General features: G+C 48.9%; 12 protein-coding genes, 1 long non-coding RNA gene and 3 other non-coding genes across 31 annotated transcripts; 5 read left to right on the forward strand and 11 right to left on the reverse strand.

Moving 5' to 3' along the window:
• Positions 1 to 10,247: 10,247 nt before the first annotated feature.
• Positions 10,248 to 19,387, reverse strand: LOC120687707 (probable inactive receptor kinase At1g48480). The gene is made up of 7 exons (XM_039969732.1): positions 19,047 to 19,387; positions 18,899 to 18,948; positions 18,683 to 18,788; positions 18,542 to 18,600; positions 16,756 to 16,830; positions 12,360 to 15,945; positions 10,248 to 11,155 (listed from the first exon to the last, which is right to left on the reverse strand). The coding sequence occupies exons 6-7, from the start codon at positions 13,750 to 13,752 to the stop codon at positions 10,536 to 10,538; spliced, it is 2,013 nt and encodes a 670-aa protein (XP_039825666.1). The 5' UTR covers positions 13,753 to 15,945; positions 16,756 to 16,830; positions 18,542 to 18,600; positions 18,683 to 18,788; positions 18,899 to 18,948; positions 19,047 to 19,387; the 3' UTR covers positions 10,248 to 10,535.
• On the reverse strand, positions 15,563 to 19,339 carry LOC120687708. The gene is made up of 6 exons (XM_039969733.1): positions 19,047 to 19,339; positions 18,899 to 18,948; positions 18,683 to 18,788; positions 18,542 to 18,600; positions 16,756 to 16,830; positions 15,563 to 15,945 (listed from the first exon to the last, which is right to left on the reverse strand). Exons 1-5 carry the CDS (start codon positions 19,179 to 19,181, stop codon positions 16,776 to 16,778), a joined length of 405 nt encoding a protein of 134 aa, XP_039825667.1. The 5' UTR covers positions 19,182 to 19,339; the 3' UTR covers positions 15,563 to 15,945; positions 16,756 to 16,775.
• A 7,201-nt stretch (positions 19,388 to 26,588) lies between the features above and the next one.
• LOC120689345 lies at positions 26,589 to 28,573 on the forward strand. Its single transcript, XM_039971634.1, has 2 exons — positions 26,589 to 27,276; positions 27,594 to 28,573. Exons 1-2 carry the CDS (start codon positions 26,589 to 26,591, stop codon positions 28,571 to 28,573), a joined length of 1,668 nt encoding a protein of 555 aa, XP_039827568.1.
• Positions 28,574 to 37,637: 9,064 nt separating this feature from the next.
• Positions 37,638 to 39,643, forward strand: LOC120692910 (MA3 DOMAIN-CONTAINING TRANSLATION REGULATORY FACTOR 2-like). Its single transcript, XM_039976297.1, has 2 exons — positions 37,638 to 37,706; positions 37,787 to 39,643. Exons 1-2 carry the CDS (start codon positions 37,638 to 37,640, stop codon positions 39,641 to 39,643), a joined length of 1,926 nt encoding a protein of 641 aa, XP_039832231.1.
• A 2,516-nt stretch (positions 39,644 to 42,159) lies between these two features.
• Positions 42,160 to 50,975, forward strand: LOC120692054. Of its 3 annotated transcripts, none has more exons than XM_039975258.1 (12): positions 42,160 to 42,710; positions 43,889 to 44,146; positions 44,257 to 44,499; positions 44,618 to 44,767; positions 45,196 to 46,388; positions 46,521 to 46,748; positions 47,680 to 47,753; positions 47,948 to 48,029; positions 48,105 to 48,230; positions 48,466 to 48,572; positions 49,362 to 49,516; positions 50,520 to 50,975. In XM_039975258.1, exons 1-12 carry the CDS (start codon positions 42,249 to 42,251, stop codon positions 50,754 to 50,756), a joined length of 3,315 nt encoding a protein of 1,104 aa, XP_039831192.1. In that variant the 5' UTR covers positions 42,160 to 42,248; the 3' UTR covers positions 50,757 to 50,975. The 3 variants fall into 3 exon arrangements, with proteins under 3 accessions (XP_039831192.1, XP_039831193.1, XP_039831191.1); XM_039975259.1 differs by having other exon boundaries at positions 45,196 to 46,280; positions 46,413 to 46,748; XM_039975257.1 differs by having other exon boundaries at positions 42,161 to 42,710; positions 45,196 to 46,748.
• Positions 50,976 to 51,041: 66 nt separating this feature from the next.
• LOC120692055 (G-type lectin S-receptor-like serine/threonine-protein kinase At2g19130) lies at positions 51,042 to 53,743 on the reverse strand. The gene has a single exon (XM_039975260.1). The coding sequence runs from the start codon at positions 53,606 to 53,608 to the stop codon at positions 51,218 to 51,220; it is 2,391 nt and encodes a 796-aa protein (XP_039831194.1). The 5' UTR covers positions 53,609 to 53,743; the 3' UTR covers positions 51,042 to 51,217.
• Positions 53,744 to 59,888: 6,145 nt separating this feature from the next.
• Positions 59,889 to 61,663, reverse strand: LOC120692059. 3 transcript variants are annotated; one of them, XR_005682471.1, is made up of 2 exons: positions 60,754 to 61,663; positions 59,889 to 60,228 (listed from the first exon to the last, which is right to left on the reverse strand). It is a non-coding gene; the product is annotated as an uncharacterized LOC120692059 (long non-coding RNA). The 3 variants fall into 3 exon arrangements; XR_005682470.1 differs by having other exon boundaries at positions 59,889 to 60,304; XR_005682469.1 differs by having other exon boundaries at positions 59,889 to 60,307.
• Positions 61,664 to 63,311: 1,648 nt separating this feature from the next.
• Positions 63,312 to 63,416, reverse strand: LOC120693642. Its single transcript, XR_005683099.1, has one exon. It is a non-coding gene; the product is annotated as a small nucleolar RNA Z103 (small nucleolar RNA).
• Positions 63,417 to 63,498: 82 nt separating this feature from the next.
• Positions 63,499 to 63,602, reverse strand: LOC120693643. Its single transcript, XR_005683100.1, has one exon. It is a non-coding gene; the product is annotated as a small nucleolar RNA Z103 (small nucleolar RNA).
• Positions 63,603 to 63,674: 72 nt separating this feature from the next.
• LOC120693687 lies at positions 63,675 to 63,762 on the reverse strand. Its single transcript, XR_005683143.1, has one exon. It is a non-coding gene; the product is annotated as a small nucleolar RNA U31b (small nucleolar RNA).
• Positions 63,763 to 65,154: 1,392 nt separating this feature from the next.
• LOC120692057 (glucan endo-1,3-beta-glucosidase 3-like) lies at positions 65,155 to 74,336 on the reverse strand. Of its 3 annotated transcripts, none has more exons than XM_039975267.1 (4): positions 73,865 to 74,336; positions 72,656 to 72,746; positions 65,689 to 66,945; positions 65,155 to 65,586 (listed from the first exon to the last, which is right to left on the reverse strand). In XM_039975267.1, the coding sequence occupies exons 2-4, from the start codon at positions 72,702 to 72,704 to the stop codon at positions 65,408 to 65,410; spliced, it is 1,485 nt and encodes a 494-aa protein (XP_039831201.1). In that variant the 5' UTR covers positions 72,705 to 72,746; positions 73,865 to 74,336; the 3' UTR covers positions 65,155 to 65,407. The 3 variants fall into 3 exon arrangements, with proteins under 3 accessions (XP_039831201.1, XP_039831199.1, XP_039831198.1); XM_039975265.1 differs by having other exon boundaries at positions 72,656 to 72,757; XM_039975264.1 differs by lacking the exon at positions 72,656 to 72,746 and having other exon boundaries at positions 73,865 to 74,317.
• Positions 74,337 to 80,033: 5,697 nt separating this feature from the next.
• On the forward strand, positions 80,034 to 92,954 carry LOC120692056. Of its 3 annotated transcripts, XM_039975262.1 has the most exons (15): positions 80,043 to 80,439; positions 80,520 to 80,571; positions 80,766 to 80,943; positions 81,216 to 81,547; positions 87,976 to 88,160; positions 88,389 to 88,437; positions 89,145 to 89,229; positions 89,520 to 89,874; positions 89,950 to 90,045; positions 90,116 to 90,164; positions 90,319 to 90,441; positions 91,294 to 91,398; positions 91,486 to 91,577; positions 91,671 to 91,824; positions 92,362 to 92,954. In XM_039975262.1, exons 1-15 carry the CDS (start codon positions 80,291 to 80,293, stop codon positions 92,641 to 92,643), a joined length of 2,286 nt encoding a protein of 761 aa, XP_039831196.1. In that variant the 5' UTR covers positions 80,043 to 80,290; the 3' UTR covers positions 92,644 to 92,954. The 3 variants fall into 3 exon arrangements, with proteins under 3 accessions (XP_039831195.1, XP_039831196.1, XP_039831197.1); XM_039975261.1 differs by having other exon boundaries at positions 80,034 to 80,439; positions 91,486 to 91,824; XM_039975263.1 differs by lacking the exon at positions 80,043 to 80,439 and having other exon boundaries at positions 80,542 to 80,653; positions 91,486 to 91,824.
• A 793-nt stretch (positions 92,955 to 93,747) lies between these two features.
• On the reverse strand, positions 93,748 to 96,970 carry LOC120692058 (homocysteine S-methyltransferase 1). Of its 2 annotated transcripts, XM_039975269.1 has the most exons (8): positions 96,798 to 96,970; positions 96,450 to 96,705; positions 95,445 to 95,501; positions 95,054 to 95,259; positions 94,808 to 94,937; positions 94,485 to 94,688; positions 94,288 to 94,359; positions 93,748 to 94,201 (listed from the first exon to the last, which is right to left on the reverse strand). In XM_039975269.1, exons 2-8 carry the CDS (start codon positions 96,600 to 96,602, stop codon positions 94,052 to 94,054), a joined length of 972 nt encoding a protein of 323 aa, XP_039831203.1. In that variant the 5' UTR covers positions 96,603 to 96,705; positions 96,798 to 96,970; the 3' UTR covers positions 93,748 to 94,051. The 2 variants fall into 2 exon arrangements, with proteins under 2 accessions (XP_039831203.1, XP_039831202.1); XM_039975268.1 differs by having other exon boundaries at positions 96,450 to 96,907.
• A 17,888-nt stretch (positions 96,971 to 114,858) lies between these two features.
• On the forward strand, positions 114,859 to 117,224 carry LOC120693551 (3-ketoacyl-CoA synthase 6-like). Its single transcript, XM_039977004.1, has 2 exons — positions 114,859 to 115,959; positions 116,076 to 117,224. Exons 1-2 carry the CDS (start codon positions 115,246 to 115,248, stop codon positions 116,847 to 116,849), a joined length of 1,488 nt encoding a protein of 495 aa, XP_039832938.1. The 5' UTR covers positions 114,859 to 115,245; the 3' UTR covers positions 116,850 to 117,224.
• Positions 117,225 to 120,554: 3,330 nt separating this feature from the next.
• Positions 120,555 to 124,012, reverse strand: LOC120693553 (50S ribosomal protein L15, chloroplastic-like). 6 transcript variants are annotated; one of them, XR_005683018.1, is made up of 6 exons: positions 123,521 to 124,012; positions 123,152 to 123,303; positions 122,249 to 122,484; positions 120,895 to 120,994; positions 120,780 to 120,795; positions 120,555 to 120,739 (listed from the first exon to the last, which is right to left on the reverse strand). XR_005683018.1 is itself a non-coding variant. In XM_039977009.1 (5 exons), exons 1-3 carry the CDS (start codon positions 123,957 to 123,959, stop codon positions 122,263 to 122,265), a joined length of 813 nt encoding a protein of 270 aa, XP_039832943.1. In that variant the 5' UTR covers positions 123,960 to 124,012; the 3' UTR covers positions 120,555 to 120,739; positions 120,780 to 120,795; positions 122,249 to 122,262. The 6 variants fall into 6 exon arrangements, 3 of the variants coding, with proteins under 3 accessions (XP_039832943.1, XP_039832944.1, XP_039832941.1); XR_005683019.1 differs by lacking the exon at positions 120,780 to 120,795; XR_005683017.1 differs by having other exon boundaries at positions 120,555 to 120,795.
• Positions 124,013 to 124,185: 173 nt separating this feature from the next.
• Positions 124,186 to 135,878, reverse strand: LOC120693552 (DNA-dependent metalloprotease SPRTN-like). Of its 2 annotated transcripts, XM_039977006.1 has the most exons (8): positions 135,210 to 135,228; positions 128,246 to 128,370; positions 127,100 to 127,261; positions 126,740 to 126,806; positions 126,601 to 126,666; positions 126,412 to 126,530; positions 125,219 to 125,283; positions 124,186 to 125,030 (listed from the first exon to the last, which is right to left on the reverse strand). In XM_039977006.1, the coding sequence occupies exons 2-8, from the start codon at positions 128,266 to 128,268 to the stop codon at positions 124,384 to 124,386; spliced, it is 1,149 nt and encodes a 382-aa protein (XP_039832940.1). In that variant the 5' UTR covers positions 128,269 to 128,370; positions 135,210 to 135,228; the 3' UTR covers positions 124,186 to 124,383. The 2 variants fall into 2 exon arrangements, with proteins under 2 accessions (XP_039832940.1, XP_039832939.1); XM_039977005.1 differs by lacking the exons at positions 128,246 to 128,370; positions 135,210 to 135,228 and adding an exon at positions 135,601 to 135,878.
• Positions 135,879 to 137,785: the final 1,907 nt, after the last annotated feature.

Consider the following 137,785-nt stretch of genomic DNA (forward strand, 5'->3'; position numbering starts at 1 on the left):
GTTGATCTTTAGGATGAGATCTTTTGGGGATATGTTCACGGGGTAGGGGCGAAACAATCCCCCAAGTTTCATTGATTTTCGTGGTCGTTTGGTCGAGATTCACCGTTTGAATCAAAGTTTTTCGGGGTTTTCTGGGTGCCACCGGTCAGACCGGTAGGTAAGACCGGTAAGACCGGTCTGATAGTTCTTGAACAGGCATGACCGGTCAGACCGGTCCAGTGCACCGATCAGACCGGTCCTGGCTGATCAGTTCTGCAGTTTTCCAATTCGTTTCCGATTTGCTTCGTGGTTTCGCTCGCTCGTTCGAGGCCTTTTGTGTTGGTTTAGCTTTTCAATAGCTACTCCAAACTTTGGTCAGAACGCTTGAGGGCTTGGGTGATTTTGGGACATAGGCCGATGATTCGAATTTCGAAGAAATTTTGATCGGCTCCCATTCACCCCCCCCTCTGGTCGCCGACTTCGGTCCTTCAATTGGTATCAGAGCTCGGTTGAGGTTTTCAGTACCTTAGCCGGTTCGAAAACCACTCCGCGACCATGGCGAGTCTTGGTAAGATCCCGGTGTTTTCCGGCGAGGATTATGCCTACTGGAAGGTTCGCATGAGAGCCTTCCTGCAAAGCATGGGAGCCGATGTCTGGGAGATTACCACGAACCAGCTTTACGAGGTGCTTGCTGTTCGGACCACACCTCTCCAGGTGACCCAGCACGAGGCTAACGCCAAGGCCGTCAATGCCTTGTTCGCTGGCGTTTCTCGTGCGGAGTTCTCACGCGTCTAGGGTTTTCAGGAAGCCCACAAAATTTGGACGTGCCTTGAGAACTACCACGAGGGTACACCTCAGGTGAAGGCCAGACTGTTCGAGACTCACCGGCGTGAGTACGAGAACTTCACACAGGAGCCGGGTGAGAGCATTGACTTGATGTTCAGTCGTTTTCAGTCGATTGTGAACAAAGACAATGCGAACAGATCTGCTGGTGCCCTTGAGTACACAGAGCACGAGAAGGCTCTCAAGTTGCTCTACGCACTTGACCGCTCTGTGTGGGATCTCAAGGTGAACACGATCATTGAGTCTGCAGTCTATGAGACTCTGACCGTGAATGAGCTTTTCAGCAAGCTTAAGGCCACGGAGGTGGATAACCGGACACGAGCCAAGCTCAATGGTGCCCCTCCTTCCAAGAGCATCGCTCTTGTGATTGGCCCAGGTGGTGGATCGAGCTCTAACGCTAACTCTGCTCTTGGCTTTTCTCTTGCCTCTTTGCCTTCTGTTTCAGATGAGCAGCTGGAGACGCTGGGCGACGATGACTTGTGCCTCCTCATCAGCAAGTTCCAGCGCGTCTACCACAACAGGCAGAGGAAGAAGAACCCCGGGTGCTACAACTGCGGCGATCTGAACCACTTCATCGCCGATTGCCCCAAGAAGTCCGGCGGTGGCCAGAACAACTCCTTCGACTACTACTGCCACCGCGACCGCGACGAGGGAGGCTCCAACAAGGAGCGTCGGCGCCACAAGCACCGCAGTCGTGACCAGGGTGGATGCTTCGACAAGTAGTGGCTTAAGAAGCGCTTCCAGTACTAGGCCAAGAAGCGGGAGAAGGCTTTCCTGGCGCAGCTCAGCGACCTCGACAAGAGCTCCGACACCGACCGCTCTTCTTCACCAACCTCCGACGACGACGACAAGAAGAAGAAGAAGCGGGACAAGGAAGCCACCGGCTTCATCGGCCTTTGCTTGGCGGCCGGTCGGCGCAAGAGCTTCTGCACCATGGCGGGCGAAGCCGATGGTGTTCGTGCGTCTTCGGGTGGACATGCTACACCGATGCACTCCGGCTCTTCTCCTGGATCCGAGAGCAATTCAGAGGTAAACTCCACAATCGACCTGCTTGATACAGAGGTTAGAGAGTTGTATGCCGCTCTTGACAACCAGAAGAGGCTGCTTAAGGAAGCAGCTAGAGAGCGTAGAAAGCTTAGGGCTGAGCTGGCTTGTGCTAGGGAGAAATCTAGTGAGGATGAGTGCGCTGGCTGCATATCTCACATGAATGATCTTGTTGCTCTCCGTGCCAAGCATGATGAGAACGTCGTGAACTTAGATGTTGCTAAGACTTCGCTTTCTGACATGTCTCATGAGCTAGCCAAGGCCAAGCATGAGCTTGAACTTGTCAAGGACGCTCCCAGTGTCAGTGATGTGCTTGAATGTGATGAGTGTCCTATCTTCAAGTCTGATCTAGCTTCTTTGCAGTCAAAGTTTGCTACTATTGTTTGTGAACTAGAGGAGCTTAGATCTAGGCCTACTTTGCTTGGCGCTTGTAAGCTTTGTCCCACGCTTAGGTCGGAGCTAGAGGAGAAGAATGCTTTGATCAAGTCTTTTGGAAAGACTAAGATCGTAGAGTCTAGCCCACCTATTGACTGCTCTGTTTGCCCTGGTTTGATCTCTGATTTGGATAATCTTGCGGTAGAGAAAGCCAACCTGGAGAATGAGAATACCTATCTTAGGGCGATTCTGAGTTGGGTTTCTAGCAGTGAGCCGCAGTTAGGCATGATGATTAAGCAGTTCAAGCGTGGTGATGGGTTTGGGGTCGGTTACACATACACGAAGTCAGACTTTGACAGGTTGTATGGTAAGATTGGCAAGGCTGCTGGAAACACTGCTAGCACGAGTACGCAGCCTTCGCTTGTTGACCCCGCGGATGGTGTGCTTAAAGAACCACCGAAAGCACCTCCGCAGAAGCAGGTTTGGGTTCCAAAGCCCAATGAGCTGAGGAATCCCCTCGACACACTCCCTGCTGCCACAGCCCAGGTTGCCCAGAAGAAGAGGGCTACTCCTCCCCGTCCGCAGGCTAGACCTCCTCCTCCCAAGCGTGAGGTGAGGTACCACTGCGAGTTCTGTGACAGGGAAGGTCACCTGGAGGAGTTTTGCTTTAGGAGGAAGCGGGCTGTGAGGAGAGAGCAGGAGAAACGGAACGCGGACATGTACTCTGCTCGGGTGCATGGTCCTCCTTAGCGTGGTGATAGGCGAGATGCTAGGGCGCGCCGTGTAGGTGGAGGTCAGGGAGACGGTGGTATTTACCATGCTCCAACGGGTGGTCACTTTGCCGGTCGTGCTCCTGGTCGTTTTCAGTACGGCTATGGACCACGGGACCGAGGCTTTGGAGGAGGTTTTGAGGCTCCACGCTTTCCTCGCGGTGGTGTTCATCAGTCACGTGGTAGACGGGATGGGGGATACGCTTTGCCTGATTTTGTTAACCCTTCTATAGAGCAAATGGCTCGACACTGGTTTCCTTCTCACTTTGCTAACCCCAGTGTTGAGACATTTGCTCACCCTTTGTCTCACTACTGATGTGCGGGTCGGAGGCTTGGAGAACAGGTGCATCATGGACTCCGGTTGTTCGCGCCACATGACCGGAAATGACAAATGGTTCTCCAGCCTCACCCCGATGCGCTCAAAGGAGTACATTGTGTTCGGGGATAATGGAAGAGGAAAGGTATGTGGACTTGGCGCTGTTCGAGTTTCTGATCGGTTTACCCTGAGAGAAGTTGCTTTGGTTTCAAATCTTGGATTTAATTTGCTCTCAGTTTCGCAACTTCTTGATGAGGGGTTTGATGTTCGCTTCAAGGAGGGTTGCTCGCATGTCTTGGATTCCAGGGGAGATTTGGTTTGCCGAATTACACCTCGCGATCGAGTTTTCTTGGTTGACTTCTCTGGAACTCCTTTTCGCCCTTCTCATTGCTTGTTGGCTGGTCCTTCTTCTGATTTGTGAAAGTGGCATAGGAGACTTGGACATTTGAGCTTCGATTTGTTGTCGAGACTTAGCTCACTTGGCCTGATCTGAGGATTGCCCAAATTGAAGTTTGAAAAGGACCATGTTTGCCATCCTTGTCGCCACGGGAAAATGATTGCCACTTCACATCCGCCTGTTAATTAGGTGATGACCTCTCACCCTGGAGAATTGCTACACATGGACACAGTAGGTCCGTCTCGGGTGATGTCTGTTAGTGGGAAGTGGTACGTTCTTGTGATTGTGGATGACTTTTCTCGCTATTCTTGGGTCTTTTTCATGAGAACCAAGGATGAGGCTTTCGAATTTATTCGAGACTTGATCTTGACGTTGAAAAACGAGTTACCCCAGGCCATGAGAGCGATCCGCAGTGACAATGGCACAGAATTCAAAAATGCTCGTTTTGACGCCGTTTGCAGTAATCAAGGGCTTGAACACCAGTATTCTTCTCCCTACAATCCACAGCAGAATGAAGTAGTAGAGCGGAAGAATCGGACGCTGGTTGAGATGGCGAGGACGATGCTCGATGAGCATAGGACTCCTCGAAAATACTGGGCTGAGGCGGTTAACACCGCTTGCTACGTGTCCAACCGCATTTTCTTGCGTGCCTTCATGCACAGGACTTCTTATGCGTTGCGGTTTGGACGCCAGCCCCGTGTTGACCATCTCAGAGTTTTCAGTTGCCGGTGCTTTGTGCTGAAAGATGGAAATCTTGATAAGTTTGAGTCTCGCTCGTCTGACGGTGTTTTTCTCTGTTATGCTTCTCACTCTAGAGCGTACCGTGTACTGATTATTGATACTAACATCGTCAGAGAGACTTGTGAAGTCACTTTCGACGAGACTGCACCGTGCAATTCTTCTGTCTTTGAAGTTGCAGGAGATGATGAGCTCGGCACCTCCATCTTTGAAGATGAGGAGGAAGAGGCTGCGGAGGGCGAGGCTGAGGCTACCACGCGTGTTGTGGACCCAGCCGTCTCCGCCACGAGCTCGGATGATGACGACGGCCCCGATCTGACTACGTCTACTTCCCGGGGGCTGATCGAGGAGGTGACTCAGGCTTCACCAGCTGCACCTGAGGAGGCACCAGCTGTGGTTGAGGAGGAGGCGACTTCGACACGGGAAGCACCACGACACATTCAGCGTCGTCATCCACCTCAACAGATGCTAGGTGATCTCAACGAGCGAGTCACCAGGTCCAAGGTAACAAGTATCGCTGGCTTTGCTCATTCAGCATTTGTTGCCTCTTTTGAGCCCAAAGATATTGGACACGCTCTTTCTGATTCTAATTGGGTCAATGCCATGCATGAGGAACTTAAAAATTTTGAAAGAAACCAAGTTTGGGTTTTGGTCGAGCCTCCACCTGCTTGTAATCCCATCGGAATGAAGTGGGTTTTCAAAAACAAGCAGGGTGAGGATGGTTTGGTTGTTTGAAACAAGGCTCGTCTTGTTGCCCAGGGGTTTTGCCAAAAAGAGGGTATTGATTTTGAGGAAACTTTTGCCCCTGTTGCTCGTTTGGAAGCTATTCGAATCTTTCTAGCATTTGCTGCTTCCAAGGGTTTTAAGGTTTTCCAAATGGATGTCAAATCTACCTTCTTGAATGGTTTTATCGAAGAAGAGGTTTATGTGAAGCAACCACCTGGTTTCGAAAATCCCAAGTTTCCAAACCGTGTTTATAAACTTCAGAAAGCTCTTTACAGTTTAAAACAGGCACCTAGAGCTTGGTATGATAGATTGAAAATATTTTTGCTGGCTCAGGGCTTTAAAATGGGATGTGTTGATAAAACTTTATTCCTCATGTGATCTGGCACTGATTTCCTTTTAGTTCAGATATACGTGGATGATATTATCTTTGGTGGCTCTTCGCACGCTCTTGTCTCCAAGTTTTCTGAGCAGATGTCCAGGGAGTTCGAGATGAGCATGATGGGTGAGTTTCAGTTCTTCATCGGGCTGCAGATCAAGCAAACTCATCAGGGCACTTTTGTCCATCAAGCCAAGTACACTAGAGACTTGCTGCGGAAGTTCGACATGAGCGACCTGTCTCCTCAGCCGACTCCGATCAGCACATCGACGGCGCTTGACGAGGACTTGGACGGCCAGGCGGTGGACCAGAAGGAGTACAGGAGCATAATCGGCTCTCTTCTGTACCTGACGGCGACGCGACCGGACATCCAGTTCGGCGTCTGCCTCTGCGCGCGGTATCAGGCTTCGCCGCGCACCTCCCACAGGCAGGTGGTGAAACACATCTTCAGGTATTTGAAATTCACCTCTGAATTTGGTCTTTGGTACTCTGCGGACTCTTCTCTGGTTTTGGTGGGCTTTTCTAATGCCGATTTCGGTGGGTGCCGGTTGGATCGCAAGTCGACATCCGGCACTTGTCAATTTCTCGGTACATCTTTGGTGTCTTGGTCCTCTCGCAAGCAGGCTAGCGTAGCGCTTTCTTCCACAGAAGCTGAGTATGTTGCCGCTGCTAGCTGCTGCTCCCAGATACTTTGGATGAAACAAACCTTGCAGGATTATGGCTTGAGTTTCGGTAGGGTTCCCATCTTTGTAGACAACATGTCCGCCATTAGCATTGCAAAGAACCCTGTCCTACACTCCAGAACCAAACACATAGATATCAGATTCCATTTCCTGCGAGATAACCATGAGAGAGGACACATAGACTTGATCCATGTCCCATCTGAGAGGCAAACTGCAGATATCCTCACCAAACCGCTAGAGCAGGACACTTTTGCTCGCTTGCGAGGGGAGCTTGGGGTTTGTTACCCCTTTTGATCGCTGACTTTTGTTTTAGTTAGCTTGGTAGGTCTTTGTTTTGCTTCTCTTGGTTTTCTAGGTTTGGTAGTTGCATTGTGCATATGCATTGTACATGTTTGCATTTTGCATTGTCTCACTTGCACTAGCATTCTTGTATACATTGCTATGATCTTCTAGTGCCTGCTAGTGTGAGTTGATAAACTTGATCATGTATAGCTTGCTCCATTGTGTATATGACATCATCTGAGTTAAGCTATTTTTTATTTAAAAATCTAAAAACATGATCACCCTGTCTTGGCTACTAGCATGTTAGGGCGTGTTGATATGCTTTGCTATCTTATTCATGCTAGTATAGCCTTTCGTTCAGCAATTCATTCTTGAAATGATCTAAATCTGATAAAATTGCTTGAACTGTTCTTGAAATGGATTGAAAAGATCCAGGTGGGATTGCTTGTCGCACTGATCGAGCTTTCGGGACGGCTCACTTTGCACTTGTGAGAACTCGGGCAAGGCTGTGCATGACTGAAACGAGTGTTTTAAGTTTCTGATTGTCTTTTGGCATAGGCTTGACCTCGTTGGTAAGTAAAGCATGACAAGTTTTCAACCCCTGGCATTAAGATTTGATGGCTATAAATTTGATTGAAACATGAATGTTGGCAACTTGTTTTGGCTGGTATGGCTCACCTGTATGAGTTTGATTAGCACAGCTTTCCATTCCCTACTTGTTAGTGCTAGATCATGGGTGATGTTTTTATTTCTCCTAAACTGAACTTGCCTAGCTCTAGACTGATTTGATATAATCTGTTGAGCTAGATGCAGGTCTTGTTTATGGATGCACACGTGCTTGTGACTAGATGTTGCTCATATCCTTGTATCCCGGAATGCTTTCACTTACACCTCCTGCATTGCATTTATTGCATAGCATCTGTTCCGGGGGAGTTTTAGCTTCAGGGGGAGCTTTAGGTCTTTTTAGACTTGATGTGTGCATGTGCCAACAAGGGGGAGAATTTTGGGATTAGTGATCGAACAAGGGGGAGACTTGTTTGATTTTGAAAGACATGTTGTGCACAGGGCTTTGAGAGTGTATCATTTTGGGAGAGTTGCACATGTGAGAGGGGAAAACTGGTTTGGGAGTTTCTGCTTTGATTTGGCTCCGGGTTTCCTCGTTTTCCCTTCTCTTCCAGCATGACTGCGTCGAGCGTTACCTCTGTCTTTGAGGAGTCATGTTTTGCCTTTTGATCGATTGCGTCGAGCCGTTGCCCTTGTCTTAGGGAATCGATCTATGCTTGAGTAAGTGACTATTCTTGATCTTTTGAACTTTTTGTCACTTGCTTCAGTTCTTCACTTTCTTGCTTCTCTTTTTATCACTTCTCTGCTTTCAAGTGGTGTGTTGACAATGCACTCATCAAGGGGGAGATTGAGGAATGTTGAGTACTCTATCCTGCTTGTGATGAGTGAATTGTCAACCGTGCGGTGTGATCGTGCGCTTGGTCTTTGGATTGCAGGTACACGGGCGTCGAGTGTCGACGGGGAGCTGCCGTGGAGGTGCTGTGGCCGATGGACCGTGCAGTGGACGGCGGTGAAGGACAGCCGGGACCGGAGCTCGGACCGGGCAGCAGCTGTGGCGTCCACTCCTGGATCAAGGGCGCAAGCGGCGACGGAAGGCGGGTTTCTTGGTTTGCGCCACAAAACCAAGGAGGCGGACGGCGGTTGAAGACGCCAAGTCGTGGAGGCACGGGCGTCGGTCTCGGGACTGACGGAGGCGACGGGCGTCGACGGCGTCTAGGGCCTCGCTGCGGGCGAGGAGGTGACGAGCGTCGGGCGGCGTCCAGGGCCGTCAGAAGGCCGAGGCGGGAACGGCGTCTAGGGCCACGGCACGGAGGCGGGAATCTTCCCGCGCGTGAGGTTTTGGCGGTTTTCTCAAAACCGGCCACCTACCCGGGTTTCGCGGACCCTCCAAAACCGCGGACTGGATCTTCATCAAGACGGCGGCATCGCGGAGAAGACTTCGTTTCGAAGAAAGAACCTCGGCCGTCGGATGAGATCGTGTACATGGGGTGCTACAGGCCAACCGGTCTGACCGGTCCCTGGCACCGGTCTGACCGGTCTAACCAACCGGTCTGACCGGTCCAGCGTACCGGTCTGACCGGTCCCGCGGGTATAAATACTCCTTCACTTGTGTTAGGTTATGGGTGGCTTTTGTATTTCGTCCGTGAATTGTTCTATCTCCCAGGCCGCCGCTCCTGTGTTCCTCTCCCTCCGTTCCTCTCTTTAGAGTAGGATTTGTCCATGGATTTGTGAGACTTTGTATTGGATGTGATTGGGAAAGGAGGCCCCATCCTCCTTGTGCCCTCTGGGCTTTTGAATCAATCCAATTATGTCCCTCTTGTGCTTTTTGTGATGGATTTTTGTTTCGATTTTGATGCACTTGATTGCGATATTTCGTAGAGCTCTTTGGAGTGATTCCCGTGCTTCTAACTTCGTCCCAAACCCTCTGGAATCACGAGCTCATCAGAATTGAAGTTCTTGAGTATTTGAGAAAACCCCAATCCCTTTTGATCTCCCCCATATTTCTCAAGATTCGTTGATCTTTAGGATGAGGTCTTTTGGGGATATGTTCACGGGGTAGGGGCGAAACAATCCCCCAAGTTTCATTGATTTTCGTGGTCGTTTGGTCGAGATTCACCGTTTGAATCAAAAATTTTCGGGGTTTTCTGGGTGCCACCAGTCAGACCGGTAGGCAAGACCGGTCAGACCGGTCTGATAGTTCTTGAACAGGCGTGACCGGTCAGACCGGTCCAGTGCACCGGTCAGACCGGTCCTGGCTGATCAGTTCTGCAGTTTGCCAATTCATTTCCGATATGCTTCGTGGTTTCGCTCGCTCGTTCGAGGCCTTTTGTGTTGGTTTAGCTTTTCAATAGCTACTTCAAACTTTGGTCAGAACGTTTGAGGGCTTGGGTGATTTTGAAACATAGGCCAACGATTCGAATTTCGAAGAAATTTTAATCGGCTCTCATTCACCCCGCTCTGATCGCCAACTTCGATCCTTCACTCACTATACGGCCGCCGCCGGGCATCAGCCATGAATCCTCCCACCTCGCGCCTGGCGGAGGAGGGGCGGCGGGGCTCGACGGCCACCCCCTTGCCCTTGTCCGACGGGCGAGGAGTGGACCAGAGCAGCTGCTCCTCTTCGTCCTCGCAGATAGACGGGGAACTGAAGTGGAGACCCACAGGGGATCCCCCTGGAGGTCGCGAGGGGCCAGATCCGGGCGAAGAGCCGAAAGGCACAGCGATTGGGTACAAGGATCTGGAGCTAGAGGGTCGGGAACGGCGGCCGGCGGCGCCAGAATTTTTGCCGTCGGGGTTGGGGTCAGCCTGTCGTTTTACTTCAACAACACTCCGAGATAAAGATCACGCTCCCCCCCCCCCTCCCCCCCCTCTTTCCAACCTACTTAAACCAACAAGATTTCATAGGCTACGAACACGACGCCATTAGCAGAGCTTTCATCGGCAGGCAGCAATCTTCTCGGCCGGAAAAAGGAGCTGGGTTAATTTCGCTGGAAAATGGCCAGGCCAACAACCATTACCTCCCCTAACAACCACGATTAGAAAGGTCGATGTGAAGCAACTGGCAAGGCTTGGCAACGAAAGCCGAGCTACCACGAATCATTTCGCGCGTATTTTTGAATAGCAGACAATAAAGTACAGCTGGCAGTGGTGTTCGTCTTTGGATACAGGCAAGGCATCATCAAATGTTGCTTTTCAAGAATCAAAGAGTACAGTGACATGTGCTATAGAGTAGAATCAAAGCCCGTGAGAGAAAGGCCAAAAAAAGATGAAGAAGAAGAAGAGAAAGAAAAAAAAAAGAAGAAAAAAAAAGCATGCACAAGTTGCTGATGAATTAAAAGTAGCCTGCGGGAGCAATATCATGCAAAGAACTAAGCAATTTCAAACTTTTCATTCACTGAGACTGACAAGTATGGTGCATGAGGAGCAGCTGCTACGGCGGCGGTTATAGTGATGGCTCGTCGCCTTCGCCGGCGCTGTCGGCCGCCTGCCGGGCGCCGAGGCTGGAGCGGCAGATCTCGTCGATCCGCGTGGCCACCTCGGCCATGGTTGGCCTCCTGTCGGGGTGCTGCGCGGAGCAGTCGATGGCGAGCTGGAGGAGCTGCACCATCTCCTCCTCGACGTTCTGGTACCTGAGGAGCTCCTGGTCGAACACCTCGGCCGTCCACTCCTCCCGCACGACGGACTGCACCCACCGCGGCAGGTCGAGGCCCTCCTCGTTGACGACGGCGTGCGTGGGCGCCTTCCCCGTGAGCAGCTCCAGCAGGAGCACGCCGAAGCTGTACACGTCGGCCTTCTGCGAGACGCGGCGGATGTCGGTGACCTCCGGGGCGCGGTAGCCGGAGACCCGCGTCGGCGAGAAGGAAGGGCCGACGAGCGTGGGCAGGCCGTGGTCGGACACGCGCGCCTCGTAGTTCTTGGTGAGCAGGACGTTGGAGGACTTGATGTTGCCGTGAGACGCCGCGGGCCCCGTGGAGTGGATGTGCGCCACGCCGCGCGCCGCCGCGAGCGCGATCGCCGACCGCGTCTCCCAGTCCAGCGGCGTCCGCCCGGAGGCCCGGTTCCCTGCGACCATTACCAGAGAAGAAACAAGCCATGAGATCCGCAGCCACGTCATTGAATCGCAAATTCACAATTCACGGCCGATGCCAATTACTGCCGGCACGTACAGAGACAGCACTACGATCCCTTCGGTTTCACGCCTCACGCCGGCCGGCCGGCCGGCCGGCGGCCGGCGTCCGGACTTTTTGAATGATTCTTTTAAATCTGTACCGGTACTACGCGAGGCTAATAATTGGCGCGAGAAGGGAGAGAGGAATCCCGAGGAAGATGAACAGTGGCGCCAACTAAAATGTCACATGGACCGGCAAAGTACCCTACCCGGCCTTCAACCCGGGGCGCCGGCTCACATGCGCAAGTGCGCAACTTGCCCTGAAACTTTACGGCCGCCACGAATCTACCACTGCTGCTTCAGAACTCTGCGTATAGTATACAACTAGTACTTCCCCCGGACAGAAATGTTCAAAGGAACGGGCCCAAGCCAGGGCCAGGGAGAGGAGCTCGGGCACCCCGGGACCAGTGGTGTTTGGCACGTCGGGCGGGCCGCGGGCGGGCCTTAAACTAGATTAGATCCAACCATCCAAGGCAGCTCAGACTCTGAGCCAGCTCAGTTCGTGGCAAGAGTGTAACGGATCGCAGTTCGTTCGTCGCGGCAACCACTACACTAGGCCGCCATGGCTGGCGTTCTGGCATGGCGGGAAAAGAAGCGGCGCCTCCTGGGCCGGGGCTCGGTCGCCACGAGTGGGATGCTGGGATGGATGGGGCAGAGAGGGATTCGATTCCGGCGAATTCATTGAGGGCCGCCACAAATGCAGGCCAGACCGGACCAAACGCTGCGGCCCAAATTAAGACGGGATCGATCCGGCGAAAGGGACGCCGCACCTAGCAAATCCGCAACCATCCCCGCGACGCCAGCGGGCAGCGGCGGCGGCTCTGCTCGGCGGCTCCGGCCAGGCCGTCGGTTTGGCTTGGCTGTCAGAAACCGCGCTGGCTGACTGGCTCTGGCTCGTGCCGAGCAGGACGAGCTCGTGGACCTCCCCCCCCCCCCCCCCCCCCCCCCCCCCTCTCTCTGCTTTTTACCTGTCACGGAATATTGCCAGGCTGTGCCCGGCGAAATGATCGACCCAACCCACCCACCGACGGTACGGGGGTAACGAACTCGTCAGGGAGGAGCGGTAAAAATGGCGGACGGGGGTGGGGGAATTTTTACCGTGCAGCAGGGCGGAGAGGCTGCCCATGGACATGTAGTCGTAGACGAGGAGCTTCTCGTCCTTGCTGAAGTAGTAGGCGCGGAGGGGCACCACCAGCTCGTGCTGCACGGCGCCGATGGCCGCGATGCGCTCCCGGAACTCCGGCTCCGGGAGGTCCACGTCCTTGAGCCGCTTCACCGCCACGGCCGACCCGTTCTCCATCACCGCCTTGTACGCCGTCCCGAACGCGCCCTTGCCCAGCACCTCCGCCGAAGCGCGGAGCAGGTCCTCCAGGTCGAACGGCGGGGCCGCCGCCATGGGGCCGAAGAAGATGAGCTTCTTGGAACCGGTCGACCCACCGCCGGTCTTGGCAGCAGCCGCGGCGGCGGCGGCGGCTGGCACTGCAACAGCCGCAGCAGCCCCGTTGTGGCTGCCCGCGCCGGCTGCTGAGCCGTTCTGTCCCTTGGGCTCGACCTCCAACGGCTCCATGCCGAGGTCGCGACCCTTCTCCACTGCCGCCGCAGGACGGGCCGCGCTGGACTTCTTCCGGCAGAGGAAGAAAAGCAGGGCGAGCAAGAGCAGCACGCCGAACACGCAGCCGATGGCAATGCCGGCGATGGCGCCCCCGGAGAGCTTCTTCTTCTTGCCGCCACCGATGTCAGCAGCGCCCCCGGCACCTGGCTGGGAATCCGGTGATCCGGCCGGCGTGGGCGCGGTCTCGCCGGGGCAGAGGCCGAGCGGCCCCCCGCAGAGGCCGGTGTTGCCCAAGAAGGAGTCTTTCGGCATCTTCCGGAGCTTGGTGGGGATGGACCCGTTGAGCTGGTTGTGCGACACGTTGAACTGCTCCAATGCGGGAAGGTCCAGCTTGGGGATCTCGCCGGTGAAGCTGTTCCCGTCGAGGTACAGCGTCCCGAGCCGGATCAGCTTGTTGAAGTCCGGCGAGATCTCGCCGGTGAACTTGTTATCCGCGATGTCCAGCCTCACGAGGTTCTTGAGCGCGAACAGCGACGCCGGGACCTCGCCGGAGAAGCTGTTGTGCTGGAAGTAGATCGCCCGGAGCTCGGACAGGCGGGTGAAGTCGTCGGGGAGGGGCCCCGTGAGCGCGTTGTAGCGGAGGGAGAGCGTGCGGAGCGCGGTCAGGTTGCCGAGCACGCCCGAGGGGAGGCTGCCCATCAGCCCGGCGCCGGGGAGGCGGAGCTCGACGACGCGGCCGTTCTCGCACGTCACGCCCTGCCACTGGCACGTGGGCGTGGTGCTGTTCCACGACGGCAGCGCGGAGCGCCCCACCGCCGAGCGCAGCGCCTGCAGGGCCTGCGCGTCGGAGTTGAGGTCATCCGCGCGGAGGGCCGGCAGGGCGGCGGCGAAGAGCAGCAGGACGGCCAAGCCCACGGCCGGCGCCGGCATTGCGGCCATCGCCGGCGGGCAGCGGGGGAGAGTGGGTGGTTGGTGGGAGAGCCTTAGATCAGAGGGAGCACTATCATGGAGGGGGTCAGCTTGTGGGGGGAGTACTAGCAGTAGAAGAAATAGAAGAGTGAGCAGGGAATCTTGGATTATAATGGAAGATTTGGGAGCTGGGCGAGCTGATTAAGGGTGGGATTGGGAGGGTTGATTGGCTTAATGCCTGGCCTGATTGCTTTAATGATAGCTGCGGCAGGGTGGCTTTACTGGAGCCTGGTTGGAGAATTCCTCCTTTCCCCTCTTTCCATCTTGCTCCGGGAGGAAAAGGGCAACTTGGCAGGTGTTCTGTCTTTTAAGGCTGAATGTGGGACCGGACGCACAGGGTAATTATAAATTTCATCATGATCTCAGTTTTAAAAATTATATGCTCCAGTACAAGTAGAAAAGAGTTGAGCTGCCACCGGGACTTATAAATTTCCTCATGATTTCAGTTTTGAAAACCATGTGTTACTCCGGTACAAGTAGAAAAAAGTAGAGCTGCCACCGGGACTTATAAAATTCCTCATGATTTCAGTTTTGAAAACCATGTGTTACTCCAGTACAAGTAGAAAAAGAGTTGAGCTGCCACCGGGACATTCAAAAGTCTTGTTTTTTGCGAGGTATTTAAAAGGCTTCAGATTCTTTTACACCTGCTAATCCTGCCAATTTGTCAGTTTATACCGTATTGATCGGAGGAGCATTTGCTAACTGCATTTGGCAGTAAGAATTTGCCTGTGCAAGGTAGAGTTCAGGCGATGTGTCATGCTGTCCGGCACCAGCATGATATCCAGTTCATGAGTATTTATTGACGAGTTGCTCCAACTAACAGCAAGAGTACCATTTTTTTGGGATCGTGCAAAAGTTTAAATCCTTAGCAAAAGGTTGCCATTGCAACCGACAGAAGCACAATATAGTGAACTTGAAACGGCCACTAACGTTCACCAGCGAGTTCAAAACCGTACGTTTTACAAAGTAGCTAGTTTCTTTAGGGGGACATCAGTGAGTGTAGAGGGTTTTTCAGTTCCACGCTGCCATGAGGCCGAAAACACCGAAAGGAATGCGTTTGGATCTCTCGAGCACCTTGCTTAGCGAGAGCTACCTAAGGACTTGTTTGGCTCCAGGACTTTTTTCAGAAGTCCCTATCACATCAAAAAGAATATTACTATTTTATAGTATTAAATAAAATCTGTTTATAAATGTTTTTTGACAGCTGAGTGCTTTTTCGCGAGACGAATCTAATGAGCCTAATTAATTCATAATTTGCTACATTGATGCTACAGTAACCATTCGCTAATCATAGATTAAGATACCTCATTAGATTCGTCTCGCAGTTTAGCCCCAGGATTCTGCAGTTAGTTTTATAATTAATATTTATTTAATACTTCTAAATACTAAAAAGTCCCAGAGACTTAAAAAAAGTCCCTGAAACCAAACAACCCCTAAATCTAGCTCGTAGGACTGTAGGAGCAATGCCCTGGCCCTGGCAAGCAAGTCTTTACTGTTTGGTTCCTAGATGGAGAAGCACGGGAAGACCACGTTCTTTGCAGCAATTGACAGCTTGCTGCTGACGGAGAGCAAATTCAGCTCGCCCAGCTGAGCGAGCATTTTCTTGCCGCGGTAAGCAAGCTTGCTCTTGCTAGGTTTTCTTGACACTACCAAGCGCTTGCTCTTGCTAGGTGAGTCTAAGATAGCGTTTGCCGGAGAAACAACGCACCAAAAACCCTAGCCACTTTTCCGGTTTGACACCCTGATTTGAACCGGGCAACTTTGAGAAAAAACATCGCGATTCCTGAGTTCAAGCATGCTGAAGTGTTTGGGTCCATAACAAAGTCGCACAGGCTAGTTGTTCTAGTAATGCCGCGCAGAATACAGCAGGTTTTGCAGTGCAAGAGGATAAGTATCCTGCACAGAATACATGCTGAAGCAGGGTTAAATACATGGCTTTGCAATTCGATAGCTTAATTTTCTAGATAGCTTAATTTTCTAGAATCCAAACCTAACAATGCCAATCATGCCTACTTTACCGACTATGGAATAGGTCTTGGGCCAGTCATTGCGCTGAGATCATGGGATCAACCACGGTAAGATCCACCACCGTAACCATCCAAAAATATTGTCGATTGATCAATCCTCGGCATGGATGAGGACGCAACGAAAACGATACTGTCACTGTCAGTGAACAATGGCAACATGTTAGTATATTATCATTTTTAAGAAAGAAAGAACGCTGACAATGAACGCTGAAGACTTGTTTCAGAATGGCATTTGGTTCTGGTCAAATACTCTATTTTTCTCCAACCATTCCACCATACCTGGATTTGATACGATGCCCATTGGGGCGAATTTTAAGAGTCTGATATAGTGTTCAACTGGTACCTATAATTTTGGTTTCTTTTTTTTTGGCTGTTTCTTAGTTTCTGAAAGTTCTCAGTTTTGGGGAGATCCCACGGGAGGGCTACTGGAAGTTCAATCAGCAGTAGACAGATATATTTTTGTGGAACGCTGCAAATGTGTCTGGTAACAGTTAAATATCGAAGTTCATTTTCATCTAGCATTAATTAGTTACAGAAGCCATATGGTGTACTCCTACGTACAAAAGGTACTTACTGTTACTGAACACAAAGGAGTTCAACTTAATAACTCTCACAACCCTTTACGGCATGGGCTAGGCTACTCGTTGGTTACATTACTGTCTTATGTTGGACTAATTTGCGTTCGCATTGGTAGCGGTGACGGTGATATCTTCCTTCAAAATACATTGCGCCATTATACTGGGCAGTTCGCAGTTGAAATCTGATACTGAATCTTAACTATTTCTATTTTCTGGATTTGGGCGCACCGTAACAATATTATTGTTGACTAATCAAAGGCTGAATCTTGATAGGCACGAAGGATGTTTCAAGGCCTAAATACAGTAATATATGTATATGCATGTCTGTTCAAGAGTGCAAAATTAAGTTTATCGGAAACTAACAGTACCTTTTTCCTTTTGGTTTCCTTCATGAATAACTGAAGGATCCCTTCACACCATCCAAGCTTTCTCCAAGGGATGATCTGAAATGAAACACAAATGCAATGATAGATGTGGCGGTGAGAGAAAATGAGCAAGTGAACAACTTCACAGCCAGAGAGACTAAAGTTGAACAGAAAAGGAAATCCATACAATGATAAAAATGATTACAACTTAGATATCTTACGAGTCCAAAATTAGAATTTTGAAAGGATGCATGAAACTAGAAGTATGAAACCAGAACAGAATGAATAATGAAAATTCTCAAATGTGAAAGTGTTCTGCAAATAATCTTAGAAGACTAGGGCCATGTTGAACAAAGTGATCTTCTGCAATGTACATCAATTCATTAGATGTGCACGGCTGCACGCCAATAATTGCTTATTTGGAGAGCTGAAACCTCGATGCAGTTTAGGTGCATGGTCAAGACCGAAAAGGACTAAATTCCATCATCATCTTAGGAGCATGGACCCTGTGGAGCCATCGTAATCGCTGTGTTTTTTATGGGGCCACTCCTAGCTTGTCCAGTGTCATCTTGGTCATCAATGAAGAGTTGCTACAGTGATCTTTTACTGGGGCTTGAGGAGTTTCTTAACTCCTTGCCCTAGCAACTACAGCCACTTAGGTGTGTCTGGTCTAGTGCCCCCAGTCGTGTTTTTGTTCATAAGAGTAAGTAAGTTTGTTTGTAAGTAGGGTGGATTACAGACCCTCTTATCTGTAAACTCTGGGGTTCTTTACACCTCTTTTCTTCTTAATATATTGATGCGCAGCTCTCCTGCGCATTCGAGAAAAAAAACGATGCAGAAGGAACTGTGAGGACCATTAGATCATGGGGATCAAAGTCATCCTCTCAGCTATCGAGAAGATTAGAAGCAGAAGAGTCTGAGTGAACACTCCCTACATGTTTTCGTTTAAGAGTGACTACCAATAATGTTGATTGATAGCACCTGAACTAGCCTATTTAGTTCCTTAAGAAAATAAATGCTTAACTCAATGCTCCTAAGATGCCAAAATGCACAAAGACACATAAATTAATGAATGGCAATAACCCAGTTAGGCTACCAACACTAGGATGTATCAAGATGGTGGCTGATCACCAAATTAAACACAGCAGCACCTCACTATTTAGACTGCAATAATAGTGATAGGCTGATAGCTGAGTGGGCAACAGGACTGAACCTTGGTTCTGCTGCAGTCTGAGGTTCATGGGGGTTGTGTAACTTAGATGACAAGCGATTGGGAAGACTAACATAACAGTTTTGCTTGGTAGGAATAACATTGAACGAAGACTAAATAACAATGCTATGCTCACCTATTTCCAAAGTTATTTAACCCCCTTCATACCCTATAGCTATAGACAGAATGCAGCAAACATAATTAAGTAGGCATATGACGTATTGTCTAATCAACCTTGTAGTGTACTTTGGTCACAGCACTCACAAGATATACCGAAAGTTATAAATTGATACATAAAGACTGTTGAAAGGCACACTCCAATAAGGAGTCAACCCTTCCGAAAAGTCTGAATCCTTTCTACCTTCTTCCCAATATCTCAATAATAATTCAACACTGTTCCTAGTCAGGCAGTTTATGTTTAGAAAGCTAACTACTCACGCGAGGAATAGTATTACTATCATTCCTTTCATTTTAGACTTGAACCCACAATGCAATACATCGACAGTTCAACACAGTGCCTGGCCCAATTCAACAGCCAAAAACACAACGAATATATGCAAATGTTTCAATTATTCTTACTTGCGCATGCAGTACTTGTACTCCTGGCTGCGGACATAATCCAGTTCCCCTTCTTCAAGCTGCACAACAAACCCAGGCAAAACTCAGCAACCAAAGCACCCATTACAAACAGCAGCTACGGAAACAGCACACCAGACTCACGGGGTCGCCGCCGTAGATGAGGTTGTAGCACTCAGGGGAGAGGCAGCGCAGCACGCAGTTCTCCTTCTCCGTTGGCGAGGACCTGCACGCCCACCCCCATAGCCCGCTGCGGCCCAGCCGAGAGACACAACCGTTAGAACACACAGACAGAAACATCGCGTCAGATGCGTCCCACCAAACAGAAAACAGCACAGAGCGCATCATCGTAACACGTACTTCTCGACGTCGGTGTAGCATGCCTCCTTCTGCTGCCGGATCTCGTTGTCCTGCACCAAGAAGTAAGACCGATGAGACGGATACAGCCATAAAGGAACAGCTGGAAAAGGCCGGGGGTGGGGGGGGGGGGGGACGAGGGGATACGTACGGAGATTGGGCGGCGAGAGGACTTGGCGGCAGCGGAGGTGAAGAGGAGAGCGAGGGTGAGGACTAGGAGACAGCAGACTGTGGGGAATCGCCGTGGACTCCGGTTGGACAGATGCGTCGGCAGCCGGGAAGACATGGCGCGGGGTGGATCCGGTCGAGGGGCGGAGGACTCAGTATGGGAAGGGATACCTTGAATTCGCCGCGAATCCGCGCTGCTCCGCACCTCCGATGCTACAAATCGATGTCCGCCATGGCTGGGGGCTGCTGTCTCGCTGTTGCCAATGTGGGCACCTGACAGGAGGAAGGAGAGGCCGCGTTGGGCTGGCTATTGGCGGAGGTGAATTGTCATCGGGCCAGAATTCATTTCAGCCCACCTATGAATATGAGGCCCTCTACAGTATGGTTCGAGCTGGTTCGGGTAAAAACCGAGATATTATGGTTTGGTTTCTCTTTTGGGTCGGGCTAGAGAGCTGGTGAGCTGGTTTGGTTAAGGTTAATATTTGGAATGGACCGGTTCGGCCCGGTCTGACCTGCATCCCATCCAGCGGCTCCACTGCATTCCCGTCAATCGTAGCTGTCGAGGCGCTTTTTTCTTTTTTATATTTTAAAAAAATAAAAATTTCAAAAATATATGTCCGTTTTGAAATATTTCAAAAATATCCTCCGGTCGCCCCCCATAGGGCGACAGGCGCTAAGTGTATTTTTTTCTTCAAATTCGCAACGAGGTCCCTGGCAAAAAAAAGGGGCCTGTCGCCCACCCCAGGGGCGACAGGGGTCTGTCGCCTGTTGGGGGGCGACAGGGTCCCCTTTGCCCTATATAAGCCCTGGCCGCCATATGCCGCCACCCCCTTTGTCATTTGAGCCTAAAAATTCAGGAAAAAAGAGAGGGGTGAGGAGAAGAAAAGCGGCGAAGCTCTGCCGAATTGCGTACTTGTGATCTACCGGTAACTTCCGTATGAATCCATTAATATTGTATAAAAATTTAATTTAATTAGCGGATTAGCTGAATTAGATTTGGTGCTTTAGAACACTCGTTTAGTATTACAATTTCAGTACTATTACAGACTTGTTTTTAAATTAATTATAAATTAGAATAGAATTATGAAAGTACCTTATTGATATTGCAGCATAAGTCAATGGCTGCCTCCAATTGTGGAGGATTTTCATGGACCGAAGAAAAATCTAGTATAATACTTGATATCATGACTCATCTTGTTATCAGTAAGAAGTTGGATCCGTTAGCGGATGGTACGATAGAGATGGTGTTGTCCAAAGTAGTAGAGTTTAAAGATTTCACATTATTTCGAGGTATTACGACGCAAGATGTAAAGGGACACCTGCTAGAATGTCGGAAGATATACATGAGAGTATGTGAACTAGCGAATCATCCTAATATCATTGGATTCTTACAAAGTTCTTGTAAGATATGGATGCGGTCAGAGGTGTATGAGATGCACATTAAGGTAACTCTCATTCAGTTGTAACCCCGTCCGTCATTTCGAATCCATATTTATAAAATAGTAACATTGTTTTTTTAATTATATGCTAGGATTACCCTCTCTTTTTTCTGGATTTTTGGTGGAATTTTCGGGCTCAAATGAGGAGAGGAGGAGGGTTGGATCTTATATAAGGGGGGTTACTCCGGTCGCCCGGGGGGGGCGACAGGCCCCCTGCCGCGCCCGTGGGCTGGGCCCAGTGGTCGCCCGAGGGGGGGGGGGCGACAGGCCCCCCTGTCGCCCGTGGGGGGGGGGCAACAGGCCCCCTTTTTTCCAGGGACCTCGTTGCAAATTTGAAGAAAAAAATTACACTTAGGGCCTGTCGCCCTATGGGGGGCGACCGGGGGGTATTTTTGAAATATTTCAAAATGGACATATATTTTTGAAATTTTTATTTTTAAAAAATATAAAAAAGAAAAAAGCGCGCTGTCGAGAAACCAACATCCAATAGATTTGCTTCGTCCTTGGCGCGTTGATCAAGCCTAAAAGGCTAGAAGAGGTAAAAGAGTCACAGCCCACATCACAAATTGGATCCGTTTTGGTTTGAGCTGTTGGCAGTTTAGTTTAGTTTAGTTTATTTTTGACGCAAGCGGATTGGTTTGGTGGGGTTTTATTGCTGAGCACAACTGTAATTAGTTTGGTGTGGTTTTGGTTTGGACTTCGAACCATTAGCACCTTGAAGTGTAATAGTGAAGCTAGAAAAAAAAAAGTAGATCCCATGCTGAAAAACAAGCATCACTATGACATGCTGCAATGTATTGATAAAATTGACACCGAATCTAGCTACAAATGTAGGGCCTATATAAGATAAACTACTGTTGCATTTGTTCTTTATGTATTGCCATCAAATGCTTTTAAACTCTCAAGGACTGCACAAAATTTTTTTATTGACTGGGAACTGAAACCTCAACTTGCATTGCTCCCAAATTTTCAAACCCTGACATCACTTTAGTATGATAGCTGCAGTGTGGAGAGTAATGTCTAAAATGGAGAGAGAGTATTTAAACATCACTCTCTGCACACATTGTGGAGAGCCTGATTCCCCTCCTTCGACCTTTCCAGTTCTGTTCCTCGATCTGTGATGCGAATCGACGTGATCGAGAGAGCGAGGCATCGTACAGCGCCCAGCGCGAGGTGCAGGTGCTGCGCGTGAATGGTGAATCCACTGGCGCCTCAAGGTGCTGATGGGTGATAATCTAGACTAAATCTACACCAAACTCTTTTTCCGAGCGTAGCTCGGTTGGTGCGACTCCCAGCTGAGGAGCGCACCCGCCCGGGTTCGAGCTCGGGCGCCTGCACGCTGGGGCGCGGCCCCTCTGTGGTGCGTTCCCAGGCCGCCTCTGGTGGCACCGGCTGGCCCCTCTGTGGCCTTGCCTAGTGAAAAAAAAACTCAAACCACTCTACACCACCCTATTACATGCCAGAAACCAAGCCAAACCAAACTTCTTGCAATTTCAATCCAAAACGAAAGCGATTTTCAAAAAAATCAGTAAACAGACGGGTAATGTGCAGTGTCCGGAAGCTAGGCTACTGGAAGCAAGTCCCTACACCGAACAAGAACCGAAGAAGAAGAAGAAGAAGAAGAAGAAATTAGTGGCTAGCAGCATTAGGTGAATCATGTTAGATAACTAGACAATTTTTGGTATATTTTAATTCCAAATATTACTAGCAATTTCATGGCATCAAAGAGTGATAATGTGTGAACAAAATATGTGCTTGTGTTCATGTTTGACGGGGGAGTAAACTCGGGATCCCAAACAAACCCGACTCGTGTGAAGGGAGGCCTGGTAAAACCTACTAGGCCGAAGACGGAACGGCCCGCTAACTGTCGCGGGGAGCAGCCTTCACTGCTAAGTCAACGAGTCCGAGAGACCGACTTCCCGGGACACGTGGCGGCCCCCGGACCTAGCGCCCCGGGAAAGAGCCATGCCGATGACCCGGGACGTGCGCTCCAAGAACACCGCGCCTCCTGACAGACGTGCCGGCCAAGATAGGCCTCGTGAAGGCTCCGGGACGCCAGCTCCCCTTATCTTGCGGCAAGGGCTTAGGCAGCTGGACTCCCTGATAATGGGACAGCGCCGCTCGCGCGGGCCCCGCGACACAACGGGAGGGGGCGTCCACAGGCGCTGCCTCCCCCTGTAATGATGGTAGCCTCTGCGCACCGTCTCATTACGCCAGCGAGTGTGACCAGATGCCCCCGGCCAGACCTCGGTAAGACACCCCTCACCGGGCGCGCCGTCCGGTGATAGGAGCTACGTAAGATGGCCCCTCGGACAAGGGACGTAGGCTCCGGCAGACAAGACCGGAGGCGACCCCCGAACGACCACCCGAGTGATCGTGCCGCCCCGACTGAGCCAGGATGGGACAACACCAGGGGGACGCGTTGCCCAAGAAGATCGCCAGGATCATCCTTTGCCTAGAATATCGCCAGGATCAAGCCTGCCCACTCCCGACCGACCGAGTGGGCCTCGACGACTGACAAGGATGATTCGCACCCCGACGGTGCCAAGACATAGCGCTAGATATCTGTAATGGGGGGCCCACCTTGAACAATAAAAGGGAAAGCCCCCACGTAGAAAAGGGTTGGACTCCCAGAGATCCAGCACTGCTTGACCAGCTTGTAAGCTCCCTTCTAAACTTTGAGAACCCGGGCTCGAGAGTAATAGAGTAAGAACACCACCCCCCATACTGGACGTAGGGCATTTCAGGCCCAAACTAGTCTAAATCCTCGAGTCTTTGCGTGCTAGACCATATCCGATCAAGCACACAACAAACGAGCAATCGAGTTGTTTTGTAGTCGCTCATTTCCCGTAGCGACAGTTTTGGCGCCGTCCGTGGGGAGCGCTTTGTGTGTTCACTGCTTCGGCGATCGGATGGTTTCGATCACCCCATTCACCGCTCCGGCGGCGAGCCGCGGTGAGACGATCTGTTTCGGTTCCCTGGAATTTCCCATGATCCCCCGCGACAGATTGTGGGCGCCTCCACCGTTCCCGCCTTCCCAGGCCTTCCAGTTCGGAAGCCTGGAGTTCGTCACCGACCAGCTCGGCTCACTATGCCTCCACGAGGAGGAAGCCGCTCCGGCGGCCACAGGGGAGCCTCCTCCTCCCAAGCCTCACAATCTGAGGCGTCGACGATCAGTTCGCTGGTGCATCAAGAAGCGCAGGCCATCACAGCCAACTCGTGCGGTGCTCCGCCGCATTGCGCTCATGATGGCCTCCAACCCCACCGTCGAGGACGTCAACTTGGTCCTCTTCTCTCTGGACAACGTCTCTCAACAACTCGCGGGTGGACCTCCGCTCCCGACTCCCCGCTCGTTCTCAGAGCGACTCCCGTTCGGCCTACGCAACGCCGCGAGCATCTATGCTCGGGAGGTGCGCAAGGCCACCCAGGGGTCCCGGCCCACACCACAGTTTGTGGGCATGACGGAGAGCTACCCCGACTCTGTTCACGACCTCCTGTGCTTCGAGGATCCCCTGAGTGAACAACCGCCTAGAGGGAACATCCGCGCCGTCGTGCATGTGCGCCATGGCCGACGGCGACACGCCGCCGGAGGTGGTGACGTCCGAGCATACTCACACCCTAGCAGACCACCGCGAGCACGCACTCGCCAATGCGCAGGCCCACGGTGAGGATCTCCGCCATCGCCAATAGACGCCTCCGCCTGTGGAACAACCCGCGCTGGCCCCCTCCGGGTCAAAGAGGATGAAACCCATAGGTTCGGCATGTCAGCGCGCACGCGGGGTCATCCACAACATCATCAACGACGCTTGCACTGCATGCAACTCCCGCAAGAGTTTCGTGCAGGCCAGAACATCATAGCAGCCGCGATCCTCCTGCAGATGCTGCTAGAGCCGGAGGACCCGGCCCAAAGGGATCTTCACCGCCAGGTGAGAAACTTGGTGGAACTCACCGCCGTCCAGCAAGCGAAGAGCTCCTCGCTACACCGCCGGCAGGCTGCTGCATTGTGTCCCACTGGCGGCGCGAGCCATGGTGGGCGGGAGCCATCCGAAGTGCGGCGCACCCCCACCTGCGCGGCAGCTTCCGCTCCTCTCCCGCCGAGGCCACCGATTCACGACCGCGTCGGCCCCAACTACGATGCGCGCAGCGTGATCCAAGGCCGGCAGCAGGCAAGGCACCACGCCGATGTCGACCGCGCGGCCGCGCGAGCAGAAGATGCGCGGGCATACACGCCCAACCCGGAGTGCTCACCGCTCCGGCGTGGGGGACGCCCCTGTGACCCTGACATGGATCGCGACCAGAGTCCGAGCCCAGACCCCACCGGACCAAACGCCTTTTCCAGAGCGATCCGGGGGGCGCCTTTCCCCCAACGCTTCCGACCGCCGGCGAACGTCGTGAAGTATACCGGGGATACGAACCCCGGCGTATGGCTGGAGGACTATCGGCTTGCATGCCGGGCCGGAGGAGCAAGCGATGACCGCTTAATCATCCAGTACCTCCCTATATGCTTGGGAGAGAACGTCCACGCCTGGTTGGATTTCTTGCCCGCCGACTCCATCGGCGGTTGGGCTGATCTCCAGAAGGTGTTCATCGGCAACTTTCAAGGCACGTACGTACGTCCTAGCAACTCTTGGGACCACAAGAACTGCAAGCAGGAGCCCGGCGAGTCCTTGCGCGACTACATCTGGTGCTTCTCCAAGCAGTGCAACTCACTGCCGGGCGTCGTCGACGCCGACGTCATCGGCGCGTTCCTCAGCGGAACGCACTGAAAGACCCTGGTCCGCAAACTGGGGTGCCAGAAGCCGCGCACCACGCACGAGCTCCTGGAGATCGCCACCAACCACGCCTCTGACGAGGAGGCGGTCGGGGCCGTCTTCGAGCGTGACCAGCAAGCGGCAAAGGCAAAGCGACATGACCGCGACAGGCCTTCCTCGATCCGCGACGACAGGAAGAACAAGAAGAACCGCCGACCTCCCGCCGCTGGCGAGGTCGCGGCGGCCGAGCGCCAAGATAAGCGCCCGCCGAGAAACGACCACTTCAACCATCTCCTGGAGAAGCCATGCACCAACCACGGCTATCCGGTAAACCACAAGTTCAAAGATTGTGACATGATGAAGCGCCTCCTCCGCAGGACAGCCAAGACCGACGGCGACGGCCGCGACAAGAGGCCCAACGCCGACCAGGACAAAGGGAAGCCGGCGGGAGGAGAGTTCTCGGACGTGGATCGATGCTTAGTGATCATCGGCGGCCTTGATGACGAGTGCTCCAGGCGACTACTGAAGGTTCGGCTCCGCGAGGTATGTGCTGCAGCAAGTTCGATTCCTAGAAAGTTGAAGTGGGCGTCCACGCCCATCATTTTCAATCAGGATGACCATTCGGTCAGCATCCCTCAGCCTGGAAGCTATCCTCTTGTCGTCGACCCCATCATCAGCAATATGCGCCTGTCCAAGGTGTTGATGGACGGGGGCAGCAGCCTCAACATCCTCTACATGGACACCCTGGAAGCCATGGGAATCCCGCGAGCCTGCTTGCGGGAATCCCTCTTCCCCTTCTACGTTGACTTCCGCAACATCCTCGAGCGCCACGCCTATGGCAACATCGACTTGCCGGTCACATTTGGCAGTAAAGCCAACTTCCGCACCGAGACCCTCACGTTAGAGGTGGTGGACTGGAAGGGGGCATACCACGCCATCCTCGGGCGCCACGCCTACAGCAAGTTCATGGAGGTGCCTAACTACACCTACCTCAAGCTCAAGCTGTCGGGCCCGAATGGGGTCATCACCGTGAGTGACTCCTTCGAGCAGGCCTACGTCAGCAGCCGCGAGTACTTTGACCTCGCCACCACCGCGGCGAACTCGGCCGAGCTCGGCCAACTTCGCGCCACCACTCCTGAGTGCCGTCCTGACCCTGGCAAGCCTAGCCAGGCACCGGACTTCGCCCCAACCGATGAGACCAAGTCGGTCTCGGTCGACGACACCGATCCAACCAAGACGGTGCGGGTCGGCTCCCAGCTGTCAGCCAAATAGGAACACGCGCTCGTCGACTTCCTCAGCGCCAACAAGGACACTTTTGCCTGGAAGCCGTCCGATATGCCGGGCATCCCAAGGGAGGTCGCCAAGCACGAGCTCCGCATTTTGTCGGGATCCAAGCCCATCCAGCAACGACTACGCCACTTCGACGACGAGAGGCGCAGGGCCATAGGAGAGGAGGTAGCTAAGCTATTAGCTGCTGGCTTCATAAAGGAAGTCTACCACTCTGACTGGCTCTCTAACCCAGTCCTTGTAAAGAAGAAAACTGGTCAATGGAGGATGTGTGTTGATTACACCAGCCTGAGCAAGGCTTGCCCAAAAGACCCTTTTCCCTTGCCTAGAATAGATCAGATAATCGACTCCACCTCTGGATGTGAAATCTTGTCCTTTCTGGATGCTTACTCGAGCTACCACCAGATAGCGATGAAGGAATCCGACCAGCTCGCGACATCCTTCATCATGCCGTTCGGCTCGTACTGTTACGTGTCAATGTCGTTCGGTCTCAAGAATGCAGGGGCAACATACCAGCGATGCATGCAAACCTGTTTTTCCGACCAGATCAACCCGCCGATTGACCCCGACCGGCCAGGTCTGCATCGGGCGACGGTTGCCGTCTATGTTGACGACATCGTCGTCAAGACGCCACGCGCGGATGACCTGGTCGCCACCCTGAGCACCACGTTCGCAAATCTCAAGAGGTTCAACATCAAACTGAACCCCGAGAAATACACGTTCATTGTGCCTAAGGGCAAACTACTCGGATACATTGTGTCCGAGCGTGGCATCGAAGCCAACCGAAACAAAATCGCGGCCATTACCAACATGGGACCCATTCGCGGCGTAAGGGCATCTAGAGGCTAACCGGGTGCCTAGCAGCGCTCAGCCGGTTTATCGCCCGGCTGGGAGAACGAGGCTTGCTGATATACAAACTCCTCAAGAAATCCGACACCTTTGTCTGGACGGAGGAGGCACAAGCGGCCCTCAACCGCCTAAAGGCTCTCTTATCCCCTCCGCCGGCGCTCGTGGAACCGGATCCATGCGAACCCCTTTTGCTTTACTTGGCAGCCACTAACCATGTGGTCAGCGCCGCTCTGGTGATCAAAAGGGAAGAGCAGGGACACGCCCTTAAGGTCCAACGTCCCGTGTATTTTGTCAGCGAGGTACTGACCGACACCAAGTTGCAGTACCCACAGACACAAAAGCTCCTATACGCCGTCGTCATGACGGCCAAGAAGTTGCAACACTACTTCACCGAGCACGAGGTGTTGGTCGTCACCTCGTTCCCACTTAGAGAAGTCGTTCGCAATCGCGACGCCGTAGGGCGGATCTCCAAATGGGCAGTCGAGCTAATGTGCTACGATGTCAAGTTCGTTCCACACACGACGATAAAGTCTCAGGCCCTGGCTGACTTCATCGCCGAGTGGACGGAAATCCAAGCCCCGACCCCAGAAATTTCTCACGAGTACTGGACCCTCTACTTCGACGGGTCGGTCATGGGACCCGGCGCAGGGGCCGGGGTCGTCCTGGTCTCCCCAGAAGGAGGCAAGTTCCAATACGCAGTCCACCTCCACTTTCCTGCACCCAACAACATAGCAGAGTATGAGGCACTCATCAGCGGCCTCCGCATAGCCATCGACATAGGGGCAACCCGCATGTATGTCTACGGTGACTCCAAGCTCGTAGTCGACCAGGTCATGAAGAACTCTAACTGCGAGAGCCCCCTCATGGACGCATACTGCCAGGAAGTCCGTAAGCTAGAAGGGAGATTCCGGGGTCTGGAGCTCCACCACATCCCACGAAAACAAAACCCTGACGGGGACGCTCTCGCAAAAATGGCTGCCAAGCGCAAGCCGGCACCCAGCGGCGTTTTCATCAACGACCTGAACGCGCCGTCGGGGCGAGAGAAGCAGCCGCCCGTAGACAAAACAAAAACAGGGGAAACAGAGCATGCGGAGAAAACAGAGCACGCTCCCTCCGACCCGCCCCCCGACCAGGTACCCGCGGGCCCAACCTGTCTCGCTACGGGGCAATCCGACCCGAGCTAGGCAGACACCGCAGATTGGAGAGCCGACCTACTGGCTTATCTTCTTCATGAAGTCCTCCCCGAGGATTGCAACGCAGTCCGCCGAATAGCCCGACGAGCAAAAACCTTTGCTGTAATCGACGGCGAGCTCAACAAGCGCAACCACTCAGAAACTGGCATTCTCATAAAGTGCATCCCCATTGCCCAGGGCAAGGAGCTTCTTCTCGAGATACACGCCGGGATCTGTGGACACCACGCTGCGCCACGCTCCTTGGTCGGAAAAGCTTTCCGACAAGGATTTTACTGGCCAACAGCATTGCGCAACACGGAAGAAATCGTCCACGCATGCAAAGGCTGCCAGTTTTACGCTAAACATGGTCGGGCCACTCAAGAAGGCACCAATAGGATTCACCCACCTACTTGTCGCAATCGACAAGTTCACAAAATGGATAGAGGCAAAACCGATAGCCACGATCGACTCCAAGGAGGCCGTCAAATTCTTCTTGGACATCGTCTACAGATTCGGCGTGCCCAACTCCATCATCACCGACAACGGGACCAATTTCACAGGTCACTACTTCCAAGAGTTTGCGGAAGGATACGGGATCCGGATCGACTGGGCATCGGTCGGACACCCGCGCACAAACGGGCAAGTAGAAAGAGCTAATGGTCTAATCCTCCAAGGGCTCAAACAGCGCATCTTTGACATGCTTAAAAAGTTCGCGGGTCGTTGGGCGGAAGAATTGCCGGTAGCGCTCTGGAGCTTGCGAACCACACCTAACTGGTCCACAGGACTAACACGTTTCTTCCTAACATACGGCTCCGAGGCCGTGCTGCCTTCCGATCTGAACTATGGTGCGCCAAGAGTCAAAGCTTTTGACCCAAAAATGACAGCCGAAGCCCAGAGGGGCGCCATGGAAGTTTTGGAGGAAGCAAGACTAGCTACACTACACCGATCGGCTCGCTACCAACAAAACTTTACGCAGGTATCACGAAAGGCGCATACGGGAGAGGACGCTGCAGGTCGGAGATCTGGTCCTGCGACGGGTCATGTCGACAAAAGATAAGCACAAGCTCTCACCACCATGGGAAGGACCCTACAGCATTGCAGAGGTGATACGACCAAGCACCTACAAGCTAAAAGACTCCGATGGTAACATTCTGACCAACTCTTGGAACATAGAACAGTTACGACGTTTCTTCTCATAAAAAGCAATAATGGCCCAGTCCAAGTGCCCCGACCCGGCCACTCCCGGCTCGGCACACTCGGGGGCCCGACACCTGTTGATTTTTTTCTCCCCGCACAACACAGTGCATTCACCCGGCTTCCCGACCTGGCAACTCTCGACCCGGAATCACTCGGGGGCCGCACACCTGCATTTCTGACATACTCACAGCACACACAAGTTCTCTGGCTTCTAGCACCCCGACCCATCCACATTTGGATCGGAGCGCTCGGGGGCCAGACCATGGTCTTCGACCATCCTACTTCCTATTGTTTCTCGCCTCTACAGCCTCTTGCCCTGAGCACTCTCAGGCCAAGGCACTCAGGGGCCTCACTGGGACAAACCATGCAGCACACACGCACCAGTCTTCTCCTATCACACAACACACAGAAACTCCCGCAACTGAATCGAAAAGCAAACGCCAAGACGTTTTCGAAAGAATAAACCCGAGCAAAACGGAAGACGGAGCAAAAACGAGAAGCAAACACAAATTTAAACATAGTCAGGGGCGCCACGCACACGGTGAACACCCCAGATGTTCACCCAAGCAGCACGAACGGCTTGGGGCACAACACTTACATACAATTTCTTCATAATTAAACAAAATAAAAAGTGGCCGCCGGCCGGCCCCGCGCTCCGTCGCCGTCCCGCCGGGCCCCTATGGCCCGTCCAGCTCCGGGTCCATGCCGCGTCGCAGGAGGTCGTCGACGTCCATCTCCGCCGCAACGACCTGCCCGAACCCGGCGAAGTCCAGCATAGTCCGCCGACGAACCGCCGCGCTGGAGGTCTCCGGGAAGCTGGGGTCGGTTCCCCCGAGGTGCACCCCAGTGCGTAGCCTAACGGAGGACAATGCAGTGGCAGCACCACGATGGATCCCCAACCGCACCGACGAGCGGATGATCTCGGGGAGGCCGTGGAGCTGGTCCACCCGCATGGGCGCCTACGGCTTCACCACATGGAAGACGGCGAGCGCGCCGTCCTCCAGTGCCTCGCGCTGGTCCTCCGCCTCGCCGAGGCGGCGCTACAGGTCCGTCACCTCGCGGCGGACGGTCTCTAACTCCTCCTCTAGCACTGCGGGCAAAAATTGAGAAATGCAGGAAAAACAGGGGATGGAAGGCGCGGTCAAGAATAGAACTCACCAAAGGCACGGGCTTGGGCGTCCGCCGCAGCGTCCCTTGCCGCGCGCACCTCCTCCTCGGCAGCACCCGGGCCACCTCGACCGCCCGCAGGCTATCCCGCAGGTGCTCGATTTCGACCAAGGCGGCCGAGAAGCGACCGCGCGCCAGGTCGCACTCCCGTTGCAGAGCAGGAATGTCCGGGTGGACCTCCGTGGAGCCAGACTCCGAGGACACAGCGGATGCCACAGGAGAACCCGGCGCGGGCAACCCCGGCGTAGGCAGGCCCGGCCGGACGGCGGCAACAACTGACGGCACCACAACCACTGGCACCGAGGCGTGAAGGAGGACGACGCCGAACCACCCGCAGCAGCAACAGACGTTCCAGCGCCGCCCTTTGCCGGAGGTCCGCCGGACGAAGAGGAGCCAGAGGCAACAGGGCCGCCCGACGGCCCAACGCCACCCTGCCCCGCGATCCACACTCCGGACCCGACGACGTCACCCTACCACCGCGCAGGTATCATCACAAATACAGCAAAGTAAAATGCAGGGACAGATGAACGAGGACAGCGTCCAAAAATACCTTCCCCGAAAGAGCTCGCGGCACACCCGCGGCAGACCGCGCGGCGCGGCACTGGACTCCTCGTCGGAGGGCGCTTGCCGTCATCCATTGGGCGAAGATCGACGATGACGATGAAGGCGGTTAGCACTCCTCTCCCTCCTTTCCCCTGCGCCGTCGCCTTTTCCTCCTCTATTTTTCTTCTGAGAACTGACAGGCAGCAATGTCGACGGAGACGAGGCGACGGGAGGCGGAGGGTTAAATAGGCGATCGTCGTCATCACTCCGCAGCGGTTCCCGAGCGAAGCGACACCTCGAGGCACGAACCGACACAGACGGCTCTCTCCGCGGCAACCGGCGCGACGCATCGGCTCCACGGGTGCGTACTTTATAGTTCCAATTAAATCCCCGCCGTCAATTCGTTTCCAATTGCAGGAAGATGACGAACCATTTCCATGTCTCAAACGAATCACAACCGCACGATTCGATTTCAAGGTTCAAAGGCCAGTCCGCTGAGGGCTCCGTGCCGCCTTGACTCAAAGAGCCAGGGAAGAAAAACCGGGACGAGCACCAAGCGGCCCAAGCCCGACCTGCCTCGGCAGCACTCGGGTCGTCTCAAACTTTCTTGTCCGATTCGGCCTCTAGCGTTCCACGGAATCCCCTCCAGGGGGAGGCCAACTAGGCTTCCCGAGCTGGCTGATGGCTCGGGTTTCTGACTGGGATGCGAGCTGTAGAGCAGTGGAGTGCTCCCAATGGGGCTCCGTCGATCCGGTAGTCCGCGGCAGGGTCGGACTTCACTCGGATTGTCCTTAAATGGATGCACCCATTATCGAGCTCACCAAACCTGCCATTCCGGGTCATCAAGGTCAAGTGGTAGGGTTCACCTCCTCCGATCACCACCGATCGCAGTGGAGTCATCCATCATTGAGACATGAAAATGAAAAAACAGTGCGGAAAACTAACAAATAAAAATGCCCCAGAGCTAACTTTATTTCATCAAATTTCTCCTTACAACAATCGGCTGAAAGCCATTACATCAAATAGACACTAGTTGTCCTCGACTTGGGGAAACAGCGGATACAATGGATCAAATCCGTTTACTCCCACCAAGGGAGCAACAAAAAGGGGCTAAGGCCACGACTGCTACCTGGCAAGCTGGAGGACATGGCCAAAAAACGTCGCAAGACTTCTTGTAGCGCCTCACAAGCCTTCTCCTAGCATCATCCGCGCCGAAAAACCCCTGGCGGAGGTAGAGGTAGACGATGCCGATGACGGGGAGTTTAATGGAGCTGAGGTTAGCCCTAGGGCTGGGCAAAATTTACCGAGAACTGAGAACCGAACCAAACTTACCGAGAACCGGTACCGAAAGTACCGAAATCGAGGAAGTTCGGTTCTGCTTCGGTTCCCAGTTGAGCAGAACCGAAGTTTATCAGTTAACTCAGTTCTTGGGCTCAGTTAACCGAGGAACCGAAATTTAGCTCAATAAGGCCCAATCTAACCAGCCCAAGCCCAAGTAGAAAACCTAATCCTTCTTTCACAACATCCCCCATCGATTTCCAGTCACCCATCGTCACCACATCCGCCCCTGAGCCGCCGTTCCCCACCTGGTGCGAGCGCCCGCCGCCGCCCCGCCCCCAAGCGCAGCCCCGCCCGTCGCCCGGCGCCACCAACCTGGCGCGAGCGCCCGCCGCCGCCCGCTAGTCCCCGCCCCCAAGCGCAGCCCCGCCCGTCACCCGGGGTCAAGCCTTCGGCTCCCTGCCGCCCCGCGCCGTGCCAGCCCTGCCCGTCTACACGCCAGGCCGGCGGCCGCCACCGCCCACCAAGCACTAGCGAGGCCGTCCAACGCCGCTAGGCCGCCCGCGCCCGCCCGGTGCCCCGGCCCGGCCTGCTCCGGCGTGCCTGGCCGCCCAGTGCTCCGGCCAACCTCCCCAGTGCTCCTGGTTTTTTTTCATCTCGATTCCTTCGGTTAGTACCGGTACCGAACTGAACTAACCGAAACCGAAGTTGCTCGGTTCCTGTCTATAGAAAGAACCGATCGGTATCTATTATCTAGGAACCGAAGTTCTGTGGGAACCGAGGAACCAAACCGATCGGTTCGGTTCCTCCCGAATGCCCAGCCCGAGTTAGCCCGAAAACCCCCGCCGGCGCCTGCTTCTGGGTATCTTCCCGAGGCACTGGAAGACGGGCCATGATCTCCTTCTGTTGGCCACGGCGCCTTCCAGTCGCACCACTCTAATCGCCCGCCTCCGGAGGGAGGCGTGGAGACCCATCCTGGCTGCAAGACCACCCTGCCTGATGAGCGAGGAGCCCATGACCGTCCCCCGCTGCCATAAAGCACAGCATCGAGCTGTGCAGCCTTCCAACCGTAGCTGGAGGATGAGGCAGCGGATCCGCGGCTCCGCGTCGACGACGCGTGAGATGCCCACCCAAGATCTCGGGGGAGCGGCAGCCGCAAGAAGGACGCAGAAGGGCGACCCCCATGGCAGGGAAGGTCCGAACCACCACTAAGTCTCCGAGCCGGCGCCGAGAGGAGTCCAAGGTGGCCACCAGAAGCTGGGAGCCCCCCTCACCGACTGGCAAGGGAGCAGGCAGACCAGTGGCCTGGCTTGCCTAGCTCCAACAGCGAGCCCTCGAACTCCTCGGCGTCGGGCAACGGTTGGCGGGATGAACTCGTAGGCGAGTTCATGTCTGAGGAGGATCCCCCGCCATTCGCAAGCATTCTTCTAGCACCAGGGACACGAGCCATGCCCACTCCCATCTGGGGGACGGGTGTGGGGTGTGAGGAAGAGAACTACCAAAGGGATTTCCATAATCCGTCTACTTGTGTGGAACCATGTGTCCACAATACCCCTATTTATAGGAGAACGTGGGCACGAGCGGCCCCAGTGTCCAGCGGGCCAGCCGAAACTGGGCACACCAAAAGCCCACACCTAACCGTACCACCTCTTGAATGCCGACGGGACGGCGCCAGTCCGCCCAAAAACCGCCGAGCCACTCGGGGCACGACCGCCGCACGACCCGCCAATGGGAGACGGCCCCGAACGGGGGAAAATGAGGCGTTCGTAGTACAACGATAAGACACGATGACCGGCCTCGAGATTCCACAGCCCTTCAGCCGGCCATCAAGACGGGCCAGACCCCGTCACGCCATTACTGACGCACGCCGAAAGCTGAGGGCGCGGGCAGTTGGATGGGACGCACCGGTCAGGGGTCATCGAGACTGAATCCAGCGGCTCCGCGATTATTAAAATCGCAGAGCCGCTCGGGGCCCTCTGACGGGAGAGTAAACCCGGGATCCCAAACAAGCCCGACTCGTGTGAAGGGAGGCCCGGTAAAACCTACTGGGCCGAAGACGGGACGGCCCGCTAACCGTCGCGGGGAGCAGCCTTCGCTGCTAAGCCAACGAGTCCCAGAGACCGACCTCCCGGGACATGTGGCGGCCCCCTGACCTAACGCCCCGGGTCAGAGCCATGCCGATGACCCTGGACGTGCGCTCCAAGAACGCCGCGCCTCCTGACAAACGTGTCGTCCAAGATAGGCCTCGTGAATGCTCCGGGACTCTAGCTCCCCTTATCTTGCGGCAAGGGCTTAGGCAGCTGGACTCCCTGACAAGGGGACAGCGCCGCTCGCGCGGGCCCCGCGATACAACGGGAGGGGCGTCCATAGGCGCTGCCTCCCCCTGTAATGATGGTAGCCTCTGTGCACCGTCTCATTACGCCAGCGAGTGTGACCGGACGCCCCCGGCCAGACCTTGGTAAGACACCCCTCACCGGGCGCGCCGTCCGGTGACAGGAGCTACGTAAGACGGCCTCTCGGACAAGGGACGTAGGCTCCGGCGGACAAGACCGGAGGCGACCCCCGAACGACCACCTGAGTGATCGCGCCGCCCCGACTGAGCCAGGATGGGACAACACCAGGGGGACGCGTTGCCCAAGAAGATCGCCAGGATCATCCTTTGCCCAGAATATCGCCAAGATCAAGCCTGCCCACTCCCGACCGACCGAGTGGGCCTCAACGACTGACAAGGACGATTCGCACCCCGACGGTGCCAAGACATAGCGCTAGATATCTGTAATGGGGGCCCTACCTTGAACTATAAAAGGGAAAGCCCCCCACGTAGTAAAGGGTTGGACTCCCAGAGATCCAGCACTGCTTGACCAGCTTGTAAGCTCCCCTCTAAACTTTGAGCACCCGGGCTCGAGAGTAATAGAGCAAGAACACCACCCCCATAATGGACGTAGGGCATTTCAGTCCCGAACCAGTCTAAATCCTCGAGTCTTTGTGTGTTAGACCATATCCGATCAAGCGCACAACAAACGAGCAATCGAGTAGTTTTGTAGTCGCCCATTTCCCGCAGCGACAGTGTTATTCTCACTAATAAGCATGAACAAAATATTAAACCAGAATAGGTTTAGAGTGTACTTCAAGGCGGGACCAGTGCCGGAATAGACATTCTATTCGACTGGCCTTGCTTGATGTAGCCGAACGACGTCGATGCAGGAAGATGTTCGCAGTGCAGTCCCACGAACGGTCACCAGGAAGTAGACAAAGTAGTAGTTTATGCCAGGATGTAGACGAAGTAGTCGTTTAGGGAGCGAGTAGTCGCATCAAGATGCTCTCCAAAAACCTGATTGTCCGCTATCCCGTGCAGGACCTTCAGCGAGCAAAGGTTCCGGAGGCCTGCTCTCGCTAGAGCTGTGCGCACAGCGCTAGTGATGGGAGTGGCAGAAAGCAGCAGAGGGAGAAGGGAGAGGTCTCCTAAGTAGGAGTACCTGAAGCAAGTGCTCATGGTGTATGGATGAGTGGAGGAGAGTCTGGTTTATATAGGCGTGGAGGTGCCTCAGATTCAACGAACCTGGACGCTGTAATTGTCTTTGATGAGTGCAGTTACTGGTGAATCAGTGCCAACGGTCAAGGCCATGATTCTCATGTCATCACTATCATGTTTATTGTCTCTGAATGCATTCAACAACGTTTATTGTCTTTGATTGCGTTCAACAACAAAAACGATGCTGTAATTGTCTTTGATGAGTGCAGTTACTAGTGAATCAGTGCCAACGGTCAAGGCCATGATTCTTCTGTCATCACTGTCACGTTTATTGTCTCTGAATGCATTCAACAATATTTATTGTCTCTGATTGCGTTCAACAACAAAAACTTCTCATCTCAGCACATCACGTCGCACCGCACCGCATGTCACGTCACCACTACAAAAAATCTGGTGATCCATGACCATTAAATTTCGTCACAGGTCACTAAAAACTGTCATAAAACATTATTTATGACGATCTCGAATTGCGTCGTGTATTGAGCGTCACAGATCACATCTCGTGACGTTTCTTAAAATTTCGTCATGAATTGATTGATCCATGACATTTTGAAATCGTCATAAAATGTCCCTGGCCCCCAAAGCCCAGCCCAAGTCTATTTTCTATGACGAAAATAAACGTCACAAATAGTATAATTTTTGTCATAGATTCAATTTCCATGTCACACATTGATGACATGGAGGATGACGTAGCTATTGACTTGGCGATGACGTGGATAGCAATGATAAATGATAACATGACTCGGCGATGGCGTTCACGTACGCGGCATGCATGCACGTAAAAACTCTGGACCGTCGGTTTTTATTTTGAGATTTTCCTATGTTTAGTGTTGGGACAAAAAAAAATAACCTTCGCCTGATGCCCGGGTCCTACGGGCCACGACCCGGTTCATCGGCTCCAGTCACCCAGCGCCCACATGCACATGCTCTGCGTCCACCGGTTCCTGGTACACCGCGAAGCCTGCGTCCAGGATCTCTCACTTCCGGGCCCACCACTCAGTGACGAGGTCCAGAGATGACGTGGCGCGCCGGGACCTTCACAGCTTTAGGCTTTAGCACATAAAAACCATCCCGTCCGACGCATTCGCTCCTCACAGCTCTCTCTCAATCGCTCCCTGAGTTAGAGCTGTCGCAAAGAGGAGAAATAATCCCGGCAAAAAAAGCAAGGGAGCCTCTCGATCGATCATCTCGGCGACGGTTTGAATAAGTTCCGGTCCGGTGCCGCTCCCCATGCTCTGAATCTCTCCGACTGATCATGACAGGAAAGCCCCCTGCAGTCGCCAGCTGATTGCAGGGGACGTCTGCATCCTCTGATCCTCCTACCAGCTCTCTCGGATGGTATAGATTGGAGTTGCAGCCATGGAGTGCGGCCGCGACGGCGTCGTTCCACCACCGGAGCGCCAGGCGCCGCTCAATTGCGCCACCGAGGTAAACCGCGCCGGCGTCCGACCGCGTTAATGCTTGATTTCCTCTGCGTTTTTACGAGCCCGAGGGAACCGGTTGGGCAGGACGCGATCCCGCCGAGCCCGACGCTTTCTTCGGAAGAGTTCCTCCAGTTCAAGCGGAAGGCCACCACGATCGTGGAGGAGTACTTCTCCACCGACGACGTCGCCGGGACGGCGAACGAGCTGCGGGAGCTCCGCGTGCCGTGCTACCACTACTACTTCGTCAAGAAGCTGGTGTCCGTGGCCATGGACCGCCACGACAGGGAGAAGGAGATGGCGGCCGTGCTGCTGTCCTCGCTCTACGGCGACGTCGTCGACCGACCGCAGCTCTACAAGGGCTTCTGCAAGCTCACCGAGTCCTGCGACGACCTCTCCGTCGACACGCCCGACGCCGTCGACATCCTTGCCGTCTTCGTCGCCCGCGCCATCGTCGACGACATGCTGCCGCCGGCGTTCCTGGCCAAGCAGGGCGCGTGCCTGCCCAACGGCTGCAAGGGCGCGGAGGTCCTCCGCAGGGCGGAGAAGGGCTACCTGTCCGTGCCGCACCACGGCGAGATCGTCCTGCGGAGGTGGGGCGGGAGCAAGCGCATCACGGTGGAGGAGGCCAAGGCCAGGATTTCCGACATCCTGGAGGAGTACCTCGGCTCCGGCGACAGGAGCGAGGCGCTGCGGTGCATCAGGGACCTCAAGATCCCCTTCTTCCACCATGACGTCGTCAAGCGCGCGCTCGTGCTCGCCATGGAGCGCGGCGGCGCGGCCGAGGGCCACATCCTGGACCTCCTCAAGTTGGCGTCCGAGGAAGGGGTCATCAATGAGAGCCAGATCGCCAAAGGGTTCGACCGTCTGATCGACTCCGTCGACGATCTGGCGCTCGACGTGCCAAACGCGAGGTGCCTCCTGAAATCGGTGATCCATAAGGCTTCCTCGGAGGGCTGGCTGTGCGCGTCGGGCCTGAAACCGTTTCCACCGGAGCCGAAGAAGACCAGCGAGGTCGCCGACGCGGCGGTGCGGGAGTTCAAGTCGAAGGCCGTGTCGATCATAAAGGAGTACTTCATGACCGGCGACATCATGGAGGTGGTGAGCAGGTTGGAGGCCGAGAACGGCTCGTGCTGCTTATCCTTCAATGCCATCTTCGTCCAGAGGCTAATCAACGCCGCGATGGACCGGAAGAGCCGCGACAAGGAGATGGCTTCGGTGCTGCTCTCCGCGCTCTGCATGCCGCCGGACGATGTCGTGGCAGGATTCCACCTCCTGATCGAGGCCGCCGAGGACGCCGCGCTGGACAACCCGGTCATAGTCGAGGACCTGACCATGTTCTTCGCTAGGTCGGTGGTTGACGAGGTGATCGCGCCGTCGGACCTGGAGGCGATGGAGGAGGATGCCTGCCGCGTCAAGGCGGACGGCTCCACCGGCGTGCTGGCGCTCCGGAACGCCCGCGCGCTGCTCAGCGCGAAGCTCTCCTCGGAGCGGATCCTGCGGTGCTGGGGCGGCGGCGGCAGCGGCAAGGCCGGCTGGGAGCTGGACGAGGTGAAGGACATGATCAGCAAGCTGCTGCAGGAGTACGACTGCGGCGGCGACATCCGGGAGGCGTGCCGGCGCATCAAGGACCTGGGCATGCCCTTCTTCCACCACGAGGTTGTGAAGAAGGCGCTGGTGGCGATCATCGAGAAGCGGGGCAAGGACGAACGGCTGTGGGGCCTCCTCCGCGAGTGCCACGGCCGCGGCCTGATCACGCCGAACCAGATGACCAAGGGCTTCGAGAGGGTGGCCGACGGCGTCGAGGACCTCGCGCTCGACGTGCCCGACGCCGGGAAGCAGTTCGGGTGCTGCGTCGAGCGCGCCAGGGAGGAAGGATGGCTTGACGCGTCCTTCTCGGTGGCGAGGCCGGGGCAGCCAGTCTCCAATGGCGTTTGCTCGTGAGCAAACCGCCGGGCGGTTACGTTCAGGGTGCAGCACTGCAATTACATTTTCCTGGGGAGTTCGTCTGCAACATTTTACTTTTATTAGTACGTGATTGCAACTATACTTGTATATGTACCAGCAGGACTGCAGGAGCAAGAGAGAGGCGATTAGGAGAGTATATATATTACCACAACAATTTTGTTGCAGGATTGGAAGGACGGCTTGGTGTTTTGCATGGTGTTTAGCAGGGAGAACTTGTGTATTGAAGAGTCTGTGCTTGCCATTTTATTTGTGTGTTACACTGTTCAACGATTGTTTTGTTGAGGAAACTCCGATCCTTGCTAATGTGTGTAAGCTCACATTCTTTTATTCAAATTTTCAGCATATTTACTTTTTCTACCCTCGGAAAAAGATAGATTAGAAGCTAGCGTCTTCTCGTATGTTTTGCCATAGAATCATTCTTTAGACGCATGTTGAAATGCACGGTCCACATGTGTGTTCGGACTTAAAATTTACTCCCTCTATCCTAAAATGTAAGACATTTTGGTTTATTTTAAGTCAAACTGTTTCAAATTTGATCAAGTTTAATTTACTTATTTGAAATAATTAGATCTATTATGAAATATACTTGCTTAATTTACTTATTTGATGTGTTAAATGCTAATATTTTTCTCTATAAATTTGGTCCAATTTAGACTACTTTGACTTAGGACAAAACAAAATGTCTTACATTTAGAACGGTGGAGTATAAAATACAAACCCGCATCTTGATGCATGCTATGATGCAGAGTGCAGAGCATACGAGTAGACGCTCCTTGGTGCAAGATATATTCCCTTGTACAGTGAGCATGTTACATGTCAGACAAATCCAGGTTGGCATACTGCGAACTTTTGTTATGGAGGCTAGCAAGAATCGAAATGGGCAAAGAAACTAGCGAGGCAGACTAACGGCCCAGTCCATGGATTGGGCCTTTCCGGAGCCCCTCTCTCGGTGCTCAACGCTACAAGGCCCAATCCATAGATTTCAGCGGTGCCGGACTAGCAGCCCAATAAGTTTCAGATTCTTCAACAACGTCTCATGCCTAAACTGCCCTCTCGCTTTGGATACCACGGATGAGCACGTACTATCTACGATCGTCGACCAAGTTGCATTTTGGCTTATCTGACTGAGAGACTGAGAGGAACTTGGAGATGGACCCGAGTGTCGAATATTATACAAAACAAAAGTAACAGATGGAACTGCGAAATCCATCTTAGGGGGTGTTTAGTTGGTGAAAAAGTTTGGATTTGAATAGTACGTTTCGTTGTTACTTGATAATTAATATCAAATTATTAATTAATTAATATCATTAAATTCATATCGTAGAGAAAAATTTGGATTTGATGTGACGGGTACTTTAGAGAAAAGTTTGGAAACTAAACGCCACTTTACGATGTTAACGTGTCGCTGTGCATGCCTTCACCCAGTATTCAACAGTTTTTAGCAGGACCAGGTCACGTGGGCTAACATTAATGTGACTAGGTGAGGCAGCGATGTCTACACAATCTGCGCCGAAATTTTAGTACACCATGCCGCAGTATATAAGCACCGGCCGCTGGCCGGCGTCATGTGTGCTCTGCAGTGCCGGTAACATGGTGCCATTTGGAGTGTTGTAGAGCAACAGGTGGCGGCGGATCTGGGTGTTGCCTAAAAAGAGAATTTTTCTAAATATAGACTAATCACAAAATTAATTACAGAACTCGTCTGTAAATCGCGAGATGAATCTAATAAGCTTAAGTAATCTGTCATTAGAGATTGTTTACTGTAGCATTACTGTAGCAATTTAGCGTCTAAATACGGTCCAATTAGGTTCATTAGATTCATCTCGCAATTTACAAACAAACTATGCAATGAGTTTTTTTTATTTCGTTTAGATTTAAGTCTCCATGTACCAGAATTTTTTTTTGAAATTTTAAATTATACAGCTGAACACGGGGCTGGACAGCGCATGGTCACATCACAGGTGGCCGCGCCGTGTACGGGTACTACGAAAACTGTTAAAAGAATTAAAACTTTTACCGGCGTGCCCGCGGTTGATGCCTTGCCTACGAAGCAGTCAAGCCAACGGTCCTAGGATGACGCCGCGCCACCCTGACGTCATCGCGACAGATCCCACGCGGCTGGTAGTCACTGAACCGAGACAAAGCGACAAGCCAGATTATTCAAAAAAAAAAAAACAAAGCGACAAGCCAGGCAGTAGGTACCATGCGTCGCCGCCGGCAGCAACAAAACGCCAACGCGCTCCCAGCCGAGCCGTAACCGCGCGCACAACTCAATGCCAGCGCCGGAAACTGCAAGAGCACGGGCACTTGTGCCAAACCCGAAAGAAACCGCACCGGGTGCTGCTAGCAAACCGCGCATCTGGGGGGCATCTGCGTCGCGTCCCTCTCCCTCCCTCTCCCAACACCGCGCCACAGCTAACCCGCGTGTCCCCAATCATACGTACCACCGCGGCCGTGTCCGCTTCCTTCCCTCCCTCCGTCCCTCCCCCGTCTCCACCCTCCCCCTCCTCTCCCCTCCCGCAAGCCGGCGTCCGCGGATGCGCCGGCGCGCTCCCGCCCCCAAACCCTAGGCCCGATCCCGATGGCGACGCCGCGCTGGGGGCCCCCGGCGTCGCCGGTCACCGGCGACCGCTACCTCGACCTGCTGGTCCGCTTCGTGGAACGCAACGCGGGCGCGCTGCTCGACGGCACCGTCACCCTGCGCCTCCACCCCGTCGGGCTCCACTACGTCGCCTCTCGCCTCGAGGCGCTGCGGGAGCTCGAGGCCGTGGGCGCCGGCGCGCCCGTCGACTACCTCCGCGCCTACGTCGCCGACCTCGGCGACCACCGCGCGCTCGAGCAGCTCCGCCGGATCCTGCGCCTCCTCACCTCGCTCAAGGTCGTCGCCGCGGGGCCCGGCCGCGACCCGGCGCCGCTCTCGCTCCTGCCCTTCGCGCGCCTGCGCGTGCTCGAGCTGCGGGGCTGCGACCTCTCCACATCCGCCGCCAGGGGGCTGCTCGACCTCCGACACACCCTCGAGAAGCTCGTCTGTTACGATTCTACGGTGCGTTCCTACCATCTGACACAATTTCGTTTGTATTCCTTGCCTGTGCCGGTTCGCGTCGTGGTGACCACAGGCTCTATTTATGATCCTCAACTACCCTGAGCTATTCTGAACTGTCAATTGAACCTATGGTTTGCTGTTCTGGTTCATCAACAGCTAGTGAAGCCTCATTATTTTAGTCCGTTGCTGCAATGCTATGCTCCACAGTCCACACTATTGATCCATTCCTAGGATCCGATTCAGTCCTGTTCGTTAGTTCTGTTCACTCAACATGTTTCTGCCATTTTGCTAATCAATTAGATGTTCGTGCTAAGATGCCTTCTGATTCTTATGTTTATTGAAGTTTCATTCAGGCCTTGCTTGTAGGGTTCAGCATAATATTGTTGTAGGGTTCAGTATAATATTGTCCTGAAATCATTCTCATATAATCCTTTCCTAATTCGAAATTTGTTTAGTCCTCAGCAGTTCTTCTGAAGTAGATGGATTGGGGCATCTTACAGAGTCCCTACAATTCTGTATGATTATATCACTCCTTTCGCTGCTGAGGCGATGCATGCTAATGCAACAATCATCTCTGCTGCGCTTGCTGTATTACTCTGTGACAATTAGCAAGCTTTGGCATTAAGAACTTGTCCAGTCATGTGGTCTCTTAACACACATAACATACTGTGGTCTGTGCATGCATCTTCATCTACATCATTTTGCAAGTTATGGAGAAAATTTTAACTGGAGCTACTGTTCATTCGAATTTGATATTCAGTCATCTTAGATACTATCAAGAGCATAATGCATTCTCAATGGCTGCTAGCATCTCTTACTCTAGCTTTAATGTACTTCCCCGTTCCATGTTGCTTGTGCAAGTATCAGATATCAACAGTTGTATATGGTGTGGTTTGTTGGCTGATGATATGCAACGAAAATTGAGCACACATATGGAAAACTCTAGTGTTTCGTTGCAGCTTTTGGTGTCTGCAACTTGATTTGGCTTGCCATATTTTTAATCGTTACTGGTATACAGTCAAATGTTCAGCTAGCACCAAAGAATTCATTTAGAAAGAGAAGTAGCATTACTCATCCTGATAATCAATTCGGTGGATCCAGGCTTCCTTGCAAAGCGCTTCCATATTATTAGAATACTTTAGCTGAATTCACAATAGTTGATTTTCGTGCTACTGCAGGATGCTCTTAGGCATGTTTTCGCAAGTAGAATCACGGATATCAAGGACTCTCCTGTATGGAGCAAACTTTCATACGTCTCATGTACATCTAATGGCATAGTACTCATGGATGAGTCACTGCGATTGTTACCGGCAATCGAAACACTGGATCTTAGTCGCAACAAGTTTGCAAAGGTGGACAATCTGCGGAAATGTACAAAGTTGCAAAATCTGGATCTTGGGTTTAACCATTTGCGTTCGATCTCATCCTTGAGTGAGGTAATTGTGTTTCCTTTATAATCCACTCCAGAACATTGCCAGACAGTCTAGCTTATTCTGGTTACATGCTTTTAGTGGTATATTTACAGTTATCTGTTGCTTTCTTGCAGGTTTCCAGTCGAATTGTAAAACTTGTTGTGAGGAATAACGCTTTAACTACAATACATGGGATTGAGAATCTCAAATCACTCATGGGGCTTGATCTCTCGTACAATATCATCTCAAATTTCTCAGAATTGGAAATCCTGGGCACCTTATCTCTATTGCAGAACCTCTGGTTGGAAGGCAATCCTATCTGCTGTGCTCGGTGGTATCGAGCACATGTGTTCAGTTTTTTCCGTAATCCAGAGAATGTAAGTAGTATGCTTCGTATCAAACTCTTTGTTTTCTATTACTTTCCCCATCATAATAGTTTGTTCCGCAGTATTGGAGTAAAGTGACAGCTCTGTTCCCTGGCTTTTTCTGGTTCAGTTGAAGTTAGATGATAAAGGTATGAACACACAAGAATACTGGGAAAAGCAAGTACTGTTTGCATGCAGACAAAATCATCCTGCTGGTTATGGGTTTTATTTCCCTGCAGTAGATGATCATGAAGATGAAGAAACGTTAACTTCAAAAATGGTTTGTATCTGTTATTCTGTTACACCAATTGAACTATGTTCATACATCGGATGTAGCACAAAATATCAAGATTCCTTGTTTGGAAATTTCCTGCGATACTATGCTCTTGCAGTATAGATAATTTACCACATGTATTGTGGTGAATTGCAATTATGCTTTCATTTTATTCCTTAAATTTACATGTCCTTTTTAGTTTTCACAAAAAATGCAGAAGCAACTTTTTCTTGCTTGTATAAATTTGGTTTCCGGTTGATTCATCCAAGATGGTTGTGTATATGATCATCATTTTTGGAAATTCAACATATGCTCTCCATGCTTTGCAAAGTTGAAATCTAGGATCTTGCATAAGTTCTTAAAAGTGTCTGACCAACTTGACGTGACTTCTTCAATGATTAACTGATATTGCTTTTCTTGTTCTTTTACTTTAGAGAAAAATTTCTCGACTTGCCAGCATAGTGGAGGGAGAGACAAATCTCTGTGATGATGGTATAGACCAGCAGTCCACCCCCTGTGATAGTGACAGTTCTAAGAAGGATGAGACTGCAGCTACTGATCATGATGTAAGAATTGCTTCATTGATAAACACCGCTGAATTGCTGAAGAAACAAAAATCAAGTAATTGGCTCCGTGAATTTAAGGAGTGGATGGATGACAATGCAGAGAAAACTGAAGGTGAAAACCTACCTGCTGACTTCGCCAATGGCAATGGAAGGTATATTAGACAAAAGAAAAGGCAGAGAGCACCGAAGGAGACTTCAAGTAACATGTCGGATTTGGTACATGTATCAGAAGGTGGGAGCAGCTCAAACCTTTTGGAATCTTATTCATCTTTCACAGATGCATGGTCTGGTTCTAATGGAATCATCAAAGATTCCACAAATGAAGTGAATGGAGACCAAGCTCATGTAATGATGCACTTGAATTCTTTTCAACGACCTACTCCCCTTGAGTTAGTAGGCACTTCACATAGTGACCCCTTCTCTGAATTGGAAGATGGTTCTAAAAATATGCTGGCAAATGGAACACCATCCAATACAATGAGCAAGTTAATAGAATCGAGTCCATACAGTGCATATCCTAGTCCACAGTCACCTCCACAATACAAGGAAGACATTCTACATCGCAGACTTTTCCTGGAGGAAGAATTTTTGCAGATTTCAGGGCATCTTCATTCTGTCGGTTCACTCGGTAGTGGTAGCAGCTGCAGCGATGATTCTTCAGATGATTTTTGTTCATGCAATTCGGAAGGTGATTGCGCAGAAATTCAGACAAAGATGGAGTTGGCTCTTAATGGACAGGTAGCTTCATTTCATTTTGTAGATGGTCATCATGAGGGAAAGTACTTCTTAGGGGAAAAAAGTTTGTCTGACCATTCAGCAGAAGATGAACCAAGTCTTACAGGTCACAGAGAGTTTGATATTGAGGAGTTTCATGGCAGTAACCAAAGGAATGGTCATCTCGGTCACAATTCAGGCCATTTATTTGGACAAAAAGGCAAGCAGAAGTTTGAGAGGAGTGTATTTCCTTTCAAGAATCATAGAGGTACGGAACTACAAAATATTAAAATGGATGGCGATAAGGTGGATGAGCATGTTTTAGTTGAAGGAAATGGCCATTTGACATGCAACCGGCAGAAGTTTGAGAGGAGTGTATTTCCTTTCAAGAATCATAAAGGTACGGAACTACAAAATATTAAAATGGATGGCGATAAGGTGGGTGAGCATGTTTTAGTTGAAGGAAATGGCCATTTGACATGCAACCAGATGAGAAGTACTCACAAGGAAGGAGGCTCTGAAAACCGTTATTCAAGAATCCTGCCTAAGAATATCAGCACAAATATGATTTGTTGTAACACAGACAAACACAAGATTGTTGAGGATATCTTCAACTTGGAAGTAGCAAACAAGGACAAGTCTGAAACATGTGAACAAGTAGCCTGTTGTGCGTACCTGTTTCAGGATGCAAGTGCTTTAGCTCAAAGGTGAGAGCTATTTTCTCCGCGTTCACTAACTCTAAAAACGTTGCAAGAGCTAACTTTGATGAACAGATTTTGATTGGTTAATAAACTAGAATACACCAGATTAATGTAATAATGGCTTGATGTCAAATTGTATTCGTCCACAATGATTATCATTAAAAAATTTATGACTTTTTGTACAACTCTTGTGGATACTATGTATTACTCCTCTGTCAATGTAAGACATATTTTGAAATGGATATATTCAAAAGTAGATAATGACCATCAGTTCCTCTTCCAGTTTACTAGAAAGTACCTTGAATAGAAATTTATTGATGTAACTTTAGTGCACTAAATATGCTTACAATTCGACTTTTTAAATCAAAATGCATTGTACATTGTTGGATGGAGGGAGTATGTTTCTGTAAGCTTACAGGTTAAGGATTGATTACAATATCAGTAATTACCCCTTTTTGTTTCAGAGCTATTTTTTATTTGATAAGACATCTGTGTGGCACTTTGAAAATTGCAGTTCTTTGAGAGAGAACTTGTCATAGGAATGTGCTTGCGAGATAATTAAATTTCAAATTAATTTTGTAAATTAGTGAAACAAAACATCACAGTAGTTGATGGTGCAACCCCTTGGCATGTGCGTAGCTGTGTCCTAGACAAAGAAAGATATCTGTAGTTGTTAACTTATATATTCACCATTTAATTGATATCTGTAGTTGTTAACTTATATATTCACCATTTAATAGGTGCTTAGCCCATTGTCTTGCATAATGCATATTATCGGGTAACTGGCATGCGGCTGTTTTCATTCTTCAATGCATTAAACAGTTACCAATGCATGGTGGAAGCAAAAATGTCTAGCTTTATTTAGTTATAATCACATGCATTTTCTTTTTAATTCTAAACAACATTGACCTCTGACTTGTTCTCTTGCTTTCTGTAGAGAGGTAGCATTGGTGCGAAGTTCTCAAAACAAATTGTATGTACTGCTACTTGATATGGTTTGTGATGGAAAAGGTTAATCACTTGTTTTCCTACGCATTGTTTATTTTTTTTTCCATCTGAATCTAGTTTCTAGTTTCCTTCTTTTTGTTTGACTATTGTGACTGATCATTGGTCATTTACATAGTCGTTTGTTTGGTAGAAATTTTTATTCCCAATATGAGACCTTTTTTGTCACTATAATTTCTAACATACCGATTAATTTGCAGAAACCATCCCAAGAGTTTTGGGCTGCTATACTCTGGAAAGTCTGGAAAAAGTTACAATTGGGCTGGGACTAAGGGCACTGAGGTCTGTTAGCGTATCAATTGATAGCAATGGTGGCTTAGCTTACCTGAGGCTTACTTTTATTTTCCAATGTCACAGGGTACACATGGTAGACGATACAGCCCATCTATTATTCACACGGACTTCCAAGGAAGCACAAGATGTGCTTTGGCTCTTGAGTGTAACTAACTTCCCCAAACTAGACCGTGAGATACATTTGCAAAGGTATGGTTTCTACAATCACCACAGACAATCTTTTTTTTTTGAGCCAAAGAACGAATATATTATTGTTGGTGTATATGTGAGCCCATGTATAGAGGCCCATGTATAGGATCTATATATCCCACCCTTCTAGGGTTTGGAGGAATACAAGCCATTATTCTCTCCATCAATTATTTTGTTCATTGCAGCATCTTTTCCATTTTGCTTATTAAGCTTATTTGTGCAATTTATATGGCAGTTGGGAGAACATCCAAGTTAAATTATTTGAGAAATGTATATGTGGATCTGCAAAGATGGGAATTTTCCTCTACTCTATGTTGATGTTCTGGAGGAATGATGCTGAAGGTACCATGATCTGGCGATCTGGGTGATAAACATCACTATATTATTATTTTGTTGATGGAAGGCATTCGGGATATTAGGAGGGATAGAGTCCGGAACGAAGTTATTCGGGATAGGGTCGGGGTGGCACCAATTGAGGAGAAACTTATCCAGCATCGGCTGAGATGGTTTGGACATGTCCAACGAAGGCCTCCTGAGGCGCCGGTGCGTAATGAGGTTCTTGAGCGGGTCGATAATGTAAAGAGGGGTAGAGGTAGACCTAAACTGTCGTGGGATGAGTCGGTTAAGAGAGACCTTAAGGATTGGAATATCTCTAAAGAGATAGCTTTGGATAAGAGCGCTTGGAGACTAGCTATCAATGTGCCTGAACTTTGAACTTATTTCTTTCGGGTTTCATCTCTAGCCTACCCCAACTTGCTTGGGAAAAAAGGCTATGTTGTTGTTGTTGTTGTTGATGGAAGACATCAGAACTTTCGAAATAGGATTTACTGCAAACATCATGCGGGATCATCTTCAGTTCTTCATTAGCCTTAATTAACTTCGGATTCAACATTAAGTCATCTAAAACAAGCCACCATATGCTAAATCTTGGTAAACTTAATCAATTAAGTAGATATATCTATCGTAAACTTATATACAAGTGCAATCATGTGAACTTTCCGCATGAACTCTTGGCTATTGCATGTCCATAATTTCACTCTTAACTTCAACTGATCATTTCCTATTGTTCTTTTGTCTTCTTGATTACTCTTGCAAGTTGCTGAAATATTATTGGTCATTTTTCTTCTGCAGAAGACTCCCTTTTTATCAGATCCATCTTTGTCACTGAAAGATCAATATTGGTGTGTATTGAGGACCTAGATCTGTTTGGTGGTGTGCCTAATGATTCAGATCCTCCATACTTTTCTCTTGATGCATCATGTTCTATTCACAATATTCAAGAAGTGGTAAGTTGTGCTTGTCCTTCAGTGATTCCAATTTCTCCAGTTTACTACATGATAATTTGCAACATTATATATTTATAAACCCTTCTGTCAAATAAAATCATTGCGATGATTTATGATTTTTAATATCTATATTAACCGGAAGCTCTCTTATGCATGCATGCTCTTATGGTTCCAATTATGTCTTGATTATTTTTGTACTTAGGAATCTTGATAGCTTTCTCGTCTGGCAAGAATAAACTTCTCACTCAAATTTTCAACTGTGGCAGTGGCTCTTGTATTGCTGCTATTACTTGCCGAATCCTATTAAAATTAAAATGGGGAACTATAAACATTGTAGTTTGTGGCCATCCATAAGCTATATATGGTGGGCATAACATCATGTAAATCTCATTGATATTGGATATAAATAAAAAGTTATTTTAAGGTAAACTTGTCAAACTGATGCAACCAGTATGACCATATGGTTATCTGGAATATTTTTAAAAGGTTTCTGGGGATATAGGAGGTTTTTGGGGATACGTGCAATCTCTTTTATCAAATTGCATATTTTTTTTACATTTTTCTCAATAAGTAAATAGCTTGTTCGGACAGGGCATATATGACAGAAACCTGAAATCAAGACCAAAACGACCGAAATCGTGGTCTTTGGTTCTGATTTCATTATTGTTCCAATATGACTTATTTATTAATGTCGAGTGTGGTGACCACCCTCGTCCCTCGGTTAACCTCACTGACCGATCCATGGGGTGAGCTTTGCTATTCTTATCTATCTGTGCTCTTGTCCACAAAGCAACCAGGAGAAAATTCGGCCGCAGTTCGAGTAACAGTTAGTTGACTGAAATTTTTAAAACCCAAAACTACCAGATCGAAGTTCATGGCAGATCGAAAGTTCATGACCAAATGCCCACCCCTGCTGTCATAGGGTGTTTGTGCTTTTTTTTTTCTACATGAAATGTGCAAGGTCATTCAAAAAATTGATATTTATTGCAATGTATACGTTCAGGTCATGGATCAACACAACGACAAATGTTTGACATTGATTTTGGACAATCATAGGCAAGGAGAGTTTCACAATAGCATCCAGAATCAGAGTAACAAGCAGTCTGATGAAATCGATAGTGTACATACATGGAAACTTGAGTGGTTCTCTCAAGAAGCACTTCTGAAGTTCATTTCTGTAATTAAGGCTCTTTACTCGACAGCAGCAGCTTCGTCTTTACCTGTAAAGTGTATATCCTGATAGTGTTGGTTCTTGTAGTTAGTGATTTCATTCGTTCTTTTGCGGGTTGTATGTAGACGTTTGTCTTTATAGTTTGATAGTTAGGTTCCAGGTTTGTGCTCGATATATTCTTTGTAGTTAGTATAGAAAGTTTTCCCGCCCTGAAGTTGTACAGCACAGTGCTAGGAGTGTAAATGAATGGGATTGCCGTTTTGGCAACGAGCGGTTTTGGAAACGTTATTTTCAGAACATCAGGTGGTGTTGGTTATTGTCGCTAGGATGGACTAAAAAGACAACTGTACTGGCTTGATCAGGAATTCACAGAACATTGACAAAGTTTAAAAATCATTCATTTGACAGCTAGTGTTGCGGAGGATCTCTAATCCTGCAATGCTTTCTAGTTTCTACAGTACTACATATGACTGGTACCTGGTAAGTCACACTTAAAACAAAGGAAAAATCACGCTAATACAGTGGAACTACTATGACATGTCCGCAACCGCACCGACGCACCCATTCACCGTAGCCAGCATATGAAGCCTTGACGGGATCAGCGGCAGTCCCACGTCAGCAATACCTTCAAGCTGCTGCACGACGAGCCCCATGGTCGGCCGGTCACCTTCTTCATCTTGGATGCACCAGCACGCGACCTTGCAGACCCTCTCAAGCTCCTCCACGTTGGCATTCCCGGCCAGCTTCTCGTCCAGCAGGCCGACGACGTCGCCCGCGTGCAGCTTGACCGCGGCGTGCACCGGGAAGTACACGGCGGAGCGGCCGCCCTCCTCCGAGGAGCCGTTGTTGCGGCGGCCCGAGACGAGCTCGAACAGCAGCAGGCCGAAGCTGTACACGTCGGCCTTGGCGGTGACCGGCGCGCCGGTGAGCCACTCCGGCGCGAGGTAGCCCATCGTGCCGCGCATGGTGGTCAGGACGCGGCTGAATTCGTGGCCGACGAGCTTGGCCATGCCGAAGTCCGCGAGCTTGGCACCCAGCTCCTCGTCGAGCAGGATGTTCTCGGGCTTGATGTCGCAGTGTATGATGCACTCCCGGCACTTCTCGTGCAGGTAAGCCAGCCCCCTGGCCACGCCAACCGCGACGCCGAACCTCTGGCCCCAGCTCAGGACCTTGGAGCCCGGGCTGTTCGTGAACAGGTACGCGTCCAGCGAGCCGTTGGGCATGTAGTCGTACACGAGCGCCCTCTTGTTCCCCTCGGAGCAGAAGCCACGGAGGCGGACCAGGTTGATGTGGTGGATCATGCCCAGGGTGACCACCTCGGCGCGGAACTGCTTCTCGCCCTGCCGCAAGCCGTCGAGCTTCTTGACCGCCACGGGCGTCTTGTCGGGGAGAGCCCCCTTGTACACCGACCCGAAGCTGCCGCTCCCGAGCTTCTCCGTGAAATCCCGCGTCGCCGCTTTCACGGCCTGGTAGTCGAGCAGCAGCAGCGAGCCCTGCACCGCGGTCACCTTCCCCTTTCCCCGCCGCTTCCGCAACACCACCGCCACCGCGACGCCGATTATGAGGCACGCCAGGAGCAGGACCACGGCTGACACCGAGCTGCCGAGGATCACCATCGACTTCCTCCACGAATGCGCCGGCGCAGACGGCGGCACCTCCGACGCCGCGACACGGAGGTGAAGCGCCGCCGCCGCCGCAACGCCCTGGTCGTTCGTCGGGAGTTTCCTCAGGTTGACGAGCTCGCCGTTCCACACCGAGCACTTGGTCCCGTCGTAGAGGTACGCGGTGCAGGAGCAGTCTCGCCGGCAGGCGGCCGCACACGCCTTGTCGCTCCGAGCTCCGGCCGCCTCCACCGCCGAGCCGTTCGGGAGCTGCACGGCGTACGGCATCTTCAGGAACCCGTCGTTGGAGCACGCCAGCACTGCCCGCCTCGCGCACCCGGACGCCGTGTTCCCCAGCGCCCACTCCCCCTGGGACCGGGGCGCGAAGGCCGCGGGGCACTCGCACGCGGGGCTGGTGGTGTTGCTGCACACGGCGAAGGGCCCGCAGGATCCGAAGACGTCGCACGCGTCGCGGGGCTCCGTGCAGAAGAGGACCCAGTCCCCGCCCTCGATCCACTGCCGCCGCCGCATCTGCCCATTCACGTGGAGCACGAAGTTGCCGATGCCCATGGGCTTCCGGTCGTGGTAGCTGAAGAAGTTCACGCTGGCGTTCGGCGCGTAGGGGACGCCCACGAAGTAGCCCGACCGCATCTCCGGCACGTTCTCGAACACCTCGCCGTCCCACAGGCCGGTGGTCCAGTACTGGTGTACGCCGCCGGCGAGCAGGTCGAACTTGGCCTGCCCGCGCGGGTCGATCACCATGGAGAACGCGCCGGGCGCCGGGTTCTCGGAGTCGGTCCACGACGTGAGGAAGCTGTGCACGCCGCGGGCCCGGTCGTAGCCGAGCCTGGCGCCGGGGAGCCACGTGTCCGTGGGGTGGTCGAAGCTCTGCCACGTCACTGTTTCCGACGCCGTCGCGTTGCCCCGCACCACGAGGTTGCCGTTGTCCTGGAGCGTGGCGACGGTGGTGCCCGGGGACGAGGTGGACGCGTTGGACGACCACAGCAAGGTGTTTGATGGCGCCGCCTGGACAAGGAGCTCGCCGCGGTCGCTCAGCGTGAAGCGAGAGGCCGACGGCACGAGGATCGGGCGCTCTCGGTTGGCCACCCATACAACCGTTTGCTTGGAGACCTTCTTAAACCAGATGCCGACGTAGTACTTCTTGGACTTGCCGGGGGAGAAGAGGCCGAGCTCGAAGTTGCCGCCCTTGGAGACCAGAGTCTGGTTCCATAGGAGAGACCGGCCCAAGGTGAGGGTGTCGATAGCGCCAGTTGTTTGGAGGCTGAAGCTGGAGACGAGCAGGAAAACGAGGGTCAGCATGGTTGCTTGCAGTTGCACGAGCTACAATTGTTGGTCTTTGTTTGATGTTTCAGATACAAGAGGTTGGCTGAGGCCATTATATATACAGCTTGAGTGCTTAACGCATCTTGGAACTGGATCCAGCCACGGTGTGCCCATGTGGCCTGAGCACTAAAGAATTCAGATGTTTTTAGCAGTCCGTGGGAGTGGGACCCCCCTCGATTTGCATCCTGGACATGCACCACTTGTATATCCCATTTAACCTTTTTTTTAACTAAACTCATTTAACTTTTTCACAACCGCATTTGCATCAACTGAACTCGCCTCCCATCTGGTGAAAATGTCAGGACTTTCTTCAGAACAAAGCCAGTAAAATCCATGGAACATGGGAATAAGGCACATAATAGCAAAATAATTATTAGCACCAAATCTTTTTTTAGGGTTCCCTCTGCTTGTTTTTACTATATGTATTTGGATTCTTTACAAAAAAAATCTATGTGTATATTTGGACCATCAATTTGTTCACAAATATACTCCCTTCGTTTTTACTAATATCAACTTTGACAAATATATAGAAAAATATAGCAACAACTATAGTATCCAACATATGCACTATTAACCTATATTTTATAGTGAATTCAATAAAACCAATTTTGTATTATAAATGTTATTATTTTTCTTTGTAAATTCGGTCAAAATTGACTAAATCCATGTAAACAAAACCCAAGGGAGTATCACCAGCCGTTAAAAGTTAATATTATATCAAAAGATATTTGAAATATGAATTATTTTTTGTATCTTTTTATACACTATAAGAATATATATATATATATATATATATATAATTTGATTAATTCCAAAAGTTATGAAGTTTTTTTAATAAGAAAGTTGTGAAGTTTAACTATTGAAATCTAATACATACATTTACTGAGAAGAAACTAAGGTGTCGATAGAGAAAAACGAGTGACTACTTGGATTTTCTTACATCCAAATAATCAATCTGCCTCAAGATTGATGCAAACGTTCACAATTCAAATTAATCATCCAATTTCGTTTTCACTATAATGTCCAATCTCAAAAGCACTTTCGGGGTATGGACTTACATTTGTACCGAGGCCTCCAACTAGGGGTGGTAAAGGGCCCAACATTTTGAACTAGAAAATTTAAGGATCGGGCCCTAAAAGGGCCGGGCTCTAAATATATGTATTTTTGAACTAAAAATTTTAAGGGTTTTATTGGGCTGTGAAGAGACCATTAGGGCCATGGCCCATTACCACCCCTACCTCCAACAGATGCAGCATCGTTTCATTACTTTCGTTGAGCTAGTACGTATACTGTACATGAGAAGAGATGGGACCCAATGCAGCAAATGATATGTCGTATTCTTCACTTTACAGTAGCCGCAGCATCCACCTGCGCTGCGACCTTGTATCTGCTTTGACCTTTTCCATCATCTGCAGGCTGTCTGTGGCACGAAGCTATCACCACCGCTTTATAGTTATTACGGTTGGTTACATGTCGCCATGGACATCAATTTGGGTACCAAGGTTTGTCCATTACGCATCATCGTTCGGCGTTATCCCTTTGCTTGCGGGCGGATATTTCTTCATCCCGCGTTGACGAACGTCTGCGTCCTCCTCTCGCTCGTCCCCGCTCAATCAATAATGTACTAACAGCAACAAAAACCTTGGCGATATTCGGCCAACAGGTCATCATCATCAGAGAAAATGTTGCCGATGATTCCGGCCGGAACGTCGGGTGAAACCCAATGACGAATCCCACCTCGGCAAGCTCTCCGCGCCGGCGCCTAGAGCGCCGCGGCGTCGATCGGATCAAAGACAGAGAGATCCAACAGGTCGGCTAGTGCGGCCTAGTGCTGTGTTGCTAAACCATCAAACCGCGAAACAAACACAGGTCGGCCGTCGACCGCCGGGCCGTCCCCTCGAATGCATGGTGGTAGTGTAGGCGTGTAGCGTCCATGCCTCCATGTAGTGGCCACGCCGGTTCAAATCAAACTAGCTTGGCTTACGGCCTTAATTGCGTTGCCCGTGTCGTGACCGCGGGAGAAAATGGCTGGAACAATCACCATGGGTGATTGGCTTGATTGCTGCTGGTTGGCCGTTGCCTTGCATGGAGGCCGAGTCCATGAAACTTTAGATAAATCTAAACGAATCTATAGATAAATCTAGATAAATCAATAAATCAGTTATACATGATACAATAATCATAAAAATTTTACTACATCTCAATCATATAATGATTACCCCACCATAAAAAATTTCATCATAGACGACAGAGACTGTAACTATAAATTAATTACAAAAAAGTTATATATCTAAAGCGACAGCAAAACATTTGTACTAAAATATATCATATAATTTGTTCACTGCGCATATCTACTTATGTAAAGTTTAACAAAATTGATTTTTTTTAATTTTCTATTATTTTTCAAAAATTAGTCAAAATAAAAATAAAAAAATGAGAAAGACCTCAGCTTCAAACCACTCAAGCATCCCTATATATTCGTCGTTCTCACTTCTCAAGAAACAAGTTTGATTAATTTTCTATAAAAAAGGATTAATATTTATAATACATAATTGATATCATTAGATAGATATTTGAATCTAGTTTTTTAATAAATTTATTTATAGATGTAAATATTGCATATACTATCTACAAATCTAGTCAAAGTATGTGAGAGGAGGTGGAGCCCAATGCAGCAACGTCACATATGGACGACGACGACGGTGATGAGGCCGATCGTCGGCTGAAACCCAATGACGAATCCCATCCCACCTTGGCAAGCTCTCCACGCCGGCGCCGCGGTGCGCGGGTTCCTGACCGGCGGAGCAAGCGCAGCAGTGTCGATCGGATCAGAGACAGAGAGATCCTCCCCAGGTCGGCTTGTGCTGAGTTGCTCCGCCATCAAACCGCGAAACAAACACTGGTAGGACGCTGGGCCGTCCCCTCGAACGAATGCATGGTGGTTACTCCTGGGAATGGATTGGACGTGATCCAAATCCAATTGGATTTTGGTACTTATCTTTTGTTGGATTTGGATCAAGTTGGATATGGATATCCATTTACTTTTGATCAAATAGGATTGGATTCTACAGGATAAAAATTAGAAGTTAATCCAAATATTGTTGGATCACAGAGAAGAGAGCGCTGGACAGAGCTAGCCGCACGAACTTCTCTCCCTCGCCACCGTGCGTCTTTGGTGGGGGGATCGAGCAGCAAGCAAAGGAGTCGGCGGACCCTTGGTGCGGCGGGCCCGTCCCTGGTGCAGCAGTGCGAGGTGCTGCAGTAGATGTCGCTGCCATGGGTGGTGCAGTCGAGGATCCATTCGTTGCTAGCCTTGACGCTGGTGGTGGCCGCCGCGGCCACGGCATACCCGCCGAGGCCAAGGCCGCCGCCGCCGCGCTCGTACTGGCCGCCGGCCAAGTACTACCCTTGCGCACCGCGTTCGTGCTACCAGCCGCGTCACTGCTGCTACTACTACCCACCTCATTGCTAGTGCTAGCTTGGCTTCGGTGGTGCTTACTACTGCTTCAAGGCCACCTGCGTAATACGGCCGGCGAGCCGCGGACGGAGGCTGGCGAGCGGCAGCGCTACGGGCGAGCAGAAACCAGTGCGAGTAGGCGAGCCACAGGCGGAGGTGTCGAGGTCCAACAGCGGCGGCCGGTGTGGGCGGTGTGAGCCGGCGAGCTGCGGGCAGGCAAGCTGGTAGGAAGGCAGTGCAGCTTCTTTGCCGGCAACGAATTTGGATTTGGATTATATTGGATGGATTTGGATTAAGGGGAGCTGGATTGGATTGAATTGAATGTTGAAAACTAATTATTAGGATTGAATTGGATGGATACTTTATTTAATTGGACATCAATTGGATTTCTTCTTTTGAATTTTGGATGGCAATCCAATCCCACGAGTAATGGTGGTGGTGTAGCATCGTCCATGCCTCCATAGAGTGGCCACGCCGGTTCAAAGCAAACTAGCTAACGGTTTTAATTGCGTTGCCCGTGACGTGGCCGGAACAATGACCATGGGTGATTCGCTGATTGCTGGTGGTTGGCGTTGCCTTGCATTTGCATGTCGCCGTGGGTAATAAATAGGCTAGTCCAAGAGAAGCGCGATGCGTGCAGATGAGTAGATGACCAGCAGCATTTTGTCCTGCTCTCTTTCTCCCACTGGATAAAGATTTTGCTTATATCCTAAAATTTTATACCCAAAAACATCACACCCAATGTTTGAACATATGCATATAATACTAAATAAAATCTATTTATAATTTTTTTTTGCACGGATGAGTTGTAAATTGCAAGATGAATCTAATGAACCTACTTAATTCATGATTTGTAACAGCGATGCTACAGTAACCGTCTGCTAATCATGAATTAATTAGACTCCTTAGATTCTTCTCGCAATTTACAACCCATCCGTGCAAAAGAAATTTGTAAATATATTTTATTTAGTGCTTCGAAATAGTAAGATTCTCTTTCAAAAATTTACGCCAAAAAAATCAAAACACACCCAAGTCAAAAGTCAGGAGTCTGGTTGCGATATTTTCTGCTGTGACCATCTCGGCCAGTTTCCGTTGACGACTAAGGATGTGATTGGATGGGTGGCTTAGGCCCTAGTCAGGCTTGCGCAATGCAGCCCACGAATGATTGGATCCCTGTATAGGCCTTTAAGCCTGGCTTCACTAGTGCAAAAGTGCTCTCCCAGGCTGTATTGCTGAAAATGCCCAAATCGAGCATATCCAGCTAGTGCAGGGTGGCTTGCACTCAGGCTGGCCATCCCCTCGTTCTGCTCACCTCCATCTCTCTCGCATCTTCCCCCTCTGTTGCGCCGCTCGTGGCCAGCAGCGCCGGACGCTCATCGACGACCTCCGACACCTTCGGAGCCCCGACGTCGAGGTTGCGCCGCCCGCCGCGGGAGAGTCCCGCAGCAGGGCGAGGACGCGCGGCGAGGACACGCGACAGAGGGCGCGGCGAGGGAGAGCGCGGCAAGGACGTGCAGCGAGGCCCCGCGCATATCCGGTCGGAGCTCCAGCCAGGTCGAATCCCACAAGCCGCGGCCGTTCCGCCTCGCGTCCGTGCTGCCGCTCCCGTCCCGCAGCTTGCGTCGCACCGCGGCCGGCAGATCGACGTGTCTCCCCGCTCCCGTGCGGGCAGCCCTACACGCAGCGGCGAGCGCCTGGGCCGGCCGGAGGGCGCCACCGCGTCGAATCGAGGGAGGGAAGGGCCGCGACGGAGCTCCACAAGCACCAGGTCGCCTCGCCGGCCAAACTTCGGGCCTCCTCCGCGCCGCCGAGGGAGGGAGCTCGGGAGGGCGCGGATCCGGCCGCCGCCGCTACCGGAGGGAGCTCGGGAGGGAGGGGGAGGATGGAGGAAGGAGGGGGCGGCGCGGCTTGGACGGAGCTTGGGCGGAGGGAGTAAGGAGGTGGAGACGCACGTTGACCAATTCACCAGAGTGGGAGAGAAGAACAGAGAAAAGGGTGGTAATTTCACCAACATTGAATGCAAGGTCACTCTACCAATATCTACAGCCAACCAAACACAAACCGGACAACACAGACCTACTGCTAGCCACCCAACCAAACACAGACGTATTGTACTGGTTAAGCCTGGCTAACTTTATGTTGGCTTAGTTTTCTAACCAAACTAGACCTAGCCAAGGAACCATGCAGATGTTCCGAGGTCTCGTAGCTGAACAGCTGAAGATGGGCTGGATGGACCAGGGACAGCGCACATTGAACTTTTTTCAGAATGATGGCCTGGATGGGCCAGCGACAGCACATGACTGGACTTCGTAGGATGATCCGAGGTCTCATGAGCTATTTGAGCCCAGCTTTCCATCTAACAAATACAATTGCACCCGTCTTTCGGAGTCCTATTAGTATAGTAAGTAAGCTCGTGCTAACACTACGACTAAATTTCAGACATACAAAAACCAACACATGATCTATAGTCCAAAACAAGTGCGTTACATCAGTCTCTTTTTGTCAACTTGAGCAAATGAGAGAGATAAGTACACAGCTTAACAGAACTACATATCATCAACAACAAGAAGCCTGACAAAAGCAACAACATGGCACGACTTTGATTATTCTCCAACAAAAGCATGTACAAGCAGAAGCCTGATCTCTAGATTGAAGCATTCCCCTCGCCGCCGTTGCTCTGCTGCCGTGCATTACAACCCTCGCCATCACTTATAAAATAATCATAATTTGATGATGTTCCAAGAATTTGTGCAAGCAAACCCCAATAATAATGTTCGACACGCAATAGAAATAATAACCTTGCAAGAACTGAAAAAAATTCCCTGTTATCCTTATATCTTGATAATAGCCATAAGCATATTAGTTTCCTGCTAAACTAAATCACAAAAGAGGTAGTAGCAGAAATCTATTCTAGAGAATAGGTAGCCGGATTGCTCGCCAGAGCCATGCCAACCCGCCCCACCACCGTGCGCCCCTCTCCAGCCACCTCCTCGTGTTCCGAGCCCCCACCCCCACCGAGTTACCCGTCCCACTGCGCCGCCGTCACCTGGTCCTCGCGATGCCTGTCCTCCCTCGCGTCGCCGCACCCGGTCATCCTCCTGTCGCGCCGCCGTCCCACGGTCCTGGCGACGCCCCTCCGCTGCCATATGCCACCATATGAATAGCTTATTGGCTTGAGCTGATATAACCGATCAACCTACCATTCTCGAGTTCTCCTTCTCCAAGTCCAGAATTTGCACACAAAAAACCAGCTATGAATCAATTTATTATTAAAACTTGAGAGTATTCAGTAACATAGCAGCAGGTATCAAATTATCAACAATAAAAGTACCAATCTACTTAACTACATATATAAGTAAATTAGAAAATACATACATAATTTTCCCATTTATGTATTTGTTAGGCCCTGAATCCCTGATAGCTTCTTCCTTTGCATTATAGCACAGTTCAAATAGGCAGTACAATCGGAATGCATAGTATGACAAAGTATAGCACAGTTCAAATAAAATTGGGATGCGGTTGTTGCAAGATGGGTGTAGCTAGTGGAGGAACTTGACGAAATCGCAAGCGCATCAGGGAGGTTAGAACAGAAAAAAGTCCACTGAGTCTGTTGGAACAACCATACTGAGATTGAAAACAAAACTGGGTTGATTGAGAAACATACAGTTCATAGCATCCTCCTCACTCATCCCCATGAAGGAGCCACATCAGGAATGCTGATTGTGGAATACACTGAAGTCAACAGCCGGAGTATCCTCTTTCTGTAGCTTTCTTCATCAGAGCGAATGAAGATCAGATATTCACCTTAGGAAGTTACACAATCAATATAAAAACAAGCAAAGGAAGTTAATTTGTTGAACTTTGCAGTTTAATTATGCCTCGTACTCAAAATTAGGAAATACTCTTGCCATCTTAACAGCAGACATAGAATTATAGAAATAACAATCATAAGCTCCTCTCACATAACGGTTAGCAATTAGCTACTGGCTTACTACATAGTATTGCCAAAGTGCATTCTGCACAAGCATTTTTCTGTCATCATGAAGCACACGGATATAATGTCTAATATTTTGGCAATCACGTTTCAACATTACAAGTAAGGAGGCACCATGGCCAGATGACAGTTCCACCTTGAAGAGCAACTAATTTTGGAAGGATAATCAACCCGATAGCACACAACCAAAACATTCACCTGACAAACTTTGCCATCATCCTATCCGGTGAGGATATCTATTTCTCAGTGCAGACCAATTCTCTAGATAGATTTTGCGACCAGTAATCTATGGCAACCACATGGTCAACAGTCTCTCCCCATCCATGCACTAAAGTACCAAATCTCTATAGAAGCAAAAAATTCAACTTCAATCTATACTACATTGCACAACAAGTATGGGAAAGTAAAAGCAAGCACTATACCCAGGAAGGCAGTGATGAAGTCAGCAAGGTCAGGGCCCCACTCTCGAACCCCTGCGCTGCCGTGTAGACACCGGCGTAGCAGCGGTTCCAGAGGCACTGGCCAGTGGCCGATCCTCCAGACGGCGGTGAGCTCCGGTGATCTCCATGGAGTTGGTAAGATCATAGTCACAGGATTCGGGGTCGATGCCTCGTCCCTCGACCGGGATCGTCGTTCCGATTCGAGGGTCGGGGTCGAAGAGGGTCAGTGTCCCATTCAAGGTTGGATCGTGTTCCGGTTTGAAAGGGGTCGCAGCCCCATTGTTAGCAGATTTAATTGGAATAAGGAGGTAAAGGACAGTGGATTGGTGTGGTTTTTGTTAGACAATGAGCTGAGTACGTGTAGCATGGTCTAAATGTACTTTTTTATATGTTTCTTATATGCTTGTGCAGATTAGTTTCTTCATTAGTAGCACATATATAGTTTTTGTCTTTATCGACCCGAAGATATCGACCCGATGAATCAGGGTCGCGTCCCACATAATAATTTATCGTTCCATAGATGTATACCCCCTTCGTACCACAATTTTATAAAATGACGACTCTCGACCCTCGACCCCATTCCTCGACCCGGTCTATCCAGGAACTTTGTGACTATGGGTAAGATATCCCAAAAGAGTCATTTCTCAATTCGAACTCAAACTCCGGGAATTTCAGATCACGTGCAAGAATGCAGTTTTTGTCCCCAAAACGAAATTGGTTCGATTCTTCGCGCTCGTGTTGATTCAATCAAATTCACTCATGGAGTAGCATCAACACATGTCTTTGCACGAATCAAACCAACCAAAAGCTTATATTTAAGAAATCGAGCCTAGAACGCGAAAAACTGCATGTGAATGTGGCCGTGCCACGGAGGAGCGCGTGGCTCGGCGGCGACCCCGCGCGGCCTCGACCTGCAGTGCGGCGGCTGACGACCAGTCGCTGCTGGGAAGCCGGAGCCGCACGAGCTGTCCGATCCCCATCGGCCGTCGCCAGAGGGGAGGGAGGCACGCGGCCTGCGGTGGCCGGAAACGTGTGGCGCACCCGCGCAGGAGGCGCCCGCTTCAACCTCCGCACCTTCCGGCACGGGCGAGCGGCGCCCTCTGCGCGTACGCCAGAGAGCGCGGTGGCGGCTGATGCGGGCGTGGGCGGCCGCGACGGGCGGCGCGAGCAAGCGACGCGGGCGAACGAAGAGGGAGGGGGAGATCTGGGCACCGGCCCTAGCGCCCGCCGCGCCGATGCTCTCGGCGGAAAAAAGAGAAGAGAGGGGAGGAAAAAAAAAGAGGAAAGAGGGGGTTCGAACCGCGGGCGTTGCGGCGGCGCGGGCGGGGGAGCGGGGGGTCGCGTTGATGCTGGCGAATCCTTAAAACACAGACCGTTGAATGGCGTTGAAGCCTTCCAAGCTGAGATGCAGTTTTCTGTGGACGATTTTATGGGTGCAAAAGGATGGCGCTCCTCACAGGGGTCAGATGTGCTGGGTGGCCGTAGGAAAAAAAAACTTTGTGCTTTAGAGGATAAGATAGAAGACTGATTTTCAGAATGAAGTCATTTTTTCATAAATTGTCATTTTTATAATTTTACTAATAATATAGCCTTGTTACAGCTACTAATTACGTTCAGAGAAAAAGATTCAGATTGTTATGTAAATAAGTCGGGACCGATTTCGAAGTCGTCATAACACATTCCGGTTGGCAGTAGTGCGAAATTGTTTACCGTACCTTCCGTTCCACGAGACGTTTAACAAAAAAAACAGGGCACAAAAACCAGAAAACACGTATGAAAGATAGTCACATGGATCAGATCTCTGGCTTGGAATCCTCCTCAAACGAGAAGGCATCACAATGGCGCACATTATAATCATAGTCGATCATCTGGGGAAAGGATCGTCCCTTCCAATCGATGTCTCAAAAATCAAACAAGGGAGAAAAACAGATCTAAGAAATGGAAAATCCTTATAGAAAAGATTTAACAATGTTAGATGGATCAGTTTTCTGGCTTGAATCCTCATCCGAGGATGAGGGATTACATGTGCGCACAGCTTAATCATAGTCGATCAGCTGGGGAAAGGGTCCTCACTTCCATCCAAGTTTCATAAATATTAACTTAGAAATATTCAAGAAAAAACTAACACTACAAGTTTATTCGATAGGCATCGAGTCAGATTAACATGTGTCAATCAGCAAAGAGCCCGCGATAAGAGCGGATCCTAAGACTGGGGCGACAATATCATATCATCATCCTCAAATTCTCCAAGTAGCACGATTCGCCAAAGAAGGTAACATCCAATCTAAACTATTAAAAACATCCATACAATGGCACACTAGCATATTCGGAGACGTCGAAAGCAGGATCGATTGCGCACAGAAGAGTCAGGCTCTCAGTAAAAGGCCAGGTTTTTCCACAAGCCAAGATCCATCGGAAGAGCCCTTCAACCTCACCGTTACCACGCTCCACAATCTTAACGATTCCTTCTACCTCGTCCTCTTGCAAAGAGTTCTTCAGCAAAAGAGCGAGATTTCACGAGGAATCGCTACGATTTTAGACCGTAACGCAAAGGTAAGGCTGAAGGAACCCTTCCTCCGGCCTTTGTTTCAGTGTGGTTAAAGCAAAAATAGTCATCATCGAGCCATCAATTTATCATCCGGGCACAATATCAGATCGACCAGTTATAAAAAGCCTTTTGAATCAAATGGAATAAACCTCATGATCAATCAGAAAAGAAGCGATCTGTTGGACCTACGAGAAAATGCGGCAATCCATCGGAAGAAGCCGCATGTCCAGAGGTCCATAGGTATGATCTGGCATCTCTTCGCAAACGAAAGCCTCGAATCCGCTCAGCAGCGACCCGGGCGACAGATCTTTCAAACCCGAAGAGTGCTCAGCAAAACGAACCTCAAGAGGAAACGAAACCAAATTAAAACGAAAGCAAAAAAACAGCAGCGACGCCTGGAGCTTGGAGACGAGGATGAAGGCAAAGAGATGAGGATGGCGGCGCCGAGGACGAAAGATGAACATGATCTACGGCATCATTATATAGGGTCTTGGCTAGGGCGTGCGCACGGCTGCTAGAGCCAATTACATTTATACCCATACAGGCTTCATGGGCCAAGATATCGTTGTTTTCGGCCCAAGTCGATGCAGTTTAACAGTTGGCTTGGAGGCCTCATGGTCATTGGTGGCGATGGGCCTGTCCCATCTTCCTCTCTGTAAGAATTGGACAAATCTACAAAATCTTTTTTTTTTCTTGCGAGGGACAAATCTACAAACTCGTTTCCAGTTCTTCTCCAAGAACTTCATCAGCGAAATATCTTAATCTCACATGAAAAAAAAAAAATCTAATCCCATAAGTTACTTGGTAGCTGCCGTTGCTTTTTTGTTGGCTCTTAATTTGGAGGCCGAAGCCTGAATGACGGTACTACGTTGATTTCAGTACAAGTCCTGAGGGAAAGCATGATTTTCAGATTTTCAACCCTTGCGCGTCGGGGAATTGGAGCACAGCTTTACACTGATCTGTTCGCTTCAGGGACAGCATGCGAACAAAGCTGTTGCATGTGGAGTACAACCTCTGCTGAACCCTGAACATTTTCCGTTCGTTCATCGCATCCAACCGGCCATCAAAAGGAAATTAGAAAGATGCACAACGGAGCCATCGCTGGGCTTCTCGCCAATTCCCCCCTCTGTCCCCAACCAAAACAGAAGGCTGGCGGATGCAAGACCAACAGAAGCACATCCCATTCCATTCGGAGTGACAATAGTCCCCTCCACAAACCAACACCCAGGCCAAATCCCACTCGACAGCAAAAAGAATCATCCCTCTCGTCAACGCCTAACTCCTCTGCAAGTCTCTGCATGATTGCGGGTGCCTAGAACTACAAACTACAGCCTCTCTACAACAGGAGGACGCTCAAGAGCAGCACGGCGGAGACGACGCGGGTGAGAGCTGAGACGTCGCCGATCGCCCGGTGCGCACCGGAGCCACCCTCCGTGGAGTTGGACGACGGCGCCAGCGAGGTGCCGTTCAGCAACGCTGACCCGTTCTTCCCAGCGTAGACGCAAGATCCATGACCTGCAGAAACAGAACAGCCGGCACAGAATAAGTATAAGCATGTGGATCAACAGATGGCAATAGCTGAATTCAACGGTTGTTCCTGAGCGATCTCGGTCTTACTTGGGTCGGTCGTCGTGATCACCGCGACACCGCTGAAGTAGCACGTCCCGGAGCCCATCCCCGTGCCGTGGTAGTAGGCGTTGAAGGCGTACGTCGCGTGCGCCTCCACGGTGTCCGGCTCGTAGCACGGCTGCCCCTGCGTCAGCGCGGAGCAGTCCACCTTGCCGGGGCCGCACGCCCAGTCCAGCGCCGCCTGCAGCATCTTCGGGTCCGCGCCCTCCCGCGCCACGCAGTAGGTCTGGTTCGTCGTGTCGTTGGCCAGCAGCACGCCGGAGCCCGTCAGATGCAGGGTGTACGCAGGGATGCCGTTCATGTCGAACAGGCCCCAGTACTTCTCCGATGTCGACCCCGGCCGGGTGTCCTCGTCGTACAGCTCGTAGATGTAGGTCGGCACGGCCACACCGGGGTGCTTCGGCGTGCCGGTGCTGTTCATCACGTGCCGGATGAGGTTGCTGTTGTAGGTGTCGGCGTTGTCAGGGGTCGCGTCGGGCTCGGAGGAGGGATCGCCCTTGTGCGGCCACCCGGTCTCGGTCACCATCACCGGCACGTTGGTGACGTTGAGGTACAACATGGCGAAGTAGGCGGCGTCCACGACGGCGTCGAAGACGTTGGTGTAGTGCAGCAGGGTGTTGGCGTCCACGGCCTCCTTGTTCGGCGGCAGCGGCCGGAACAGCGCGTAGTCCAGCGGGATGACGCCGTTGGAGCGCATGTAGTCGTAGTAGGGGTACACGTTGAGCATGAGCGGCGACCCCGTGGACTGCAGGAACTTGAGCATCGGCACGAGCACGTTGTCCAGCGACCGGTTGAAGAAGGCCTGGGACGGCGGGAAGGAGTCGAGGATGATGGACGAGGAGTGCGGCGTGGAGATCTTGATGTACCGGTCCAGCGCCGCGGCCACCAGCGCGTTCTGGAGGTAGCGCATGGCTGGCATGAGCAGCGGCGCGGCGTTGGGCTGCGCGGAGAGCACCTCGGACCCCACGGCGATGGCCGTGATGTTGACGGCGGGGAAGTGCGCGGCCACGTTGCGCGCCACCCAGTTGGCCGCCGTGGCGTTGGAGTTGCCGATGGCGAGCAGCTGCTCGTTGGGCACCGAGACGATGACGCGGATGCCGGTGTTCGCGAGCGCTGCCAGCATCGCCGGGTCGGCGTCGTAGAGCCGGACGTGGCGGATGTTCTGCGAGCGGAGCAGCGTCGTGATCTGCGTCGGCGCCGGCACCGACGACATGGCCGTGCCAATGTTCACGCCGATGTACGCACCTGCACGCCATCAGAAACAAACCAATATTAGAGAGGTCAAAATGTCAGAAAATTTACCGCGGTAACAAGCATGTCACGAAATTGAGTGGCCGTTTAGTTCCCAAAATTTTTTGGCCAAATTTTTGTCTCCTTTTTGAACACATGCATGGAACATTAAAAGTAGTTAAACAACAAAACTAATTGCACTGTTTAGATGTACACGATGAGACGAATCTTTTGAGCCTAGTTAGTGCGTGATTAGCCATAAGTGCTATAGTAACCCACATGTGCTAATGATGCGGTCAAAGGCCTCAAAAAATTCGTCTCGCGGTGAGTTCTGAAATTAGTTTTTAAATTAATGCCTGAAAAATTCTCCCGACATCTCGTCAAACAATCGATGTGACCTTTGAACCAAAAATTTTTACTAACTAAACACCGCCTGATTTCCTGTCGCAAACCATCAGCATCAAAGTACTATCAGGTGAGCATAATTTTACCGCGGTAACAAGGATGTCACGAACCATCGGCATCACAGTATCAGATGTGCATAATTTCCTTTTGTTTTCATCTATTATATTAATACAATAGTGTTAAAAGAAGTCACCATGTTCACCGAAAGGGTATAAAAATTCTCACGTTAATTAAAAAAGAGAAAGATATAACCGTTGGATTTTATGAAGATCTAACGCTCTAGATTAATCTAAAGAGTCTATGTCAAATAAAACTAATAAATATATAGACTAATATAAGATGTCTTACTAAATATTTATGAATTAGGAAAATAAAAATAAAAGGTACATGTCCGTTACAACAATAGAAGAAAAGTCACCATGTTCGCCGAGAGGGTATAGAAATTCTCACGTTAATCCAAAAAAAAGGATATAACCGTTGGATTTTATGAAGATCTAACACTCTAGATTAATCTAAAGAGTCTATGTCAAATAAAACTAATAAATATATAGACTAACCTAAGATGTCTTACTAAATATTTATGAATTAGGAAAATAAAAATAAAAGATACATGTCCGTTACAACAATAGAAGAGAGATTAGAAATCGTGTACATATTATTTCCTAATTAGATTACATTCTACGTTGATGACGAGAGAGGAGGCATGCAATTATATAAATTTATTTTCTAATTAGATTACTTTCCATATTGAGGAGAAATAGGACTAGATATCACCTACCATTATTTTCTTTATCAATATCACCCGCTACTATATCTTAACAAGCTTCAATGCCGCGGAATTGCAAGTAAATGCATAGGAGAAAAGCTAGAAAATTATACATCGAACCATACCGCTTGGAAACCCCAATGCAAAAGCTACTATATCTTAGCAGGCTTTGATGCCGTGGAATTGCAAGTAAATGCATAGGAGAAAAGCTAGAAAATTATACATTGAACCATACAGCTTGGAAACCCCATTGCAAAAGTGTTCAAAGTAGACTGTAAGTTAAGACAAAACACATATTGTTGTCTCATTGGAGTTGTTAGCACTAGCCTAGCCAATAATTCTCTACATTTGATCTACATATGCAGTGGCAATAGCCAGTTGATAAAATGTATTCATGCATCTCCATCTATATATGGCATGCATATGGCTGGCCGGCAAAAATACGGAGCCATCACTCTGTCCACCTATTCAGCTCCGACGGGGTACCCCTCCTGAGCTTGTGGTTCCAGTGATTCAGCAAAGTAGCAGGAAATAGAGATATGACAATGGTGTAACCAAAGTGTCATATGCATCCACTCCGATGATCACAATAATGTGCTCAAAGAATAGGGCACCCATCTCACCCTATTAGCACTTCCACATCTTCGGGCACAACCACTACTGGTGCACCTTATTTTGATGCTGTTATATTCAATTTACCACATAGGTATAGTCTTGCATGAGTATTGTTGGTGTCGCAGAAAACAACAAACTACATAAAAATTGTCACCTTTATGATAAGAGGAACTCACCAGATAGCGATGTCTAACTGTTGACTCAAAATCTGATCACACACTCGAATGCGTTAGAAATGATCAGCACCAGCAGCCTCTCTGCGCAGACCGGTCAGACCGGTTATGCAGACGAGTCAGACTAGTGCTCCTGGGAGATGGCAAAAAACCTAGAACCACGAGCTCAAGAGGGGTACCCCATCGGAGCTAATGGAGCTAGGGTTGCTCTGAGATCGGCAGGCCACTTAGAACACAATCAAACGCCGTAGAGACGAGCGAAGAACAACAGATGGTGTTGGAAAAGCTAGAGTTTTTAGAGGTAAAAAGTAAAAGATAAATGTGTCAATCGGGCATGGCCCTTTATATATAGAGAGTTTAGAGGTAAAAAGTAAATGTTAAATTTGTGAATCATTTGGGATTACCCACAATCGGACGTGACCCTTCATATATGTAGGGCGGGGAGGTCGTCTGTACCCATTAAGAGTCGAAACCCTAACAGATCTCGTGTCAAAATACAACTCATAACTCGAATTGGGCGTTTCAGACCAGTTCGACCGGTCTGACTGCCCTGGACCGGTCTGACCGATTCAGACCGCGGAGCAGATCTTCCTGATGGCATAACTTTCTCATCCGGACTCCAAATTGGACGTTCTATATATGCATTTTGATCGTCTAGATGAGATCTACACAATGATAAATTCAATTTGACAAAATTGTCTTGACCGATATGACCAGTTTATATGACAGGTCTGACCGGTCTATCCAGATTGTCCAGCAAACCTAAACTGTGCCAATTTTGGATGTCAACACCAACATCTGCATTTGCTAAAAAATAACACCAACATCTGGACTGGAAGCATTAAGCTAAAGACCTTCACATGCGGGTGCAACATCAAACAACTCAATGTGAAAAAAACATATGAAATAAAACACGAGTGTTACAATTTACTAAATTGTAAATTTGAAGAATAGTGCAAAGATGCATGCTTTTTTCTAATCAAGCTATCAGCAAATAAATGAAGAATAAATGTTGCAAATAATTCAGTTTGGATTGGTAGCTAAGTAGCAGCTAGACAATAGCGTCTGCTGAGCCTAGGTGTGCCTTTCATCATATTGTTAATATCTCAAACACCACTGCGGATGGTGATGCCGCAAAGAAGTGACTCTAACTGTAATTAGATTGCTGGCAGTCTAGCTTTTGGGGAGTAATTCTAAACTAAAAGAAAATAGAATAGTGTGCAATTTAGAGAGAATCAAGACAACCATGGATAAAATCACCATAACTTATTAACAAAAACTTATAGGGAAAAAATATTACCAACACAAAGGGGGAGAGAGAAAAAAGGCAGGATTAGTCATATTATTTTGAGAAGGTGATGTCAACTACGAATTATAGGTTCGCTTCGCTAAGAAAAAGTGTATCTTCATAGGAGCAAATAGAAAATAAATACGTAAGAGATTGAAGGAAAACAACCATAACTGAGAAAAGACTCCAATATACAAAACGATGAGAGTCGCTAAACTTAGAAAGCGCAATGATAACCAGTTATAGAGATAAGAATCAAATGATAGCACTACATCATAATCACAACACGATCCCAACACAGTTGTTGGAACGACTATCACCCTAACTTAGTCTACACTGTCATTGCCATTGAGGTATGGTGATTACCACTAATAATAATTAAAATCAGTGAGACGGTGATGCCTTCCTGTGTAAAATTGTGATCAATGGTTGTCCGAGAACTAAAAATTTTGAGAACAAATGATAAATGATAGAACTGCAATTGGGTGTTTGGGAAGGTCCAGACTGCAAATGTGAAGTGTCTAGAAGAGAGTTTTTTTTGCAAGCGTAACAATAAAATTGTTGGTGATGGTGCACAATTCCTGGTGAGGAAAAAGTGCTGCAACTATGAGACAAGAGGAACCGTATGTATGGTGATGTAGCAATTGGAGCTTGAAGAACAAAGAAAATAAAAGAGATATTTAGATACTTGACTTGAGAGGTCGCATCCAATTCTTATTAATGTTTCGATTCAAATTCAAAAATAAATTCTAATTATAGTAGACACTTATCTAGATCTTTTTAAAGCCCAAGAATAATTTATCACCATAATTTAAAATAAAAATTTACGTAGCTAACCAACAATTAAAAATTATATTTATATTAAAATATAAAATATTTATTTTAAAGTAAAAAACTCAAATGTCAGCATAAAAGATGCTAGGTACCCGCACCATTTGCACGGTCCTCCTTGCTAGTTTGATTAATGCAAAAGACAGGAAGTGCATAAATCCAGGTACCAAAAAGACATTCTTTTGAGCAAAGTTGTTGAGCAAAAAAGAAAAAAAAATTTAAACTAGTACAGTAGCATGCTACAGTACAAACAACAGAGGCTGTGTTCACTTCCCACAAAACTCCAAACTTTCCATCACATCGAAATCACATCGAAACATTAAATATAGCATGTGATCCATGCATGGAGTACTAAATGTAGGTAAATAAAAAAACTAATTGTATAGTTTTGATGTACGCTACGAGACAAATCTTTTGAGCCTAGTTAGGTCATGGTAGGACAATATTTACCACAAACAAACGAAATGTGTTACAGTGTGCTACATTATTTTTTTCAATGCTACAGTGTTTTTCCATGGGAACTAAACACAGCCAGAGGACCAGATGCAGGATACAATCAGTTTTCACATTGAAGAAAAGCGCGAAAAAGAGAAATCGAGATTTGGGACAGGACGCCAAGCTAGCTGTAAAGCAGAAGACAGGGCAACTGGGTACGGAGAAAGACGTTGGAAACAGGAGCCCCCACGCCGCGCCATGCCACCATGCGCCATACCGGCCACGCCAAATCCTGGGCTCTGTGCGGTGGCCACAGTGAACCAGTGATGCCCGCCGGCCGCTGCACTTGCGGAGGAGCTGTGCCGCGTCCGCGGAGGACGTGACTTGTTTTATTGGCGTGGGGCCGGGCCGCTGACAGGTGGTCCCGGAAACGGCGACCACCCGGCTGTCAAACGGTACACTGCGGGACGCAGCACTAGTTATTGGGGCTGTTTTGGAGGGCTCCGGCGGCTCCGGCTCCGCTGCATAGAACACTGTAGCAATACTGTCCACAGGAATGGCTTCGCTTCTCTATTTTCTTCTCCCTCACTGACGCACGGCGCTAATGCTCTGGAGCCAGGTTTAAGTGGCTCCGCCGGAGCCGGCAGGAGCCCTCCCAAACGGGGCCTGGTTGTGAAGCTCGCAGGCCAATCAGCAGGTGATCCGTGGTGCTAATCATGGAGTCATTAACAGAGCGCAGCTCATGATGAACACCGAATCCAGCCATGCCACACTGCTGGAGCCAGTGATTACTCTCACTACGAGGGATGGCACTGAGATCAGTTGGAGCATGGTGAAAAAGGTGGGCAACTGGGGCAGACATGTAGGGCCCTGAAAAGGCTGATGCTAGTACTAAAGATGAGAGGCATTGTGCAAACTCGGAGCGTACCCTCTTCTGGGTAAACTTATGCACAAAGTGATCAGAGATTCATGCTAGCAACCTGCTGCAAGCTTTCCGCAGAGCAAAAGGAAAGCTGGGTAACAGCCGTTCATCGGTTTAGCCGTTGCTAGAGCAACTAGCCAAGAGTACTCCTAGTATCCCTTCCCTTGGCAGCAAGTAAATCTTAATCCAGGACCAGGTTGATTAATATGATAATGACAGTCGATATTCCTGCCAGAACGCATAAACCCATATAAAAAGTGGCGCACGTGAAGGGAGCAAGGGTCGAGAACCTGGTGAAGGAAGGAATCCCATGGAGAACGAAGCGGACAAGCAGAGCATAGGGGGCAGGATTTCCAGTCAAATCCAAGCCCCAAAAGTGACCTGCCGGTAAACTAGGCTGTGTTTAGTTGTTTATATGTAAAAATTTTGTGTTGGAATCTTACTAATTTAAAGTACTAAATAAAGTCTATTTATAAACTTTTTATATAAATGGATTGTAAATGCGAGACGAATTTAATGGTGCTAATTAATCTATGATTAATCCATAATTAACGAATGATACTGTAGTATCACTGTTGCAAATCATAGATTAACTAAGTTCATTAGATTTGTCTCGCGATTTACAACCAATCCATGCAAAAAGTTTTGTAAATAGATTTTATTTAGTACTCCATACATGTGTCATAACATTCAATGTGACGTTTTTTTTGCGTTTACAGATTTACGAGTAAAAATCTAAACAGGACCTAGTTTCTCTATCCGTATCTGAACAAGGTCGTTTTAAACATTACTAGCCCCCAATGCTTAATGCTTAGGTGTTTGTTGACATTAGGCTCTGTTTAAATTTTACCCGTAAACCTCGTAAACACAAAAAAAAATATCACATTGAATATTTCGACACATGCATGGAGTACTAAATGAAGTTTATTTACAAAACTTTTTGTATGGATGGGCTGTAAATCGCGAGACGAATCTAATGAGGCTAATTAAGCCATGATTTGCAACGGCGATGCTACAGTAATCATCCACTAATTATTAATTAATCATAGACTAATTAGCATCATTAGATTCGTCTCGCGATTTACAATTCATCCGTGCAAAAAGTTTTGTAAATAGACTTCATTTAGTACTCCAAATTAGCAAGATTCCAATGTAAAAAAAATTCCGCTGGAACTAAACACACAGCCTTAATCTATTGGTAAACAGACTGGTAATGGAACTATGGAAGACAGGAAGAACAGATAGGCAGACCACAAGACGACAAACTTAATCCGAAGGGAAAGGGACATCACTCAATCAACTGTCTTAATCGCACTGCGTATGCTCCAAGATCGCAACAAGAAAACAAGCCTACAGACTCAAAGCTGGCAGCACCACCGCAGAGATGTGAGGCAATGAGCAAGAACGTGGAGATCGATCCATGCATCCAGAGCCAAGAACAGACACATCCAAATCAGAACAGAATTGCAGATCAAAAGAGAGGGCACGAGGAACCTTACCATCTTCACCATGAACTGCTGCGACGCCTAGCAGGAAGAGGAAGAAGACGAAGAGCAGCTTCTTCATGTTGCCGCAAGACAAGCCCCCCGAAAGAACTTGCAGCCCTGCAGGTCTCCCCTGTCGCTGCAATCTTTATCGCTCTCCAACTGCTCCGTCCCTCTCCCCAACGGGTAAGAAGCAAGGCACCCACCGCCTTCACTGCAACTTCCAATCTGCCTGAACCCGAGAAGGATTCCAAGAAGAGCAAACCAGGACCCAGGAAGTGGAAGGGGGAAGAAGAGATGGAAGGAAAGGAAGGAAGCGGAGTGGAGGCAGGCAGCGCGGTGTCAATGTCTGGTGGCAAGTTCGGGTTATAAATATGAGAATACAGAAAAGGAGGGTCTTTTGTACAAAAGCGGGGCGGGGCCCAACGGGCGGGGGAGCCCACCATGGGGCCGAAGCAGCTGGGTACCCTCCGACGTCGCAAATCCCACTGACGTGTGGGCCGGAAAGTGCATGACCCACGTGTCAGCGGAAAAGCTGGGGTGTCTATTCCTCGCACTATGCGAGATTAGACCGACCCATCGCAGAGGCGAGCACCCCCGGCTGCCCCCGCCGTCGACCATCTCCCTGGCTCCGGCGGCCACCACCACGCTAACCAATCTCGCCGCCGCGCCGTCGATCCACCACCGCTGCAGCCTTCTCTCGCCCCAGCCGCCGGCCTCCGCCCACCGGAGGTCCTACCCTGCCCGATCGGCGTCCGCCAGGCGAACCGCCGCCGCCCCCGGCCCTCTCCTCTATGTCCGACAGCCATGGAGCCCGCCCCAGCCCCCAGCAACCCAAAACTCTAAAGCTCTGCCGCCTCCCGCCACCACCCCGGCCGTCGATGACCTCGCCGGCGGCCGCTCCGCCCAGCTACCACCCATTCCCGCCCCACTCCCCCTCCCCGTTGCTCGCTGGGTAGCGCCCCCTCCCCTGTCCGGAGGAAGAAGATGAACCGGAGAAGGGCACGCTGCTTCTACGATGTGGCTGCCATATATCACTGGCGCGATAAATAGATTTGGCGGAAAAGCTCCCTCTTCGGGAGCAGCGCGTTGAGCCGGTGGCCGTAGCACCGATCACGCTGCGCATGTCAGGAATCCAACGGCTGCAACACGATCTCGGGGCGCCACAAGGCGGGGTGGCGCTGGCGCACCCATCCCGTCCCGACTTGTCAGTGACGAGGCGGTCTTTTGTACATGCGTGCTGCACTGCTGCGGCTAACGATCCGAACCCACCTGTCAGTGACGTCCGTGCGCGTAACGACTGGTCGGCTTTCCCACCTCCGGGACGCAGCGAGCGAGGGTTTGGGACAACGGGAAAGAAACAGGCAAACCCCGATAAAGCTCGCCCCCGCCACCAACGAGTGGGTCAGGATCCTGACCCCGCATGTCAGCTACAGCGGAGGGCAGGCCCGTGGGGACAGTGCCGCAGATGGGTGGGGGCCGGACACGCTTTGTGAGGAGGAGGACGGGACGGGGTCTGATGTGGCGCAGTAACGGCCAAATTTCGCGGGCGCCCCGACCGGCCGTTGCTGCTGCAGGAATGGCTTTGTTTGGCTATTCCACGATTCTAGCGTGCACGTTTTCTGATGAATCTCGTATGCATGGTGTACTAAATGAAGTCTATTTATAAATTTTTTTTAGAAATGAGTGTAATTTTTCGCGACGAATTTAATGACGGTAATTAATCGATGATTGGCTACAGTGATGCTACAGTATCATCCTCTAATCGCGCGGCCAAAGATCTTATTAGATTCTTCAAGGTCACTAGTATGAGGTTCTGGAGTTGGTTTTGTAAACTAGTTTTGTCTAATATCGTAATTAACGGTCAAAATATCACTATTTATTAGTATGCTACCAAACTAGCGCGAACCAAACATGCCAATGGAAAGCCGGGCAGCCAGCGAGCGAGGGCAGCGCTGGTCGCCTGCCTAGCTTTTCCCCATGTGGTTCGTCTCGGGAGGTGACTGGGCGCGCTCGCGGCGATGGTGCTCGTTGCCGCACTGGCTTGCCTAGGCTTTCGTCCCCAACGGTCGTCTTCGGCTCTTCGCACTCGCAGAGGTCGTCTCAGCCTCTCGGGCTCTCGGCGGCGTACGAATTGGTTGCCGGAGCCCGGCGCTTTTCACCTTTTGCTTGGGAGTAAGAGTTTGGATGAAGCGTCGAGGGGTCAATCGGTACGAGCGTAGTGTGTGCACTGGTGCTACACAAGCATGAGTTCATCTGTACAACCTACACAAGAGATGCTGAGATTATATATTGTGATAGTACTCCGTAACTTTCAGAAAAAAGAGAGAGATTGTTATGATAGGCTAAGTACGTGTTTGATTCAGAACAAAATTAGCCGTATGTTCTTGTGTTTGTGTACGGACTAAGGACCGTTTTAGTTCATGCTCGTCGTGACTCGTGACAGGGTAGCTCCGGTCACACCACAAATGCATGTTCCTGTGTACCCGTGGTTACAAGGGTAGTTAAGTTCATACTTCGAGCCCGAGAACAAATTTTAAACGCGTATTTTTTCCATAGGTGTAATTGAGCGAGTAAATAGTAAATAGTGCGCGTTGAATCACTTTTGGCATGAGTTGTGAGCCTCACTTCATTAAGTGAACCGTGTAAAAGTTAATTCATAGAATGCAAACTATAAAACCTTATTAACAAACTTAAGCATTGATGTCAAAAATTAGGCACCTTATTCACCTTTTTAAGCATGAGATGTAGATCAGTAAATGACATGGGAAAACCCCGGGTCTTTTAGCTAACTACCTCTTATACATACTCTAATGTAGCCATATCAAGCGAAAAAGTGGTGAATTAGACAAGCCCATATTCTTATAAGGAAAAAGTGTATATTGCCCCTTGTACTTTTACAGTGGTGTAGATTACCCCTTGAGCTCTTAACTGTGTACTTTTAACCTTAAACTCTTTACATCATGGAGATTAACCCTCGCTGGTCCTAAAAGCCGGTTCAGTGCTGATTAATCTTGATTTTTCCATGTAATCTCCATGCACCGTACTTGCCTCCCTCTCCCAACCACAACGGAATGAAGCACTCAAATTGATTTCTTTCTATCTATATACCCTATATAGATAGCACCCACTAACTATTTTTCTCTTCATGCAAGGTGTCCACATCATTCTCCACTAAGTGTCCCATTAACTTTCAACTACCTTATTAATTACAAAAAATGTTCATGTCATCTCTACAATATGCAATACTTTAATTTTTAATTAACTAAAGTAAAATCATATACATACGCTATTTTTTCATCACCTATTCTTCTATAATGTGATCAAATATTCTATTGGTGTTTCTTCTTTTAGCTTATCGATTTTTACGGGATTCAATAAACAAGAAAATGTCCATATGATTTCTACTATGTGCAATACTTTTAATCTTTAATCTATTAACGTAAAGTCATATACATACTCTATTTTTGCAATACTTTTAATCTTTAATCTATTAACGGAAAGACTCATATACATACTCTATTTCTTTGAGCACCTATTCTTTTATAATGTGATCAAATATTCTATTGATTTTAGTTTATCGATTTCTACTAGATCTTGATAAAAAATAACATGCAAGTAAAATTCATATCAGCTATATAGCCTATATAGATGACACCTACTAAAGTCATTAACTCTATTTCTCTTAACATGCAAGTTATCTGCATCATATAGGAACCCATTATATCAAATGACACATCAATGTCCACTAGGGCCATCTATTTATGTTTTCCATCAATTTTTTTGTGAATGTTGCCATGCAATCATCTTAATTTTTCTACTTTTAAATTTCACGTTAAAATTTAAGAAATCCCGCAACAACGCACGGGGTATCACCTAGTTCTAACTAATCATGCGTCATACTTGCCCCTCCCCCCCTCTCTCTCAACTACGAACCCTAGTTCTTGGATTTAAGCGGACAATCAAGCTCGTCTACAAGTAAGTTCTTCTCACAATTTTTCACTAATCAATTGAAAATAAATAAACGAGAACATACAGTCCAGGGATAAATTGTTTCCACATATTTGAGCATGTTTTGTGTATGTGTAGGGCACCAATATTTCCAGATGGGAGGTTGGCTGTGTGGTGTCACTTCAATGGCAAGTTATGGAACAATGATGGAGATATGTGTGTGATGCTGAAACTTTAGGCTCATTCAAATATTTTCTTGAAAGGATCACTGGAATAATTTTTATTGCTTCACATTTGAATTTTATTGCTAACGGACAATTTGTGCTATGTGCCCCGAACCGGTCTTTAAGACTACCAGGGGGTTACTCCATGGTTCAGAGAGTTTAAGGTTAAATGTACACCGTTTAAGAGCTTAGGGTGGTAATCTACTAATCTGCACCTCTGTAAGAATACAACGGGGTAATCTACACTTTTTTTCTTCTTATAAATCAAGACTAGACTAGACTTAGGCTCTGTTTGGCAGAGCTCGCAGAATAGCTTATAGGCTAAATCCATAAGCTCTACTAAACAGATTCTATGGATTGATTCTTTAAATAAACTAAACATCCAGGAGGTGAAAAAAAAAGCTTCTCCAGCATTATAACAATTAGATCTGTTTTTCATAAAGTTAATCTTATAGAGTCATTGAGAATCACTTTCAGGTAAGGCTAGACGAAAAACTCGCGGCTTGCTCGGCTCGGCTCGTTAGTGGCTCGGCTCGGCTCGTTTGAAAGTGCTATCGAGCCAAGCCAGGGTTTTAGCTCGATGATTTAATGAGCCAGCTCGAGCTGGCTTGCAATGAAACGAGCTAAGGCCACGTTTGGTTTTATAATTTTAAATCACTTGTTCCGTCACATCGCACATATTTAAACATCAATTAGGAGTACTAAATATAGATTTATAACCAAACTAATTTCATAAGTCGCAACATAATCATGACGAATATATTAAATCTAATTAGTTCATAATTTGACCATTAATTGCTACGGTAACCATATGCTAATCGTGCGTTAATTATATTTAATAGATTTGTTAAGATTATAATTTATGCAATTATTTCTATATTAAATTGATATCTGAACATTCAAATTTATATCTAAATATTCGATGTGACAGCTACTTAAAAAACCAAACGAGATCTAAATCTAGAAGCAAAGGTCTAGAGGCAAAGGAAAACAGGTAACAGTGGGCTGAAAGCTTGAAACCCTACCGCAGGTACTCCTGGCATTGGATTGACATCCAAAATCCAATTGGCGGAGTCCAATTGAAATCCATCTAAAATCAGACATCCATCCAATCCAATCCAATCCAATCCTAATAAGTAGTCTCCACCTCCAACTCAGTCCAATCCAAATCCACTTAATCCAAATCCATCCAATATAATCCAATATCCAAGCATACAGTGCGAGACGTCCTCCTCATCCGCAGCAAACTCGCCGGCAAAGAAGCTCTGCGGCCTTCGCTGGCCTCATCCTATGGCCATCAAATGTAGGACCAATCCCTTCTGCCAGAAGCACCACGACTTCTTCCCCATCGAGGGCTGCAAAGGATGATGCGTCGCGAGCGCAGAGCGGCGAGCCAGCGAGTACTGCAGCCTTAGGACTCACACCTTCCGCTCCCAGATGGGGTGCGTTGCCGCGAGGCTGCACGGGGAGAAAGACGTGCGACGCTGCCGCCATGACGCCAGCATGGTCTTCCAGACCTGGTAGGCAGCCAAATGATGAATCGCCATAAAAGCTAGTCGGAGACGACATGCGCGGCCAGGCGCCGCCGCGCCGCGCCGGTCCTGCATGCCGTGAGGGCCTTCTGAGTAGAGCCAAGTGAGAGACGCGCACACGACACACATGTGGAAGAGGTTGCCGGTGAGCAGGAGCAGCTTGGGTCCAGCGCCCAGCTGCCGCGGTCAGTTGCCTGATGTCGTTCCCTTCATCTATTCATTTAGTCCAATAAGATTTGGATTATCCTCTAATTTTTATCCAACATAATCCAATTCTATTAGATTCAAAGCAAATGGATGTCCATATCCAATTAGATCTAAGTCCAAGAGAATTCAAGTGTCAAAATCCAATTGGATTTGGATTTGACCCAATCCATTCCCAGGAGTAACCGCAGATCCTTAACTCCCCGATAGTCACTCTCAAAAAAAAAAAAAAACTCAGCCGCCTCTGGCCCCCGAGGCCCTGAACTTCCGATCCGCCCCCTCCCTCCCGATTTCTCCTTCTCCCTCCTAGTTTCTTCATCGGCTGCCAACGCACCCGCCCGGAATAAGAATCAGCCCAGCCCAGACCTCACGGCTGAATTCATGCATTTTGGGCCGGCCGAGCTCAGGCATTTTCCTTTTCTAAATCTAGATCGTGTTTCCACCGGCGGAACCCGATCTAGAACAGCCAGCAAGGAGAATCTTCGTCCAAATCCTCCCCCTCCTAAACCACCTCCCGTCGTCCCGCTGTAATGGCCACCGGATTCAGTTCGCTGATTTCCCACCTCGACAGCTCGCCGGACCCCGACCACTGCCCCCTCTCTGGGCGTGGCAGACTGACGGTTCAGCCGCCGGCGCCGGCGCCGGCACGCGCCGAGTCCTCGCCTCGCCTCCCCGACAGGTGAGCTCATCCCGCCGGCCCTTCCACTTCCAGTTCGGCGAAATTTCCGAAGGCTGAATTTCTGCGTGGTTCCCGCGCAGGTGCGAAGCTAGCGTTGACACTGGACGCTTCGACGGAGCTTCCCTGCAGCAGGTAGTTTTTCGCCCGCACCGCTCAAATCCAGCGTTTTCTTCGACACATGGCCAGCTGACGCGCGTTCGCCGCGGAGCGTTCGGTGGGGTTTTCTCGCTTCTCTCGACGCGAAGGCCGTCCCAATGTTTACTGTTCTCCCTCTCTCTGTTTTTTTAGGAGAAGGAATATGTTTTAATGTACTATTGTGCTTGCAGAGTTGGCCAGGGCTACCAAGGGGTGTAGAATTTAATCCCAGCGATGGCGATCTTCTATGGCATTTAGCTGCAGAAGTTGGGAATGGTCAGGCTGAGCGCCATCCATTTATCAACAAGTTTATTACGTCTGTTGATGATGATAGAGGATTTAGTTACACTCATCCTCGAGATATACCTGGTATGTAATCTTGTTGAAGTAGCATCCCTGGTTATTAAAACGACGTTTAAACGTCGTGAAAACGACGTTTTCACGAGAAAACGTTCTTGTGAAATCGGCGTTTAAACGTTAAAACGTCCGTTTAAACGATAAAATGTTCATTGTTTCGTTAAAATCTACCCTCTATTCGTTTCGTCGTTTTATCGTTTTAATAACCTTGGTAGCATCATACCTGTTCTTGTATCATCTATTTATCTGTCAGCACCTGTTATGTATTAACTGCAATCTTGCAGGTGTTAGGCAGGATGGACATGCAGCATACTTTTTCCATAGAAGATTTGAGTCATACAGCAATGAGGGTGATGCAAATATTAGCTGGAAGAAAGTTGGAACCTCTAGATCGATCTTCTTGGATGGAACGCTGCAAGGTTGCAAGGAGGTGTTTGTCTTATATGCAGACACGATGAGTGATAAAGGTTCTCAGCAAACAGATTGGAGATTACATCAATATCATATCAGAAACACAGTGAAGGATGAGGAAGAGCTAGTGTTGTCTAAAATATTTTTTGAATCACGGGACAACCTGTGTGAATTGGCTGAGGAAGCTCGTATTGAGGCCGAATTGGTAACTACTTTCTTATTGAAAGAGAGAGAGTAGGAGAGAATAATGCTTGAATTCCTCCAAACCCTAGAAGGGTGGGTATATAAGGATCCTATACATGGGCCTCTAGATGGGCCTCTATACATGGGCTCAATATACTCCAACACCCCCCCGCAGTCTGAACTACCGGCGCAGCGGTGTTCAAGACTGGACAACAAGAAAGCTAACACCCCCTGCAGTCTGAACAACCGACGCAACGGTGTTCAAGACTGGACAAGATGAGAGTACAAGTGGAGCACAAAAGGGCTAATACCCCCCCGCAGCCATAACTAGCCACCGGCTACGTTGAGGCTGAATCGAAACTCCGAGAAGGTCGACGAGGGCAGCCCCTTGGTGAAGATGTCAGCAAACTGGGAGGTAGTCGGGACATGGAGTACCCGAACATCGCCGATGGCGACTCTGTCGCGCACGAAGTGTAGGTCGATCTCCACGTGCTTCGTCCGCTGATGCTGGACGGGGTTGGTGGAGAGATACACGGCGCTGACGTTGTCGCAGTAGACGAGCGTGCTCTTGGCGAGCGGGCTGTGGAGCTCCGCCAAGAGCTGTCGTAGCCATGACGCCTCCGCCACGCCGTTAGCGACAGCACGGTACTCCGCCTCGGCACTGGAGCGGGAGACAACCGGCTGCCGCTTCGACGACCAGGAGACCAGGTTGCCGCCCAGGAAGACGGCGTAGCCGGAAGTGGAGCGACGAGTGTCCGGGCAGCCAGCCCAGTCAGCGTCGGTGTAGACCACCAGCTCAGCAGAGGAGGAGCGGTGAAGTACCAGGCCGAGGTCCACAGTGCCACGGACGTACCGGAGGAGACGCTTCAGCGCAGCAAGGTGTGACTCTCGGGGATCATGCATATGGAGACAGACCTGCTGAACAGCGTAGGTGAGGTCCGGCCTGGTGAAGGTGAGGTACTGCAAAGCGCCGGCCAGACTCCGGTAGGCAGTAGGATCAGCCACCGGAGCACCCAGATCAGCAGACAGCTTCGCCTGAGTGTCGACAGGAGTGGAGCAGGGCTTGCAATCAGTCATCCCAGCCCGCTCCAGAATATCAAGTGCGTACTGCCGCTGGTGAAGGAGAAGACCAGACGGGCGAGGCTCAACAGTGACGCCCAAGAAGTGGTGGAGCTGACCGAGATCCTTCATAGCGAACTCCCGCTGCAGTGAGGAGATGACACTCTGAAGCAACTGCTGACTGGAAGCTGTGAGCACAATGTCGTCGACATATAGCAGCAGATAGGCAGTCTCATCCCCACGGCGGTAGATGAAGAGAGACGTGTCAGACTTGGCCTCGGTGAATCCCAATGTCATCAAGAACGTGGCGAACCGAGAGTACCAAGCCCGAGGAGCCTGCTTCAGTCCATACAGAGACTTGTTGAGCCGGCAGACCATATTCGGACGACTCGAGTCCACAAATCCCGCTGGCTGAGAGCAGTATACAGTCTCTGAGAGAGTGCCGTGAAGAAATGCATTCTTCACGTCCAGCTGGTGCACAGGCCAGGAGCGCGAGAGCGCAAGCGAGAGGACCGTGCGCACCGTAGCGGGCTTCACGACCGGGCTGAAAGTCTCGTCATAGTCCACACCAGGCCGCTGAGTGAACCCTCGGAGAACCCAGCGAGCCTTGTAGCGCTCCAGTGTGCCGTCAGCCCGACGCTTGTGCGTCCAGATCCACTTGCCAGTCACCACATTGCAACCAGACGGACGCGGCACGAGGTCCCACGTCTGGTTGGCAAGAAGAGCCGCGTACTCCTCTTCCATCGCGCGACGCCAGTGAGGATCCGCCAAGGCGTCGCGGACAGAGGATGGTACCGGAGAGACCCGCGGCTCTCCCTCAGTGGCGGAGAGAGTCGCGGCCTGGGACGCCATCCGCCGAGTCACCATGGGATGGATATGCCGAGGATCCCGATGGATGACTGGCGGGTGGTACACCTCCGGCTCGGCTCGAGAGGGAGCCGGAGGTGGTGGCGGCGGCGACGGCTCCGGTGTCGGCGTCGCAGGAGCCTCCGGAGCAGGAGGCGGCGCCGGTGTCGACGTCGAACGACGCCGGTACACCTGCACCGGCTCAGCGTACCGCTGCGGTGTCGGGGTCGGCGCCGAGCGGCGCCGGTACACCTGCACCGGCTGAGTGTACCGCGCAGGTGCAGGGGAAGGCACCAGGGCCACGCGTGGCGCAGCGGGTGACACCGGGTCCGCGCGCGGCACGACCGGAGGTCCGGGGACCACGCGTGGCGCGACCGCGGGCACTGGGGCCACGCTCGGCGCAGCAGGGATCACCGGAAACGGTGCCGGCGTGCCGGGAAAACCTGCAGGAAAAGGACAGACAGGTAACGGTGGATTAATCACCGGGTCAGTCGGCAACAGAGACTCCAGCTCGGGGTCAGGAGAAGGTGTAGAGGAGGTGGAGTAGGGGAAATCCGACTCGTCGAAGACGACGTGTCGGGAGATCAGGACGCGACGAGTGGTGAGGTCAAGGCATCGGTACCCCTTGTGGTCAGGGGAGTAACCGAGGAACACACAACGAGTCGAGCGGGGCGCCAGCTTGTGAGGAGCGGTGGCGGAGGTGTTAGGGTAACATGCACACCCGAAGACCCGAAGGTGGTCGTAGCGAGGAGGGGTACCGAAGAGAGCGTGGTGTGGAGTGGGAGCAGGAGAAGCAGTGGACGGAAGACGGTTGAGCAAGTAGGTGGCGGTGTGGAGGCTCTCTGCCCAGAAGCGCGGGGGCAGTGAGGCCTGGATCAGAAGGGTGCGCACGACGTCGTTCGTCGTGCGAATCATCCGCTCAGCCTTGCCGTTCTGAGGAGAGGTATACGGACAAGACATACGCAGCTGAACACCCCGAGAGAGGAAGAAAGAACGGGAAGTGGAGTTGTCAAACTCCCGCCCGTTGTCGCACTGGACGGCCTTAACGATGAGGCCGAACTGAGTGGACACCCAGGCAAAGAAGTGGAGGAGGGTGGGGAAGGTGTCAGACTTGGCACGCAAAGGAAACGTCCAAGAGTAGTGCGAGAAGTCATCGACCACCACCAGATAGTACTTGTAGCCAGAGAGGCTGAGTACAGGGGAGGTCCACAGGTCACAGTGAACAAGGTCGAAGGCGTGCGTCGCATGCGAGGAAGAAGAGGAAAAAGGAAGCCGAACATGACGACCGAGCTGGCACGCATGGCAGAGGGGCTGAGCAGGAGCCCTAGTACCAGGAACAGCGGTACTACGACCGAGCTGAGCCAGAACGTCGCGGCCAGGGTGACCAAGACGGCGGTGCCAAGTGGTGGAAGACGCGTCGCGGCAGACCAAGACGGCCAGGGCGAAAGAGAAGACGAGAGTGGTGCAGCGGAAGAAGGAAGGCGAAGGGGTGTAAAGGGGCCTCGTGCTGTCACACCGGAGTAGCGACGCCGGGAGGCCGAATCCTTTACAGTGAGGCCAGAAGAATCAAACTCGATGGAACAAGAATTGTCAGCTGTAAACTGACGAATGAAAGAAGGTTATGAACCATCTGAGGAGCAACAAGGACATTGGGGAGACGAAAAGAGCCAGGAGCAGAACCCACGGCGGTGACAGGAAGGCAAGAGCCGTCACCACCATGATGGAAGAAGGACAAGAGGGGTGTGGGGTCGGACAGAGGAGAGGATACCGGCATGTGGGGTGGTGTGGAAGGAGGCACCCGAGTCGGCGATCCACTCGGTGCAGACCGCGGCGTCCGCCCCATGGCGCTGAAGGACTGCGCCAGTGCAAGCCTGGTCGCACCCCCCAGGCCAGGTCGGCTGTTGGCTTGGGTGGAGCGGGCGGTGTCCAGAACGGCGCGAACAAGGGAGCAGCAGCGGCGAGCATGGCCGCCGCTGGGGCCGCAGACGAGGGCCCGCGCCGGCCTGGACCGGTGCGGCATGCGCGGCGGGCGCGACAGCCTGCGCAGCGGCGAGAGAGGCAGCAGCCCGCGCAGGGTCCCTGGGTGCGACGGCCTGGGCGGCGGGCGCGACGGCCTGCGCAGCGTGCACGGCGGCGAGGGAGGCGGCGGCCCGCTCGGCCTGCGCAGCGTTCGCGGCGGGCGCGATGGCGGCCACAAAGGCGGCGGCGGCGCCAGGTCCTGCGGGCACGACGGCCTGAGCCTGCGCGGCGGGCGCAATGGCGGCGTGCGCGGCGTGCGCGGCGGGCGCGACGGCGTGAGCCTGCTCGACTTGCGCGGCGCGGCCCGCGCCCTGGGGCCACGCCACGCCGTGAGCAGGGGCGGCGGCGGTGGCCCAGGGTGCGGCAGCGGCAGCCCAGGGGGAGGAGGCCCACGGGGAAGGAGTCCCTGCGTCGGCGGCATATCGGGCCGGGCAAGGCCACACGCCCGCGGCCGGAGCAGACAGGGCCATGGCGCCCGCAGGGGCAGCAGCGACAGGATGGTGCCACGCGCGCGGCGCCTCTCGCACGGGATGGGCATCAGGGGCTTCGGCATCAGCGCCCGCGCCCTGCCCGCCCTGGACAGCTGCTGCGCCAGCCCCTGCACCGCCATGGACAGCGGCAAGGGCGGCGGCAGCGGTAGTTCCCACCCGGGGTCCAGGTCGAGCGGCGGCCAGGGCCCTCCCGGCGGCGGATCCCGCGCCCAGGGCGGTGTCCGCGGCCCCTGCCGCGGCGGCCAGGGCGGCGGTGGATCGGGCCGCGGCCCCTGCTGCAGCGGTGCTCGGCGCAGGGAAGGGCCTGGGAGAGGAGGCGGCGGCGCCCAGGACACGGGAGACGGCGCCCACCCCGCGCAGGGCCCTCCCGGCGGCGGATCCCGCACCCATGGAGGTGTCCGCGGCCCCTGCTGCGGCGGCGGCGTCCGCGGCGGTGGATCGGGCCGCGGCCCCTGCTGCAGCGGCGCTCGGCACAGGGGAGGAGGGGGCCGGCCTGGGAGAGGAGGCGGCGGCGCCCAGGACAGGGGAGACGGCGCCCACCCCGCGCGTGCCAGCAGGTGCTGCGGCGGCAGGGGGCTGGACGGGCGGAACCAGAGGCCAGGGAACAAAGGAGCTCCCCGCGCCAGATCCCGGCCAGATGAGGGCCGCGCCAGAGGCAGGGGTAGCGGCGGCGGCAGGAGCAGAGGGAAGAGAAGGGAAGGAGGAGAGGGGAAGAGGCTCCGGCGGCCGGCAGCCGGCCATGGCGGTGGCGGCGGCGCCGGTGGCAACTAGAGGAGGAAGAGAAGGCTAGCTGATACCATGAAAGAGAGAGAGTAGGAGAGAATAATGCTTGAATTCCTCCAAACCCTAGAAGGGTGGGTATATAAGGATCCTATACATGGGCCTCTAGATGGGCCTCTATACATGGGCTCAATATACTCCAACACTTATCATGTCCCTTCCTATAATATGATTAGATTTTCTTGTAATACATGTCTTATATTTTCACATCAAGTCTCACCTCCTTTGATTTATCAGTTATCATTATTAAAGGATACTTTATATATGCTGGAGTGTTTGGTCACTAGTGCTGGAAAAAGGACATAATTTACTAACCGTTTTTGTCTCTTGTCTTACTCGCGGAGTTCAGTTTTCATTGCAGATAATAATTTGGTTTGGCAAAATGATATGCCAAAAATAGAACAGTTTCTGAAGTTTCCCCCCAGAAACTATGGTAAAAAAAAATGAATTTCTATTTTAGTATTGTGCTTGACATACACAAAAGAGGGAGTTGTGTTTACAAAAGTCATTTACTCATTCTACTCATATGTTATGGCCCTTATAATGATACTTCTGTTGAAACTTGAAAGGACGTTACTTTTTCAGACCTTCTATTAAGTGTTTATGTTTCCTACTAACCAGAATTGTTGTTGCTTCTGTTCGAACCTAGATTAGAACATTGACTATGGCATCTGGAGGTATTTGTTTATGGGCATTGGTTGCACTGTTCTTCAGTGCCTTTGCAGCTTCCTTATTTTCTCTTATCACATTTCTCTATCCTTGTCTTGGCAACTGCTTTATTTTTAAATTTGTATCAGCGTTGTCGTTATTCTTGAAATTTCATTGTAGTTATTTTCAAGTCCATATTAGTTAACCGTTTGAGATTACTAGACATGCTATTTCCTGAAGCTTCATATGGGTTAGTTTTGTAGAGTTTCACACTGAATCTCTGGATAACCCAACAACAACAAGTCAACAATATAGCCTTTTTTCCCAAGCAAGTTGGGGTAGGCTAGAGATGAAACCCAAAAGATATTCCAATCACGGTTCAGGCACATTGATAGCTAGTTTCCAAGCGCTCCTATCCAAAGCTATCTCTTTAGAGATATTCCAATTCTTAAGGTCTCTCTTAACCTACTCATCCCAAGTCAGTTTAGGTCTACCTCTACCACTCCCGTTTGAAATTATTAGACAGGCTATTTCTTGAAGCTTCATATGAGTTAGTTTTGTAGAGTTTCACACTGAATGGATTGTTGTCTCTCGACAACTTTTGCAGGATGTTTCCACGCCTGATGATTCAAGAGAGAAATGTACTACATGTTCTAACCCCGGTGTCTATACTGAGACTGATGAGCTTGATCATATATCTCTGAAAGAGCGCTACAGGATCCTTCTAGCAGACAAAAGCACCTGCCCTGCTACAATATCAGCTAGGGAATCTAGTAAAACATATTCGAAAAGGTAGTGCAAAAAATGTATGGATTCATTATCATGGTTCTTACGGCGGTCAGGCGAGGTGTGGCGAGTCACCACCGCCCAGCCTCCTAGGCGGGCTAAGGCGATGCCTTAGCCCAAAACAAGGGGAGCGCCTTGTCACCTAGGCGACGCCATGAGAACCATGTTCATTATTGAGGAATGTGATTTGGTTATTATATGAATGAAGTTTTGTTCCCTTGACGCTGCTTGCAGAAATCAAGAGGTAACAGCATACAAAGAAGATATATGTAACATGTTGCAGGTGCTGTTACACTTTTCTTGGTTGTCTGATTAATTATGTTTGCTGTTATGCATTTGTGCCACCATGTTTGGAAAATTGGATGTTTCTTAGTAAATATGAAGGCTTCTCACATGCTTAACTTGCTCAATTGTATCTGCATCACATTAGTGTCAGTGCTATTAACCTGCAACCATATGGATATCATTTCACATGTTTCATGGTGCTGCTACTGCAAATCCATGCACTTTTTTTTTAATTATTTAAATATGAACATGCTAATGATATTGGTATATTGATTTAGAGCCTGATGTGTTAGGTTCCAAGATAGGTGATCCTGATCTGGTGTTACAAATCCTAATAAATTAATTATTCTTTAAACCTATTTAGTGAGTGTTGCTATATAGGAGTTGATATTGGTTATGGGTCCCTGAGATTGATGATCCATGCCTGGTTTGTGAGATCCATTTCCAAGAATACAATGATGTAATTGAATCTTGCTGCTGGAACTCCTAAAGTATAATGAAAGCGATGCTGAAAATTACATCTGAATTTACCAGCTCGAAGGTTTTATACGTATCGATTAATATTATCGAATACTCATTGTGTTACTGTATATTTATATGGATAAGTTTGTGGTAATGTATATTAATAATATAATTACACCTGTTGTGCCTGATGTTTTATTTTCTCTTTACCCCCCTTAACCTTTTTTTTGTAAGTTCATACAGGAAATTTCCTCCGCACCTCCTATTATAGAGAGTAACCCCATGGATGATTGCAACAGCAGTAGGTTGCTTTGTGAAGATGATTCAGGTACCCAAATATCTTTTCAGGAATGTTTTGTTGGAAGCATTCTTTTCATAGTGCCCTGGACAGCTCTACCATAAATTGTTCATACGGTGTAGTTTCCTGCTCTCCTGGTCCTAGAAATAACATCAACAATTTTCTTAACTTATGGGCTATGACAACCGACTCATGAGCTGGATGCAATGTGTCCTTCCTCAATAATGCCTAGTGTGCATTTGCGCCTTTACATGTATAGAAAACAGTGATAATAATAATTCTGAGCGAGTAGTGCTAATAATTTATTGCTGGCAACTCAGGTTTCTTGAGTATTTCTGGCATATCATCTCATACCGGCCCATCCGTATGCGAAGTTGGATGCTCTCATGATCCAGTGGAGGGAAATCAGGTAGGTGGCACTGCAACTTGTGGGAGTGAAAGCAGTGAACTTATTGTAAGAAAACAGGGGGGCCTTCTTGCTGATGTTAAATTGGAGCCTGCATTAGAAGGGTATGAGATTGACCCTTCTGAATCTCCTCAAGAAAATCCTGCTCAAGCTGAAGGCTCAGTACCATCTTTAGGAGTAAAAGATGAACTAAATGAGTGTGATTTACCTGGCTTATGTGAGAAAATTTCATTCAGTTCCCGAAAACGCAGAAAAAGGAAAACGACAAGGTATGCTGCATGAATAACTTGTTTCATTTTTTTATTATATGTTGTAAACCATGCTTATGAATAGCGTTTGTGCAGTTATTCAAATGAAAAAATGCTTGAAGAAGATACATACACTAATGATGAGGGCATTGCTTACTGTTCTCGTCGAAGGAGGATGAAGAAAACCGCCACGTATGCTGCATTTATAACTTGTCTTTTCTTTTTGGGTTTACACTGCTATGCTTACAAAAATGATGTGTAGGGATTCAATTGAAAAGGCACTTGATGAAGATGCTCCAGGGCTTCTACAGGTGGCTATTTGTTGCATATATAATTGCATATGAGTATAATAATCTTTTTTTTCTCGAACACGCAGGAGAGCTGCATATCTTTGTATTAAGAGGAAGAGTATAATAATCTTTCATTCTGTGATTCTCTGTGCTTCATTTTCTTTTTGGCCTCCAGATTCTTCTAACCAGAGGAATAGCAGTTCAAGAAATCAAACTTTATGGTGCAGAAGAAGATAATGAAATGATTCCAGATTCTTCAGAAAGTAGCTTTGAAGATCTTGAAAATGTCATTGCAAATGTAAGATGTTCTATAGCAGTGTTTAGTAGGATAACATATGAATAATTTCATCTCTGAGAAACAGATGGCAGTTTAATTTGGTGAAAGACATAGCCCCACAACTTGAACAAGCTGCTAACTAGGATGAGAACATTTGAATATGGCTGCGGAGTGTGAAGCGTTTATTCTGGGTTTGGTAGGACAATTCAAATATTAACTATAGTGCAACTGGAAGCAGATTGAATCACTTTCCAATAAATATGCTGTAAGCCTGACAACTATATTGAAGAAATATGTCTAATATATTTGATGCAATTACCTATGTAAATTGGTTATTTTTGTTGCGAGTGTTTCCGTGACTTCAAAATTGATATGCAAAAATCATGTTAATACTATATACTATCCTCTAATAATGGGAGCTTTGCATCAGGAAATGATACTTGCTAGCAATCTGATAAGTATCCAGAGTCTGCCACTTGCTGTTTGGACTTCGTTAGCAGCTTAAATAATTACCAGAGTGAACATCAATTATGCTAGAAGGGACAAAACTTGACCCTTGGAAAATAGTCAAGTTGCCAATAAGAATATTGTATTGGCCATATACACGGGTAGATGAGCTATACCTCCTGTTTAGACTGGAGGGCAGCTCTCATATATCCCTCTTGATGTTGTGCACTCTACATTTATAGATGCTAGTATGCTACTCTGTAATCTAGTTTTCACTTGTGTTGCCATTTACCAATCAACGAAAAAGTTTGTTGACAGGCATAGATCTTGTATTTTTATCTATAAACTTTGTACCTGATTGCTGTGTTGAGGGACTGTAGTCACATCTTTTGTGTTATGGACTAATGCTATTTGCTCAATGTGCAGATATTTCCAAAGAGAACATCTCTGTTGAAACTGTCAATAGCTAGACATGAAAAGGGAGAAAAGGCTATTTACTGCTTATCCTGTTTAATTTCTCTTATTGAACAGGTATTTTCTTGCATGCAGACTCTCTTCCAATTAAGTTCTCATTTCATGCAAACTTGAGAGCTTTATTCATTTTTTCCCCTCTTGTAGTCGCGCTACCTTCAATTCCGTGACTGCCCTGTGGAATGGGGATGGTGCAGGGATCTGCAATCCTTCATTTTTGTATTTAGAAGCCATAATAGGTTCCTCTTATCCATTAATCTTTGCCCGATATTTATTGTTAAAATGGTTGGAAGGCTTGTTTTAATGGTTCCCCTTTTCATCTTGCTACACAGGATAGTTCTTGAACGTCCTGAATATGGTTATGCGACATATTTCTTTGAGGTTGTGCAATCGCTGTCAATAGAATGGCAGATTCGTAGGTTGGTTATTGCAATGAAGCTTAGTGGCTGTGGAAGGACAGCTCTTATTGAAAACAGGCCATTACTGGTAAGGCTTCTTGCTTCAGTATGCATTTTCTTTGTTCAAGGCAAAAACTGGTTACAGGCCAGACAGCTACCTAGTAGCAATCATATGGTTTAACTGGGGCCTATTGTGCGACCTAACTGGCGATTGTGTGGTAACAATAACAAATAGGGGCTCCCGCTCATGTGGCCTAGTGGAGCCACTGATTTTTCTTCCAGTTTCTTTGCGTATCTTGTGCTGCTGATTATGGTTACAATATATGTAGATATGCTAAATTTATATGTAGCAGTGAGGACTTGGTGGGTGAGCTGGAATGTGGCTTCGCTCCTGTTTTTTCTGAATCCTGGTCCCGCTCAAACCCACTTATGCAACCTTCTTGTCCAAACAATATATCAAGGATCCTTGGTAGCTCTTGCTGTAAAGTGGTACTTAGCCATTATAAGATAGTCTAGGTCTTGATGTTTATGATTTCTCTACCAGTGCGTTGACAGCCAGGTTTGCTAGGTTGAGAAATGAGACTCATGTCTTGTTACTTTGTTCTGCTTCCATCACGTGCTTCAGGTTGGTGAAGATTTAACAGAAGGCGAGGCACATGTTTTGGAAGAATATGGCTGGATAAGAAACACTGGTCTTGGGACAATGGTCAACTATCGTGATCGTGTGGTCCATGACAGGTGGACAGAGAAAAATGTTAGCGATTGGAGGGCGAAGATAGGGAAGCTTCTAATGACTGGTTATGCTGAGGGCCAATCAGTCACAATTCATGGTCCGAAGAAAGTAGCAAACCTGTTGGAAGCTACTGGGGAAGCTGAAATTGATATAAAGTTGGAGGATCCTTTTTGAGACATCTGTTGTATATAGGTACAATATGCACTTTGTATGTAGAGCTGGATGCATCCAAATAAACTTTCGGTTGTACAAAAGTAGACTTGTAACATTCACCACAACGTATCTGACCTTAACTATAGGCTAGTGATGGGTAGCCAAATTATCTGTGCCTCTAGGTTTGAGCAAAGCAATGTTAATGTAACTGTTGTTGCCGGAGCAGTTTAGTACAGTTGAATATACTTGGGCCATATCGATATGGAGCAAGCAGAGTGTAAATTGAATCTGATGTACTTACATATTTGTGAACTGAATCCATTCGCGAGTAATTTTTTTCCAGGTTAGTTAACAGTTTCTTTTTAGCAGTTTTGTAGCTGTCAAGTCAAGCTAATGTAGGTCACTCCTGGATAACCTCCACTACTACAGCGATGAATTTCTCATCAGAAGTGTGTAACGACACAACTGTAACGAACAGATGGTTTTGAACAAATTAAATCAACAAATCAAAATACAACCCGATCTCGCACGAACGGAACAAGTTACCTTGTGGGCCAGGATCTGTGTTCACATCATCATCTAAGCCAGCATCAGTTCTTGATCTCTTTTGGACCCCGCGAGGAGTGATCGGGGTGTTGGTCAGGTCAGATGATGGATGGCGACTATCCATCGCCGGCGAGCAGAATCAGAACCTGCCTTGCCGCCGCTGTCGTTCTGTCGTGCTCATTCTTTCCGGAAGGTCAGATAATGAACGTCAAATATCCATCACCGGCGTTCCTCGTACAACCAGAACCCGCCTGACCTCCGCCTGGCTGCCGTTTCGGTCATGGGAGGGCAGCAAACCAGCAGCGACCACGTACAGGCGGCGATCCTCCACAGAACCCAAAGGAACGGCCGGCAAAAGAATGAAATTCGCTCTGTTCAGCAGGTTTGTCAACCAGACACGGATTCAGACTTTTTTTCTTTCAAATAGCCCTTGGTGGTATGCAGATTCATTGAAAGAAAAGTGTTTTTCTCACATTAAATCAGCATCAGCTAGCAATATTTTTCTCTTACAATAAATTAGCACAAACAGAGCAATTGCAGTTAGAAGCCCATTACACGTCTGCATCTGCAGAGCACTCATTGTGCAGGTTGAGCATTTTCATAAAATGAATAGCTAGTTGGACAAGAGATTCCGGCAGTCTGATAATCTTAATTTGGTGAAGAGCATCATATCCAAACAACATCAACTCTGTTACGACCGAAACTAGATTTGTGGATAAACACTACTAGTCAACAGTATAAACCGTTACGTTTTGCAATGCCAAATTATATTTAAATGCTCATGCGATGAGTTCAAAATTGAATGGGGGAGAAGATAACTACAGAAATTTATATTTTGAATTTTATTCCAGAAGCATAGTGTAGTATCTCAATTCTGGAGATATCAATGCCCCGTCCTGCCTTTGAGGATCCTGGAAACGGCCCGAATAGTCGAAGGCGTGGTCCGGCAGCATCCTCCGATGAGGCTGGCCCCAGCCTCATGCCATCTCTTCGCGAGCGCGTCGAAGCTCTTGTGACCCAAACACTCGGCCGGCTGCCATGCACGCAGAATCAGTTTTTTGGCGAGCAAAGCTCCAGGTTTTTGTTCGGAAAAAGCGCAAAAATGTGATGTCAACTCACCAGCCACCTCTTTGCTCTCCCGTCCCAAACCTCGCCGCTGTTCGGGTAGACAGCAATCGCCTTCTTTGTTTGCTGAGGGGAACAGAAAGGAGAATTGATTAAACAGAAGCATACATAAAAGATCATCATGTTCAGACAACTGATTAACCGGTATGAAGGTCAAAATGGAGCTGCTGTGCGGAGAGGAGGTTGCAGACCTTCCTGAACTCGCCTATGATGCCCTCGATGAATTGAGGCGGAGTGCAGTTCACTCCTATAACAGCAACCTTCTCGCTCGCGTTCAGAATCTGAAGGCAGTCCGCGAAGCTTTCCCCAGAGCACAGGTGCTTGCCGTCCACGGAGCTGAAGCAGATCCAAGATGGGACCTGGATGTTCTCCTCGTCTAGAAGCTCAACCAATGCCTACACGCGAAATGGTTATTCATTTCAGTCTGGGGGACATGAGATCATCAGCTCATCCTGCGTTTCTTGAACTACAAACAGCAATTCTTTTCACATTGGGGTTCAGATTCGGAATGTACCTGTGCCTCCATTTTGTTAGGAATGGCCTCGAATGCAATCAGGTCAGGGCCGGCACCAGCAAGGACCTGCAGCCGGCGCCTGTGGAAATCCTTCAGTTTCTCAATTGTGATGTCAGCTCCATATGATCCACTGTTAAGATCTAAGATATGAGCGTCCCCGACATGCATTAAGACAAGATAAAATCCCCTAGGATGTGTGACTAGATAATTCATAATGCAGCTTCATTGTTAATATCCTGATGTTACCTGTACTCTGATCCATCAGCGAGATAGGCTCCATAACTTCCAATGGATGCAGCAACTAGGGCATGGTTGTAAATAGGCTTCGACTTCCTCAGTGTGGACTTCCAGAATTCGTCCCGTGCTTCCAGGGCCAGTTTTACACTTGTCCGCAGCAAGTCTTCAGCCTCATCCAGAGACATTCCTCTGGCTAGGAATCCCGGAATCGTTGCCTGCAGGAAAAAGCTACATGAATTCCTAGAACTGGTAACCATTGAACCTCTGTGCCCTACTGGCCTATTGAATAGAAACATGAAGTAACCCCTTTTTTTCGAGCTTAACATGAAACACAACAATGAACAACAGAATTTGGTCTGTCATTTCTTCTATATTTCTGAAGATGAAAGCCAGAAGATACCTGGTAGGATGATGAAATGATGACGTCAGCACCTGCTTCAAGGTACTGCATATGAACCTGGACAAGTATAGTAAAAGGGAAAATGTCAACATGGTCCCATATCAAAAGCTTGAAATTGATGTCCTTTTGTTTTTCTAAATTCTAATTTATTGTTCCAGATTTTTCACTCCATAAGACTGATAGATGAGCCCAGATGTATTGGTGTGTTTACTTATCCTGTCCGCCCATCACTGCTATGTTTTGCATCAAATTACAATTCAAAATCTGGTAAGCGTTCACTGACAGATGGTTTCAAATTTTTACACAAGATTACAATTCAGAATCTCTGGTGTGTTCACTAAAAGATGGTTTCAAAATTTTGCACAAGATTACAACGCTAAATTTCTGCTGATATGTAATGTCTAGTTTAAACAAACCATGCTAATTTTTTAAGGAAAAAGAAAGGAAGACCAAGGCTGAAGACTGAACGTTCACACAGAAAATGGTTGAAGTCCACAAAGCTGTGTAGTCGGTATCCGTCCAAAGTGGAAAAGGAAAGAGTAAAAACAAGCGGAATTCTTGTGCTGGTCACCAGTCACCACCATCCACCAAAGGAGCCGAGAATTCAACCTCTGACACGCCACCCGCTTGACTTGGTTCAATTGACCTAAGCAACAGGCTCATAGACTGAACTTTTTAAATATACAGTCCATGCACATTTCGAGGAAACCTAGATCGCTATTCGGCGCAGCAATCGATTTGCCTAAACACTAAATATATAGTCACACACGGAGCGGCAAATTACTTTTTTCCCACGGTGAGAAGAAAAACACTTTATCTGCTGCAGCATTGCATCGAGCACGTGATGGGTGCACCGTGCGGCAGCGCCCATTGTGTCTCGCAACTGACAACAAGTACGCAACGCAAGCAACCGGTGGCGCGGCGCTGGCGACGAGGTGCCCGCCAGTTGTCACCTATGCGCATGCCGGCACGTCGGCGAGGGGGCGGGGCGGCCAGGGCTGTTACCTCCTTGACGAGGTTCGGCCTGGCGATGAGGCACGCGGCGCTCCAGAGCGGGTCGTTGATGTCGGCGCCGAGCGCCTCCAGCTGCGTGGCGAAGCCGCCATCGATCACCGCGCACCCGCCCGCCCTCGCCACGAGCTCCTCCACCGCGCCCATCTCCGGCGGCCGGTTCGCGCACAGCTACGCAGGACGCGGAGCCGATGGAAACCTTGCTTCGACGTGATGAACTGAGGAGCGCGGCGGGGTAGGGCTCGAGCCGCTGCGAGATATATTGGTGATTCGGGTAGGTAAAGGGCGACTAAATTTGGCGAGAAGCCAAGCAATCCAAGAGGCGATCGCGCGCGAGCTCACCAGTGCCAACGAACGTGGACTGGTTCCTGGGGTAGGTGCGCTCGCAGATCGGCCGGACCGTCCAGGACCACGATGGCCGGATCATCTCTGCTTCAAGTTTGAACTTTGAACCGGCGCAGCGCAACAAAGACACGTAATGACGCGAGGATCGCCGAGTTCAAGGGCCATCAAATCTGCCTTTTTTTTTGTTAAAAGAATATCTTCCAGGTGTGATCTGTATTTCCATACGAGGAATCGTACCGAGCTGTGGAATCTGGGGAACGAACGCATGGGATGGAGTCGAGTCTTTGGGGCCAGGAACCAGATGCGCCAGGTAGGAGGGAATTGAGCAGCCAGAGTTTGACGACGTGTTGCAGCGAGTGCCGCCGGGCCAACTCAGGAGAAGAATGTCACCTCTCCAGACGTGACGCGTTGGACGGACGAACTCCAAGAATCGGGCGCTGGTGCAACCACCCAAGAGTGGAGAACCGGTAATCGGGTTCATTCCACAATCCACACCTAGCGATGAAAACGGATGGAAACAATGGAAAAACCTCATTTCTATTTTCATTTTTATATTTTTTTGCGGAAACAGGATCGGGTTCGGAAAACACGGGTACGGAAACGGGATCGGATTACGCGGAAGTACGAAAACGAACCAATACGGACGTTGAGCCGAAAAGAATAACACGATCAAATATTCTCGAGTACATTAACAAAGTCACAAAAATATACATGTACGCATACGAGGAATCGTACCGAGCTGTGGAATCTGGGGAACGAACGCATGGGATGGAGTCGAGTCTTTGGGGCCAGGAACCAGATGCGCCAGGTAGGAGGGAATTGAGCAGCCAGAGTTTGACGACGTGTTGCAGCGAGTGCCGCCGGGCCAACTCAGGAGAAGAATGTCACCTCTCCAGACGTGACGCGTTGGACGGACGAACTCCAAGAATCGGGCGCTGGTGCAACCACCCAAGAGTGGAACCGGTAATCGGGTTCATTCCACAATCCACACCTAGCGATGAAAACGGATGGAAACAATGGAAAAACCTCATTTCTATTTTCATTTTTATATTTTTTTGCGGAAACAGGATCGGGTTCGGAAAATACGGGTACGGAAACGGGATCGGATTACGCGGAAGTACGAAAACATAACACGATCAAATATTCTCGAGTATACATTAACAAAGTCACAAAATAATATACATGTACGAAGTTATTAATCCAATATTAATTAGTATGCCATGTGTTAACATGTTAACATGCATACTTAGTGATTGGTATGTTTTTTAACATATCAATTTTTAGACATATCTTATGTAGATTAAAAACGGGATGAAAAATAGAATAAATACGGGTCAATTCCATGTAAAAACGGGATTCCTCGGAAACGGACGGAGAAATCTCATTTCTACTTCCGTAAATACGGAAACAGGATCCCACAAATACAGAAACAGACGGACAAAAATAAAAAACAGAACGGGTTGAAACGAGAATATTTCCGTTGTTTTCAACTCTATCCACACCACGGTTCGGGCAACGTTCAACCAACTGCTACACCAGTCTAAAACCAACGAGCCAGTCAGGGGGACTTTCAGTTTCAACAGGTTTGGACTCGGAGTTTGGACCAACGGGTTGGCCTGCCGGCCGGGTTGGGCTGCTTTCGGACTTTCCGGTTGACCCGCTTAACAAGGGGTTTGTTTAGTTTTGTTTCCGTGTTACTTTGACTGCTAATTATGGTATCAAACAAAGTCAATTTACAAAATCAACTTCAGAACCTCCGTGCTAGTGACCCTGAAGAATCTAATAAGATCTTTGACCGCGCGATTAGAAGATGGTTACTGTAGCATCATTGTAGCAAATTATCGATTAATTACCGTCATTAGATTCGTTGCGAAAAGTTACACTCATTTCTAAAAAATTTTTGCAAATAGACTTTATTTAGTACTTCATGCATGCGAGATTTTTTTTCGAAAAGCGTGCGCGCAAAACCAAGACCAAAGCTCTTTGGGCCAGAATGGCAGGTCGAAAATATCACCAATCTCAGTTTCTGCCTAATCCTTTTGACGGGTTTCATCGGGGCCATCGGGCCACCCGCCGCCGCCGCCGCCGCCGTGCGAAATTCTCACGTCCGAACGCCGAGAACCGATGCGGCTGATCCATCCAATCCCAGCGCCAGGCCCCCGAGCCGCGATGGGGTAACACGCACGTCACCCGCCGGCGACGACTCCACACGCCGCAGCTCCGGAAACGTGCCGAGACGGGGGGTCGTCTTCGTTTCCCACCCCGTGCCTCTGCTCTCATGCGCCAGTGGATTCGCCGCACCGCGCCACCCGTGGCTGTCCCGGCGCTTTTCCCCGTCGGCGGCAGGCAACCGCCAACCGGGCCATTCCTGGTCGCTGCCTGGTGAGATCAGCAGCAGCAGAGGGCGGCCACGACAGTAGAACGACGCTCGCGATGACTTCATCACGATTTGTAACCGCGGAACGGCCGGAAAGACATGAAGCTAGCTAACGGCCGAGTACGTGCGTGGCGTGGTCGCCGCGCCGGAGCTCGAGCCTCGAATCGGAGTTGGCCTCTTCCAGCCGGCCGTACGGCCCACGAGCTGACAAAACTTTACGTCTGGCCCGTGCCTATACGCAAGCACGGCGCAACGGCCGCGAGGCTGCTGGCCAGTTGCCGGCCTGCCGCCGTCGCGTCTCGCCATGAATGAAGAGAGAGCTCCAACGCCCAACCGCAACCGTGGACGAAGCGGAACACGCAACAGCGACTCTCGATCGCTGGACGAGCCGTTCCGGGATCATTCGTCGTTGACCTGGGAATAAATTCCGCCAGCCGCGACGGCGACGCGATGGAACCCATCGTGACTGGACTCGTGCTAGTCAAACGCGGCGTCCTCTCGGCGGCGAGCAAATGCGCCCGTCCTTTCTGTCCACCAAGCAAAAACTTTTGTCCTGTGCTCACTTGAGAACGGAAACGGACACACAATGACACAATCACACAAGCCTATCGAAAAACAAAAGTGAATCAGCAGGAACATGATCACACCGTGGGTCTGTACTTTCTCCACTTTGATGTGAGAAGAGGGGAGGGTACGTATTCCGGAAAGCCAAAGGACAGCATTTGCTCTGAAATCACTTGCGCATGATTCTTTTCAGAGTCATTGTGAGTTGTGATAGTCGCGTATCTGTGGCCTCAGGTTTAAAAAGCACATAGACTCTGGGTAATGAACAAGCCGAGAGGAAGTAAACAGCGATCAGTTGGTAAATAAGAGTTTAGGTGTGCAGTCCGCAGGTCCAAGTCCTGTTCGATTTCAGCCAAGTTTCTTTTCTCGTCAATGCGCAGTTAGGTACAGATGCTTCTATGCGTGATCGTGTCTCTCAACTGCCATCGCCTTTGAATAATGATGATGATAACGAGGATCTCTTTGAATGAGCTAAGGCTATTTCTTTTTAGCTAATTTTCAATTAGCTAGTAGTACTAACTATTATCCCGTAGACCCCTATATATGTGTTTTGGTCGTAAAACGACATTTTGGCAACTCTTAGCTTTCTTTAGCCTAATTTAGCTTTCTCTTAATAATTATAGGTAAGTTGGGGTTTGGCTAATAATTAGTCCATCTATTAATTTGTCTGTATGAGTTAGGGTTAACTTTTTTACTGCCTAAGAGCATCTCCAGCAATAGCCCCAACTTCAGCCCCCTACTTTCTTGAGTAGGGGCCAGCCCCAACTTTTCAGGGGTCTGATTTTGCGTTCAACTCCAACAATAGCCTCTACTTGCAGCCCCTACTTTTATTGTGACAGATGAGACCCACACGTCAGTGTCTACTTTTATTTCTTAGCTGACAGGTGGGATCTCCCCCCTCCTTTCTTCCTCCTCTCCCCATCACTACCCCCGCAGCTCCGGCAGGGGCGACGAGGCCCGAGCCAAGGCGGCGGACTACCCGGGGCGAAGGGATCTACGCCCCTGCCCTCCTCCCCCGCGCATGAATCGGGTGAAGGGCATGGGCGGCGGCAGGGTGAGCTCAGGCGGAGGGCGTGGGCGGCGGCGCAACGAGTTCGTGAGGCGGCGGGGCAAGCTCAGGCGGAAGGCGTAGGCGGCGGCGCGGCGAGTTCGTGCGGCGGCGGGGCGAGCTCGGGCGGAGGGTATGGGTGGCGGCGCGATGATGGCGGGCGAGCTCGGGTGGAGGGTGGGGGCGGCGGCGCGGCGATGGCGGGCGAGCTCGGGCGGAGGGTGGGGGGGCGGCGCGACGATGGCGTGCGGCGGCGGGCGAGCTCGGGCGGTGAGGTCGTGCGGCGGCGGGGCGAGCCTGGGCGGAGGGTGGGGGCGGCGGCGCGGCGATGGCGTGCGGCGGCGGGCGAGCTCGGGTGGAGCCGCGGAGGGCGTGCACGGCGGCGCGGCGAGCTCGCGCGGCAGGATCGCGAGGCTCGGCGCTGGTGCGGAGAGCTCATGCGGTGGCGGGGCGAGCTCGTGCGGTGGCTCGGCGAGCTCGTGCGGCGGCGGGGCAAGCTCGGGCGGAGGGCGTTGGCGGCAGCGTGGCGAGCTCGCGAGGCTATGCGCCGGCGGACAGAGCAGTCGCTCGGGAGAAGGAGCGGAGCACGCGCCTGGAGAGAGAAAGAAGTTGCTGTGCATGGGACCCATAGATGGAGGGCTCCCTAGAGACCCCCAGGTCTGGGGGGTGGAGGAGGGGATTTGGAGGTCTCCTCATTTTAGGGGCTTAGTAGAGAGTCTGCTGGAGTTAGTTTTTTAGACTTCAACTTCTAAATTTGAGGTAGGAGACTTAATAGAGGTGTTGGGATCTTAGCTTCTTAGACGCCCAGACAGGGAGCATGAACAGTATGAAGGTGGTAATAAAGTAGGTGCTGAATTCTCAAATAATAGTCAGAAAATTCAACCCTCCACACTGTGGAGAGAGGGGGCTATTTATACCCCTAGCCCTCGGCCAGTTTTTCCTAAATTGCCCCCTCCCAACTTATTTACAGCTCACTTTTAGCCGGCTTAGGGGTAAAATTACAAGGTGAGAGGCGTACAAATCCGACCTTCTCACATATTCACATTTCACACACATATCTACAACCGACGAAGGTTTTCACTTCCTTCGGGGACCTCCGGGAGTCACAGCCATGAAGGTTCCATCAACGAGCAATCAGCCGTCACCTTCGTTCCCGAAGTTGATCAATTTACCCGAAGGTCCTGGTCTTAGAACTTGTGTTTCTGAGCAACCGTTCGTCACCTTCGGCCGGACGAAGGCGATGGCCGAAGGTATTGGTCTTTACGCTTGCGCTTCTGGGCAGCCATACGTCACCTTCGGCCTACAGAAGGTGATATCCTTCGTCCCCGAAGTTTATGGTCTTTGAGCTTGCGCTTCTGAGTGTTCATCCGATACCTTCGGTATGCTTGGCTTCCTCTCGTTGGGGCCCGGCAAACGAGTTAAGGAGCATTTCCGAGGGTGAGGGCTTGACCCGAAGGTCCAATCCCCAACAAGAGGGTTTGCTAAATTTGATGTAGGAGAGTTAAAAGAGGGTTTGCTGGAGTTGGTCTAACTACTAGCCCTGGCTTGGCTTGAGTACAGGCTGACAGGCGACAGCGCTGAATTTCCTAGCGCAGTAGCGCGGGCTGGCATATTCGTTAATGGGCCGGGCCGGCCACCGGCCTCCAAATCTGTCTGGCTAGACCGGACCCATATGATGAAATCGCTGACGCAACCCACGCCATACAGATACAGGCGATAGAGAGAACTTGCACCGTAGAGGACGTGCGTACGGCGAGGTTCGTAGTTGAAAAGGAAAAATCTAACCTACGACAGGTCGCACGTCAGCATAAGTGCGCGACCACGCGCCGGCCCATCTCTGGCCTATATTGCGTTTTTCACGGTCCAGCAATTTATTTGTGTGTGTGTTTGATCTGCCTTGTGCTTACAGCCCAGCGACTCCACGTGCCCCTATGTGTTGTTGTGTGCTGACAGATTTGCATGCCCACACTGAAGAGAAAATGGACTCTTTTTGTATGAAGATATTCTAAAAAATATTTTATCTACTTCATATTACCTCTATTTTGAGAACCGATTGCACCAATGTGTTATACGCGACGAGATGAATAAAACTAGATCTCACTTGCATATGTTTTAACGGTATTCTATGCTAGTAGCAACTTATATAATGACTTACTTTCTTTTTTTAGCAACTTATATGTATATCATATTACTGTAGTAACAACTTATGGGTATAGCAACTATTGTTTTGTATCAACTTATGTATATGAGTGTATGATTGATTTTATTTGCAATAACTTGTATCTTATATGTGGGAGCAACTCGTGTATAATAGATGTTGTTTTTGTGTCAACTTTTGTTTTGCATGTGTGAAAAAATTATTTCTGTAGCAATTTGTATATATACTTATGTGTACGACAACTTACTCTTTTTACTACTCATGCGTATGACATGTTATGTTTGTGACAATTTGTGCATATGACCGATTCTATTTTTTATGACAACTTATGTTCATAACAAATTATGATTTTGTGCCAACTTTGTTTCTGTAATAACTTATAAATATTTTTATAACTATTATATTATATTATATGTGTGTTAATTTATATCTTATATGTGTGGCAACTCACAATATTTACTCTTATTTACTACTTATATGTATGATATTTTGTGTTTGTGACAACTTATGCTTATTAGTATATGACATAGTTTATTTATGGCAACTTATGTTTATAATAGATTAACTTTTGTGGCAATTTATATTTATAATATTTTATAAATATTTTTATGAAAGCTCTTATTTTATATGTGTGACAACTTATATATTATATGTGTGGCAACTCATTTGTCTGAAATCTTATATTTTATGGCAACTTATGTGTATAACATATAGCAACTTTCTACTATTTCAAAATATCTTTAAAATATATGCAAGTGGGATCTAGTTTTGATCGTCACATCACATAGAATATAACGGTGCAATCGGTATTCAAAATGGAGGTCGTACAAAGAAGATAAGGTATTTTTTAGAAAGCTACCTTATACTAAAAGGTTTACTGAAGTATGAAAACGACATCTCCTAAATCTCGAGTGGACAGTTAGACAAAAATTTGGTAGAACAGTACTGCGAGTACTACACGTGGAAGGCAAAAGTGAAAGGAGAAGGTGTCGCGCGCTGCGTCCCCGTCGCGCGTTAACGTCATCCATTTGAAAAATGAAAAGAATGTGGCGGAAATTAAGGTCTTGTCATCGTCGATGACTCATCGAGCAGATTGCTTCTGCGTGCGAACGGGGGGCCTATATATCGGCCGGTCCATATCGGCTCACCTACTGCACAGGAGATAACTGGAATCCTTGAAGACGGATTAGGAAACGGTTGGTCGAACGGTTGGGTCTAACCGCGCGCGCGCGGCAAATAACAACGGCGTGTCATCGTCATCTATCTATCTAGCTGACGTGCGATGCTCGAAAGGGACACCACCACACCACCATAAAGGCATCGTTTCACCAATTTCCTTGCACGTATACGGACGGTGGCACTCCGATCCAAATGAGTCTAGCTAGTTTATCACTAACTACTTGCATTGTGTGGATGCGCGGAGGTCTTGAAAATACAGGTAGAAATTCAACATATGTATTGTACCACCCTGGCACCCTTGACGTAGAACTACGTAATCCTCGTACACGAACATGCATGCATGTGTTTAGGCGGATAATGACGTCGAGACAGCTAGTGAGACAGGAGCTAGCTAGAGCTCCGTTTTAATTTGGAACTAACCGGATAATACGCCTTAGCCTCTCTGTTAATAATCTATCTATTATCTTATTATTTGGTCAACAAACGGAGCATCCACGTTCGCTCTGAAGATCTAGAAATTCCCACGTTAATCGGAGAAAAATCAAAAATAAAAATTACCCACCACTTCCATTATGATAAAAATTAGCCTAAAATATCCCTGTATCTAATTAAAAATCGCCCACCAATGCCATTATAAAATCTATTATCTTATTATTTGACCAATAAACGGAGCATCCACGTTCGCTCTAAGGCCTAGAAATTTCTGTTAATCGGAGCAGAGCCTCCACGTTCGCTCTCACCAATGCCATTATGAAAATCTATTATCTTATTATTTGGCCAACAAACGGAGACTCCACGTTCGCTCTCAAGACCTAGTAATTTCCACATTAATCGGAGAAAAATAAAAATTACCCACCACTACCATTATAATAAAAATTAGTCTAAAATACTCATATAACTAATTAAAAATCACCCATCAATGCCATTATAAAAAATTAAATATAAAATATCATTTTGCTATGTATCAGTTACAAACATATACTATAAATAAAAACCAAAGCTGAAAACAATCAATCAAAATAAAACAAAATAAAAATAATTACATGCATAATATAATATAATTTATGATAATGAATAGTGATGTATGATAAAAAAAATTAGTATAATCTTTAAGTAAGGATATAATAATATGTAATTTTTTGAATTTTCAATACTAGCCGCGCAAATGCGCGGGCTATATGCCTAGTTTCTTGTCAATTTATAACTGAAAGAGGTCGATGAGCTGAACTGTGTGCGGTTGAGCGCGCGCGGTGAGCTGATGATCAGTTTCAGTTCCTAATTAGTTAACAGTACGTAAAATCTCACATGCATGTCAATAATCCTCCACATGCCTAGCCCAAGATGCAGGTCCGAGTGCAAATAGGTACCATATCCACCGCCACTGTTCAGAAATTTGTACTAGCTTTTTAAAGTGTGGTAGCTCATTCAAAAAACTAGTATAAATTTTTAAACTAAAAGGGGCAACACATATCCGAAGGAATATACTGCAACGATGGAACGCCCTCAACCCCCCCCCCCCCCCCCCCCCCCCCCCCCTCTTTTCTTTAACTACTACGATTGCCGCTAGTGACTTTACTACTACACATACTACTATATCTAATCTAACCCGTACCAGTAGGTGAGAAAAATAAAATCTTTCTCGTAGGAACAACTGATGTGTAAACCACGATCGACAAGAAACATCAACACGAAAGCGAAGCTGCATCTTATATTACGTATAGTACCACAACAGATACACACTAGCACAAATATGTTATATATGTATGTTATATACTACACACCATGGAGAGGGAGGCTTGGGAGCACCCGGCTGCCCACGGAGCGACACGTGTCCCCGGAGAAAAGTAGCACAACGCTGTCCGATCCGTCGTGCGAGATCGATCCACACAGTTCCTTGGTTTTATCGCAAATAGACCCTTCAAGTTTTGTTATTCGAACCCGCCATCCATATTTTTTTTTTTGCAAAAAACCCGCCCTCTCCACCCTCCCCATCGCAACGTGCCCCCTTCCTCCCCGACTTCCATCCCGCCGCCTCCCGGCAGTCACCGCCCTCCATCCCTCCCCTTTTCCGTCTCCACGCCGTCGCCACCCCTCCCCTTCCAGGACGCTGCCACCGTCCCTCCCCATGCCACCTCAGCGCGCCGCCCTCCACTCGCCGTGGAGGGCGCCGATGGCGGATCTCGGCCGGCGACGTCGAGACGAAGCAATGGGCGGCGGATCTGGTCCAGCGGCGTCGAGGTGGATCAGTGGGCGGCGGTGCCGAGGCGGTGCAGCGGTCGGCAGATCCGGGTGATGGCATGGAGCGGGCGGCGGATCCAAACGCTGGTGTCGAAGCGATGGCGTCGGCGGCGACGCTGGTGTCAAGGCGTCAGCGCGAACAGCGGCGAGAGCGAGATGGACGGATAGGGATGAAAACGGTCGGGAACGGTCGGGAAAACCCCTCAACCGTTCCCGCAACTGTATTTTTTGATCGGGAACGGAAATGGGAACGGGAAAATCGGACGGGAAAACGAAATCGGTATTACGGGATATCGGGAACAGAATCAATCGGTCGGGAGCATGCCGATTACGATCGGGAATCGATAACTCAAAACGGGAAAATACATACAACCACTTCAAACATTTAACTCGATAAAATAATTACAACTATGCATAAATAACATGGAAACAAGACTCGTATAACTAAGAAACACAGGTAAAGTGAATCACGAATTCACAATTCACGTTGGAACATATGCAAACAACAATTCACGTTTCCAACACAGGTAACACAGCCGACTACGACAAATACGGGAATTCCCGCGGGAATTTTCCCGTCTGAAAACGGGAACCGTGAAAACGGTCGGGAAAACACCCCAACCGTTCCCGTTCCCGTTCCCGTTCCCGCCTGTTTTCCCGTTTTGTTTTCCCATTTTCCCATTTTTTTCGCGGAAACGATTTACGGTCGGTTTAAACGGTAAACGGAGCCAGTCGGGACGGGATTTTCCCGTCCCATTTTCAACCCTATGGACGGAGGCGACATACAGACAGAGACGCGGGTGGCGGGAACGCCCGGTGGCGTCCACTGCCGTGCGGTGCCGTGTTTCTTTTTTCTCTCACAATTTTCCTTTTTTTTCCTCAATTTTTTCCCCATTCAGTTTCTTTTTATGTTTTCTTCCTACGCGTCCGCCGCGTTCTTCACCTAGTTTCCAATGAAACATGTGAGGTAGATAGCGGTCCTCCTCCAGAGATCTACCCATCCACACCACCATAACCCAACCCGTACACTGAGGGTTACCACTAGCGCACCAGTACAAGACTGCATCGATCAGGCCTAGTATTAGCAGATTTCTCCAAGTTAACGCGCTCGATTGGAGTTGGACTCGCTGTTCTGGTCAGTGCGTCACCTCAAGATGGAGCCAAGACCCACCCAATGCATGAGCATGACCGATCCGGCAGCGACTTTGTCACAGAAACGCCTAAATTAAACCGGCTTAAGTGCACTAACTATCATTTTAAATATTAATTAAATTACCATGCACTTAAAACGGTATAATCCGACAGCCTGTTGGGTTAAGGATCGAAAACACTGGGAGTCTCGCACGAAGATGAGCACATATGATTATAAGCAGATGAAAGTTTTCAGAGTTAAATTACAAAGCAGAGTTTTGCAAAATAAATTTAAATAAAATAATCAGAGTTTGTAATGCAGCTGAAATTTATATAAAGCTCAGTTTGAAACCAACGATATTTACCAAGTCGGGGGATGTCACATCGAGCCCACCAATGTGAATCTTGATTAGCTCCAACCAGCAGCAGCTATACCTGAAAAATAGGGTAACAACAAACCCTGAGTATATTAATACTCAGCAAGACTTACCCGACTAGTGGTATATACATAGCCGACTCTTAGACATGCAAAGCTTTTTGGCTCTGGAGTTATTTTTGCTGAAAAGCTACTAATAGTGGATCCTTACTTTCAGTATTTTAGCTCAAGTTTATCATACAAATACCAACTAGATTTGCCTGAACATCTAGAGCACGCATGGTTGATCACATTATCTTTTTAGAGTGCCACAACCAAACATTCTCAGTTCAATCTCTTTCCACTTTTTTAGTACGATGTGATGAAGTGACCAAGGTTCTCATATCCGCGAGTCACGGCGAATCGATCCGATTTAATCTTGCAAGGTGGACCTAACTCACACGCCAAGTGCGATCCCGTCAAGTCACACCAAGCAACTGTTCCCATGATTACCCCGAAGCCTGAATCAAGCCCGCAAACACCCGGATGAGGAGCCCCACACGGCGAACACTCTGTGGACCCGCAGACGACTACCACATCCATCATCCCTTGCCCAGCATCGCAGGTCGAGAATCAGATTTCGACACAATTTAGGTAATTAGCTTACCGGTTTCGACTATCTCTTACTTCCGGCATGTGGTTAGTACTGTTCAAACTTGGTCAACACGGAAAGCAATGGTACGGTCCTCAATCGACACAGGCGGAGGCTCACTTTCCATCCATTCCATATCCATAACCAAATTCATCTCCGACTGGTCTCCATTTTTCCTTTCTTTTCTCAATGATTCATTCTCCGGTAACTTTTCCATAAGTAACAAGGACCTATATCTCGCTAGTGACAGGAATCACTCGACTTCTACCGAATTCCTACTTAGCAAATCATTTCTAACGGTGCCTATATACTAGTAGAGACTCATAGGTACCTAGGGAGAGACATGCATACTAGGGTTTTATATAACTCCTAGAAGCATAAATGCACAAATACTTAAATAAACATTAAATACTGAAAATAAGGGTTATGCTCCGGGGCTTGCCTGAGATTAACACTAAGTTGGTGTTAGTTAGATGATACTCGCTTGATGAGCACCCTCTTCCGGTCATGCACATCGAGATCCATCCGTCCATCTTCTGGATATGTCCACCAAACATCATCTTCGGGTTTGGCTCCGACTTTATCCTTTAGTTCCACGCATCGCGTTTTTAGCATACCTAAATGAGATGCAACAATGCTGATGTATGAATGCATGAGAGTACAATAAATGACGCACTAAAGAGGGCAAACAAAACAGACGCAAGGTCATGACGGAGCATCCATATGAATGAAAGTTATGAGTTAGCTTTACCAAACATAAAACAAGTTCAGAAGGCAACGGTTTGGTGTTGCAATACTAGAGTTTATTCAATTTATTTTAGCCTGAAGTGTTTCCTTCAAAAAAGTATTACAAAACTTGTTTTAGAAAAGCTAAGCCATATTGTATAGCAAGAAGGGTTAGACTAGAACTTTATTTAACTAGCAAGAACATATAAGCAAGGTGAATAAACATAAACCACATTATGATCCAAAAAGGGTTGGCATGATTTACATAGGAACAAGAATTAGCTACTAAATTTGGATATGCAGAAAAGCATTAACTAGCAAATTACAAGGAAAAGCTTTAGCGAGGAACTGAATAAATGCAAAAAATATAACCTGCAGACATGATCTAGTAACAAACTTTACCAGATTAACAGGATATTGACAAAGCATGCCACATAATTTTTCCAACATTTATTGATATTGAAAAGTATTTAAATTAGCCTCAACATGACAAACTAAAAAAATAAATATCTAAAAATATGCGAATAGATTCTGGACATGAAGTTTTTACAGTAAACTAAGCATGCAAAGAGTAAGCTACTGCATAAATTTCATGATTTTTAGACTTCCAGAATCGCAGATATTAATTAAACAAGCTAAAACAAGCATTACTCATGATTAAATCAATACATCACATAAAAATTATCCAAACAGCAGGTTTAGTATTTTTTCTAAATACTAAATGTCAAAACAAAGATAACTAAACTAGTTTTATATTTTTAGCATGCTCCTAACTCCATTTATGCATTTAACAAGCTACAAAAGCATTTATCTAGCATAAATAAAACTGCACAGCAAAAGTTGTCAAACAACACATTTGTTGGTTCTATCTTATAGAGCATTAAAAGATGAAGCTAACAAAATTGGTTTTGCATTTTTAGCATTTTTCTACTATTTTTTATGTATTTTCAAAATTTCCAGCTAAAATATTGAAAAAGCCCTTTGCGACACTATTCATATGAGTCTATGACTTCACAAAAAGACCCCTGCACTTTTATCTATTCTTGCACGAGGTCCCTGGGCGGAAAACAAAACAGAGGAACGCACGGGGAGCTCGATTCCGGCGAGGTGGTGGCCGGTCGGCGGAGGAGAAGAGGGGAAAAAGCACGAGAACGGCGAGGGCAACCTGTGGATGTGGTCGGTGTGGGTTCGGATGGTTGGGAAGGGGATTCCCCACGGCGAGCGGCGGGCGGCGGCGGCGCTCCGGAGGCCCTGGGCGGCGGCAAGCTTCACTGCGGCAAGAGGATGCGATTTCCGGGGTCGTTTGGGGGTCGAGGAGGACCGGAGGTGGGAGCTCGACGAGCGGGGCGGCGGTCCGGTGGATGAGCAGTGGGGTGGGTTGGCAGCAGAGGGGCCGATTCGGTCGGGACAGGGCTTGGCCGAGCTCGTGGAGGGGCGGCGGAGGTGGATGGCGAGGTGGGGCGGCTTGGGGCGCGAGGGATCGAGGCGGGGCGGCGAGGGGTGATCGGCGCGGACGCCGGCGGCGGCTCTGCTCGGGCTCGGCTCGGCGCGAGCGCGAGGAAGAAGGATGGGAGGGGAAAACAAAGACGGCACCGGGAGGAGATAAGTACGAGCTCGCGCGGAAGGTGTCGGCGTGCGATGGCCGACGCGTGGAGGAGCTCGCCGACGGCCACAGCGCGGCATGGGCGGCGTACAAGCACAGTGGTGCACAGTGAACACATTTGAATGATTTTGACCCGATTTTGACGATCCAAAATTCAAAATTTTATATAGGAACTTGAAATTTGGCCTAAACGAAAGTTGTAGAGGAAGAAAAGTTCTACAGCCTTGATGTTGGGAAAAAGTTGATTCGAGTTTTGCATTTGGGAGAAAACAATGGTCAAAGCTCAGTCAAGATTTGAAATTTAACTAAGCATACATGATTAACACTAATGACCATGTTTAAATGATGATTAGCGACTAATGTATGAATTTAACACCTGAGGTGTTACAGACTTGCTGCAAATGCGATCGATTGCCGTCGTGAAGCTGGAAACTGAAGAAGAAGAATCTAGGCGTCGTCGAAGCAAGTGTTTCTCTTTGGGTTCAGCAGATTCAGATCACCCTACCGGCGACCAAACTCACCAACGCCCAACCGCACGCGGACCAGGTTGCGGTTCATATAGCGGCAGGATATATATGCCGGGGGATTGGCCGGCAAGACTCTTTTCTTTTCTAGTAGTCGCAGCCTCCGGCATCAGGTAGCGCCGCGAGCACGCACACGCCGCACGCGTATGAAAAAGGAAACCGGATGGAGGGTGTCCGATCCACTCACAGTTGAGTTCGCTGAACCATTAGTGGCGGCAGATGGATGAGCCTGACTGAATGCCTGATGATGAGCCTGCAAGCCAAACGTTGACCTGAATTCACTCGCTCATTCCGTGTCTCTCTCCACGTCCAGCATGGGGTGGACAACTTCTACAGTGCTTCAGACACAAGTCAAAGATTTTCAGTGCTATTCCTTTCCTTTCGCTTCTAGAAGCAATGTCAAGCTGCTTCAATTGGCGTTGGCAAGTTGAAGTTGGTGTGCTACTGTGTTGTCAGAGTCACTTCGTCTCGTCTTGCTGCTATGGCGGCCACCGGTACTGTCTGCTGAGGTTTGATCAATCCGCGATCAAATCCGTAATTAGTATAGCGCATAAGTAAGACGTGCTTATGTCATAACCATATGGATGTATGTTGGATCCCTACAGATCGAGTACAGATGCGTGGTCTTTTCAGGGTCAAGTCCCATTCCCTTTCAGGGGAAGACGATGATGAGCAGATAGGAACGCGCGCGGCTGGCACTGCACGCGTGTTATTATCTTGCAGGTAACAGACAGCGTCTAGCATGTCAAGATCGGTTTAGATTAGCAGTTACCATTAATACGCCGAGTGAGAGCTGCTGAAATAACTCGGTTCACTGTTGCAGACTTGCAGCAGCAGATGTTACGTAGAAAACCGGTGGCCCAGTAATAGTGTATCGTACAAGAGCGCGGCTGGCCCACGCTCATCCTCTCGGGGACTAGCTAGAGACATCGTCAACCAAAGAGGATAGGACCTGCAGGCCGCATAAATGGCGGTGCGGGTACAGCTAGCGACCATGAGTTCCTGACGAGCGACGACCACGGACGGCGACGCTTTCAGAGCGGTGCTTCGCGCGGGATGACTCCTCCGATCCCAACCCCCAACTCCAAAAACAGAGACAGCCGCCCATGCCCCATGCGTCCAGAATCCAGGCCAAATCCGAGCTGCTGCTTGCTGCTGCTGCGATGATACTACTGTTCCTCCACGCAGGGAAGCAAGAGGATGCTGTTTCCCTGCAAACATTTCGCGCCATTATTTGACCAAGAATGAAACCAAGATATGTGGCTGAGGTTTTGCATCGTCCAATTGTTTGGGAGAAACTAAAGCCACGATATTGCAATATTTGTTTGGGCATTTGATGCCTGAGCTGTTGGAGAAGATGCCAGCTTCGGCTCACCTAAAAGCAGCCCCGGCCCTCACAGGCTGGTGGGTTCGTTTCGTTTCGTCTACCCCTGATCCCTGAAGCCTGAAGTCCAAGCCATGGCCAAGGCCAAATGACTGTTGACGCAGCCTGGTAAACATTCAAATGCCACGGTACGGTTTGGGCACCACTCGGGACAACTTTTCTTTTCCTGGTCCTGAGCTTTGTTTGACTGGCCCAATTCAAGTTTAAACCCTATAATACTTGCACTGGACCAGACCGGACCGGACCGGACCGGACCACCACACTGCTGCTCTGCTACTGCGTTTTACAGATCTGCCCCGAGAAACTGGGAGGTAGGGTGGGTGGATAGTGTATAAGTAGATGAGCGGCTGTGCGCTTTGCCTATCCTTCTTCGGCACCAACTACACTTCCAAAAAAAAGCTTTGAATTTGGCATCTGTGATGTGCCAAACGAGTTTTGGCAAGATGATGATACTCCTTTATTTGTGAGCTCAACTGCCTCCGGATAGAGCCTCTGTAAAGATGACACGTGCAGCCAACTCTTTGAGTCCTCACAACTTGAAACCCTGAAGTCTGAACCCTCTGCAATTTTGTATGGTGAGTACAAGGAAACGGAGTGCTATATCAGGGTTGCATTTCCACATCTGCAAAGTACACGTACTTGAAGCCATCAAACGTCGATGACTAGCCGGCAACGCATCGTGCTGCAGTGAGCCCATCAGATCGAGCTGAAGCCAAGCATTCAAAATTTGTGCAGGCTCTTTCTATAAATCTACATATACTAGCACTCGTGGAGACACACACACACACACACACACACACACACACACACACACACAGAGAGAGAGAGAGAGAGAGAGAGAGAGAGAGAGAGAGAGATTGCTGCTTCTAGAAACAGTCTGATCATGAGTTTTTTTTTTTTGGCTTGAGAACGAGATTGGTTTTCCATTTCCAGAGCAGGTGAACGGCATCTCAGGATTTCTCAATCCTCTAGCCTCTCCAAATGAGGGGAAAAACCTAGCCACGAGCAGTTCGGTGGTTGCCAGTGCATCATGCGAGAACTTGGCTGGCAGCATTCATCTTGATCTATGATGAGCTTCATAATCAAGCAGGGGCTTTAATTGTGCGAGGAGAAGGTCCCAGCAAGGGATTAATTTGCACATGTGGCAGTCCTGAGGCCGTTGCCGTTGCCTTGCATCGCTCTGACCCGGCGGTCGCACAAGCAAGCAAGGGAGCCAAATCAGGCCAACCACTGCATGTGTCGCCGTACATGTACAAGAAATGAAGAGGGTTTGCAGTCATAAAAAGTACCCCTGCTGTACATGTCTACAGGCTGTAAGAGGTAGGAGTAAAGGTCTTGTTTGTTTGGTTCGTGCTAAGATTTTAGCGTGCTAATGAATAATGATATTTTGACCGTTAATTACGGTGTCAAACAAAATCAGTTTACAAAACAAACTCCAGAACCCCGCGCTAGTGACCCTAAAGAATCTAATAAGGCATTCGACTGCACGGTTAGAGGATGATTACTGTAGCATCACTGTAGCCAATCGTCGATTAATTACTGTCATTAGATTCGTCGCGAAAAGTTACACACATCCCTAAAATTTTTTTTATAAATACACTTCATTTAGTACTTCATACATATAAGATTTTTTTTCGAGAAACGTGTGCGCTAGTTTTGAGGAATGCCAAACAAAGGCCAAAAAGAGCGAGACACGGAGAGTAGGAGTCCTGCCAGTTCCTTCAATGCCCTGTGCTCGGATATCTCTAGAAGGAATTCTTTTTTTTAATCTTTTACAGCACACGGATATCGACACTTTTTTATCTTTTACAGCACAACAACATAATGGTCCAATGGAGCCCCTGCAGTCTCTCTGTGAAATGTAGCACGATTCACCGCCAGGACTCGTGCGAAATTGGTCTTGCTAATGGTAGCACCAGCACGCTGTGTAGTTGGCAATGGCCGATCGACATCACCATTAACTGCCGGTCCAAGTTGCGGCTCGGCAAACCGCGGAAACCGTAGTGCCTTCCCTGCTGCCCATGCATAATCCTTGCGGTTTTCTGCTGCACCGGATGATGATGATCTTGATCTGAATATCTGATAGACCATTCTCACCTCATCCAATCCAAACCACTCATCACACACCGATCCTCGCGTGGGCTATAGCTCGTCACGCCTTCACCAGCAGGCCTGTTCACCAGTCATCGGCGGTCGCTGCTTTCCCGAAATTGCTCACCAGCGCCGGAGCTGAGCAGGAAGGAGGCTGGCCGGGTTGGTGGCGGTAGCCGGGCTCTCATTTAAACTACCCATCTGCCCCGGAATTAATTACGGGCGCCCCCCAGGCCTGCGTCCCGGCTCCCCCACTATATTAAGACCCCACCACGGCACCACCTCGTCCGCAAACAAACCCCACCCCACCCGCCCCGGCCGCGGCCACTCCACACAACGCAGGACGCACGGGCACGGCACGCTGTTGCAGCCCAAGGACGACGCTGCCCTCCGGAGAGCAGAGCGGGGAGCCGACATGCCGGCGGCGGGCGGCGTGTTCTCCGGGTCGGTGAACCTTAAGTACGTGAAGCTGGGGTACCAGTACCTGGTGAACCACTTCCTGACGCTGCTGCTGGTGCCGGTGATGGCGACCACCGCGCTGGAGCTGGCGCGCCTCGGCCCCGGCGAGCTGCTCTCGCTCTGGCGCTCGCTGGAGCTCGACCTCGTCCACATCCTCTGCTCCGCCTTCCTCGTCGTCTTCGTCGGCACCGTCTACGTCATGTCGCGGCCCAGGCCCGTGTACCTGGTGGACTACGCCTGCTACAAGCCCCCCGCCAGCTGCCGGGTGCCCTTCGCCACCTTCATGGAGCACACGCGCCTCATCAGCGACGACGACAAGAGCGTGCGCTTCCAGACCAGGATCCTCGAGCGCTCGGGGCTCGGCGAGGACACGTGCCTCCCGCCCGCCAACCACTACATCCCGCCCAACCCCAGCATGGAGGCCTCGCGCGCCGAGGCGCAGCTCGTCATCTTCTCCGCCATCGACGACCTCGTCCGCCGCACCGGCCTCAAGCCCAAGGACATCGACATCCTCGTCGTCAACTGCAGCCTCTTCTCCCCGACGCCGTCGCTCTCCGCCATGATCATCAACAAGTACAAGCTCCGAAGCAACATCCGCAGCTTCAACCTCTCGGGCATGGGATGCAGCGCCGGCCTCATCTCCATCGATCTCGCCCGGGACATGCTGCAGGTACAAATTGATCTTGATCATGCTAGCTATATTAATATAATTAGTCGCCGAGTTGTTAAAACCAACAGATCGAATTTGCAGAGCTGATCGTCTGATGCATCATTAATTGTTGTTAGGTGCACCCCAACTCGAACGCGCTGGTGGTGTCCACGGAGATCATCACGCCCAACTTCTACCAGGGCTCCCGGCGCGACATGCTGCTGCCCAACTGCCTCTTCCGGATGGGCGCGGCGGCGATCCTGCTCTCCAACCGGCGGCGCGAGGCCCACCGCGCCAAGTACCGGCTGGTGCACGTGGTGCGGACGCACAAGGGCGCCGACGACCGCGCCTACCGGTGCGTGTACCAGGAGGAGGACGAGCAGGGGTTCTCGGGCATCTCGCTCTCCAAGGAGCTCATGGCCATCGCCGGCGACGCGCTCAAGTCCAACATCACGACGATCGGCCCGCTGGTGCTGCCCATGTCGGAGCAGCTGCTCTTCTTCTTCCGGCTGGTGGGGCGCAAGCTCGTCAACAAGAGCTGGCGGCCCTACATCCCGGACTTCAAGCTGGCGTTCGAGCACTTCTGCATCCACGCCGGCGGCCGCGCGGTGATCGACGAGCTGCAGAAGAACCTGCAGCTGTCGGCGCGGCACGTGGAGGCGTCCCGCATGACGCTGCACCGCTTCGGCAACACGTCCAGCAGCTCGCTCTGGTACGAGCTCGCCTACATCGAGGCCAAGGGCCGCATGCGCCGCGGCGACCGCGTCTGGCAGATCGGCTTCGGCAGCGGCTTCAAGTGCAACAGCGCCGTCTGGAAGTGCCTCCGCACCATCAAGACGCCCACCAACGGGCCCTGGGACGACTGCATCCACCGCTACCCCGTCGACATTCCGGAGGTCGTCAAGCTGTAACTGTACGTCCCGCGAAGCATCGGAGCTTTGTGCTCTTTTTTCTTCTTTCTTCTTTCTTCTCCTCTTCCTTTTTCTTTTCCGGGTCTATTAAAAGGGGGTAAAAATCCATACTTTGGTCGCTGGACGTGTCACACCATACGTACAAGGAATGACGATCATCACAGGAGATTAATTAAAACTAGTTGTTGTTGGAAAAATTGGATGTTAACGTGGGCGTGCTGTCGAAACTGGCCTATGCCAGGGATTGGGTGGTGTTTTGGAACTTGGATGGGAAGGAAAGGGAGCACTTGTAAATTGTAATCCATGTTGTAACTGGTGAAAGGGATACCTGCATTCTCCTGATAGTTATCGGAGCCAATCGTCTCTGCTTGTTCATTTCCTCTCGATTGCTTGTAGGGATAGTTTATGGTGTGATATTGACTGGGATCCAGTGATGCGTTGGAGTGCCATGGATACTACACTCGGAGCTGGTGCAGAGATATTTCTCTGACTAACGCTTGCTAGCTGCTGCCATTTGCTTACCAGTTGTTTATAAGCGCGAACACGAGCTACTCATGATCCAGCCCTTCCTAGTCTAACCAAGAAAAAAAAGAGAGAAAGACACATATTCACTAGGACCACTTGCTTGACACTTGCACGCTGATTAAGTCGATCACGCAGCTCAACTTGCTACTTTTCAGAGTTTTTTCTGTTGCTGTTGTTCATGCTGATACCGAAGCTCATTTTTTTATATATTTTTGGGGAAGACCTGTGTGTATGAAGCAAACTGAAAGGTCATGACTTTGAACGATTATAGCTGCCCTTGTACGATTATTTTACTCGAGAAGATTAATAATCGGAATGATTTCTGTTCTTGAATTGGATATGATTGTACATGTTTTTGTATCCCCGGAGCCTCCCTTCGGTTGTCCAAATTTGCTGTACTAGTACTACTAAAGAAAAGTCCAGGCTCTTTTTTGGTACTCCCAACGGGCCGACCCAAGTAATGCACCGCGGTTGGCGTGGCGACAACCTTTCCGGAGCAGGCTCTACCTTGAACAGGAGGCAGCACCTCTGCTGCTGCTCCACCTCACAACATCTCGGAGCTCCTCTGCATTCATGACAAGGAGCATCATCTCCAGCTCCACTCGCCTGGAGCGCGTCGCGCTCGGGGCCGCGCGCGGCCATCGACGGGCTGATCCTGATGGGGTCCTGAATGCGAGGCGCATGGCGGGTGGGTGAGTGGGTGGGTGCGCACGGGCTGGCAGGCGAGCAGGCAGCTGCGTTCTGGTGACAACCGGTGTCTGTGGTTGGGGTTGGGGTCGCAGTTAATGGCTGCCCGCCGCCCGGCGCCGGCCACCGCGTGGGAGGAGGGCCGAGAACGACGACGAGGAGTGGGGGGCTCGCCGATTGCGTGGCCACGCCGCCACGGCGCGGCCGCCTGCCGCGCCGCCGGTGGTCGTCGCGCGGGCGTGGACCGAGAAAAATTTAGGAACTGTTTGGCAGGCCTCCAGCTCCTCCAAAAACAGTTCCGATTCTGACTTCTCTGGTGGAGCTAGAGCCGTTTTACAAAATATTTGGCAAAATAATTTCATTTGTTAGTTTGGGGTTGTAGAATGTCTAATTTGCTCTTCTCTACATTTTTCTTCTCAATTTTTTCTTTTCCTTTTTTTCTTCCTCTTTTCTTTTTTCCCTCATCTCCTCTTATCCATCCGCCACTCCTGTCCCCATCGTCTCCTCGCGCCTCCTCCACGGGAACCCGCATCACCGCCGCCTCCTCCACGGTTCTCCTGCCGCCGGTAGCCTCCTCCTCCACGGGCGCGGCTCCTTCTCCCGCCGCCGGCGGCCTCGGCCTGCAGCTCCACCTCCCGCTGGCGGTGGCCTCTGCTCGCGCCGCCTCCTCCCGCCATCGGCTACCTCGACCCGCGCCTCCACCTCCCGCCGCCGGCCTGCCTCGCCCCGCCTCGCCGCCGGCCGGCCTCCCGCACCGCCCCGCCCGGCCTCCTGCCGCCGTCACGCCTCCTCGCCGGCCGCCGCAAGGAGACGCAGCGCGCGCGGCCGGGGGCAAAACGGTCTTGGACCGCGGGCCTGCGCTCGAAGCCGCTCGGAGCCATGTTTTCATGGCTCCACCTCTGTGGAAGCCGTCGTCGGCTCCAGATGCAGCTCCGCGCATGAAGCTGCTCCAAAAATGTCTGTTTGGGAGAGCTTCATCTGGAGCCGCGTATAGAGCCGCGCAAGAAGCCCTCTCAAACAGGCGTTAATAGTAATACTCAAAAGAGGCGGTGGGGGCGCGCAGGGGTGTGTTGCCGTCGCGCGGCCGGCAGCTAGCTCGCACTCGCGCTGCCTGGCCTAGGTCGCTCGCTCCCCGTCGCGGTTGGGAGGCGTTAAATGCGTTGGCGCATGGCTGGCGCCGGGTTGGTGGTGGTTGTGGTTGGGGCCTCTTTCTCTCCGGCCTGGCAGCGCGCCGCGCCGCGGCCCGCGGGGTTGTTCGGTTGGCGCGAAAGGGAGCGGGAGTTATTAAATAACAACGAAAGTGCTATAATACTCAAATCTAAAAAATTTCACAAACTAAACACGACCTTACGTCCTTTTAACTTTTTTTTTATCATGGACTTTAAATATACAAGTTGTAATATTTGAACTTAACACAATATATTGACCTCACACCACGCACACCTCTAGATCTACAACATATATAAAACCAGCGTCCTTCCGCGCCACTCGCGGTTCGCTGCGTCTCTTAACTTTAACTATAGAGTCAAATTCATGACTTAGCTTTTAAAGTGACCAATCTAGTCCCTCAGTGGCTCTCCATATTGGCAATAGGAATAATGCGAAATATTCCTTTTACACTTGGCTCCTTCTATCCTTCGCAATTTCCACCGACATGTTATTGCATAGTTTGTTTGACCTGTAATTCCTCGATCAATGTAGCAACTTGGGCCATCACTTTTTAGAACATGAATTCTAGTATTCAAATTAGACAATCTAGCTTGAAACTCTAACACTAACTAGGGTAAGGTTAAAGAAAACACTAAGTAGGGTAGTTTGGATTAGTGTTTCTAAAAAATTGTGGGGAAGAAGCCAAGGGTAAAAAAGACTTTATATATTAGTTTCATGTTAATTTGGAGAGCTATACAATAATAAGGACGAGTTTGATCAAAAATAAAAGTTGAGGAACTGGTTTAGCCGATCTGATAGTTTAAGGATGAACTTGACCTACAGAATGAAATTGATGGATCAAAATAGCTATTTTGCCAACTCATGAAGCACAGCTAGGAACCGATCCGTCGCTTCTCCGCCACCGCTTCGGCCTTGAGACATCGTGATCAGCACTGAATTCGGTTCTGTGATCCACACGCAATCGCGCGATAAGTTTGACAAGGATATGCAACACTCGGATGATGGTGAGCTGCTGATGCAGTGATGCTGAGCTCGATCCATGTGCAGATAGCTTGATTGCCCAACAGAAAAGAGTGTGAGACCCAGTTTTTTTTTTAAAAAAAAAATCTGGACAAGAGTTGACAAGCATAAGCAACGGATGCTGGCTTTCTGCCATAAAATTTGCTAGACGTGGCCACTGTGAGCATTCGTCTTCTGCCTTCTCACACGCGAAGCTCATGAGAAAGAGATGGTCCCTTTCGCTGGGGAATCTCCTCGTCAGTGGCATGAAACATTTTTCATTTGACACCAAACCAGCATGACGCGTTGAAAAGGAAGAAACAATTTGTCACATGCATTCAAAAGAAATTAAGAAACCTTAAAGCATGGGTTCAGCAGTCTAATTTAACACGAGATCGTGATATCCCTGTAAGGCTGTAACTACACACAAATTGCCAGTATTCTCTCTTTCTAGTATCGTTTGTACAGCATCCGTCCGTTAATAGACTTCAGATTTCAGCAGGATGCTTCTGACAAAACTTCAAAGTGTCTCCACGGGTCCAGGCATGCATGCATGGTCAAAACACTGCAGTGATATTAGACTTCAGTTGCTTAAGAAATGTGTTAGAAAGTTGATTAGTAGTTTGTCAATGTAGTGTTAAGCTGTTAAAGATCAAATATATACCGTGCTGGTCAAATCATTGACACACAACATTCATAGAAACTCAGTGGAATAGATTAGTCAGATGGTTTCTAGTGTTGACTTTGACAGCACAACATTAATCCTGAAAAAGAAATGATGAGCAACAAGGGAGGATATGGGGTAGAAGTAGACTGAGAGATAATTCATCAAATGAAACAACAGTGCACAGACCAATTAACCAAATAACTATCAGTGTCAAGAAGGAAAATGGATAAGGGGATAATTTTTCGACAAAATATAGCACTATCACAGATCAGTATAATGGTTGCAGAGATATCAATAACATCCTACGGAAAACAAAGGCACAGAACCATGACTTAGTATACCTAAGTTTGAACAATCACTAATAACTAAGAGTGGCTGTGCAACAATACTGTTTATAATTCATCAATAGCCCTATTGCCATGAAGCTTTAAACAAGGGAAGGCTTCGTCTTTTTCCCTAGAGTGAGCGAGCCATCCATACTGTTATATTAAGTCAAATAAGAAGTACCAAAGCCAGTTGTAGACCCTATATAGTGACGTAGTGCATAGGTGCTACACAAAATTACTACTGCATGAGACTTGTTATTAGCTGTACATTCTCAAATAATAGGCAATTCAATAAATCTATACACCAAGAAGAACCATCCTACTGTAGCATCTTCAAAACACGAATTGTATAATAGCTGGCCATTTTTGCTAGAAGATAAATGGTGCATCATCCATCATGCATGTCCATCTTTGACATAAATCATGAAAGGAGCACATGCAGGATTAAAAAAGTGGACAGGTTTACATCGAGGTATCAATGAAGGTGCTGAAATGATGTTCCTTTTATTTAGGATCAGATAATACAATTTCTTTCACTAAACAGAATTCTAATTCCATAAATGGAATGTATTTTATTTAAAGAAAATTAATTGATCAGTGCATAACACCAGAGGAGAATAATACAAACATAGGTATAGAAATAAAGAGAAAGGTGCATCATCATTAGCGTTCACTCTTATGGAAGATAGATGCATGTTGACTTAATGGAATCAAGCCACATGCATCTAGAAATCTAATTAAGGGCAAGGATTCTGGTTTTACAGATTAATCTTTTTTAGAACTGGATGCACATTCAGCCTGATCTTTGGGGGTTTCCTTTTATACATATGATTCCAGGCTTTCTTTAGAAAAGGTCTCCAGAAGCACCAGGGCATAGTACCACATGGCCATGTTGTTCACATTTTACAAGAAGGGGCATAAAATAATTGCATATCACATAGATACAAAATTCATGATACATGAATAACTAAGAGCAAAAAGGGAGAAATAAGCATATGCTAAAGGAAAGGGAAGAAGAGGAGTACATCATATTGGAATTCTATGCAGAGGTGCCATCGGATTCGCCAGCACCGGCTTTTTTCTTGGCAAAGTACTCTTCTGCACGGGCTTGGTTCTTCAGATAATTCTGTGAAAGCCATTTCTTCCGTTTAGGCAATAGAGTCAGGTTACAACCAGCTGCCTCGAGCTTCTCTTTAGCCGATGCTGAGAATGCTCCAGCCTTGATGTTCAACTTGACTGATACATCACCATCCCCTAAAATCTACAGACAGGTGAATAGAAAGTAAGCACGCATGTCAAACAAAATCATATCACAATAGTTACCGGGTAAAATACTGGAGTAATGTTATAGAAAATGTGTTTGCTGGAAGTCCAGATACTAGTTGAGGTTAATATGGGCAGATATGATCATATGAAAGTCTAGAGTTACTTTTTGGTATACACTGTAGATCCTACAAATAGCCGATGGGAGTATTCCCAAACTGTACCAACAAAGCAATTCACTACAAGTGATCCTCATCTAACGCAAGCAGGCAAAAAAAATTGATCCAGGACAACTCCTAACAGATTACTTCTAACTCAAGCGGCTAAACTTGGTATCTACCATTATCACAGGTCAACTCAGAAATGTTACACTAACATTTTAAAAATAAAGAAAAAGAACACTGATCATTCGATCCAACAACAAATACAAATAAAACTCCGACAGCACTTTGATTCTTTGATTCAAATCGTGGGTACAACAAGGTCATCTTGAAGAGGAGGTCCAGGCAACACGTAGTTCTCACTGGTCAAGACCTAAACTAAACCCATGAAAGTTGAAGGCACTCATAATTTGGGACGCATCAACTCTCATGAAAAATACCATACCATTCCACAAAACAAGTTTTTAAGAAAGCAATAAAAGAGTAACCATCATATTTATATACCTTCAGTGGCAACTTCCTTTCCCTGCCTGATGGATTGATCAAGCCCCGTGATTTCAGGGTCTCCAGTGATAACTCGTCACCATCTTTGAATCCACCACGCACTATATCTTTTAAATTGAATGGCACATACTTCGGCAACCCAATGTGCATTCCTGAAAAGGCACGGTGCCATGGTAGAATTCGCATCAGACAACTTCTCAATTACCGCCATTCCCACAAAATCAACTCGCATCAGGCAATCCAATGGATCATGCGCCTCCAATTTACTATGGGCAAATGTCGAAGTGGAATACGTATTTGCCTGTACTAGAGAGTTGCTTCAATTGAGCGGATTAAGGGAAGCTTCTGGCCTAAACTAGAGAACCTCACCGCCGGCAATGCCGCGTAGCTTGGGAATCCGGCGGTAGAGCGGCATCTGCCCTCCCTCGAACCCGCGCCGGACGCCGGGCCCCGAGCGCGATTTCTGCCCACGCATTCCGAACCCGCAGCTCGCGCCCTGACCCGCCGCGATACCGCGCCCCTTACGCTTGGGCCGCCGCCGGGACCCCTTCTGCGGGCCAAGGTTGTCGAGCCGAAACTTCTCGGCGGGCGCCGCCGCATCTGACGCCTCGGCTGCCGCAGCGGCGCCGCTGCAGACGACGGTGACGCGGCGCAGCGGGCGGGCGCGGAGCGGGAGGGCGCGGGGCGCTGCCCGCCGGCGGCTGGTGAGGATTCCGGGAGCGGCGACGAAGGAGGAGGAGGTGGAGGCCGGGATGTGGAGGAAGGTGGCGGTGGGAGAGAGGGAAAGGAAGGTGATTGTGGAAGCCATGGCTGCCGTTGGAGCGGCTTGGGACTTGCGAGTGTGGATAGAAGCGGATAATTGGGTTTGGGGGGAGAGATAATAAGGAAACGATGGGCCTCCCTCCCTTCGGTTTTGGGCTTACTTTTCAAATAGCCTTGGCCCATTCAGAACGCGAGATATATTTACAAAAAATCCGCGTTCCAAACGGATATGGCTTGACCTCTGCGAAATATATGAGCAGGAAACGGAGGTGTAATGCTAAATGAACAAACAAAACTTATATACAAAGGCATAAACTAACGGAAAAAAGCTCAGGTACAAAGGCACTCAGCATGTCTACTTGTCTAGCAGTTGCAAGGTGCATAAAAGAAACTAGGGTCTTTACAACCACTATACTGGATAATCCTAAATCCAGGCTTCAGTATAAGGAAATAACACGGAACTCTTGTACTCAACCATCTGAAATGTCAACAATTTCACCTCTAATTGGTGAATCCAACGGAGAAGGCAGAGATTCATAACCAGCTTGATTTCCAGCAACTCCATTACTACCCACAGGATGAATTCGCCGGGATCTTTCTTCAGGCTGAGAAGCTGCCACAATTCCAAGTTTGTTGTTGTCCCCTGGATCTAGCAAGCGAGATCCAACTGTATCAGAAGGTGAGCTTACAGACACAACATTATTGTTGGATAACCTGGCTATAGACATGTCATGTAATTTTTGGCGTTGTCTTGTTTCTGTTCGCTTATTAATCAATGGTACCTCATCCTCATCTGAATCACTAGAACAATAGTAATTCAGCCATTCAATTATTACTGAGTAGACATCCACCTTTCTTTGTTTCCTTTTCTTCCGTCTGCTGTACTCTTGGTTCTCTAATACATCTGTTCTTGGACGCTTTGGTGCTTCATGAACAGTTTCTATAGTTTTAAGGTCACAGCAATCATCCTTTGAAATTTTGATTTTCTTGTTGGACCTGTCTCTTGAGGAGGACCACAGTTCTGAACAGCCAATTGTATTATCAGTAACAGCAGAGGCATCTTCCCGTTCATTTTTATTGCTTCTTCTGCCCTTGTCCTCGTCGAGTGCATTTTCCACTGAGATTATCAGAAATAATTAGCATTTGGTAACTCTGCTAGAACTCAAAATTTAAGATTTGCAGACTGCATTGAATAGTCATCTCCAAGCATTTGTGAAAAGAAACAGATATACTGCATTGAATAGTCATCTGCACTGAATATAATATGCTGCGATAATTTAAACATGTAGGTCTGAAGTTATTTACCTTTTGGACCTCCAGGTAATGAATCTTGAACTCTACAATAGCTACCCGGGCACTGCTGCTTGTGTCTGCAAGCCAAACATCCAAATGCATGAATATAAGTAGTCGAGAATATTCAGAGCATGAACCTGACCAAATAACTATTTGGATCGAACACCTTACCAAATATACAGAGCATGAACCTGACAAGTGCTTATTTGGTAAGGTGTTCGATCCAAATAGTTATTACACCTTTAATATTATCCAAAGATATTTGTTGGACTCGATATTATCCAAATCTGGATATCTATTACAATTAAAAAACTCGGCCGGTGGGGTAAAGACCGCCCCACGGTGTTATATTAAGAAGAAGATCCGTCCAAGGACCGACCGAGAAAACCCCCCGAACCCCGGCTCTTTACTGACCTTGGGTCTGCTGACCCGTTACCTGGGCCGGGACCGCAACGAGCGTACTACCGTAACACCAGGCCGGGTCGCACAGCCCAAGCCATCAGGAGCACAGCGAGGGGGTTTTTTTTCCGCAGGCAGGGGAAATACGCCCCGGTGGGGGTTCGAACCCCCTACCTGAGGGTGCCACTGGTTGTGCCACAGCCAACCGGACTAGCAACCTTTGGCATCTATTACAATTACTACAGCTGGAACTATTATCCTAAAACAATAACTCCATCAGTCTTCCAAAAAAGAAAACGTAATAACTCCATACATATCCTGATAATGCTTTATTTAGTTACGTGTCAAAGCTCAATCATGTTGCTTCTTCATTACAAAATTCGGAGAGATCATGACTCCAGAAGTCCAGATGCATTAAGATCCAACTGAGTTCAGATGTCACACCCACTATACATCCAAACTCTCTACATTCTTTTTTCCGAGGATCCATCCAATTCCTGTTTGAATACATGACTTAAAAATGGTTTGATAACTATTCAATCTAAACTTGACTATCTGTGCCACTAAAATGTAATCAACAATTGCCTCATTGCATGTATAAAGCCTGTGTCAAACATGTGCTAATAAGTGTCTGTCATTGTATTCTTTGGGAAATAAAAATTGGACCCAGCCCAAAAGAAGTAAGACACTGATCTTTGCTGAAAACATCCACTGTTATCTCAGAATTCTATGATCAATCAGATGTTCTCTTATTTTTAACTTGTAGGCAAGTAACACCATCATTGCAGTGAAGTGCATATCCATACCTATGCCAGTGACACTTAGAATTTTGACATGGGTCATCGACACCTTTTCTCTCAATGCAGTCATCACCAGAAGGAACTCTCAACTTGATTGACTTGATCAAATCTCCACAGCTTTGACACTGTACAAATTTCTAGCTGTTAATGTGAAAAATTAAGTTAAAGTTTACTTATTGCAGTAGTGATTCTTACCTTGTAGTGATAATATTTATTTCTGATTTCATGAAGCAGAGTTATGCTGTAGCCATCAACTGGTCGCTGAATGTCAATTAATGGTGTTAGCAAGAAATATGCAAGTTAGGACGAGAGCTGATGCAGGACTTCAACTTACATGGGGATCAGCTACAGAGCTTAAATTGATTGTATTCATCAGTTTCCGAAATTTTGCACCATGGTCACTGCTTATTCACAGTTTCAAAATGAAACACAAGAAATTAGAAACTCAGTCAAAAGTATTATAGAGAGAAACATAAAGATTTATGACATCAAATAGGTATACTATGAAAATATAGCTAACAAAGAATCTAATGATGATACTTAATTGGTATCATAAATGTTATTATCTTGCTATATAAATTTGGCCAAACTTGAAAAACTTTGACTCTCCAAGATTCTTGGAATGACTTATAATTTGGAACGGAGGGAGTATATTTTTTTTAAAAAAAAATACAAGCTGCTATCAAACACATACCTGTGGTCGCTGTTATTGTCTTTGATGCAAATATAAGCGTGAATCATCTCATGAAGCAAAGCATTCTTCAGATCAGATTCATCATGACATTCGGACAAGGATTTGGAAAGAAGTATAATACAGCCACCACCTCCAGGATAATAGTCGCATGTGCTTACATCACTGCAGTAGGGTAATTAAGAAAACGAAAAATAATGCATTAATCTTCTAGTAAACTCTGCTAATGAATACTTCAATCACATACTTTACAGGTGGTAAACTACATACAATTAATCATGATCATATGACACACGTCTTGCTTCAGAAATCCATTTAGTACAAAGTTAGTAACCTGATGTTCTGATGCTAAGATCATTCACCCTATGTCTGGATAGCGTTCCACATTTTATGTGGTGGCTTTAAGATGTACTGTGAGTGAAAGTTTCAGCTGCAACACAATGACTGAGGGGCAGGCCATGCAGCAACAGCTTGGAAACAAACGCAGGAAACGTTTAACGATATCCATAATCACACCTATTCAACTATGCAAGAAAAGGCTGTAAATGATCAAAGTGCAACAGAAGGGAAATACCTAGTATTTAATGATCCTGTTAACATCTTTCCACACAAACAAATCGGACATTATCATCAATAAGTGATTGTTCCTTAATCGGAAGTCTGTTATCAGCCCACCGACCACTATAGTTAATGCAATACATAGTACGCATTACCGTCCCTCAAAAGAAAATTCAATGAGACTTCAAATCTATTTACCACAGATGGTTCCTGAATTCAATGCCAATATTCTTTGATTGCAAAGCTGTCAAAGACACCACACCATAACAGGACAAAATCCCCCCGCCGAAGTTTATTACTTATTTTTACAACATCATAACAGGACAAAATCCCCCCGCCAAAATTTATTACTTATATCATCTTTTCCAAGTAATCAAGATCCAGATTAAAAAAACATAGTTTTGGTGCTCAAAGCTGGTTGGGCTTAGTTTACATTGCTTTGATCAAACCACCATGATAAATGCAACCACAAAAGCTAAATTCAGGCCATAAAAAAAGCATAGCATAATGTTTTGGTAATACACACGGTGCGGAAGTGGTTTGGTCCTACACCTGTTTATCCATACAAACAATGCCATCGATGGTTCATACCTTGTGTAACTGTCTAGCACCATTTGCTATGTGTTCAGAGCCAACTGATAAAGGTAACAGTGCAATGACCGGCACCATTTCCTCTGTCTTCCCTTTCCTCTGGTCAAGAAAGGAAGAACCCAGGCATCGACTGTTGGAGTAATGGGCTTGGCCCATTACTTCTAAAGCATTAAAAGAATTTAAAGCCCACTATTAATGCTAGGGAATCAATGCTTAATTCCGTACCGGGAATTGAGGAGGATCTCAACCGACTTAAAAGGTGGACTTCGTGTACACCACTTGTGAAGCCGGTAAGAGGAGGATGGTGAACCACACGCGCGCGCGCTCGCTCGCCTCGCCGGGCCGGGCGGTGCGGTGCGCGTGCGCGGCCGGACGTGACGTGCAGGTGCCGGTGCGGTGCGATGTGATGGCTATTTTGCCGTTGACAGCAATTAATCGTGCGATTAAACGTGCAATTAAATCTGTAATTAATGGCCATAACCGCATCACCTAAATGACTCTGATGGTGTCCAGGTTCAACGATCCTGAGCACCTGAGTCACTATATAAGAAGTGTCATTCTCCTCATCCATTCTGCACCAGAGCACTGAGGCAACTCGGCTCCTCTCTTCTCCCTCTCCAGTTGCAACAACTGAGTTCCCCAACGCTAATTTCTGCGCGCACAGAATTAGCGTGAGCAGGCCTCCGAAACCTTGCTCGCCTTGAGATCCTGCACGGGATAGGCGGGCAATCAGGTTTTTGGGTAACGCTTTAGCGTGACTGCTCAAAAATACAAATGATTTGCCCGATTGAACGACTACTTCCTGGTGGACGAGCCGAACGACTACGTCGACTACATTCTGGTGGCTGAACGACTACGTCGACTACATCTTAGTGACCGTTCGCGGGACTGCACTGCGAACTTCTTCCTGCACCGATTTAGTTCGACTACTTCGACTGAGGCCAACCGAGTAGATGTCTACTCCAGTTGGTAACAGCGCAGCCAATGCCTCCGGCAACAGCCCTGCTTCAGGGTACTCCCTGAAACTTTGGTTATTTATATTGTTTATGCTTATCTGTGTGATAAGTATAAACATGTTCACATGTTTTATTTTACTCCTTAAAGTCATAGAAATATTGCTAGTTTATACATTTAATTTTTGAATTAAATTGTGCTCGAAATTGCCTAAATTTCTAACAATCCAAAAACCTGATTGTGTTAATAGGCTTTCGGTATCTAGCTATGCTGCATCAATCAAACCACCACCTTTTGATGGTTCAAATTACAAACGTTGGCAAGAGCGGCTTATACTGTGGTTAACACTATCGAGAGTGATCCATGTGAAAGAGGGTAAGCCTGAACAATTCTCTCCAGAGGAAGGGAGTGCGTTCAATGAGGCTGATATCCTCTTTCGAGGCTTGATCATTAGTGTTCTCGGTGATAATCTGGTGGATTCTTATATCCGGCTGCCAACTGGCAAAGCATTGTGGGATGCTCTTGAGGCTCAATATGGAGTATCTGACGCCGGGAGTGAGTTGTATATCATGGAGCAGTTCCTTGAGTACAGGATGGTCGAAGACCGTTCTGTAGTGGAACAGGCTCATGAAATACATACTCTGGCAAAAGATCTCAAAAATTGCAGCAAAGAGTCCCCATGTGTGTTACCCAATAAGTTTGTGGCCGGAGGTATAATCTCTAAGCTGCCACATTCTTGGAGGGACTTTGCTACTTCTCTAAAACACAAGAGACAGGAGTTCACAATAGATGGACTCATAGGGACTCTTGATGTTGAGGAGAAGGCGAGAGCAAAGGACATACGTGGGAAAGGAGTTATTGGTGCTTCAAGTGCCAATCTTGTTCAGAAGAACAACTCCCACAAGAACAAGAAAAAGCCACCGCAGAACTAACCAAAGACTAAGAAGACAACTACTTTTAAGAAGAAGAAGACGGGAGCTTGCTATGTGTGCGCTAGTACGGATCACTTTGCTGCAAACAAGGTTCTAAAAAACGCTAGACGCTAGGCGAATGCTTGCCTATGGTTTAGAGTTTTTTGTGATTAAACGTACATTGAACATGATTAAACGTGTGTTGTGATTAAACAACACTGTGATTAAACGCAACGCTTGGCCACCGTTCAGCATTTAATCAAGATTAAACGACGTTTAAAAACGTTTTTTAGAACACTGGCTGCAAAGTGTCCGAACCACAAAGGCAACGACTCCGCCAACATGGTTATTAGCGAGCCTGGAGGAACTTCGGGGTACGGTAATTTATTACCTACTGTTCTTTCAGTCTTTGGGTCACCCGAGTGGTGGGTTGACACTGGTGCTAATATTCATTTTTGTGCTGATGCTTCTTTGTTCTCTTCTTACCAGACCGGCGGGACTTCCTCCTTGCTGATGGGGAACGGATCACATGCGCGTGTTCTTGGTGTTGGTACGGTAAATCTGAAGTTTACTTCGGGGAAGACCGTGCAGCTGAAGAACGTGCAGCATGTCCCCACCATCAAGAAGAATTTAGTCAGCGGCTCTCTACTGTGTAGAGATGGTTTCAAATTAGTCTTTGAGTCCAATAAATGTATCTTGTCTAAGTTTGGTACTTTTGTTGGAAAAGGTTATGAAAGCGGAAGCTTGTTCCGTCTTTCTTTGTCAGATGTTTGTAATAAAATTGCATACAATGTTATTAACGTTGATGAAACAAATGTTTGGCATTCGAGGCTTTGTCACGTTAATTTTGGTTGTATGATGCGCTTAGCTAATTTGAGCTTAATTCCAAAGTTCACTTTTGTCAAAAATTCTAAGTGTCATGTATGTGTTGAATCAAAACAAACTCGTAAGCCTCGTAAGACCGCGGAGGCAAGGAGCTTGGCACCCTTAGAATTAATTCATTCCGATTTGTGCGAAATGAATGGAGTGTTGACAAAAGGTGGTAAAAAATATTTCATGACTTTGATTGATAATAGTACTAGATTTTGTTACATCTATTTGTTGAAGTCAAAAGATGAAGCTTTACACTACTTTAAAATCTATAAAGCTGAAGTAGAAAACCAACTTGAGAGAAAGATCAAAAGAGTTAGGTCAGATCGTGGTGGCGAGTATTTCTCAAATTTATTTACTTTATTCTGCGAGGAACATGGTATTATTCATGAAAGGATGCCTCCCTATTCACCTCAGTCAAATGGGGTTGCCGAAAGAAAGAACCGCACTCTAACGGATTTGGTTAACGCCATGTTAGATACAGCGGGACTTTCCAAGAAATGGTGGGGTGAGGCTATATTGACTGCATGTCATGTCCTAAACCGTGTTCCTACAAAGAATAAAGAGATAACTCCATTCGAGGAATGGGAGAAGAAAAAGCCAACACTGTCATACTTACGTACATGGGGTTGTTTGGCAAAAGTGAGTGTGCCAATAACCAAGAAACGTAAGCTTGGACCTAAAACTGTGGATTGTATCTTTCTAGGTTATGCTATTCACAGCGTTGGATATAGATTTTTAATAGTGAAATCTGGAGTACCTGACATGCATGTTGGTACTATAATGGAGTCCAGAGATGCTACATTTTTTGAAAACATTTTTCCCATGAGAGATGAAACAAGTTCATCTAGGCAAGAGTTCATCGAGGATGATGGCTCTGCTGAGCCGATAGAACACAATGAACATACACTTGTAGAAAATCCTGAGGAGGATAACAATGATGCTCCGAGAAAGAGCAAGAGACAAAGGACTATAAAGTCTTTTGGTGATGATTTCATTGTATACCTCATAGATGATACACTCAGAACCATAGAAGAGGCATATTCATCTCCTGATGCTGACTATTGGAAGGAAGCGGTAAGGAGTGAGATGGATTCTATTATGTCTAATGGAACCTGGGAGGTCGTTGAACGTCCTTATGGATGTAAACCGGTTGGATGCAAGTGGGTGTTCAAGAAAAAGCTTAGGCCAGATGGTACTATTGAAAAGTACAAGGCTAGGCTTGTGGCCAAGGGTTATACCCAAAAAGAAGGAGAATATTTCTTTGACACTTATTCACCAGTTGCCCGATTGACCACAATTCGAGTGTTACTTTCCCTGGCAGCCTCTTATGGTCTTCTCGTTCATCAGATGGACGTTAAGACGGCTTTCCTCAATGGAGAGTTAGAAGAGGAGATCTATATGGATCAGCCGGATGGGTTTGTATCAAAGGGTCAAGAAGGAATGGTTTGTAAGTTGTTAAAATCTTTATATGGTCTCAAGCAAGCGCCTAAGCAGTGGCATGAAAAGTTTGATAGAACTTTGACCTCTGCCGGCTTTGTTGTGAACGAAGCTGACAGATGTGTGTACTATCGCTATAGTGGGGCTGAAGGAGTGATTTTGTGCTTGTATGTGGATGACATACTGATCTTTGGCACTAGCCTTAATGTGATTAAGGAAGTCAAAGAGTTTTTATCTCAAAATTTTGAGATGAAGGATCTGGGAGAAGCTGATGTTATCCTTAATATAAAACTGGTAAAAGAGATCAATGGTGGGGTGATTCTTACACAGTCTCACTATGTGGAGAAGGTGTTAAGTCGCTTTGGTTATAGCGACTATAAACCTGTCTCAACACCATATGATGCTAGTTTAATTCTTAGAAAGAACAAAAGGATAATGCGAGATCAGCTGAGATATTCTCAGATCATTGGTTCATTAATGTATTTAGCGAGCGCTACAAGACCTGACATCTCGTTTGCTGTAAGCAAACTGAGCCGGTTTGTTTCAAACCCGGGAGATGATCATTGGAAGGCTCTTGAAAGAGTAATGCGCTATCTGAAGGGGACAATGAACTATGGAATTCACTACACCGGGTACCCAATGGTACTAGAAGGGTATAGTGATTCAAATTGGATTTCTGATGCTGATGAGATAAAGGCCACAAGTGGATATGTGTTTACACTTGGTGGTGGAGCTGTTTCCTGGAAGTCTTGCAAGCAGACCATCTTAACGAGGTCAACTATGGAAGCAGAACTCACAGCATTAGATACCGCCACTGTTGAGGCTGAGTGGCTTCGTGAGCTCCTGATGGACTTGCCGATAGTTGAAAAACCGTTACCGGCAATCCTAATGAACTGTGACAATCAAACGGTAATTGTCAAGGTGAATAGTTCAAAGGATAACATAAAGTCATCTAGACATGTGAAAAGGCGGTTGAAATCTGTCAGAAAATTGAGAAACTCCGGAGTTATAGCCCTGGACTATGTTCAGACGGCTAAGAATCTGGCAGATCAGTTTACAAAGGGTCTTTCACGAAATGTGATAGACAATGCATCTATGGAATTGGGTTTGAGACCCATGTGAGTCATTCTATAGTGGAAACCTGTCCTATGTGATCGGAGATCCCGTGAATTAGGATGGTGAAACAAACTAAAGTCTGACTGTGAGAAGAGAACCTTTGTGAAAAGGGCTCATTCCGTGTATAAGGTGCATTTCTCTTCTAATCTGTATGGCAGGTTGGTCTATACCTTAATGTGTGCCAGGTGGTTTCTTTTAAACAAATGAGTTGTTTTCTTGAAACAAAGATGTTGTCCTACAGAACATCTGAAAGGAACACACCTATATGAGTTTGACCACTGGTCATGGTCTATGAGAATTGGGTATTCTCTAGAAACTCATGAACGGCCTAGAGTATGACTTATAAGCTCCAAACCGCGGGGATGCTTTTGCAGCCTAGTACCAGTGTAGGGCTCTGGTCAAACTTGTTTGCACAAAACTGGCAATTCAAGGCATAGTCCATTGCACAGTTGTGAATAAGTGTAGCCTTTGTCCTAGATGGAAGTTCAACTTAACAGTCTCTGTCGAATACTGGTATATCAATGAGGGAATGAGGGTATTTCTAGTGTGGCTTGAATTTATTGGTGGGGATTGTTGGAGTAATGGGCTTGGCCCATTACTTCTAAAGCATTAAAAGAATTTAAAACCCACTATTAATGCTAGGGAATCAATGCTTAATTCCGTACCGGGAATTGAGGAGGATCTCAACCGACTTAAAAGGTGGACTTCGTGTACACCACTTGTGAAGCCGGTAAGAGGAGGATGGTGAACCACACGCGCGCGCTCGCTCGCCGAGCCGGGCCGGGCCGTGGCCGTGGCCGAGACGAGGCGCGGCGCGGCCGGACGGGCGGTGCGGTGCGCGTGCGCGTGCGCGGCCGGACGTGACGTGACGTGCAGGTGCCGGTGCGGTGCGGTGCGATGTGATGGCTATTTTGCCGTTGACAGCAATTAATCGTGCGATTAAACGTGCAATTAAATCTGTAATTAATGGCCATAACCGCATCACCTAAATGACTCTGATGGTGTCCAGGTTCAACGATCCTGAGCACCTGAGTCACTATATAAGAAGTGCCATTCTCCTCATCCATTCTGCACCAGAGCACTGAGGCAACTCGGCTCCTCTCTTCTCCCTCTCCAGTTGCAACAACTGAGTTCCCCAACGCTAATTTTTGCGCGCACAGAATTAGCGTGAGCAGGCATCCGAAACCTTGCTCGCCTTGAGATCCTGCACGGGATAGGCGGGCAATCAGGTTTTTGGGTAACGCTTTAGCGTGACTGCTCAAAAATACAAAGGCTTTTCCCGATTGAACGATTACTTCCTGGTGGACGAGCCGAACGACTACGTCGACTACATTCTGGTGGCCGAACGACTACGTCGACTACATCTTGGTGACCGTTCGCGGGACTGCACTGCGAACTTCTTCCTGCACCGATTTAATTCGACTACTTCGACTGAGGCCAACCGAGTAGATGTCTACTCCAGTTGGTAACAGCGCAGCCAATGCCTCCGGCAACGGCCCCGCTTCAGGGTACTCCCTGAAACTTTGGTTATTTATATTGTTTATGCTTATCTGTGTGATAAGTATAAACATGTTCACATGTTTTATTTTACTCCTTAAAGTCATAGAAATATTGCTAGTTTATACATTTAATTTTGGAATTAAATTGTGCCCGAAATTGCCTAAATTTCTAACATCGACCTAGTCCATCATGGCAACACTCCAGCAACAAAATTCAGAGGCTAGAAAGGGAGTCCATCCCTTGCCTATGTGCAGGCATAGTATCACTTGCTTATGCCCAGGGTAATTCTAATGAACAAGAAGGGGATTAGACTGCTCTCCAGAAACGAGACTAAGATCTAGAGATTGATGGGGGATTAAAGGGGCTAGTCCGTCTGGAACTTCCAGAGGGCCGAGGTTCTCCCCCCAATTTCATCGCAATGTATTAAATCTAGGTAGAAACGATAGGAAACAAGAAATAGTTTGAAACCACGAAGCAGTGCAGCATCCAAACCCTCGATTCCGTACCCCGGAAGTCGAACCCGTATCCCACTCGAATTCGAGAGCGAGGAGTGGGTGCACTCACCGATCGGGCAGTGGGTCCTCCGCCCACAAGACTGCACAGGACCCCAGGGAATCGCGGAAGTAGAGGGAGTTGTAGTGGCAGAATAGCTCGGAGACGTCCGGGGCGCCTCCACTCCGGTCCGGATCCGAGCCCACCATGGCCGGATTAAGGCGACGCCAGGAGCGCGGAGCCGCTGGCGACGAAGAAGGGTTTAGGCAAAGCCTCCGGGGTCAAGGGCCGTCAGGGACTCAGGGTTCTGAAATCTTCGAATCTGGATGTGTCAAGGCAAAGCCTCGGGGTCAAGGGCCGTCAGGGACTCAGGGTTCTGGAATCTTCAAATCTGGATGTGTTAGCCATTTGGCACGGATTGTCGATCCAAATTATTTTCGTCCTTAAATACGAGATTCACTGCAACATTCTATTCGTAATCTAAATGTGTTTTTCCACACTAAAAGTTGAAATCACCATTGCACAAGTCAAATCTTTGATGCAAGCGTAAAATGCGCCCACCATAGAATAATTTGTATATTTATATCACTTTAGTTCAACAAAATTGCATAGAATAATTTGTATAGTTATATCACTTTAGTTCAACAAAATTGCAAAGTTCGTAAACAGATACATAAATTTGTTAAATGTGCACATATACGGTCACATGTATGACATGTAGATCTATTTTGTCTTCGTGACAGGACGTGAATATTTTTATGCATGTAACCTCTTTTTTCTATCTCTCGTTCTCATTTATATTTTAACTAGGGGTGAGGCTAACCGCGATGCAGGAGGGTACATTAATTCATAAAAAATATCTTATTATATTAGTAAAATATATGTGCCGCACATATTTAGTAAAAATATTAAACTCGGATTCTCTATTATTGTATTTTACAACACTGCCTTAGCGTCCTCGACGACAGCACGTGTTCGACGAGGGGGGGAGGCTCTGCAACGGCAACACGGGAAGGAGGCTCGAGACAACAAAGCTGGCGGGCCGTGTTTGTGGCCCGATGATGATAATATGCAGAAGAGTTTCTCCATGGCCAAGGATAGATCGAAGAGATCCGTTCCGCGGTTGAGACGGGGTGTTGAGAGGTTGAGACGGGAAACTTAGGGCACCCAAAAAATAGCCACATCAGTATTTTAAAGGCGAGTAAAGTGCGTCACCGGTCTCTAAACTTATTCGACTATGTCATCCCGATCCCTAAACTCGTAAATCAATCGTTTAGGTCATCAAATTTGTTTGGCTGTGTCGTTCCGGTCCCTAAACTTATAAACCATCTGTTTAGATCCTCAAACTTATCCAGTTGTGTCATCTCAGTCCCTAAATTTGGCATTGAGTCTCATCTAAGTTCAAACCGGACGATCTAAAACCTCTATATCAAAAAATAATTTATAATTTTTTTCATATGAACTCGAATGAAGACAAACTTTGTATCAAAATTGTATCTCTTGACGCGATCTACAACTTTGCGGTTGAAAAGTTTTTGAATTAAAATTGTTTAGAGTCCCAAAATTTAATTTTAACTTTTAAATTTCAAAATCTATAAACTTACAACAATATTTTGAGACCCTAAATAGTTTCAATCTAAAAATATTTCAACTACAAAATTGTAGATTATGTCGAGGGCTGCCATTTTGATATAAAGTTTATCTTCATTCAAGTTCATATGAAAAAGTTATGAATTATTTTTTGATATATAGATTTTAGATTGCCTTGTTTTGACCCATATGAGATTCAAAATCAAGTTTAGGGACCGGAATGACATGATTGAACAAATTTGAGGATGTAAATGTTTGATTTTCTAGTTTAGGAACCGGGATAGTACAGTGGAACAAGTTTATGGATCGAGATGACACAGATGGACAAGTTTGAGGACTTGAACAGTCGATTTGTGATTTTAAAGACCGAGATGACACAACGACACAAGTTTAGAGACCGGTGATGGACTTTACTCTTTAAAGACACTCACAACACTAGAGCATGCTGCTCTCTACCAGACTTATCCACCTCATCTATAGATAACACAATGCATCATCCATCCAACTGTCCAGCTTTTTTGATACGCTTTGGAAATTTTGCGGATCCACCTACGAGCGCCTGCTCGCGCGCTGGCGGGCAGTGGCTGTCGTGGTTGTGGCCACGCCAACGATGTGATCGCCTTCGAGAAGAGAAGATGTACTGAGGGAATATGCTACCTGTATAGTT

The sequence above is a fragment of the Panicum virgatum genome, chromosome 9N (genome assembly GCF_016808335.1).
Source record: "Panicum virgatum strain AP13 chromosome 9N, P.virgatum_v5, whole genome shotgun sequence".
Classification (NCBI taxonomy): domain Eukaryota; kingdom Viridiplantae; phylum Streptophyta; class Magnoliopsida; order Poales; family Poaceae; genus Panicum; species Panicum virgatum.

Bases quoted from the DNA above. Each gene is read 5' to 3' on its own strand.
- LOC120687707 (XM_039969732.1), bottom strand. From the start codon at position 13,752: ATGGCCGCAATGCCGGCGCCGGCCGTGGGCTTGGCCGTCCTGCTGCTC. The intron at 11,156-12,359 runs GTAAAAATTCCC...TAATGGTCGCAG, and splicing joins CCTCTCCGCCCTGCTGCACG to GGAACCGGGCCTCCGGGCGG.
- LOC120687708 (XM_039969733.1), bottom strand. From the start codon at position 19,181: ATGTCTTCCCGGCTGCCGACGCATCTGTCCAACCGGAGTCCACGGCGA. The intron at 18,601-18,682 runs GTGAGTCTGGTG...TTTGTTGTGCAG, and splicing joins TCATCTACGGCGGCGACCCC to CTTGAAGAAGGGGAACTGGA. The intron at 16,831-18,541 runs GTAAGAATAATT...GTTTCATTTCAG, and splicing joins TACAAGTACTGCATGCGCAA to ATCATCCCTTGGAGAAAGCT.
- LOC120689345 (XM_039971634.1), top strand. From the start codon at position 26,589: ATGCCGGGCATCCCAAGGGAGGTCGCCAAGCACGAGCTCCGCATTTTG. The intron at 27,277-27,593 runs GCAAACTACTCG...TTTACTTGGCAG, and splicing joins CACGTTCATTGTGCCTAAGG to CCACTAACCATGTGGTCAGC.
- LOC120692910 (XM_039976297.1), top strand. From the start codon at position 37,638: ATGGAGTGCGGCCGCGACGGCGTCGTTCCACCACCGGAGCGCCAGGCG. The intron at 37,707-37,786 runs GTAAACCGCGCC...CCGGTTGGGCAG, and splicing joins CGCTCAATTGCGCCACCGAG to GACGCGATCCCGCCGAGCCC.
- LOC120692054 (XM_039975257.1), top strand. From the start codon at position 42,249: ATGGCGACGCCGCGCTGGGGGCCCCCGGCGTCGCCGGTCACCGGCGAC. The intron at 48,030-48,104 runs GTCTGTTAGCGT...CCAATGTCACAG, and splicing joins CTGGGACTAAGGGCACTGAG to GGTACACATGGTAGACGATA. The intron at 48,231-48,465 runs GTATGGTTTCTA...TTTATATGGCAG, and splicing joins CGTGAGATACATTTGCAAAG to TTGGGAGAACATCCAAGTTA.
- LOC120692055 (XM_039975260.1), bottom strand. From the start codon at position 53,608: ATGCTGACCCTCGTTTTCCTGCTCGTCTCCAGCTTCAGCCTCCAAACA.
- LOC120692057 (XM_039975264.1), bottom strand. From the start codon at position 73,931: ATGAAGAAGCTGCTCTTCGTCTTCTTCCTCTTCCTGCTAGGCGTCGCA. The intron at 66,946-73,864 runs GTAAGGTTCCTC...GATGGCGTGCAG, and splicing joins AGCAGTTCATGGTGAAGATG to GTGCGTACATCGGCGTGAAC. The intron at 65,587-65,688 runs GTAAGACCGAGA...CTGTTTCTGCAG, and splicing joins GATCACGACGACCGACCCAA to GTCATGGATCTTGCGTCTAC.
- LOC120692056 (XM_039975261.1), top strand. From the start codon at position 80,291: ATGGCCACCGGATTCAGTTCGCTGATTTCCCACCTCGACAGCTCGCCG. The intron at 90,442-91,293 runs GTAAGATGTTCT...CTCAATGTGCAG, and splicing joins TTGAAAATGTCATTGCAAAT to ATATTTCCAAAGAGAACATC. The intron at 91,399-91,485 runs GTATTTTCTTGC...CCCCTCTTGTAG, and splicing joins TAATTTCTCTTATTGAACAG to TCGCGCTACCTTCAATTCCG.
- LOC120692058 (XM_039975269.1), bottom strand. From the start codon at position 96,602: ATGGGCGCGGTGGAGGAGCTCGTGGCGAGGGCGGGCGGGTGCGCGGTG. The intron at 95,260-95,444 runs GTATCTTCTGGC...TTTTTCCTGCAG, and splicing joins TCATTTCATCATCCTACCAG to GCAACGATTCCGGGATTCCT. The intron at 94,689-94,807 runs GTACATTCCGAA...TTTCGCGTGTAG, and splicing joins CTAACAAAATGGAGGCACAG to GCATTGGTTGAGCTTCTAGA.
- LOC120693551 (XM_039977004.1), top strand. From the start codon at position 115,246: ATGCCGGCGGCGGGCGGCGTGTTCTCCGGGTCGGTGAACCTTAAGTAC. The intron at 115,960-116,075 runs GTACAAATTGAT...AATTGTTGTTAG, and splicing joins TCGCCCGGGACATGCTGCAG to GTGCACCCCAACTCGAACGC.
- LOC120693553 (XM_039977010.1), bottom strand. From the start codon at position 123,959: ATGGCTTCCACAATCACCTTCCTTTCCCTCTCTCCCACCGCCACCTTC. The intron at 123,304-123,520 runs GTGAGGTTCTCT...GTGCCTTTTCAG, and splicing joins GCTACGCGGCATTGCCGGCG to GAATGCACATTGGGTTGCCG. The intron at 122,485-123,151 runs GTATATAAATAT...ACCTGTCTGTAG, and splicing joins AAAGGAAGTTGCCACTGAAG to ATTTTAGGGGATGGTGATGT.
- LOC120693552 (XM_039977005.1), bottom strand. From the start codon at position 135,737: ATGGTGGGCTCGGATCCGGACCGGAGTGGAGGCGCCCCGGACGTCTCC. The intron at 127,262-135,600 runs GTGAGTGCACCC...ACCCTACTGCAG, and splicing joins GAGGACCCACTGCCCGATCG to TGATGTAAGCACATGCGACT. The intron at 126,531-126,600 runs GTAAGAATCACT...AAATTTGTACAG, and splicing joins ATAAATATTATCACTACAAG to TGTCAAAGCTGTGGAGATTT.